Consider the following 144,179-nt stretch of genomic DNA (forward strand, 5'->3'; position numbering starts at 1 on the left):
CGGTATTGCAATTAGTCGATCCCGGGATCCCGGGACCAGTCCCGGGATAATTTTCATGTTATTTTATCGATAAAAATAATTTAAAATGAATAATACAATATATTTTTACATCTGTTTTTTATAACGTACAATGTATAAAGTACGTCTAATTTTAGTCTTGGACTTAAAATAGAAAATAATATAATAAAAATAAAAAAGGGAAGGTCTTATATATTTATTTGAGAAGAAAAAAATGAACTTTTGACAATGTATGTACATTCATAGACACAATTAATTGAAAACATTATTTTGAATAAAACTCACGAAGTAACATCAAAGCATCAAGTGTTTTATCATTTAGCCTTGATCTGATTTTGGTTCCTAAGCAGCCTGCTGCTGAAAAATCACGTTCAGACTCACAGCCTCAAAGATTCACAGATGACACGTGCAACTTGCGCAAGTTTGTACACGAAATATAACGACGTTGTCAATAATAATTCGATTGTGCTTGATAAATCAACCAATCCGAAAAATTCGGGATTATGTTTTATAATCCCGGGACTTATCGGGTATTGAAAATCGTTCGGGATCCCGGGATTGGAATCCCTAGTCAGAATGCTTTAATTCTGCTTTGCTGTATTATCTTACTAAAACTTTTGAGTGCTAAATTTGACATATGTTCCTTTAAATATTCCATCGAAATGTGAAAAATTTTCCGCTTTCCTTACGACTAAATTCGAAGTGTGAGCTTTAAAGGAAACGAAGAGTGCTCTTGAATTGATGTCTAAGAAACACATTTGTAATCGCGTATAAAAACAGAATAAGCACCAAATATTCATAAAAATTATACATATTTATATAAATTTTGTTTTTCAGTTTGCCATGTATGGTGTATTGAGAGCCATGCTAATAAGTGACGTAAATATTATATAAACGGGATAAGGCGGCAGGTGCTTAAAGACCGCGACTTCTAAGAATTAACAATTCTACGACTTTGAATTTAAATCTAAAAATACGGAAAATTGTCCAAAATAAATTTTAAAAGACCTATAGTCTAATTGTATGTATTTTGTAATTGTGCGAAAACAATCGGACATATATTTGGACCAAATAAGGCAGCGCTTTTTATAGCGACGTTTTATGACGAAATATAAATAAAAACCATCCAGTTTTTTATCCCCACGGCATCAAAGAAAAACATAAGATTAATCGCAATATTTAATTTATTACCGACTGGGCAAACTGTAAAGTTACTATTTTATTTGTTGTTTTAAATAGTAATCAATCAATTTAATATTTTAATCCTCCACTACTATTTTAATAATTTTTATACAGTATTATTACGTCCGTAAATCTAATAAATTATGAAATAGATACTTCCATAGTTTCGTAAATTCGCACATCTGCTTAAAATTAAAACTTTGTCTTTTGGGATAGACTTAGATCTTGGGGTATACCATTAACCGTCATAAAAATAAGTATTACATATGTAGAATTTTTTTTATTTAAGAAATCATATCTCGATCGATGAATTTGAAAGAAATGTTTGTGATTTTTTACATTTTAATTAATTAAAATGACAACGGACCGAATGCGCGCGCTTATTGCGTATTTAGTTTATTCCGCTACTTTGGATTGAATAACAATTGTATGCCGTTACTTGCGTACATATAATTTATATTCTCAATATATGTTATAATTGTTAAAAATTATTTAATGACAATGAGAAGAAGCAATAATAAATTTGATTTAAATAAAATTTACTTAATTTACGTGAATATAATTTTGAAATTTGAATAAATAGCATTGATTAAAAATCTTCTCTTCAACTCTATAAGAGTCTCAAAATGAATAAATACTAAAATTGATAGAAACTTACATAGTTTAAAAAACGCGAGAAAAAATGATGAATTATTCCTGTGCACATTTGTATTCGCAAATAATATGAAAATTTTTAATTCAGATTAAAATAACCATTTCAATTCTCCTTTATTACATAATATTTCACTATAATGTGAGAAAACACGTATATTTTTTAATTAAAATAAACTTAGTAGACTAACAAAACAAAATCATATTTAATGAATGTTAAATAATGTAATTTAAAATATATAGTATGTGATATAATATTTAGATTTTTTTTAAGTCTTTCGTAGTATCATGACAGGTACGTTACAAACGGGTAAAAACAATCAACACCTACAAATGGTTCTACAGTTTTATAGCTATTCTAGGAGCAAACTGTGATTAAAAAACAAATACCAAAAAAATCGAAAAATCTTGCTAAGAAATAATTATGAAATGAAAAACATAGATATCAATGAAATAAATAATCCATGCCATGATAAGTCGTATAACATTAAAAATGTTATTAAAGAGCTAGAAAAATAATTTTAATTAAAAAAAAGTAAATATGACTAAATGATAAATGAAATCACCATAGAACAATAAAAATACAGACTTTATTAAATATAAAGAGATACACCGCTTAATTGACAAAACGATAAAAAAGCGAAAAAATAGGTCTTAAAATAAAAGTGATAGGAAATTGAATGATTAAAAAAAATACATGACATTCAACACGCCCAAACATTAAAAAATCAGTAATTTCATTAATAAAAAAAATCGATATGCTATAGTAATGGTCGAAGACATGGAAATAAAAAGTGTATAAATTTTCCGAGGTGTACTACAAGGATGTGTGATGTCGCCCATGATCTACAATCTAATATTTAGAAGTAGTCTTCAACGAGGAAATCGGTAACCAAAGAGGAAAATTTCCGAAATGACCTTTTTTGTTTAGTTTACCTTATATATCGTTAATCGATCTTAGAATATAATAAAATAGAAGTTCTGATCCTCACGGAATTTACTGTAAAATATGTCAAAGAGATACAAATATTTATTTATGAAATTCTCTGGTAAAATAAATGTTTCTAATAACGATATAAATCAAAGAAAGAAGAAATACGCGGTTATTACATTTAACATATATTTTAAATGATTTTGACTTTATATATGTACGGTTATTTTAAAGTTGTACTAAAGCCAAATATATATTATACGATGAAACTATTGTTAAGTGATTATCTAATCTCAATTGCACGTTGGATGAAATTATTTTGGATTAAGACGTGATGGCTGAAAATTTATCATCAAATGTGGAACTGAATATGGAACTTTTTAGCTAAAATAATTTAAATAAATCTAAGAGTAAACAAGGAATTTAAATAATAAATAAATTAATTTGCTGAAAAGTTATGTCTGGCACTAGTTTAAATGCTTTAGTTTTATTTAAATCAACTTACAAAAAATTTTTTTTTCATAGAATACAATATTATCTTTTTACGCTAAGCTTTGAAATTTGTTATTTTAAAACTAATAAAGTAATTATTTAACCCGTAAGTTTAACGTTTAATTGATAGTTCATCTAAAAATTTCATCGAATTAATTTTTTAATGGTTTTATTAATATTTGTTAACAGATTAATATGTGTTATATTATTTATTATAATTACGATACAATTTTAAACTTGAATAATTTTATGTTATCATATATACACACACTATATACCATCTTAAATTTCAATGTTATCTAACTTGCTATTCAAGGGATTGTAAACATGCAAACACATTCATTTAAAAATCAATAACAAAGTTTCGAAATAAAATAACTAAACTTCATACTGGAGCTGCTATTGAAATGTTGTTTGCATTCGTAGTGCGAATTTGCTGATAAAGTATTTGGATTGTTTCTCAAAAATCTATTTAACCAATCAGAGAGCTTTTTAATATGAGTAACCACCACCACTTCTTCAGTGACGAATCATTCCAGTGTCGACTTTCGAGCTGGCGCGTACTTTTTTCGTTTACAATATTGCTTGCTTATTAAAAGTATAAATAGGTTACATATTACCTGGTTACTAATATTAGTATTTATTTACATAATCTACCTGATGTTCACACGTAATGTAAGTTATATTTTCATTTTAACCTCCCGATTGCATTCATCATCAGTTTTGTTTTTTCATTGTTTCATTGTGTATGTTGCCATATTATCTTTAAGTACACTCTCATAATTGAGGACTGATATTTGATGATTATTTTCTGCAAATAACCTTTGTATATAGTTATATAGCCTCACTCACATCACATTGTTGAACCTAAATTCGATAACGACAGTCCTTCAAATGAATTGGCAGCCTCCTCAATATAGTCTATCAACTATTCTTCACCCCAGTAGTGATCTAAAAATTAGTTAGTAAGAAGGTCATGCAATTTGAAATGTAATAAAACATATACAATATTCGATTATAAGTTATCTTTTAACAGTACAATATAAATAATGTTAAATAAAAATCACTTTTGCTGTACATGTATTCTACCTTTCTTCGCCTTCTTCCGTTGAAAATATTATTAAACATGAAATTTCGGTACAAATGCCAACATAATCTCTTTATGTCTATTATGTATATTATAATATATAATACATATATTATATATAGAGTACAGTATTATATTGAAACATTTGGAACATTTATTATATGAAAAAAAAAAAACAGAAATGTTAATATTTACCATAATACAAAACCTCCGCATATCCTATTAACCACTAATATGTATTTTAAATTGATAAACATTCACAATGATTTTTTCAATGCATTTGTGTAATATATGATTTTATTTATACAGATTCAGGATCGAAATCGAAGAAAAAATTATGACAATATGGTAGATCCTTCCACTATGGCAACGAATTTGAGAGCAGAACCTGAAGATGTACCCAATACTGACCAGGCTGATGAGCTTCCAACAGTGGCAGATTCGAATATAAACAGAGAAGAAAGAATATCCGAGGATGCCATGAGTCTGATTAATTCCATTGACGGAAACGCCATAAACAACGATCAACAATCTGAAGACTCGTCTGATATTATGTACAAATTGCACGACGATGGAATAATTGACAATCAAAATCAACCGCAGCATAAACTTGCAACATTTTACGTCAAGTCTTCAAATTTAGAAGAACAAGATGAAGCAATGGAAGTTTTAAAACAGGAGCACGATATTGATGATACGAAAAGTGGTGATATAAGAGAGACTCAGAAACCTGTTGAAGTTATGAATGTTGCTCCTGTTGATTCAGAAAAAATGCGCATTTACGCGCAAATGACGTGGAATGAAGAGGAAGAGAGAATTAAAAATAGTATATTTACACATGCAGGCAATACAATCAGAGAGAGCTCAACGGAAAGCGATAATACTGCAAAAAAAACATATTTTCCAATTTTTTCATTTACAAGAGAAGAATTAAACGAAGACGAGCATGATGTTTGCCAAGATTGTGAGGCATGGGTAAAAGTAAAAATATGGCTAGATAAGAATAAAGAATACTTATGTAATCCATTATACGAACCAGGTAATGCTCCGGTAAATGTGGGCACACGGAATGATGAAAATGTTGTATCCGAGCTAGACAACGCTTCAGGCAATTACGACGCAGACGATGAACAAGATACAACCAGTGACGATGAACAAAGGACAAACTCTGACGGCGAGTCAGACTATTCGAGAACTCCTATTGGAATATTGATCTACCATATGATAAAGTACATGATCATGAAACGCTATTCACATAGCAATGCATCAGATGTGGGTATTTCAATGACAATCACTACGGAAGATTATAAGACCTTTAATTTTATATTTGATGTGCAGCGTTCAGTGACAAATAATGTAGAATTGCTGTTTAAAGAAAAAATTGCTCGAGTTTATGAATTTAACAACGAAATAGAATCGATCTATTTTACTCAAATTTAATAACAATTTTTACATTTGTGTAATAATAAGAGAGATGGACAATGCACTGCCATCTAACTTTGACTTGGACCATAAAGGCGAAAGATCGAAGAAATGTTAGCGATGTACGTTCAGAGTACCATGGACAGACAAGTGCTCTAATGTTTTCATAGTTAAGGAAATAAAAATAAGAATTTTGTTTATATATGCAACGGAATCTCCGATCCTTTGGTTGAGAGGCTTGTAGAGATGTTAACCGTGAATGAGTTAGAATCCTCAACACCCTGATGATGACTGATGACAATAGGATCTTCGGTGATGGACCCACTTCGAGCAATAGCATCAAGGACCGTCAGCAGAGTTGGATCAGTAATGATAAATTTACTATTTAAAGAATAAGTAATATTTGTACCGTATTCAAATACAATAAATTGTCTAATAAAAAGTTCTTTACTTTTTATTTATTATTATATTAAAGTGAAATAATTATGCAGAATTTACAAAACAAATTCGTTAGTATAACTATTATACAGTAAATTTTAAAAACAATATTTAGTTGTTCCTTGGCAATGAGCATAATACCAATATATTTTATAAAGAACCGTCACCTTTTATAGTTTGATATGCCGTTATTGAGATCATTCACTGACTTTGGTAGCATACTGAGTTTTATTCCAGTCGCTAAGATAGTTTTATATTATGTAGGCATGAGAACACTACCTACTGCATGGTACCTCATATCTAGTGGTAACTAAATCATAATTTGTCCAGTTTAACTCTTCTGTATACCGTTAATATATAGTTAAAATGGTTGTGATTGGATTAATACGAAAATTTTAGATCTTTCAGGATTTACTTGCTGAGTGGTACGACTTATCAAGCTAGTTAGATATCGGAAGAGTATGACTGTACAATGTAAGATTATACTCATATCAGTTTCGAGAAGCAGCTAAGAAAAATGAAGAAAATCGGGTTTCTATGGTCTCTAATTTCTCATGGTCGGCTGAGTCTTGAGAGTCAAGTTCTTTAATCAATTATTGTTCACATACACTTTTAGTACATACATTAGCAAAAACGATTATCCGATAATGAGATACATACTACAATGCTTATTCAATGCAACCGATGGATGGCTGCTTGAAAACAAAATATAAAACTTAAACTTTACTTAGTAAATGTTAATAAATTATTAAAATTAAAGCTGTGCAATCAATATATTATACATCTTTATTAATAAAAAAATAAAACATTGATAAAAAATATATTGTGACAAAATTCATACATAAACATCTTATATACGAGCATAAATTAAAATGTAGCATTGTCCAATTGTATTGATTAATCTAAATCTAGATAGTTATTAAACAGAATTCATTTAGTTATTTGAAATTTTTCAGGAGATTGCTACTTTTTGTTTCAAATAAATATTTGTTCGGCAAGAAATACATAGATCACAGATTCAATTACAAGCCCATTTAATTTTAATATTTGATTTCATTCACACAATATATAATATATATAAATTGATTTGTAGAATTTTTCATATAAAATATATGTCATGACTATAATATAATAGCGCCTTAAGAATATTACTTTTTTCATCTCATTTAAATAAATCGTCTCGATTATACGAGAATAATGTACATACGTATATCAAAATAGTTATTATACAATATAGTGAAGATATCACATTCATTTGTGAGTTTGATCCAAAATATTAAAACAGTTATTTATACAAATGGGACAAAAATAAAAAACTATCTGTTCTGATAATATAAAATCTGGTGGATTCTGACCGAAATAACTTCTCACAGTCTATTATTAAATATTTAAACTTAAACGAATACTTTAACTTCATTTATAGATGCATTATAAATGCTAATCTTTGGAAAAGTTAATTGAAAGGAATAAATAATCTAAAACATGTATACATATACATATATATCATGAATCTCTAACAATTGTTGATGTAAAGGAAATTTTAAAAATTAGCGTACAAGACTTAAATATGTCTGATTGTATAACATAAAATTCGATAATGTAAAAAAATATGTAATTTACTTTTAACATTTTTCATCATAAATTATAAGTACTTAGAATTAACATTTTACTGATATTCTATAGCTTCTAATGTTTAATGTACGTTTAAAAAATAAACATGGTAAAATAAATAACTCATAAAAACTGCTGCTTTACTTTAAATAGATGATTCAATATTTCGAAAATAAGGTTTTATGAAAATTATGGTTTTACACTCACTGTTCAAAATTAAAATTACTATAAATCTACCGTTGTGACATAAAAACGCTTGGAAGTATTAGAATGTGGTAACAACGTATACATTATAATATGAAACTCATAACAGTATTTAAATAAATCAAAGATATATATATATATATATATATATATATATATATATATATATATATATATATATATATATATATATATATATATATATATAGAAAATGGAATGCTATGAGAGAAGATTGTTTAAATAAGAAAAGAATAAAATGCCATAGAAATATTTAAATCGGTGCCGTTAAAAAAACAGATTTATAGAAGTAAGAGAGCATATCATAGGAAACATAGCTTTCAACTGCGAATATTGTAATGAAAGCTATTGGAGACTACATAAATTGAATATTTTTCATACCGACGGAGAACAAGGTTTGCTAATTTATAATATAAACTTATATATCTTCTCGTATTATATACCACATAATTATATTCAATTAATTTCGTTACACAATTTCAAATAAAATAGTGTTAACTAACTTCATTTAAAGCTGCTTTACTGCAAACGGCAGTCAAAAACAACAATCTCTATGAGATCAAGTGATAATCTTAGGTCATCGGAATGTATAACGATGGTGGTGATCGTCGATCAAGCTGCGATTAGTTTGACTTCGGGAAAGGTTTTGTCTCCGAACTCAGCGCGCATCAAAACACTCATCAGCTTGTTCATTTCTCGTGCATCGTTTCCTCCGATCACGCACCCAAACCAGGGCCTGTCCTTTGAGCTGTAAGTTGACAATATTAACAATACGATTCAATTACACTTTGCCTTTAAGATAATATAAATATTGTCTCACCGAACACTTTTGTGGTTGCGTTGGATGATGGTCATCGTCCATTTAGTATGTGGATTCCTTCTAGACTCATGGCCATTGTACCATATTATGTCTTTAGCTTTCCAACTATCTATCATGTTATTTGCCTTTAAATATAAAAAAAATCATTAGTGACTGAAACATTCAATTTTATAAGTTACCTTAATATTGGCCTTGATACAATATTAACCCTTTGCACTCGTATTTTTTTTTTGGTTGGGGTAGCGCCAGCTCGTATTTAATTTCGAGACTTTTTTTATGTTCAATTTTTGGAAGTAAAAATGAAATAAAACATGTTTTGATTAATCGTTTTACAAATTAAAATTAATACAGCGAAAGATTGATAGTTTGTCAGTATTTTAGTTAAAAAAAAATTAATTAAATATTTAAAATATATTATAATTTAAATACTTTAATCGGAAAATAACTTTTTTTATTGTACTTTTTTAAATAATTTGTAAAACGTTAACCATCAAACTTAGAAAAGAATAATTTATTAAAATGTGTTCACGAAGAATTGTACTTACTATTCACAAAAAATAAATGACATAGTATTAGGTATACATAGTATAGGAAGGTAAATGTAATGATGTTTTTAGATGATTTTTCGTCCATCGCAATCAAATGCGCGGTAAAACAAATAAATGAATTATTTAAAAAAACAGCTGAGTGATGTAGCGGCAGGGGTTTATAACCATTAAGAAATTTGTAAATAGCTAGATGTCATATGAATTCTAAATAATTAAAATATTGGACTGTTTGTATTTTTTTTGCACCCATCGTTTATTATCTTGCGCAATGCGCTTATTATCTTGCGCATCGCGCTCGTTCTATAGCGTTTAGCGCTCCTAACATCGATCAACAATTTGCGTTCATACAAAAAAATAATGGTTACAATAAAATTTAATCAAGATTAAAATTACAAAGAGCACAAGTTTTTTACTTGTAGTTTTTTTTTCTTAGTAAAACCTTAGTTTTTAGTTTTTTTAATTGTTGTTTTTTCTTGGTAAATAGTTAATATATTCCCATTAACAAGTTTTAGACTTTTTAGAAAATCAGATTACAATAAACGTATTATAAAAAATAAAAAAATATACTGTTAGTTAAATAAAACATATATCAACATATAATAACGTTTAAAAACACATTTAATACGAAAAATTGTTATGCACCTTACAATAAATAAAACACAAACAATATGCACATCAGCACATATGTTTTAAGCAAAAGGATACATTTTGACGATATAACCAATGATTTTTAAAAGCAAAATTTAACACTTTTGACGCTAAGTTGCCGATAATGAGATTCCAAATAAAGTAAAGCGAAGGTCCATATATAAAGGAGAATCTAGATTAGGAAATATGTTTCTAGGACACTAACCGCCTGGAAATATACCCCTTGGACAATAACCCCCCGTCAAAACCCCCCTGGACATTGACCCCCCGTGCAAATAACCCCTGACAATTAACCCACCATGCAAATAATCCCCCTGACAATTAACCCCCGCCACGTATAAAGATAATACAGATATTACTTAACACGTTTTGTGACGCTCTATTATACTTAATAAAACATATACTGACGCCATTACCAAAGTTTAGCTGTATTATACATACATATGTATCTAGGCTAATAATATTTTTTATTTTTTTTTAATACTCTTTATAACAATTTTGCTCGCACCGGTCACTGGTACAAAATATACAATACGTATATTTTCTTCGTAAATGTGTTAGTTTTATTGATATTTTAAAAATTCTGTATTTTGCTGAATGAAATAAATTAGTATTGATACTGATTATTCGTATTAAACATTATTTTATTAAAATAATGACCATTTATTATAAATAATAACAACTTATATAAAATACTTATCTCTATACGTGGCGGGGGTTAATCGTCAGGGGGTTATTTACACGGGGAGTTAATTTTCAGGGGGCTATTTGTCAGGGGGTTATTTGCACAGGGGATTATTTGTACAGGGGGTTAATGTCCAGGGGAGTTTTGATGGGAGATATATCTATCCAGGGGGTATTTGTCCTGCGTTTACATGCACTTAGGATAGGAATATTTAAAATACGAAAAAGAAGGCCCAATTAAATTGGATATTTTTTAATATATTCACTGTCCATGGCAGAGGTCAGAAAATTACGGCCAAATCCAGCCCTCTGCTTATTTTAATCCGGGCTGCAAGTAATTGTTAGATTTGACATATAAAAAAATCAAAGTATGTGCTATAATAGAGCGGCCAACCGTCGAGTTAAGGAGCTAGCTAGGTATCACCTTATAAGGTGCTCCTATTGCTTTGTATTTCACCGTGACGTTATGCACTTTAAATTTGACAGCATCTTCAGTGCCCACGTAACGCCTTTTGCAATACATTTGAATATTTGAGAGAAATGATAAAGCTCATTTTAATTTTGCTTCCTGGCCCGCTGAGCTTAAAATATTTACAATCTGGTCCTTCACAAAAAAGGTTTGCCGACCCCTGGTCTATGGTGTTACACGAGCAAAATAACCTTGTCTATATTCTTTAGTCATATGTTTTACAGAGAGACATTCAAAACGCGTCATGGCAATTTTACAACTTTATATTTAGATTGTCTTGTATAACCGGAATGTCGTAGTCCTTAAGGCGTTGAATTGATATCCTAGAGACTATCGGTTCAGGTCCCGCAGCAAACTAAACATTTTAATATTAAGAATGCGCTATTATTAAAATTAAGCCCTAACTGCTAAGCGACATCTATTGATTGTAAGCTGTAATTATAGTTAACAATATATAATAGATATCACTAATTTACAAACTGTGTTTTAAATCTTATCCAATTAAACGTGTAAGTGTTGATTATGTTGTGCATAAACGACTTTTACCAATAGTTTTTCAATGACGCATATTTGAGTCATCCACTTTTAGAGTGTTAAATATGGATACATTTATATAAGTGTAATACAATCCTAAAACTCACTGAAAAAAATATGTTTTACAAGACTTTTAACCCTTTCACCGCGGATGACTTCTATAGGTGTCATCAAGAAAATCGCCAGTACTCATTAGACATTTAAAGGTGCCGTAAGCATTTGAGCCTAATAAAATGGCTTTTTAGTATAATTTAAGGCTGTAAATCAATTATTTGAACCATAATATTTTTAAAAATATGGCATGAATAGGTGCCCCCACATATTAACAAATTTCGAAATGGCGCTCAAAAATATCAGCTGTGGTGATAATATAAATGCAATTGGGGCCAGGCCCCACCCAATTTTTTCGTACATAAAAAAAAATAGGTGGGGCTGGTAAAGTTTTATTATATTTTGTGAAAATGATCAAATTTTATATTTAGACAAATATTCTACAAGTTTTTCGTATGTATTTGCCCATTTGAGGCAGAAATGATAAATATTACATTGTTTTTTAGTGGGGATCTGTTTTGGATTGGCAGGCGTTTTTACACCTAGAGCGAACCAGCGTAGTTTGGCCTCGTGGCTTTATTTTTGAATTTTTAAGTTTTGAATTTATTAAAACAGTTCTTAAAAATATAAATAAATTGATCATAAAAAATTATTACATTAAAAGATTATCCTAAAACTTGAAACTTTAAATACTTGTACCAGATTTAAAATTGGTAAAAATAGTCTTAGCATAAACGCATACTATTACTGTCACAGTAATAATATCACGGTTAATATCGAATTCATCGTCACGTCCTTAAAAATTCAATATTATATCGTCATTCGTAATTATATGGATAATTTTTAAAAGAAAATCAATATATGTATTTATAAATAATTAAAACACAGATTACTAATTCTGTTTTACATAATTTAGCTATTTACTAGCTCGAAAATATATTAAATGTGTCGAGACTAATATTATCGTTTGAGTTGAGTACCCAGGTCGATAGTTGTCAATCGCTCATTTTACTAGTGCGAGCGAGTAAGCGAGCTCTGCTAGCATAACGGCATCTCGCTCTTTTTTCCGTCTTAAAAATTTTATTTTTATTTCATAACAGACACACAATATAAAGTAATAATTATGCCCAATTAGAGTATATGATCCCGTTTCATCCCATATCATAAAAATATAGATGCCCTTAGAAGGAAAAAATCAGTTTTAAAGCATTAATTGACAACCTAAATCTGTCAAGTCTAGCGCGATGCCGTCCTAACAGCGCGCGCTTTGACCATGTTCCGATGAAAAATTTTACAATAAACTTACACTTGTAAATTTAAGATTATTGAGTTATTTGCATAAGTTAAAAATTCAATATTACTGAAATGTGTTTAACAGAAGTCTTTTTACTATTAATAAATTTAAATTTTCAAAATTTGCTTGAACACAAAGCCAATAAATGCATTCAAAGTTTTGTCGACATATTGTCGACGTTCGAGTACAACGCTTGAAATACGATGTCGACACATAGTCGACTTACGAGCGCAAAGGGTTAAATACAGAAAATTCTTTAATTGCGGTTGATACGGTAACCAGCTTTGATCGCACTACAATGTTTTACAAACAGCCCGCAGATGACCAGATGTGTTTTTTTTTATCTGTTGAATATAAGCGCCATAAATGCAATATGCAAATCATGGTTACAAATGTTACTGTATGAAAGGATATTAAAAGTTACACACGAGTTCTAATATAGAAGTAAAAATTAATAAGAGATAAAACTGGATGACAATTATTGTCCTCCATGCGACCTTCTATATCTCACAAGTGGGAGTGAGTTTCAATTTAAGTTAAGTAAAAAATAGTCATAAAAACAGTGAGAGCCGCTGGTATATTTTGTCAAAATTTCTAGTACACGTACATATAGTATGTATTTAAAAAATTTAAAAATATATTGTAGTTAAGATATAATTTCAAATAATGAAATTGTATATTTTAAACGTCAAGTCACACGATCCATACAAATAATTGCAAAATTCAATGATATACACCTGTACCACAATTTAAAAGATTTTTAAACTTTTAACTCAAAATTTCATTCAAATAAGATAGCAAAATTTAAAAAATTTTAATTTGCCTGTATTTGACAAAAATGTTCCAGTATTATTACACAGTTGGCCACACAGTGGTCATTTCTTTAATATTTAGATTTCATTAAGATTCAGAGTATTTCATTTCATGACGCTTAATTCAAGGGGAGACAAATGCCTCTGATTGATCTAATTTTAAATATGTATGAACTGCTATAATATTATTTGTTTGAATCTGTTTAAAATACATATATGTTCATAGATGTACATATTTTCAGACATCTATGAATCAAAAAATATTATTAAAATAAAATTAGCCAAGTTAAGAACCATTAATAAGATAATTACTATAATTTCTGTCAAGACTAACTTCAGAGCATTCTTAACATATGTGTATTTATGCTATTATACATACACTTTTGTCTTTGAAACAGTATAACGTGTCTTGACCAAAGTGGAAGAAATAGTTTTTGAAGGTCCTCATCTTGCTGTTGGCATACCGCAGTTCGCCGACCAAATACTGGAAACCAATTGGCGCCTCAATGCTTGACAATTGCATGATCGTTTGAGAACCGTCCATTATTATCAAATAATTATCTTTACGATCCGCTTCGTCCCAATAACTCCATCTGAAAATATATTTTGTGACTATATCAATTAAAACATTACAAGAAAAAGATTAATACATGGAATATGTGATACTTTACAAGGACTAGGAAAAACAGGTTTTAAACAAAAATTAAATTATAATAAATGAAACAAAAGTCCAGGACAAAGGCTAAATATAAATTAACGTTTAATCGTTTTTGGCACTTAATATTCTCTTAAATAGAATGACGTTAACACTTAATGCGCCGCATTTCGCTCGAAAAAAACACACATACTGCTGGTATATTTGCGCGCGATTGAAAAATTGGAAAAAAATGTAATATTATTAAAACTGCACTACTGATAATTATAAAAAATGGTGTGGGCACTCACCAAATACAATACCAATGAGATTTTATTTTTTAGAAACAACGAATTAGAAATTAATAACGTTACATTTTTTTATATTAAATAATTTTTCATTTAACGTTAGATATTTTGCCAACTCTGGTTTTTTTTATATTTGGAAGAAGTTTATTGAAATCGCAGAATCACTCATATATCGATATTCAATCAAAATCTCAATTCAGACTTACAACGTTATTGATCGTGTCGCATATTCAATTGTTTTGAGGTTCAAAATGAGCTCTCATGAAAAGCTAGTGTATTCTGCTGTCAGGATAAAACATACAAATTAAAACATACCTAAGAACAACATTGAGTAAAACTTCAGAGTAGTGAAGTGGCCTGCGCATATTATCACCACTGATCACTTCCTCAATGATCAAATTATGGGTCTCAGCCTTCAACCTTTGATGTAACTCCTCACATAACTCTCCAGCCGATTTCGTAGGTGTTAACTAAACAAATAAAAGCTGATTACTATTGAAATGTTTATGAACTCTGCGACATCTAGAATCGTTTTATTATATTTATGTTAAAGGGAAAATTTATACAAAACCAATATGATTTACTGCTCTCTTCGGCCCAATTGTGCCCCTTTTTTGCTAAATCATGTTCGTACATATATTTTATTTATAACAGCCATAGCCATAACAACTAATAGCCGACAAACAAAATAACAATGAAAAAACACTGTAGCTGCCAGAATTAAAGAAATTACATACACTTCCGAGTTATTATTGTGCAGCTGTGTACTTTCTCAATGGGTAGTATTGAATTTTTTATCACTTTTAAAGCAATATGAATAATGTTTAATTTTAAATAATTTGTATGTTAATATTTTTAATCTAACATTCCAAGTTGTAGTATTTTCGACAGCAGAAATAATCAAAATGAAACTTCGTACTGATTTAAAGTACCTAATATTTTATTATTTTAAAAATTAAAATATAAATGATACTTTTTGAGCCTGTATTTATTATTCAAACTGTATTTTTTGGTTCTAGATAACTTTACGATTATATTTTATCGTTTACTATTTGATACTCGAAAGCTTGAAAATAACGAATATTTGAAAACTACTCACCACTACATTGACACTGTTCTCTTGTGTCTTGCTGTGAATATAAATCCAAATATGGAAATCGCCAGATGGTTTAGGTGATATTGTGACAGTGTTGTTTTGGTACTTCTGCAACATGACCTCCATACACCGTTCGCGCTCCATCTCTTCTTTGCTGGGCGCATAAATCTGGATATACAATTCGATCAAATCACAAACAACCTGTGACTCCTTTAAACAAGATTCGACGTTGCTCAAAATCTAGAATTAGCAAATTAAATTTAAAATAAATCTTTCTAAAAAAATGATTAAAGTTTTTACCGGATGGTTAAGCAACGAAGGACCCCAGACAGCAGCCAAATTTTCAGCGTTCATGCGATTTGATTCTGCTAACGTCTGTATAAAATGCAAATGACCAAAGAGTTTCCTCAGTGTCTTCTGACTGATCGGATTCAAAGTCGATAATAGATCCTTGTATGTTTTGGCTTTTTGGTCGATGTCCGTCAGTTCTAAAAGAAATTACAATATCATTGATCACTAAAAACAGCATAAGACTTCACAACAGGAATAATCTATACAAAATATTTTGCACATATTTGTTTATATTATTATTAAACATAGTAATCTTCAATTAGAAAGAAAATTATAACCTATTTTTTCGAGATATCTAAAATGCAATTCATTCTTACCTAATGCAGCGCAGAGCTCATGAGATATTGAATTAGAAAGTGCAGGTTCTGGTAACTCTCTAAAAAACCGTTTGAGCGCCGTAGCTACGTCATATTCACTGTGAGTCCTTGGAGAGAGTTGAACAGCCCAGGCATCAGTTTTAAAGTCTGATAGAAGAGCCGTTATTGCACTATTAGATCCACTACGTCTGTATATGTATTCGCTAAGACTTCCTACAAAATAATACATATTTATATAAACAATTTATACGAATCAAGATAACATATATTAATAATTTAGTGATATACCATATGCATATACGAAATTTATACATTTGATCACCAATGCTGGCACCTCTTCTTTTGTGAGTTGCTGTCGATATAACCACGTTCCGTTGCTGGTCGACAAGTTGTAAATAAGCTTGCGCCATATCTGCAAATAAAAAAAATAATAATATGAAATATGTGTTTTTAGATGCATATAGATATATTTACTATTCTTAAAGTTTGTCTTTCAGTTAATTATGCATCATAACGTTTGTCTTGTGATATGATATTGATACCACTTTTCTGACTAAAGATGAAATGGAACTAAAAATAATGTATCGAAAAGGGACATAACAGTCCGAAAGTATTGTTTTACAATCTAAGTTTTATGACCTATTTCGTTTAGGCATCTGCAAATATGAATAGAGCAAATGTTGCATGTACAATTAGGTGATTTATAAATAGAAGTATATACAATTTTATAATGCTTTCAAGTTTACAATCTGCAAGAGTTGTCAATGGTCGGCACTTCATTCGTTTCTGTTAATCCCTTGACTCATAGTAGAAACATGTTTTTGCTGTCATTAATGTATTAGGAGAGTTAAGTTATATTTTTTATTAAACTCCCGCTTTTTGTTTCTCAAATGCAATTATAAATGTATCTGTATTGTTAATAAAATTTAAATGTAAATTAATAAGCAAGAAAAAATATAATATAATTATACATATTATTTCACAACAAATTTATTTTCGTTATCAATATTCACATAAAATTATTGTAAATAATTTGGGATTCAATTTCTACGATGATGAACGATGTATAAGTCGCCTCGAAAGTCGCTCCTCGTGTGAAAGCGCTCATCTAAGCCCGTGCTTTTATAGGTTGCGACAACTAGCAAGTTGCCTGTGCATCGCCGCTGCGCAGGGGCTCGCTAGACGCTCGGGCGACTGCGTTCGTAAGCACCCATTTAAAACCATATAAAGTACAGTCGCCGACGACTTTGATAAATGAGACAAAATTACTTCAGAGATGTTTTTCGATATATTTAAGTATTTTAAGCATGTTCATGAAGATAACTTAAGAACACCAAAAATGTAGGGCCATCAATATGTCGGATTCAAAAAATATTTTAACATTCACCTTTGTCTCTTCCGAATGTCCCATCTTGAAATAAATAGTCTTGTCTTGGAAATCAATCGCCAAACACGGACCCGTCTCTGGATTTTCGTCATCATTCACCAAAACTGTAAAAATAAATACGACATATGTAAAACTCTGATTTAATAAAACTAAAGCGCTTGCAACCGACGATTCAATATAAATACATATTTGATCGTCTTGATTATTATAACCACAATTAATAATAATCGAATTTCGCAGCATTTATAATTTAAAAGTCATACCGACACATCTTGCTTTTCGCAAGTCGAAACTACGAACAGCCGAATTTTGAGTGTGATAATACAAATTTCTGCGACACAACAGCAACCATCCGCATTCCCACGAGCAGCTGACACCCTCCTGAGAAGTTTATTGTTAATTAATATAAATGATAAATTTTACAATTTGCTACTTTGCATCATACCTTAACACAACACCAGCCGATCCTGGCCATATCCCAAATCAGTTCATAAGAAAATTTATCAGTGAGACATTCAACGATCTTCAAAATCCAATTGCGCCTCTCAGATTTCTGAGCACAGCCAAAGTCGACTGACATACGACTTGTAAATCCACCACTGTTTTGAAACGTCAGCTTGAAGCGATGCAACTCCACTTGACCTCTAAAAATACAGTAAAACGTTCAATCGATTCAAACAATACAAATTATAACAAATATAAACAAAAACTCACTCCTGCTTATTAGAAAATATGGTCTGTATTGAGAATAGATTCTCAATGTTGTAAACATCCTTTACCGTTGTGATTGTATTGTCAGAGTAACAAGTCAATGTACAATTAGTCAAAATGCAAAGACGCATTTGAAAACTTTTGAACAATTCATCAATGGCACCAGACAGTAAGCGAACCATTAAACCTTGATGGTGCACAGTCTTATAAGGGAGACTAGGCTTTTCCAACTTCATCCCAGAATTCATTTTACTATCTATCTTCTTCTTAACGTTCATGGCCGTGTCAGAACCGACCTTGACCATGTTTGTGAATGTCTTTTTTGATTTAATATTGAACTGCTTGAAAGATTCGACTAAAGAATATCTCTTATTCTCGTCTGTAGGTGCAACTTTTACATTGCATACCTCTCGATTCCGACTTGACTGTCCTTCTGCGAGTTCTGTCAGTGAATCGTATCGTAAAGGCGGCGTGGGAGGCCTAGATGGCGTACCGTCTAAATTATCAATGTACAATTCAAAGTTCACCTCATTTGACACATCATCTTCGATACTTAGAGGTCTATTATAGGGCTCGTTCAACAACGACTCCAAAATTGAAAGCTCATTTTCGGCTTTCGAGCTCACCTCACTGCTGACTTCAGTCGCTAATGGATCAAACTCGAATATAGTGCTTTTGGTCGCTTGATGTTGTGCTTGTTTTAAATTGTATCTGATAGTTGGATGTATAACATCGTATGTGTCTTGATTTGTGTCGTTATCGTTATCTATATTGATCATAATATCAACATTGCTACAAGCTCGCTCATTTAAACCATTGCAGTCTTTCTTCTCATCGATGGCGATAGACTCTTCGCTGGTAACTTTATTAATCGTGACGTTCTCATAGTTAGGAGCATCTTTTATGGGTGAATGGAATTGGATCGAGCCAATAAGGCGCATGTCTGACGTCGACAGGGGTCTCTGTGTGCTATCGTCGACTTCTACGTTTAATCTGGTAGAATCGTTTTGAGGACTGGACCTTCTAGGTTGCACTCCTTGTTCGAGGATTCCTCTCGCAAGATTAGCTCCAATCAACACTCCTTTCTCAATTTTGTCACGTGTAGATAATGCAAAGTCTTTCGATTTCCTGCATAAGAAATAATTTATATTAAAAAACATTACTGATATCTGAAAATATTTCTATTTGTGACTTTGAAATAATTAAAGAAAAAGTACAGTAAAACCTCGATATAACGGACTAATGCGGGTGAGGGGATGTTCGTTAATGTGTTTTGTATGAATGTGTTTTTTTAGTAAGAAAATAAACGGCACAATACAATGTCAGTGAAGTTTCCACGAATGGATTGAAAATATTATGTCATGAAACTTTATTTCACAGAAAAATTTTCTATCAAATTAAAATGGTTAAACCAACATTTTTATCGAAAATACACTTTATTTGTATGTAGGTATAAAGTCAGAGGTATGACGTGATAATTATGGGCAGAACATTGTTTACAATCGGTGACATTTGGATTTAAACATGTATAGCATTAACAGAATATTTATAACAATTTTCACATTTGACCGGATATTTTGTTCGTTATATCCGAAGTCCGTTTTATCGAGGACAGTTATATTGAGGTTTTACTGCATTCATATGTTCAAACAAAAACGTATGACTGCAATTATGTGTGAATCACTAACATAACCAACACATGAGTCACATTGAATAATCACTTTGATCTAGTCCAGTATGCTATATTTGAAGCATACTTATCAAATATATCAAAGTGAATACACATATATATGTATATACATATATACAAAGTGAACACCATCAAAACTTTACAACCACATGAATCGACGATACACACAAATTAACAGTAATTACATAACACAAAAACATAAATCACCTTTTTGACGATTATATTCCAAATTAACCGTTTCCACTAAAATGAAAGCATGAGAAACGGAAAGATTAATAAATTAAATACATAAATAAATATACATAAAACACTTATATAGAGCAGGGGTCGGCAAACATTTTAGCTATTATTCTAAAATATATTTTATGCCCCTCAACTTCGACGTAAAACCATAAACTAATTTTCATAAACAATATCATTACTATATATTAATAAAGTCGAGTGTAAATGGGCCAGATCATAAAAGCACTTAAGGGGCAAATTTTAACAAAAAATACTGTTAACCATTGGGTGCGGGTGCTCGGATCTGCCTGTCCATGTTTTTGAGCACCAATCCGGTCGTTTTGAGCACGGACAGCAGACAGACGATGGACGACAAATCTGTCTTTTCTTACCACACTCGATCGGATTTGTCCGCCAGGTACCCGCAATGGTCAGTTCCCTCGGATGTGCCCGAGCTTGTATGGCTAGCTTATCAGATTGTGTTGGAAATAAGGGTACGTGTACGCATGCATATATACATATACATTTTTCCATGAATTAGTTTACATTAATATGAGAATTTAACCAATACTAAAGCATATAATGGAAATTGAATTAAAACTTATAATGCGTTGTATTTTTATTATAAATTATTGTATGTTGTGGTATTTTGTAATCAATAAAACAATTCCTGTAATATTCTATTGGTATTTTTAAAAATATTATATTGACAGATATTCAACCTGGAGAGTGATACCAAAACTGCTCTCATGTTTTTGAGTTAAATATGTATATAAATAAACAAAATAAGTAAGAAAGTGGTATTTTACATTTTCCTTGACAAATTAAATTAAAAAGGAAAAATTAATTATTTCACATGGTCGCCCTATTATATTTCTCACCAATACTGCGTAGATGAGCATCTACATCTTGGACGAACTGTACATATTTTTATTAATTGCACCTCCTTTGAAATTCATTAACCCTAGATAATCAAGATTCCACTGTAATAAAATGTTATTTATTTATTGAACTTTTACCCCCCGAGATTTACTTTCTACTTCATTTGGGACAAATAACCCACAGTTTTCTGACTACTGCTCTAGAGTTACATCCAATACAGACTAAGAATTGTGTATTTCTTGTCATTAAAATATTTATGCATATGTGAACTATCATGCACATCATAAATACTTATACCGATAACCGCCCGTCTGAACTGTGAGGTCAAAGAGAATCAGATTATAATATCAGTCGCCGCATGACTCATCTACTAAGGGACGACTAACATTGCTTTAAAATCGCAATCTTTACCTTTTAGCGTCGTTGACCCATTCAGTGAACTGAGGCTGCTCCACTCTGCGCCTTGGTACAACAGCCGGCGGAGTCTTTTCTGGCACGACGCAACTTTGGTCAAGTTTGCGTCGCGGCGCCGGCACCGGTCTTTTCTGTTCATCCTCGTTGCTAGGAATAAAGAACCTGCTCTTCGGAACGGGACGATCTTCCATCTTCAGCGACCGATCAGTCACATATCAGAAAGAAATATAGTCATATGCCAATCTGACAGATCTGGCAAATCTGAATGAGCCTTTTATTCTGACACTTGGCAATAACGATACTTTTATTGATCATATACCGTTCACAATAAAACAATATTATAGAATAAAAAATATATAAAAACAAATAAGCGGTAATTATTTGCACTTTAGTTAAAATATTTTTACTTAAAAATAATAAAAAATGGCACGAAAAACTCTTTCACTATAAATAAATTTATCCCACATAAAAAAATATAGCAAAAATTTTATTTTTAAATAATAGTTCTCTCATACATAAGATTTTAAAAATACTAAAAGAGAACATTAAAAATAAAATGGTTATCTCGGAAATCTTTGTTCGAGGAGAATATATAGCTGCGAGACAAAAAGAGGAAATTTATTTGAGGAGGACAATTCTCCTCAAAGTAGGATCTTTGGACACCTTATCTTAGATAGCATAGCTATAACTTACCGTGGGAGTAGGAAGTTAGAAATCAACGGATTTAAATCTGGTAAAAGCTGGAAGCTAGAGAGAAACACGGCTCGCGGCACCACATTGAATTTGTTAACGGTCCACCAATAACCGAACGACCGCGATGCCTCTACTTCACTAAATTGAAAACTTAAGAGTAACCGACGTCGCTTCTAAGTGTAAAGCGAAAGTTTTCATCAAAATACTAGAGAGCAACAACAATAAATCATGAACTGGTGCAATCTTATTTTCTAATATATTTTTATTTTATATTTTTGTAGCGATCACACACAGATGGCCACGTTCAAAAGGGTCATTGTCTCAAACCATAAATTCGCGTTAATGACTGTGTCTAAAAACGATCATTTATTAACAATGGAGACAAAGAACATAATAGCGTAATAGATTTGCTGGACAACACAGAGCACGAGTTCATAGTAAATATTCTCCATCGTCAAGATAATCACTTTGTGGTGTAACGGTCACGAATATTGTAAATTACCACATCCATGACATTTCTGAAAATTCAATACGACTTTGGACGAGCGAACGTCGCTTTCTAAAGGCGTAGACTTATTTTGCCGTTCTACAAAGCGATTGCAGGGATTGGCTGGAAGATCGCTGCACATATGCGATTGGTCAGCAAACCTTAGCCCTTGATATATAAGCCCAGACTTCGATGAGAGTAGGTAGACAGTCAGAGAGTGAGACAGTCAGCCAGTCAGGAGACATGACAGAGAGTCACCAGCAGCCCCCCGAAAAGACCAGCAGACGCACCCCCACCAACAGACGCAAAGAGATGACCTGGAACTCCCGAACCACCATCGCCGCAAGAAGAACTATCTCCTGACACTCGCTGCAGACAGCCTCAAGAACCCTGTTGATCATCCACGGGCATCATCACCTTCGTCAGCTTCATCACTGCTTAGAGGAAACGACTCGCCGATAATCATTCGTTGCACTCATGTAAATATTGCAATAAAAAGTCTTTCTAAATTTCACGTTGAGTCTCATTGGCAATGAGGTCAATCACTCCTAGAGCCTCAACACCCAAATTTTAATTATTCATTTGGCAATTGAATATGCGGCGCGAATAACGTTATGAGTCGTAAATACGTAAATAGTCAACTTTATAGGAGGTGAAAAATGAATTTACAGAGTTACATACGTTCATTTTTGTATTTTTTTAATATTATATTTCACAATTTATTCACCAGAAAAATGTTTCATACTTGACTAGTATCTATATAATACCATGTTGAATTTTGTCAAGAATGAACATTTTCAATTGTAGAATAGCTTAAGTTATGATGTTGTAACGCTGTTCCACTGTATGAGAGCAAGTGCTTATGGATCATTAATAACGTTTGTCTAAAACTTATCCACTAATACAAACTTTTAAAATAAAATATAATAGTGGTATTTTAAAAAGAAATAATAAAAAAATTGGCAAAAAATATTTAAGAACTTTTTTATATTAAATAATTTTTCATTTGCCGGTAGGTATTTTGTCAACTCTAGATTTTTTATGTTTTGAAGATGTTGATTGAAATAAAAGAATCACTCATATAACGTTATTCAATCAAAATCGCGAAATCAGACTTACATTATTCGCGTCGTATATTCAATTGCTTAAAAAAATTTGTACACTATTTTAAATTTTTCGAAATTATCAGTAATTTCATTACGTAATTATGTTTTTATATATACATAGCAAAATGAAGGTAAAACTAAAATTTAAACATTATTTACTAATGAATAAAACGATTAGTAGATGTTTCCAACAATATTTATTTAACACAGTTCATAAAAATTTACATCAATCACAAAGATAGGAAATATTTTATAAAATACGTATTAATATCTATTATTTACGTTATACACAACATTATTTTGCAATCTAGTTATTATTATATGGTAAGTGAATAAAATGTATTGTCTATGTTGTACTATAATTTTTTCATTTTCATTTTATATTGTGGAGGACGGTTATAGTAATATAAAAACTGTGACCCGTTTTCTTTTACAATACGTAAACATATACATAAGTATGCATATTTTTAAAATAATTAATTATAATAAATTATGTATATGAGAATATAATTTATACATACATATATAATAAAATATATGATAATCTTACAACACTCACTATATAATTAAGCTACGAATACATTAATCGACCGACTACCAAACTTTGCACTTATGCTCGGGATTCATTTTTGCACCGACGGGGCAGTTGAAATCTTTTGCGTATTCTTCCATATTAGACATAGGGCCGATGACCCTGAATCGTCCTGGCGAGTGGACTCCAGTGGTGATACGGACCTTCAACGTTTCTGGCCTGGACACAGTGCACCAAGTGTTTGCAGCACTTATCCAGAACAACTAAATAACAATAAATGTTAATTATTACAATCTATTCATAAGTCATAATTTATAAATATAAAAACAATACTAACTTGCTCTGGAGTGTATTTAAGACCAGGTAACTTTTTCTCATTTCCATACTTTTGAGTCCATTTTTTGTAAGAATGGTATGAGACTTTGATACCTCCGTTGTCAGCTATGTTTTCACCTTGTGTATTGATTCCATTGAGCTAAAATTATATAATATAAATTAGTACACATTAGTTTTGAAGTAGTGTATTTTTATATTAGTAAATTTAAATTATATACGAAAATAGAAAATAGGAAGCTTTTTTTATAAAATAAATTTGTCTTATTTGTTAAATGTCTTATTACTTTTTTATTTAGATTTCTGGTAGAAAGAAAAATGTTAGGAACGTTGCAGTTTATAATTTGGGAAGTCATTAGCGTAGCTTTAAATAGAGGTACAAATTCCATAAATTATATTATTTATATACAAAATTTATTTTTAACGTAAGCACCTTCCTCGATTATGTACTTATATATTTTAACGAGTAACTGGAATTATTTTGGCTAATGTCCAAATCAAGTATCAAGCTTCATCATTTCACCATCGTTGGAAGAGTGCTCCTCTAAAACACGTTATTTAAGGAAAAAACAGATGGAAATTGCTAAGAGCAATGTCATAGCTAAGTAGATAGCGCTGAAGTACAATAAATATGATTTAGCAATCTAAAAAATATTGACAATATTTTTACGAAGTGGTAATCTCTAGTGGCTGATTAACCAAGTGTTCATTTTCGATACTTGTCCGAACAATTAAAGACAGTTTGGTCCAACAGGTAATATTAACCGAATTATTTGGAACTATTTTCTTCCAAACATTTTTTACATAAAACGGAACTATAGAAGAATATAGTGCACTCGTTCAGAGGGGCTAATATCTTGCTAGATCTGTTGCTCTTTCTTGCTTAACTACTGTGCGTTACATTCATTGTCGGCTGGAGGTTTTGCAGGTCCTCGGGAAAATATTATAAGTGGGCCCCTCCAATGCAAAGGTTGAAATAATGCAAGAACATTATTTAATTTATGCATAAAGAAAAATACCGAATATACAGTGGCGTGATGGGGAAGGGGGGTCTGGGGGGTCTGTACCCTCGCTTGGTGGCATTTTATGTTAATTAAATATAAATTACAAAAATGATCTTGTCTTTTTTCTTGACAAAACCCCATCCCCCCTAGACAAAATCCTAGCTACGCCCCTGTCGAATATGTGCATATTTATGCATAAAGAAAAATACCAAAATAACTACATCTGAGCTGGCCCTAGTCACATGCTACATGAATAATGTTGTTCCATAACAGTAATCATATCATTTTAAAACATACTTTGCTAGTTTGAATAGTATTTTTTTCACTGTGTAAATTAGTTTTGTGTGACAAAAATAAAAGAAAACTTTATGAATAAGGAGTGCTAATTATTTGCTAAAGTGAAAAAAATAGCACTTTATGAGATTACTTAATATTAAATGAATTAATTGTTTTTTTTATGAATATATTGTAGGTATTTAACAATAAATTAATTCATCTTGCTGTAAAAAAATAAATACATATTACACCTACTTAAACGTTTGTTTTAAAGCCTAAATACTATTTTTTCCTTTGTTATTACATTATTGCGCATTGCAAATTTTATTTTGCTTCTAGAAATAAGTCACTTAGTTTTTTATACTGGCAACATTGTATGTGTCAAATACCATAACCCTAAAAGTTAGCGCGTTATATACGGTTTTGAAAAGCTCTATATTACCTGAGTTGATTTCGGATTTTATATTGAATAGTAATCGGTTAAATATCATTGCTCATCTTTAATATATCTTCAATTTGCCGCTCAAACTTTTCGGCAAGTGTAGTTTTGTGGAACTTAGAGTGACCAGAACGTTCCCAGGAGCTAAGATGAATAAAACTAAACCTTCGGTCTCTACACCGATTTCTGATGGAGCAGAGCCAGTGTGCCAATCGTCTTCTGAGTGGACGATAGTACAGAATAAGAAGAACAAGACCACTCGAAAGAACATGAGTTCAAAGACAACTATAACGACGCCAGAAACACGCTTTCGTCCAGTAACTGGAGCAATTTCTACATCTCGCGCTTGCTACAAGAAAGACGTAAGAGCAAAAGCAGGAGTTTCAAGTTTATAAATACTGGAAGCCAAGAAAAACTCCTTAAAGTTTCCGGGATGCATATATCTTGACTCCTCTAGCATCAGCACCACGAAACCTTCAATACACAGGAATGGATGAGATAGTTGATGAGAATCAAATTTCTTTTAAAACAAGTGATCAACACCATTAATGAGCGCTATTTGCGCAGAATATTTTAAATAAAGATCAACTGCTAAGCCAAATAAAAATGAAACTATACATCGGACATATATACAACCATTAAATACCGCATTTTTAGTAGTTCACTGCCCATCGAATATGGTACATTATGCAATCGGTATTCATAACTGTTTTATTATACAAAATATAGATACTTGATCATTTATCTACAATTGTTCTAAGCTGCTTCCGCCGAATGGTGTCGCACGATCGTGGAAAAATGGTGTATTAATGTACATAAACGTATTAAACTAAGCCCTCTATCAAATGTGCCTATAAAATATAAACATCCAAAATGGCACCTATTTACGTACATAAATGATATAAACAAAACCCAATATTGAATGTTAAAACCCAATAATTCGTCCAGTTAACGCTTTAGGGTCGAACATGAATTTAATACTTGGTTTGATATTTCAGTTTAATAGTGGGCTTTTTTTTGCTTTTTTCTACTTTTTCTGACTCAGTTAGCAGAGCTGAGGTCATCGCTATCATTATTTATTCATTAGTTACCAACCCTCTCTTGAACAACATTATTTTTTTCAGACCCCCAGTCCAATCCTAACCGAATAAGATTGTTCTTGAGACCCAATTTCTGGCTCAGTTGTGACATAAAATATTAATTTCTAGGAATTGGAGTGATAAAAGCATAAGAGTTCCCTCAAATGTTCTTTTTATAAATGTAAAGCAATTATAATTTTATTCATATCAAAATTTAAAACCTTTTGCGTTTTAAAACTGGTGCTCTAGTATATAAGCATTCAAATTGTAACATGTTTTTATTATTTCTCTATGATTCTCAGGTTGCCTCGATCAAATACGAAGAACGATGTAATTCTGCAATAAAATGTTTGGGTAGTGAACTATTAATTACTACAGTGCATGGTATTATGGTATAAGATTAATATATTTATATATTAACCAAAACTTGGCTAAATGATTCAGTCTTCACTATATACAGTATCAAGCATAAGGTTTTCCAACATAATCAAGACAAGGAAATTCATCTCAATGATCAGTGGCTCAATATCGACAGATAGAAATTGTGGTTTAAGCTTACACATCAAATGTACTATGTTATATCTTCTGTTAAGTAATTTCCACCCAAGTGCGCTCCACATTATGCAGTGATAGCAAGCAGTTATTGTTGGGGACGTTGAGAAATCCGCCCCAGCATTTGAACGAGGCAGGTGATTGATTCTTCATTCAATGTGGATTTAATTAGTGTTAGTTCCTAATAAATTGTGAAAGCTTATAAGTGCAAGTGCGATCAGTGATATTGTTAAATAAATGTGTATTTGTCGGCGATTTGACAATTTTTCCTATTTGGAAGGGTTGTCATTTTAATCATGTTTTAAATGGTGAGTTAAATGCAAGTATTAAGTCTCTTGGGTAAAAATAATTATTTGTTTGAAAAAACGCAGATTAAATATTATTGATTTCTGGGTCGACATTGAAAATAATTTAAATATGTCATTAAAAAAAATTAAAATAATTTAGGACAGATTTCAAATTTGTACTAAATGTTGTCACTTTTGGCAATATATCAATAATAATAAATAAATAAATTTAAATAAATTTTAAACATTGTGAGACAATATAGACAAACATAATAAGAAATGGGTTTTTCCAGTTCGTATTTAACTCAATTGCCTTTCCATTGTGTATATGCATGTATGTATATATGATCTATGTATGTATATGTATATGTTTGTACTTTGTTTAAACTGTATTCTATATATACATATAATAAACACCATAAAATTTACTTAAAAGTTTTTTTAAACAGACACCGCTTTGCCCATAAATAAAATTTTAGTATTTACTACTGTTAAAGGAGGTTTTTCAGTTATTTGGACACATTTCTAGAAAGACAATTTAGAGGTGATGGTTAACGAACATTAAGGAATAAATGTGAAGCGGAAGTTCTACTGGTTCAAGAGGAAAGTCATTATGAGGCGCATTGAAAATGGAATGTATCATGGCCCTCGGTGATAAAGTAAACAAAATATAAATATTAGTTACTTACATTTAAACCAACTTCCGTAGCTGTATAATTGGAATATTGATTTATGATACATTGTGCTTTTTCCAAGTATTGACTCTTAGTATCTGGTTGCCACCATTCTACAAGATTGCCTTCTTTGTCAAATTGCCGACCCTGTTAAAATTTACAACACATTAATATTTGAGAGTCGATCGAACAAAGTAAAAAAATAATTTTACTTGATCATCAAATCCGTGGGTGATTTCATGCCCGATCACAAAACCGATAGCTCCGTAGTTCATGTATCGGGGACGTTGCGATGAGAAGAACGTTCCTTGTAAGATGCCGGCAGGGAATTCTGTAAAATCATGATATTTTATTTTAAATACCCGTTACATTTCAGATAAATTGAGCATTTGTATAATACGTACGAATGCTGTTTTCGAGTGGAGCATAAAAAGCGTTGACTACTGCTGGACGACCGTGGCGTACCCAATCAGTTTTGTTAACAGGTTTTCTGAGTTGTTTGAATGAATATGCTGTTGCGAACTTTGTCATGTTCAGTGTTGATTCCAAATACGAATCAGATACGATCTCCAACTGGAACCAAGATTACCTCTTATTTATTAATCTACTCCATTGAATAGATGTATTAGTGTAGTTTTTATGATACAAATCGATTCTGCTTTAGATAATTAATCCTAGATTATAGATTACGCTACAAATATAACCATTAAAAGTAAATGAAGAATATGTAATTGAAGATTATTACATCTTTGTAAAACTCGGAGAGTTTTTCGTCTTCTAAGAGTTCTGGTGGATAAGCAATGTGCGTTGAAATACTTTTGGATTTTTCTATGGCTGCTGCTTTAGTCTTGTCGTCCATCCAGTCAACTTCTTCAAGAATGGTGTTAAATTCGTTTCTGAAGAAAAAATCGATCGTTTATGATATGAAAAAAAACTGTATGATATGAAAAATTAAATTCTTAAGACACTTACTTAATGTTATCTACAATCTCCAAAGCTTTCATTTTTGCATCTTCGTTGAAGTACTTTCTAACGTAAAGTGCTCCGAGTGCCATTCCCAAGCTAAACAGTTATCATCCATGATTATTGACGTTTTATACAAAATTAACAGAACTTTTAATTGATGACTACCTTCCGCTCACGGAACCTGTGCATTCCTTCCATCTGCTTTCTCTTTCGACTCTTCCGGATAAAACTGTGCCAAAAGTGAGCTGCCTACGCCTCACGTCTTCTGTCAAGTAGGAAATTGAAGCCGACACTACTCTCCACAAAACATAATTAGCTTGTATTCTCTTCGGAGTTGTTTCCATTATATTCTATAATCAAAAATACTCATATAAAAAATCCGTTAGATTTTATAAATGTACGTATTTTGAAATAAATGCATACCTCAAAACTGGTAACATAACTGGGAACATTGACAATTATAACCTCATCATCGTCGACCTTGACGTGGGGGGCCAGTATGTTGTTGAAATATGTTTTCCAGGGAATGCTAAAATATATTCATACAATTAAATACACTATAATAAATCACTGTTTTTAAAATCAATATTAAAAAACCTCGGGTATTTAATTTGCATCTCTTTGATTGTCATTGGATTGTAGAGGGCTGTAGCATTTCGTCTTTTCTCCATTGGAAGTGATATCTAAAAAATATATGTATACATATAAAGGGATCTCGAGTTTTGCATCCTAAATGTCAGTTAGGTAGCTAATATAGATCTAATTAAATTTATAATATAATTTTTGGCTTTGTTATACCGAAAAAATAATTATGGTGTCATTTTATGGTCTGTATGTGTTTGTACAAAAAGACGCCTTGAACTCCATTCAAAGTATAGTACATACATTCATTCCATATATAGCAGCACACTAATCTCTGAATTTTATGCGTAAAACTAACCTTCCCGACGTTTATCACCAGAAGCCGAAATGGTAGTAATATCCTACCCGATGTTAACACACTTTAAGTGGGTCACGCAGTACTATGTTTATTGTCGATTGGTATTATAAAGCAGTTCTCGAAGTACTACATATCTTATACATACATATATAAATAATATTTACCAAACTTTAATATAATTGTGACTATATTTTCATGAATACTTATGTTGAGTTTGAATAAAAAAAATCGTTTTAAAATGTAGGGTAGTTTTGAAGTTATAGCGATTTATATAACCCAATGTATTAATCCGTGCCACAGCTTTTCAATAAGATAATTTGCTTCAAATAGTAAGTCAAATGAGTATTTTTGTATATAAATTTTCTTCATTGCTATATAAGATTTAATTAGCAAGCCAATGGAATCCAGACGACATTAATTCTAATAGAGTTCTGTCAAAAGTTTTCTATAAGAAAGATACTCCTGACTTTTATGTATGTTGTGTACAAATTTAAGTCAGTACAAGGGTCATTGTTAAAGCAATATTACCGACTACATTAATTCATTACAATCATAATGAAGATAAATGCCATTTACAATAAAAATGATATTTATTTTTTAACAATATTCATGATATTCTTTACTCTATCAAAAGAACTTTCCAAAATCTCCAAAGTGAGCAATGAAACAATTCGTTTACATTTACAGAAATTGGGAAAATAATGGAAGTTTATCAATTGGGTCCCTCATACATTGACAGATGAGAACAATAACTCTTCGTTCATACTATACAAACACCAATTTTGTATTGCTAGCTTACTTGCAATTAAAAATACATCATTTACTACATCCGCTGTCAACAAAAATTTAGTACACTTCAAAGAGCATTCATCAATCTAAAAAAAAATTCTCGATCTGATATTGCGTTTAATTTTTTATGACATATTGAAACGATTGATTTCATTAAGCCTTTAAGTATAAAGATTGCTGCAGATACTCACATTTGCAAGGCTCATTTCAAACATTAGCGATTCTTTGAGTTCATTCTTCGCCTTCTCGCGCTCGGCACCCAAAATAACAGCTATGTCTACCATGTAGTCATAGTAGGCACTGACTATCTCATTTGACAATCCTTTTGTTAGGTATTCTCTGCTCAAGCCAAGGGCAGCATCGTCCAGCTATGATAAAATAAACATATATGTTAAATAAATTGAATAAATGGTGAATAAGGCGCTAGAGCAATATATTTTTTTAAATACATATGTATTGTATGTATATTATTAAATTTTACTTACAAATCTTATACATATTATCATAAGCATAGTAAATTCGCTTTTAGTTCTATGATTTGAACTTACATGCTCAGTATTGTCGAATACGGAAATGCCAGTTCTTTCGTTTAGAAGAATCGGTATTTGCGTATTCGGAGATAATGACCACGTTGTTTTATACATTAGTCTAAAACTTACATCGATGACTCTTTTAGTTGAGTTTTTAACGTCGACACTGATAGATGTGTCAATGTAGTAGTCGACAGAGTATCCGATTCCTTTCATTTTGTAAACAGTTTCCATCCAAGAGAATTCTTCTTCGTTCCATTTTGATCCTTCAAGCAGAGGCCATCCTCCGAGTTGGTTCAAAATTTTAAACAGCGGTTTGAGGCCCTCTTCATCAATTTTTGCTGGAAAGAAAAAATTCAATTTATAAAACACTGTACATCAACTATGATTTTTCCCACCAATAGAATCTCGTTTTTTTGATATTGCTAACAATAAAATGTATAGTACTAGAAAATTATAGCTCTACATATAAATTTTAATTATCATTGTGACTCTTGATGTACAGTGTAATATAAAATAATTCTTATTTGCTAGCCATTGCTCATTAATAATTCGCACGCTTTAATATTATATAATAAATTCTTCTTCATAATCCTTTTTCACATGCACTAAAGAAGAAGACTCAAATACAAAATATATTTGAAAACGAATAGTGGTTCTTGTTCTCTTCTAAACCGGATTTATTGATAGGATATGGAGAAAGAGAATATATTGTAAAGAATAAGTTACATTTGTGCAAAAATTTTGTAATAATTGCTAAATAAATAAATTAAGCAATTGGATTGTGTCTTTTTAGTGGTGACTATATTAAAGTTATTGCAATATTTTTTCGATTTCAGTTACAATGGTGTAACGGCAAGTTTATTTACACACTGCGCTATTGCCGGCCCCAAAATATAATGCTTTAATAAGGTTGATTCTAATAGACGCCAATAAGTATTGTATAACAAAATTAAAATGCGCTGCCAATAACTTTATTTTACATTATTATTTTGCACTCGCATTGCAAATGTGTAATATGGAAAAGCTACTTTTAATTAATCAAATAAACATAAAACAAATTATATCAAGTGAAAAGGGTAACGAAGCATTATAATTATTATATATTTAATATGTGTGGTAAAACTCAGGTATAGTTAAGAATTCAGTCTCGATTTACATTTATCTAAATATTTCTTTAAACATACGTTGCTTTTTACCAAAAACTAGCAAAGTATCCATTGAAAATCAAGAGGAAGATATCCTAACTGAAATAAACTGTGTATTTTAGGTAATTTAGCTTAAGAAATAATCAAACCTAATCGACTACATATATATTTATACCATAGGAACCATAACATAATATATTTTTACGGTGGCACAACGTGCGTACTTGAGTGGGTAAGAATAATGTTTATAGAAAAGACCAAATTTTATAGATCTGTCTAGATTCTTAATTCTGTAAATCAAATTAAAATTAATATAATGTATACTATGTATCATAATTTATTATAATCAATAAAATCAATAATAAAAATGTATTGAAGATGATTTTTGAGTATCTTATCAGAGGAAATGTGTTGAAACATTACGAATTTCATAAAATTAAAATTAAGAACTGACCATATCTAAATAATATTTGTTGTAAGAAAAATAAATAATGAGTTATTAGTAATAAATAATTATTTAAATTGAAATAGTGTTTTAAGCACAATTAAATTAGAAACACAATTTCTGACTTTTAACTGAGTTTCGCTGCACATGTTACTATATATGTATAAATTTAATTATCATTGCTTACGTTGTTGACGGAATTCAACACAGTTTTGGGAGATTGGCTGGCTTGCGTATTGTGCCTTTTCTCTCATCTATATTGACGACATTTCAACCTCCGATCTTGGGCATAGTCTTGCAAATTTTATAGCTGTGTCGTCTTCTTGACTCGATCTTGTGATTATAAATCGACTAGACTCGACTATATCAAAGCAATTTAAAAATCTGCATCGGCTGAGATAATATCAAGATAATGGCCTCAACATCAGATGACGAAACGTCGGCATGAGAAAAGAGAAGTAGGGGGAAAAGACGTGATACGTAAGCCCTCTCATCTCCTAAAGCTATTTATTGTATTCAATTCTGGTAAAAATATAAGCAATGACATAAATCTATACCTTAATTTAAAAAGCTTTATATATTTACTTGTGTTCATGCAAGCTGCGTAGAATTTCCTCGCCGTAGTAAATGGTTTCGGTTCGTTTGGTTCTGGCTTTTGCTCTAGGATTAATCTTAACTGCTGCTGAAGCTCATCACCGATGGTTGTAAATGTACTGACTGCTGACTCGTCATCTGGTATGATTGTCTTCTTCAAGTAATTTCCGCAGGCAAACTCGTAAAAGTCTTCACATGGATCGACATCTTCATTCATGTTCTTCAGTATGTAAGAAGCTTAAATTAAAAATATACAATCTTAAGCATATATTCAAGTTTACTATTATACATTATATAATGTTTACAATACCAGCATGTACACAACCTTCATCTTCACAGAATTCCTGACAGTCTGACTTAGCAACATCAACATCATCATTTGACTTTGTCACTGTAAATTGATGATCTCCATTCAGAGCTTCAGCTACGTTAGGGCCTTCTAATAAAAACACTTGTTTATATTATTTTGGTACATACTATACTTAAATTATGTAGAAATGAATATACAAGTTGTTGTACCATATAAAAAAAATAATAATAAATTGGAATTATAATCACTGTACTGTAAGTAATATCGTCACCAACGACTTGCAGCTGAAAGCGCAACTCAGATGGACTTCATCATGTTCTAGTAGCACTATAGAGATGTGCGCTAAAGAGCAGCACAATTTTAAAGTAGTGATCGGATGAGATTACCAATGTAGGAAGTATTGAAACAGTAAGAGCTTTGTTAAAGATTCTCAAATATTATTGACGTATTATTCAGTGAAAATAAAAAGCTTGTAAAGCAAATAATTGGACCATTTATGAGATATGGTTTTACTTGTATAGTTTAAAATCCATATCCTTTATTTTACTACATAATTTTGAATAATATAATAAATGTGATAAACATTTTGTATTAAAATAATTTTAATAGTACTTACCAGAATTCTTAGCTTTTTGGTTAACTAGTACGACAGCGAGTGCAATGGCAAGGGCAATTATCACAATTAGAGCTATGACCGATACAAGGGTTAGAAATTTTTCCGTTCCTGTTCTTCGTTTCCACCATCCCGGGTTCCTGAAAGTAAATATTGAAAACAATTATTAGTGATACATGTCTAACATATCAGTTACGTTATGTTTTCGTTACTTTGAGCAAAAACATATTTTCATATTAGTAATCTTCTACTCCAATAAAATATTACACATGCTAGAGTTTTTCATTGTTTCAGAGAGCAAATAATACTTTTAAAATGCAACTGAGTTTATATTTTATTATTTGAAGTATCCCAAGAAAGTTATATTGAACAAAACAAACTATCAGTCACATAACTGCTAATTAATGAAAGAGTTATTTCCATGACACCAATTATTGTTATTTCGATTGTTTTCTATTTTAGTTTTGTCAAAATTAACAAGTCATAAATGCTTTTGCTGGACAGTTTACTATGTACATGTTTTGTTAAAATTGAAACATGATAGCCCAATTCGTTACAACAGGGCAAACACAAATAACTACTAAGTAAGTAGTGAGACACCAGACATTGCTTTCCGCTAAAGAACAGTTCTGAATACTTATTGATATTGTTCATAAAGTTCTTCGATTGCCATTTATTTTTATTTTTTTTATTTTAATCTTCGGTGTTAACATGACATAAAAATGCGTTACAACAGGGTGACATATATTTTAGACCACCAGACTGAAATCAAAGTTTGGAAATTGGTGACATATATTTTATTAACTACAAACTATTATTATAGTTTACAATCAATATATATCATTTTATAGCTAAGGTTAGGTCATTTTTATAAATAATAATTCGAGTCTGCTGTAATGATCGAACCCGCGGGCTCTGGATTATTAGTCTTACACTTTACATACTACGCTATTCTGGATTTAAATGGCAGACAATACCTTGAGTGAGCTATTCAGTGAAAACGGATGGCCTTCCTCTTCTTTCTCTCTAACTAACGTTAATTATTTTCGCTCACAACGCCATTTTGCCCATTCATAGCCAGAAAATTAATCAAAATTAAAAAAATAAAATTAATAAAAATTAATCAAATCCTACATTGAGTGTTTTGCAAATCGGAATTAGTGATTACTATTTAATTATAATTACGATCGATTATCACAGCTAAGGTTTTCTTAGATTTACCCTATCTCACGGATGAATATCGCGATAGTGTATAGTGACATCTATTGATTTTAAGCTGTAATAATAATAATTTAAAGTTAATAAAATATATGTCCCTGATTTACAGACTTTGATTTTAGTCTGGTGTTTCACTAGTTGTTCGTTGTTGATTGTGTTTACCCTGTTGTGACGCATTGGGCTCAAGTTTTGCCTGTTACAACGGCAGATTTAAATTGAATTAGATTTTTTAGTGGAATATGTCAGAAATTCTGCCGTGTTGTATGGCGAAAAAGAGAGCAGACTTGAGACTTACATGAATTACGTTGAAATCAAGAAATATTCAATGGGATTTATACAAAAAATAATATACATCTTACTGGAATGGAACTGGAATGGAGCATACGTGACGCGGCAGTTAAAGTTAACTAATCTATTCATTTTAGAGCTAACCTCCCGTTTAACTACTGCAATACACACTAAAAAAATTATAGGTTTGAATATCGCGGTCAATTATACGGTAGTCTTATTTAACCTTCGTTTGGTCATAATCATATGATTCTACAGCAGTAATGTTATGGCTCTTTATGAGACTCAATTAAGTATCTATTTTTATTATCCATACTTTTACACGTTCTGTATGAAAAATGTCTAATAAAATAAATATTTAATTATTTAATCCATGCAGTGACAATTAATAAAAAATCTAAGTTAATGACACAAATGGGAATTACAATTATGCGTGATGACAACTTATGTATATATGTGTTTTACACTCATGTATTTTGAGTCAAATTGAGAAAGAATAAAAAAGTTAAATATACATATTAATATAAGTAGTAATGAGAAAGATAGTAATATCATATAATACCGTTTTACACAGAGCAATAAATCAGGTAATTTAATGACAAGAAAAAATATGTATATGTGCATATGTATATATGAACATCTTTTTATTATTGCAAGTAGAAAAACCAGTTTCTTCTAGGTAGATTTATTTATGTACACATTCTTACATTTGTGCACGATTCGCAAGGAAACAATTACGTACTTACAGAATCTTATCTGATTGGGATTGAGTTAGTTTGACTAATAACAAAATTATTGCTCTAGTAATTATAATATTGAAAGCGATCTATTTCTTAGAAGTTCATAATCATAATAAACCCATAATAATTTACTTTGACAATTGTAAGAAGTTTATATAAAGTCATGGATGCATTATTCATACGATCTGGTTCAATCAGATCGCTTTCTCGAATGTATTCATTGGTTTAGATAGAATCTCGCGCGTGACTACTACGGAAAACTGGTTATGAAGTTCAATAGATTTTTAAAATGGATGTTTGAAAGATAATGAAAGTATCATATTAGATTTATAAATTCAAGTACATTACTGCCCGAATTTTAATGTTTTCATATGTACAGAAAAGTTACGTAAAAACAAGAGAAACTATCTTCAATATGGGACAGCTTATTGAGAAAAGTAGAGAGTTTCAAGTAACTATGATTAACTATTATACAAAAAGCCTTTGACCGAGTGTAGAAAATGAAGTTAACCCATATCTCGTTTCATAAAAACAGCAACGTAGCAGCAAAATAAATAACAACGTAATGTACACGCAGATAATACGCGATTTAATTACAGCTTATCTAAAAGCCTTTCGTTTCTTAATAGGTCGTTTAAATTTATTCGCCATGTAATTAAAGCCATGCGTTTACTTATAGATATGCAGATTATCTTATTTGTTTCAAGAAATTTATTAAATCACAAGGTTGTAATTACGATAGGTATGATTATGATATCGGTGTAAAAAAACACGATTGTGATTTTTTTTGAATGGATTGTTTTTATATATTTATATAATTAATAAAAGTGATGCTGGCAAGCTGTAACAAAAGATTTTCTTTCTGGAGTTCTGCAGGTTTGAACCTGGGTTTGTTTATATATTTCATTAATGACATTGACAAGGCATTTATAAACTTTATTTATGTGCCGAATACTTAAAGAAAGTATTTGAATGTGCTCGAACTGCACAGGAAACCACGCCACTTCCGAATGCACTAAAAAAGACCGAGAGACGCCAGCAACCTGCACTGGATGCAGCGGAAGTCACCCGGCCAACTACAAGGACTGTCCTCGCAGGACAGAATATCTCCTGCAGATGAAGAAGAGGCAGCAAAAGCCACATACCGCCGTACTGACCGCACCCAAGCCAACGTTCGCTCTGGAACAGAGTCAGTTTCCTGCCCTTCGGCCAACGAAACCAGCAGTGAAAAAACCGACTATCGTCCCGGAAGCCACCCCAATTAAGACGCAACAACGCCCCCAAGCGCGACAGTCTGAGAAGCCCTCATCCGAAGTCATGTCTACTGATGAGCTTCGCAGGATGCTGACTATCCTCCAGGAAATCCGAACTAAGGCCGGAAAGTGCGCTAGCAAAATTGAAATTGCTTTGATGATGGTCGAGTATCTCGATGACCTCTTCTAAAGAAGACATTCAACTCATGACGTGGAATTCCCGTGGGATCCGTAATAAAACCGGAGAGCTGGAGCTGTTAATCAGTGAGTACAAACTTGATATTGTCGTAGTCACCGAAACTTATCTAAAACCACATGTTAACGTATATTTACCTAACTTTGCCTGCATTCGGAGGGACCGACCCTCAAGGCCAGGCGGAGGGGTCGCGATATTTGTTAAAAAATCGATAAAACACGCACGTATAAACACTAACACTAATAATCTAGAAACCGTCGCGATTCAAATTATTCATAAAAATAAAATAATAATAATTGCTGCGGGGTATAATTCGCCTAGTGACGAACTGCTCCGAAGTGATCTAGATTCGATATTTTCTCTAGGAGACTCGGTCATTCTGACTGGGGACTTCAATGCCCGTCATATGCATTGGGACTGTTCTGGGGCAAATCGATCTGGAGCGTCACTTTTTAACTACTTGAGCGACTCTGACACGATTGTTAACTTTCCAAATTCACCGTCGCATTACCCTTCCAATCACATGACGCCGTCAATTCTGGATATTGCTTTGGTTAAGGGTAACTTAAATACGTCAGAAATGTATTGCGTTCAGGCATTGTCTTCTGACCATCTTCCAGTGTTATTCTCGCTGGAGGGTTCAGCGGAGGTAGTCTCTGAAACGCTTTTTGACTATTTAAAAGCTGACTGGAAAAAGTTTAAAGATATAGTCGAGTCTCGTTGCAAGATGAGCGACAGAATTATACTCCGCATAACATTAAACAAATTGACGATGATATCAGTTATTTAACATCCGTTATCGAAGAAGCCAAAATATCATCAATACCGACGCGTAAAAATCATAATAATAAAAATCAACTTACTCCACAACTTATCGAAATAATAAAAATCAAAAATAAACTAAGAAAACAGTGGCAAAATAATAAATCTCCGCGACTTAAATCTGTAATAAACCGCGTAACTAGTTATATTCGCGATAAAATTCAGCAAATAAAAAACGAATCGTGGACGCGTAAACTAAAAAATCTAAACCCGGCAGATAATTCCTTATGGAAAATAACTAAATCACTTAAATATAAACATTCGGAAATACCCCCATTAAAAAATGGAAACACCATCGCATGCACGAACAAGGATAAGGCAGAAAATTTAGCCAGCGCTTTCTCCACATCTTATTCGCTTACTGTAAATTACTTAGATTCAAAAATAGACAACAAAGTCGCCCGTGCGATACGAAATATTAATTCATCTAGCGTAGATATTAGTTTAGTGAACAAAGTTGGTTTATCAGAAGTTAATAACATCATAAAAAATTTAAAGAATAGAAAAAGTCCCGGTATAGATAAATTAGATAACGTTACGATAAAACAACTTCCAAGAATTAGCATCAATTATCTAACAAATATTTTTAATGCCTGCTTATCTTTCGGGTACTTTCCCGCTATTTGGAAAACCGCAAAGATCCACCCAATTAGAAAGCCAGGAAAGGATAACACTATCGCAATTAATTATCGTCCAATAAGCTTATTACCGTCATTCAGTAAACTATTTGAAAAAATAATTTTATCACGTTTAAAGGGATCTTTGGGGAATAAAATTATCAATGAACAGTTTGGCTTCCGCGAAAACCACTCTACGACTCATCAGCTCAATAGGTTAACAGAGCACATCTCTGCTAATTTTAACATGAAAAAATCAACGGGACTCTTATTGTTAGATGTGGAAAAAGCGTTTGATACTGTGTGGCATGATGGGTTGATTTACAAACTCCACAAATATAAAACCCCTAACTATCTGCTACACTTGTTACGCTCCTACCTTGATCGTCGAAGTTATGTTGTTTCAGTAAATAATGAACAATCGATACCGCGTAATATCCCAGCTGGTGTTCCTCAGGGGAGTTTACTTGGACCGTTCCTTTTCATTTTGTACACAAATGATATACCTATTTTAAAAAATACTTGTCTTTCAATGTATGCCGATGATACGGCGATAATGAGTAGCTCTTACGGTCTTAAGCCTATTTCAATAAAATTGCAAAAATCCTTAACTCTCTTAAGTAATTATTTCAAAAAGTGGAAAATAAAAATAAATCAGGACAAAACGGAGGCTATAATTTTTACAACTCGAAGACAACCTTTGCCCCCGACTATTATAAGCGAGCAGGGAAAATGTATAGAATGGAAGGCGAGCGTTAAGTACCTCGGAATTCACCTGGACTCCAAGCTTAAATTTAATAAACATATAACCGAACTTAAATCTAAAGGGCTCGCAGCCATTGCGGCGTTAAAACCAATTTTTAATCGAAAAAGTGCGCTAAATACTAAAAATAAAATTCTATTATACAAGCAATTAATCAGACCGGCAATGACTTACGCCTGCCCAGTGTGGAGTAATACGTGTAATACTAACTTTTCTAAGCTACAAGTTGTTCAAAATAAAGCTATAAAAATAATTTATAATACACCTTTTTATACTAACCTCAAAAAACTTCATAATAAATATTTAATTCCAACTATTAAAGAACATGTTCACCACCATACTAATGATTATTATAAAAAAATACCGCGAAATCATACTAACCCGTTAATCTCAAGAATCGGTGATTACGACAAAAACAAACTCAAATTTAAATATAAACACAAAATGCCAAAGCACATCTTGCTCTGACGCATAAATTTTATCTATTAATTTAACAGCTCCAGGTCTACGAGTTTTATATTAAAAATATATATTTATAATTTAAATTTTTTTTTTTTTTGTTAAAGGTGTTTATGTACTTTGACCTAAACTTAACGTATTTTATGTTCTTTTATTATTCTTATTTTTGTAATTCCTCTTAATTTAGCTAATCAATCGTAAATTGTGATAATGGTAATTAACCAGCAACCAATGAAATGTAAATATATATGTTTATAAAAATGTATTATTTAATTATGTAATAAACGATAATTAAAAAAAAAAAAAAAAAAATGTGCTCGAACGATTTATGACTTGTCTTTGCAGAAATGAACTGCTGACAATCAAAATAAAAGTGCCATGTTGTGTCGTTCTCAAGATCTATCTTACCAGTGGAGTAAAATAGAACTGAAAACTATCAACTTTTCAGTGCTGGTTTATTAAAAACTTTTTGTTTTTGAGTTATTCGCGTATGATAGCTAACGACACGAATGTAGTCATGTTTGTTATTTATATATGTATTTCAATTCGCTTGTGGACAAATACTATTTTCGTAGAATCTAAACGTAAACTCGAATAAAACAGATTCATAACGAAATTTATCAGACACACGCCCACTTAGATGTTATTAACCATTCAGAAAAAAATCATCATAATTTTGTAACAATTTTTGAATCACTGATTAGAGATTTAGAATATAAAGCATTAAATGACTAGTATTTAAGGCTCTCCTGATGAAGTTATCATTATCTCAATTAGTTTTTTCTTAACTAGGTATTGTGAGATATTAACTTGTAAATAATAATAAAATTATAAAATTAAAATTTGCCACAGCTTTGAACTATTATTTGATAAAAAGTAGCATTTTCGGGATAAATCAGAATCAGATTTTTCAAATCTAAGGAGTAAAAATTTGACTCCAGAATACGTCTTGTGTTTATAAAATGATAAATAATTCTGATGGATATCGAAACTTTACCAAGGCATACTTAGTAATAACTGAACTCAGCATGCTTAGCAGTCCGACAGTGAATAGATAGTCTTGATATGGGTTTCGATAAGACAAAACTGCAATACGGATATTTTAATTATTAATATATTCGACCGTTTTTAAACTATTTGTTGTTCGAATATTTGTTTAACTATTCATAAAGTATTCATTTATATTTGTAGTGGGACAACTTTGCGTATTACAATATCGTATTTAGTTATTTTTTTATTCGATGTAACGCTACATTATCAAACAACATAATTGTACTCTTTTTTTTGTTTTTCCTAATTTATCTTCTTATCTTTATGTTATTTTTACAGAAATTGCATTATAACTAATAGTTCACAAACAAAATAATAAAGAAAAATATACTTTTTTATTGCGGAAATTCCAGAAATTACTCAAATTTCTGAGTTTTTATTGTGTAGCTATTGACTTTTTAATGGCTGGAATTTAATTTTTCATATTTTTTAAGCAATACTAATAATGTTTAATTTCACGTTTGTCTTAAAGTAATTTATTATGTTGATACTTTATGATCATACCAAGTTAACGAGTAGTTTTTGGCAGTAGGTATAGTTTAAATTAAAATTTCGTACTGATTTATAGTTTAAAACATGGAATGCTCTATTATTTTTTAAATAAAATAAATAGTATTTATCATTTTTCTTGTTTTTTTTTAACATATAATTATATGTGTATGAACCAAAACTCATTATTAAAACTGTGTTTTCGATTATTCTTAACTTTATTGCTTGCACTATACTCTCTGGAAGTTGTCCGAACCGAAGTTCAACTGAAGTCGGCCGAGGTTGCCGACTTCCGGACGGCGCACGGCGGCTTTTGCGGCTTTTGCAAAATGCCATAAGGCATACAAATGATACTTTGAATACGAATACCACATCTGTGACTACCCTAGAATTTGTCGCCATCAATTCTAAATAAGAATTCGTTATGCTGTGACATTTATACAAACCGATCTAGGAAAATACATAAGTATATTCGAAACGATTTTTTTAACAAAATCAAGTACCACTAATTATTTTTCGATATCTGTTAAAAGAATACATATACTATCAAAAATATAATTAATCCCTTTTGGTGCCCTAAAATATTCAAAGATGTCAGTAAGAGTCTGTTGAAGTCCCCGATAAGTATGTGGTATTATAACTTGACCACGTGACCCCGATGCAGCGCTCGACATGCGGGTTGACCATAGGACGCCTACGCGCATACTGAAATTGAACCGAGTTACTCGTTCTATCTCAGTTTGCGAAAAACTATAACGCGAGAGAGCGAAAGGGGAAGAATCTCACCGTTCACGCTCGAAAGAGCAGCTCCGACTTCGGTTCATTTGACTTCAGTCCGTTTGCCGACAATGTTCGCAAGCGCTCGAAGCTGGCCAAGTCGACTGAATTACCCTCACCTTACCTCCCGTTCTCGGTAACCTCAGACAACTTCCGAGAGATTTTAGAGCGGGCAGAACCGAACTCGACCCACTATATTCTCCGTCCTTGGCTAACCTTGGCCAACTTCCAGAGAGTGTAGTGCAGGAATATGAATATAATTTGAAATAACGAATATTAGGAAACTCTAGATAAGGCTCTTTATTAATAAATAAGTAGTTAAAGGTTATTGTTAGTATAACTTTTAAAAATTTTGAAGTCGATTGTCTAGAACCAAGCTTTTTATGAGTTCGCCTTTAATATTCTCAATGAATATGTTTAATAAATGACGGTCCTTAATTTTATCTAACGTAAAGCTGTTTTAGGAGGCGCTGTTCTAATGCACAACTGAAGTAGCAATGTACGTTCATAATAAATTGTGTATTATACACAGTATGATATATTTGGTGTTACAATGCATTGCATTTATGCGACATATTCAACGGTTACGGGATATTGCTCATTTTGGAACTACTTTGTGTTATGCAATAAGCAAAAAATATACTACACGATAAATTCACATTATGAAAAACGTGGTCTTTGTGTTGCTATTTTATTAACCAATTCATGAAAAAAATTGCTTTATATCAATCAGTGCATTACTGCAATTGTTGTTTCGAAATGCATTCAATGTGTTTTTTTTCATGTATATTCTCGTCATTGCTTTGACCTCAGATCTGATATTTTAATAGACAAAAACTACCAAATCAATTCGCATGCTTTCAAATACGTGTGTCAACATAGTGTTTTTGTTTACGTAACGTTTTCTACTTAATTGTATCGCCCTTATGTCATTCGTTCATTACCTTGCTTGCAACAGCACGTGATTCTTCACAATTGGCTTTGGTCGATTTTTGATGAACGATTGAATATTTTAACTTCGCGATCAAAATATTAACGAGAGTGAGAGTGTGGGGTCGGGCGTCTCAACGTAAACGTGAAAAAAATACGTCTATACACATTTCGGGTCAATTGGTCTGCGGTTTGAATAAATTGCTCGCGATTGACGATGGCCAATGAATCTTTGGTTGTCAGTTAGTTATCGATGCAATCATTTCGGCACATTTGCCTTATTGCTTTTTATTGTTTAGCACTGCGCAGTAACGTGGACTTAATTAACGAATAAAATGGCAAAAATAAAAATACCTGGAAGAAAAATAATCAACCGTGAAATGTGTAGAAGGCATTGTAAAGAAGCATCTAAAAGACTTTTGTTATTTTATCGTCCATAAAAAACATTTTAATTGAATTTTTATGACACTCATAATAATCATTTATGGTTTCTCTTCTTGCACTTTTATGCTACTAACAACATCTTAACATGTTCCAAAGAACGTCATCTGAATCTTACAATTGAACCTATCGATACACTGCGTATTTACATTATTTAAATTTCGAGATTGGAACTTATTCTATATTTCGGCAGTGATGCTCCCGCCATAATCACGAATTTCAGTAATTATAAATATAGAATCGTAATGTGTTTTTTTTTTAATTATTTTTAAATATCATTTAAAGTATCAAATATAATTATTTTATATTTTTTGGAAATATATTTTATATAAATATATTTCCAATATTGATGATATATGTAGAATTCAAGAACTGATTAATGCTTATGAAACTTATTTTATTACCGAGTGGTTTATTTAATAATCACCCTTATGGACCATGCAAGTGAAACACTACTCGACATATTCTATATAATGTTTCTTAAAAGGATTTTTAGTCAATGTTAGGAAGTTGTTAACAATATATATGTTGACTTATTTTAGAGAGTACGTTTATTCTTTTTCCGTAAAAAGCATACAAATAATTAAATTAAAACGAAATGTTTAGAAGAACATCTTTAACATACTTGTTGCATCGTTACATCCTTTATTAAACCAGATGCACTAATATCGAAAAACCGAGCTTAGTGTTTATATTGAATGACATGTTATTTTTAATATAAACTATTGGTAATATGGATTACACTATAGTCAAATATAAATATTAAATTTTTGATATTAATGGTTGGATTTTCTTGCTCTAAATGTTTAAAATAAGGGCCACACTAATATATTGATTTGTTGGTGTTCGGATCTTTCGGTGAGCTCGATTTTTTAAAATAAAAATAATTCGATTAAATAACGTTTGGCTGTTTTCTCTGCGGACAATGAAAAACGCAATCAGAAAGGGCTTCAAAGCAGTGGGTCATTTTCGCGGCACTATTTCAAAAAAAATATGTGAATTTGTGTCGAACTGAGAGGCATGACAAGTCATGCGTTGCAATTGCTTCCTCTCTTTTGTCACGCATTGTCAAATGTTGCTTACGCAACGGTATTCCCATTGTCGTTTACCTATATCAAATTATTGTTGGCATATTGTCCAACAACAGGACAATTCGGCCTTGATGACGAGGCCAGACTGCAGAAAAATGTCTAAATAACACCAGAAACACAGCTGACGTTGCGATGATGACAAAATGTGACAATTTGGTGGTAAATTCATTTAGTGTAAGTTTATAATACCGTTCACTATTTGAACCTTACTTAATGTATTGTTAATATAATTTATATGTAACATATAGATACTCATTCCTGAAAATCTTTGATTGAGATTTCAGAGAAATTTCTAAAAATATTTAGAACTGAATCATAAATTTAAATAATCTAGATAGACAATTATTTAGTTCAAGTATATATTTTGATTGTATACAATAGTAGCAATCAGATATAATACAGTAATGCTAGCGTTTCTTCTAATGCAAAAAATATTTGCGTATTGTATTCAGCTTACTCAGCAATTTTGCATTTATCTCATCTGCGGTCGCAAAACCTTCAATGTAGTTGCGACATCACGGTAGTGTATTTTTTGACTGAAAAATCATAAAATACTAGTGAAGTGTGAGCAATGTTTGTACCAAAGTTGTTTGCCGACAATTTTTTTATTGCCTCACTAAAACAGCGTAAATTTGTAATATAATAGTTCTTATTGACCATTTGATCTGATGGTAAGAATTCATAGCAAACTATACTGTATAATAACAAAAAAAACTATAAGGAGAATCTTGAAATTCATTTGATTTATGGTATTGCCTCTTCAGATAACTTCCATCAAGATTATTAGATCTTTGTTTCGATGTCATAATCATACAACCAAGATTTGACCTCAGTGATCATTTTGTGATGGTTTGAAAAGAGCTGCAATAATTGGATTAATATTTTAAATTAATATTAAACACTATACTAAATATTATTATTTAAGCTGCGGATATATTATTATTATTTAATTATTAATAATACAGTTTAAATATCTTCAAATGAATATTTAATAATGTAGAAATAAACGTAAATTTATAATATTGTTAAAATTATAATAGAAACTGATTAAAAATAATTTGTTTGAAGTATTAATTTATTTAATTTTGGTCAGTAATTTAATTAAACAGTCAGTAGTTGTAATAAATGGTGATTTAGAAAACGGTCGGTAATTATTAAAGAATCTGTTTTTATTTTTATTGTTTTGTTGTTAAATTAAACCATTAGTTATATTTTTATTGTGTATTTTAACAGATTTATAAATTTATAATTATAAATTGAACCTATATTAGTAGCATAACTGACCGTTTTATTTAAAAGTACTTAAAAAACTAACAATTTAATTTGTTGCCTTAATTTAATTTTGCAAAAACTTATGTTACGACTTTTTCTACTAAATAAATACATTTCTTCAGACAGTGATTTATTTAAAAAAATTCTATAAACATCTATAAAACATTATTTTTATTTAATTTATAACATATGTATATCCGGAATCGTAAATTGCTGCTTTTGGGCTTTTCTTATGGATCCCTTTGACGCATTTTGCATCTAGACTTGCACCTACACATGCATCTAGACTTGCACGTATAAAATTAAGATTACACAGATCTTGTACAGGGAATAATTTACACAGATTGGATGTTAGAGCAGCAGAAAATAGATGCTGATTATCAAAGAAAATATTCTTCTCTGATGAGGCACATTTCCACCTCTCTATGTAAGGTTATATATGTTAATAAGCAACATTGCAAAATCATGTGATTCAAGATAGACCATTATATGCCCTAGAATTGATTGTTTGGTGCGCATTGTGGTCAGGCGGCGTCATTAGGTTGCTTACTTTTTTTAAAAGACAAAGGTCGGACTTGATGGTGAGCACGATAACAGATTATTTTTGGCATGAAATCAAAGATATTGATGGTTTCATAAGATGCGCAATTTATCACATCGGGTGCAACGTTAGAGATAAAAGTTTGGAAACTTGAAACTAGAATTTAAATCATCCATTCAGTATTTCTTTTTAGACACTCAGTCTACACTTTTTGCTGTTGTTTGAAATGACAAAAAAATAAATTGTGTAATTGACCCATTAGTCTCAAAAATCTCAATATATAAATGTTTACAAACAAACAATGCTTTAATTGGCCTTGCTTGATTCATGAAATTCCCTCGTTTTTTATCAATAAAAATTTTTATATATATTTAAAAAAATATTACTGGCAAAAATTTAATCGGATACCTATTTAACATAATCAACAACTAACGTTTACGTATTATGAAAGCAATATACAAAGTAATTTTAATCTGTTTGTTATACCTTTATAATAATTCTTGTAAAATTAATAAATAAAAAAAAAATTAACTGGAATTTTGTTGCAGTTTTACTGTTAAAATAATGTTGAAATTAAACATTTGCACTATTCATATACTGATTAATGGTAATTACTATAATGTAGAATAAATCTATAATAACTAGATGTTAATAAGAAAGCAAAGAGTAATATACTTTCTAACACTATTTTTTTAATTTTAATGCCCGGCAATAAACAGTGTCCTTACTTGAGAATTCAGCAAATTTCTCAAGAAAAAAAGATCGCAAAAGTTGTAATTACTATATTCTTTACTTAATATTTTATTTTAAGAAGCATTTGATATTTATTTGGTATCGCAGGAGAATTTGATTTATAAATAAAATTTTAATAGAAAGGTCGAAAAACAAATTTATTAATATACTCAATTTTCAGATTATATAAATTAAAATAGTAACTTATTTTAATTCTTTTAAAGTACGAGTCACGTTGTAGTACACGAAACCCAATTACAAAATACAATACGTTTTTTTTTTACTTTTCTAATATTATATATATATTTTCATTTCATATTTTAGCATTCAATTAAAATTATTCGTTTACAATTACATCTATTTATATTTCTGACATTTTTTCATTAATATTATGATAAATTTTATTGGTGGTTATGAAACTGGATTTTTATAATATTCTTAAAATAAATTGTATATATAGTCTTAAAATAAAATATATTAAAAATACAAAAGAAAATAACGAGCAAAGAAATCAAAACAACAAATATTTATTTTATGGCTACGTTAAAAGTTTTAGATGTTATATAAAATATACTTAAATATAGAAATATGTATGTTTTCAAAAATAAAGATGAAAGAAACATTTAAAGAATATATAAAATGTCGTACATGATCATACAACTCTTTCGTGCGACATTCACCTTGTTGTTCCCAAAGTTTAAATCTTGTAGGTGTTCTTGTAGGTAAATATTAATATTACGTCATTTTTCAATCAATTGGCGTTCTGAGGGTGCCGAACGTTAAATACCGCGGACGCCAATTAGCGTCTGTTGTGAATGGTTTCCATTTCAAATTAAACATTTATGTTTATCGATTTTTTTACGACATAATGTATGAATTTTATTTTGAAAAAAAATTATATTTAGACATATAGAAAGGGCAATTTAAAAAAAAATTTACGTATATTTTGTATATCTTCAATTTCAATAACATATCTAGAAAAAAATCAAAATGTATCAAAAAAAGATACATAAATTTTAATTAGAAGATAATATTTTCGCAGATTTGCAATATTTAGCATAAGTGCCGGTCGGTAAAGTGAATTAATTAGTCTCAAAGAACATTCCAATATGAGATTATGTTCAAAAGCAAGTGCAATAAAAACATTTTATGAATAATTTGAGAACAGTGTTTTAATCTTGAGATATATGAAAGACAACTAAACTTTTGGTGACTCACTTACTTGTACATTCAGATGTATAACTATAAGCTTATTATATTTTTAAACCTTTAGAATTTGATACTAAAAAAAGAGAGCATGCCATTGCTAGTTTATCAAAATTAATTCAGGATCTTATTGCTACTCTTAAAGATTTTCGAAAGAAAATATAAGACAAATTTTTATAATAGTTCTTGACTTTTGCAATAAATTAAACAAATACCCATAACCAAAAAAGGAAATCTAATCACATGATTCGGCTGAGGATTAATCACTATGCTTAGACTTTGTCATAATTTGAATTTAATGCAATTATAAAAACGATTTTACTGTATTAAAAATATTGCGGGAAAAATTAGTTTTACCAAGAGAAGGTTATATTTCACTGTCAGCAAAGAATTTGAAACCAAAGAAATTTTACTAACGTCTGGAAACAGAAGTTGGATCATCATTCTTGAAAACCATGACATTCAGTAATTATTTTTTAGCTATCGTTTAAACAAACACAGTACATTTTTTTTGACGAAAAAATAATTGTTTAATTCAGCCATTAGCTCAAAAAATCTCAAAAATATCAATGTCATTCTTCACAATTATTTTTTATTATCAAACAATGCCTTAATTAGCCTTGTTTAATTCATGAAACTCTCGCGTTTTTTACCACTAAAAAAAGTTTAAACATATTTAAAAAAATATTACTTTTTAACTTAATGTTTACGTATTAAGAAAGCAATATACGTAGTAGTTTTAATCTATTTGTTGTTAAAATAAGTGTTACCTTTATATAAATAAAACTTATATGTATGTGAAAGTTATAAATTAACTGGCAATTTTCTGTTGCAGTTTTACTGTTAAAATAATGTTGAAATTACACATTTGCACTATACATATACTTTGAGACTGATTAATGGTAATTACTATAATATAGAATAAATCTATAATAACTAGATGTCAATAAGAAAGCAAATAGTAATATACTTTCTAACACTATTTTTAAATGATTATGCTTGGCAATAAATAGTGTTCTAACGGTTCGCAAAAGAGTTTTTTAATTTTACTTAAAAACAAACCATCGCTAATTAATATTTGCAAATTTTTTCATTTAACACAAAGTTTGAGCTACGTTATTTTACATTTATATATTATACCTTGTATGCTTTTTCTAACTATATGTTATAAATGATGAAAGTATAATCTGAAACAATTATTCTGTGTGTTTAATAATAGAATATTATATTTTATGTACCCGAAATATTATAATATATAATATTATATCAATGATACGATCATATATAAATGGCACCAATCTTGTTAGACCGGTATCAACAAAATTGTAGATCCACGCGTTGAGGTAATTTATAAGTAAATATTTAAAAGCTTATGTCATTTTGAAGTGTATTTTTTTTAATATTTATGAATTGCATTTACTTAACTTCAACATCTTAAAATACTTAGCTTTCATTTTTTATGAATGTATTTGCATGAATATTTTGTTATAATTTGGGATGCTTTATGGATAGCTTAATAAAATAAAAAACATATAAATATATAAAAAATCACAATTAAAGATAATTATATTTCTTCTATAAAAATATATAATTTGTATGACAATGAAATTTCTAGATAATTTATATCAAATATGCACTTACGTGATCACTGTTTGCTTCATGCTGAACTGGAAACGGTCGTCGATTTCTGTAATTTTAAAATAAAATGGCGTTATTATATATGGCGAGTCAATAATGTAATAAAAAAGCGACAAAAATAAACATGAGTAAATTATACATAATGTAGTTGAAACATCCTGTTATTATTGTATATTTTTTATTATTTATTTTTACCGAAAAATTGCAATTGTATAGTGTGATACGGATGTGAAAATGTAAATATTACAATAATAAAATTAAGAATTAAGCAAGGCTGGATTTTCCATAAAAAAGTTTTCAGCTAAAAATGTTGAAACATAATCTTACTATTGAAAAACAATTAAATATTGTTGCATTATTTATATAAAGTACGAAACGATAAATAAATAAAAATAATCGTCGGGCTGACTTGAGTCAAAAGGGAGAAACTATATCCAATTGCTTTTACTCGATTGCTTTCACTCGCGTTACATTTACGGGTCTCACTTGCTCGTTATTGAGGTCTCATTTGAATAAGTGTATCCCGCGTTAGGGCCACTCTATTGTTCAGAATTTTCTCCACACGTTTTAATATTCTATACTTGTTCAAATATAAAATGACAAGAAGAAAGTAATTATTAAAAGATGTGTAATTAAATATAAAGTTCAGTCAAATATATACACCAAAGCAACTTGAAACTATTTTCCTGTTTATAAAATACAGTTCGGATTCCAACGATTTATGATCGCTGCTTAACAATGGGTGATATTATAATCAAACGCTTAATATTCGAATGTTGTATTTTCACGGCAAGGTTTTTCTTGAAATCGAAGGATGTTCGTATCGCAGTTCGTATCCTAAATAAATAATTTAATTGGACATACTACATAAGTGAGAGGTAATCTACTGTAAAAAATTTTTTTTTAAAGATCTTTAACGACTGATTTCATAATACATTTCATATTTTTAAATTTAATAATAAATTCTGAACATTGGTATATTTTTATAAGTAATATAATACAAAAAGTATACATTTAAATACATATTTAGTTAAATTAACATTTTTTAAACATATTGCTTATATTTATACATAGATAACTTTCACTTATTCCAAAATAAATGTATTATTATTCGAAACATTCACTCTATCGTTGTAGTGAAATGTGTGTCAGGGCAAATGCATATTATTAAGAAGATAAATAAATTATAAGGTGACATAAGCTATTCTTTTATATTAAAAATAAATTAACAATCATTATTTTTTAGGATCATCCTATAGATTAGCTTATAAGATATATAGCGCCAGTTACAGAAAATTCGTGACCATGGCTGGAGCATCACAGCCGAAATATTAAAATGTAAGTGTAAATAGCGACGAATCCCGAGGTTCCAATAATATGTGTGTATATACGTATATACATATATATATATATATATATATATATATATATATATATATATATATATATATATATATATATATATATATATATATATATATATATATATATATATATATATATATATATATATATATATATATATATATATATATATTTATTTTTAAATTAATTTATAAATGCATCGTTTATTTGCGTTGTTAAGCTGATGAAATACATACTATATCTAAAATCATTTTCATTGCGTCTTTGATTTTATATTCATAACACTGCTTAAGTTAGAATGAATAGCAATAATAATTGCAATACTAAATTGTCTTGATATTCTATATTATTATTATATGTTTTATTAATTCAAATTATAAAACATATAATAATGTGTACTACTATATTATTATATTAGATTTTATATAAAAGTTTTTTAATTAATTTTTAATAATTTTTAATTAGGCATTCTTGTTTCTCGATAAATGAGAACCCTAATTATCACTTCTCAATTTTCTCTATATATTTTGATATATAATAAAAATTATGTAACATATAGTATGTGATCACATTAATACAGTATATTATTAAAGATATCTCTATATATGTATGTTTAAAATCTTTTTTGCAATATTTTTTTGCCAATATATATGGGATGTAAATTAGTAGTAATTAAAATATAAAGTAATTATTTATTAAAATATCTTAGTAGCTACAATAACTTTTTTAAATACTTAGCATCATAGAAAAAGCAATCAATGTTCCTTTTCTTGTGAAAAAATTACATGGAATGCTCTTAAATAATTTTGAAATTTACTGATTGCGAAACGGTTGCGTCTTATCTAATTATTATCATAGTTCTTAGATTATTAATGAAATCATGAACAATTGTTTTTCATTAAAATCAAATATATTTATAAACATCTAGAACGGATCCACCCTTTCTTGTGCAGCAGTTTTAAATCATTTAAAATTATTCGAAAAAAAATTTAATAAAATTCTATTTTTGAGAATTGAACCTGTACGCAAACTGAGTGCACAAATAAAATTAATAAAAATTAAATGATACATTTGGTAATTTTATAAAAAAATATGGTTGTTTATTTTATAGTTTAAATGTCATATATTATAATTATGTAAATGTACAAATTTATGGAATAATTGGAAAAAAAATGGAATAATATAATAATATAAAAATTAAAAGACACCGATATCAAAAATTATTTATGGCATAGCATTAATAGAGTATTTATTTAAACATGATTTTTTCATCTATATTATGAAATATTACAAAATTGTTTTTGAGGTTTTATAAGCAAGTGATAAATTTTTAATGAAGTGATTCAATGCACTACTAATAATTAAAAATAGCTTTTTACACGCAGACATATGTGTGAATGAATCAGGTGCTGAGGAATTTTTCCATTGTTTTCAGAACCAAAAGGTACATTGACAATACCGGTTTGCTATGTTGCCTTCTTCTTCAGTGATGCACACTAATATTTTTGAGAATATATTAAAAATAGTAGAATAAAAATTAGCATACATAAATTTCAACTTGTGTTTGTAATGAAATTATTAAGGTTCACGAACTTTAAGAAATTAGTATAATTAAATAATTGTGACGTTGTTTCTATAAAAAATACACAAATGATATAATGGTTATTTTTAGTATTGTACTAGCAACATTTTTTTTTAAGATAAGTACCATAATTTAAATTGGATATAAATTTGTACCATACAAGCAGTTCTAATGTGCTAAATATTATATGGTAGATGATACTATTGGGTAGTTTTTTTTAAACTTGAAACTAGAAAATCACTTTTGAATGGTTTTATTTAATTTAAATGATTCAAAGTGTAATATACTTTTAAAGATATAACCCTCTCTTACCTCTCGGTCATTTTTTAAATTCTATTAGCATAAAACGTTGGAGGCTTTTTTCGAAATATTCCGACAGTTCCCATTTTGATTTTTTACCGTTTATGAAATATTGCATCGTTCGAAAGAAATGATAGCCGAAAGAAGGTAGATGTGATTAAACTTTCCTCGTGTAAACGATCCAGCTGATCACAATATAAGCTTACTGTTATTGTTTGGCCAGGTTTAAGAGTTTCATAATCCACAATCTCTTTGTAATCCCTCAAAACTTTTTTTTACAGTGAGTACGGGCTTCGGGGTAGGTTTTACTACTTGACCTTTAGATAAACACTGTCTTCTACTATTATTGTTGTCGAACAACACATATTTCTCATCTCCGATTATTAAACGATTGATTAAAGTCAACTCAGCTTTAAAATAAAGAAGCTCTTGAGATATGCGGATACGCGCTGACATGTTTTATTCGCTTAATTCGTGTGGAACCCATGCACCAAGCATTCTCAATCTGCTGTGTGTTTGCACTGTTGAATCGGACTGGTTTAGTTTCTCGGCCAGCTGGTGGATAGTTTGAGTAAGATTTCTTTCTACTTCTGCAGCCAGGACATCATCGTCTATATTTTTTTTTCACCTACTACTTCATAAATGTTGTTAGTGGGCGTTTTTGCCATATTCTAAAAATAAATTCATATAATATGCAACTATGTATAAATTATTCACTTAGTCTGTCTAAAATCTGCCATCGTGTTTATTTAATGATTATCTAATATATTACATATGCATACAAAAAATGTGAAGGAATTAATAACAAGTTTATCTACTGTAAAACTCAGCTTTATACCACTGAAATATAGTATTTATTTATCTACTACCAAATATAGGCAACATATGTACAATTAAAAACGTTTTTCGTATTAATACTTTTAACATTTTAATAAATAAAGACTCACATTTAATATTAGACTTGCTCATAAAATCATAATTACAAATGCAATGAATTGAGTGATTGTCTATTCAATTTATAAAAATTGTAATAATAATTATATAATAATCACCTATCGACTTTTACTAAATAAAATGATAAACAATTAACAACTAAATATGATAAAATTGTCATTACTTATAAATGTTATATAATCGTTATTAAATTACTTTAAAATAAATAACTCTCTCTTAAAGCAATTATGAAAATAAATATTAATAGTTTTTGTATATCGAAAGCAGTAGCAATAAATATACTCTGTTTTTTAAATATACTCGATTTAGAGAAATAGGTAGGCAAATATCTACCGAAATTTTTATCCAATACGTTTCTCCTATTAATGCATTTTTCACATTATGGATTAATTATTGTTTGATATCTTGCGAAACATATTAAATAAATGTGCATTATGCATATGTGCGTACAATCGTACATAATAACAATATTCTAAGAAATGTATACACGTGTGATCAATTGCGATTTATGATCAGAATATATTTTGCTTCTTATTATAAATTAATTTTTATATAATCTATAATATATGTTTATATGAATAAATGTTATTATTTAACAACCAAGTATTTAATTAACACATGGAAATAATAATTTATATTTTTTTCTATTTTAAAATAATGCTCTGGTTATAATTTTTTACGCCAATGCTAGTGTTGGACCGGTCAGACGTTCCCAATCCAAGTTACGTTAACGGTTTACCGTTTTAGGGGCATCGACCGAATTGTCCTTTCCGGTTTTCATATGAATTTATTATGTATGTATATAAATACACACACACATAATATAGCAATTTTATCATATTTAAAAAATAATTTATAAGAAATAACGTATCAATACAACGTAAATACAAAGTGATGATAAAAACTAATGCATACTTAAATACCATTTATAAAGTTCGATTTGCTATGTTCTAAAATTATTTTTTTAATTACAAACTGAGATTAAAACTGTACAATACTTTAAAAAAATGTAACTGATGAACTTATCTTAGACTATGTACTAAAATCTGATATTTTTATGTGACACACATCAGATTGTATCAACGAAAATGAAAAAACGAACATTTGTCCAATTTCATTAAAAGTAATGAAATTTTGGTGCAATAAACGACTGATAATATCATTTAATCGCAGTAAAAACAAACTATTGAACCTATTTTGAATTTCGTCGTTCAAATGCGAACTAAGCTGTTAAATTACAATAGTATACAAAGAACGACTCGTATGTTGTACTTTGAAATCCCCGTAAATCGAGGTCATGGGGAAAATAAATTTATGTATATACAGAAAGACGAAACAAATAGTTATTAAGCTTTTTAATGTAGCATTAACTAAAAAGTTGTTAAAAGTATAGTCCCATTACATTGGAAGTAAAATAACTTCTTTTGGGCCTCTAATATGTACATATTCACATATTGTATTCTTTCATTGTTATTTTTCTGTTGAGCTCACTGTTTAAAGCGTATAACGGAAGTGTAAATAACGTTAGCAATAGATGATCTTGAAAGTTCCATTTGCATATGCAAAAATGGCATATTGGTACTTGAGTATGAAACGAGTTTGGCAAGAAATCGAATATCGGTCAATACGAGAAGTTTTTATTTTTTTAATATGTCTAATGTATGAATAACTACTATGATTATTTATGGGTTGATTGTAACATCGTTCTTATTTGATAAATAAATTATATGTATTTAGGGTATTACATAAATTTGTATTTGGTATATTGTAAAACCATTTTTAAACTTGTATTGCCAAATGAAGTCTGCGATTCAAAGCTTTTAAGCTTTCTAATACGTAAGTGCAAATGAAACATAATTATATCTTCCAGACAAATCCTTTAGAGCGCGAGCGACCTTTCGCTCTCTCGCGTGTTAAGTGACGAGAGTGAGAGAGATAATGATATGGTAGTTTGCAAACTGAGATAGAACGAGTAACTCGCTTCAATTTCGGTATGCACGTAGGCGTCCTATGGTTAACACGCATGACGAGCGCTGCATCGTGGTCACGTGGTCAAGTTATAATATCACATGCTACAGTGGGATTACATGTTAACATGTTTTTATGTAACTCGATCTTCAACATATTCTTACTGACATATTTGAATATTTTATGGCACCAAAAGGGATTAATTATATTTTTGATAGTATATTCTTATACACAGATATCATTATTATATTTTTTTTCATGTAAAATTAAATAATTAAAAAATAATTAGTGGTACTTGATTTTGTTAAAAAAAATCATTTCGAATATACTTATGTATTTTCCTAGATCGGTTTATATAAATGTCACACTATAACGAATTCTTATTTAGAATCGATGGCGACAAATTCTAGGATAGTCACACATGTGGTGTTCGTATTCTGAAGTATCATTTTAATGCTTTATGGCATTTTGCAAAAGCCGACAAAGATTTTGCGTAAATTGATTATTTACGACCGAAAAGTTTTCATTGATATTGTATTGGTGAGTGCCCACACTAACTTTTATAATTATCAATAGCGTAATTTTATTAATATGACAATTTAAAATTGGCGATTATTTGGCACTTTTTTCGATCGCACGCAAATGTGCCGGCAGCTGCCGTCCGAACGTCATGCACGCCGCGAAGCGCGCGAGCATATGAAATCTGCGACTTCAGTTGTAGCTTCGGTTCGGACAACTTCCAGACAGTGTAGTGGAAGTCTAGAATACACGTTCCCTGTCATTTGTTTCGTAAAATGTAGATACACCCAATCGGAATTATAATTATATAATTATAATCAATAATTGCGATTCACCAGACACGATATAATTTGAAAAACACTAAGGATCATATGAGAGTCGAACCAAGGTCTATCAGGTCAATAGTCAGCGACTTAAGAAAATGAATCAGCAATTAAATATTAAATATAAGTATCCAAATCACTGAAGAAACATGTGTTCATATCTTCCACCTGTCCTTATGTACATACATATGTTTGTGGTACAGACATAGATAATTACAAAATATAGAGAAACAAAGAATCAACTCTTTGAATACCTTGAACTGCAAAATTCACCAGTCTAATCAATCATTTTAAACTAAAAACTAAAAATTATTACAATAACAATTATTATTACATGAAATGTTTAAAAAAATATATATATATAAAAAAATGTATTTGTTGAATTGATTTATAATATTCTGAAATAATGTAGGTTGAAAACGAATTAAAAATATCGCATAATAAAATTAATTTAATATATTATTTCTTGAGGAATATGTGTATTAATTTGTACTCGAGTCAATAAGAATTATTAGCATTATTATGGCACGATTTTAATCTTAATAATTTAATATACGATTTTGTATACAATAATTATATCATAAGTTGCGATTATTATTCGCATTTGATTATATGTTTATGTATATCTTATAAAGATTCTAGATTTAAAAGTCTTTTTGATTATATTAATCTTATACACTCTTCGTCCCTATAGAATTTTGATAATTTTATTCCATTTGATCTTGACTATATTCTAAGTTGTCGACCTGTTCAAAAGATAAGTGTTTTTATTTCATATATTTTTGCTTGGATATAACACATATTTATATTTGTTAATATTATACTTATAAATTGTACAGTTTGACGCAAATGACGCGAAAAAGTGGAATTTTATTTTAGTAATGGCAAAGTTTCAAATTTTTCCCAATAAATTTATTTAGTGATGCTAATATTTGAAGGTGAGTTGATGCTGCGACTTCCTAAAACTGAGCCAGCCAAATTTGGATACGTTTAAATCATAGTTAGATATACAAATTCGGCTAGTGAACGTAACACTGGGGGGGGTCAAGGTCATGGTCATGGACTATTGCGCCAACCATCTCGTTTTGCGGTCTATCATCATTATTTTTTTCGTGTCCGACGAAAACTTTTATAGTATTAGTTAATTATTATTATGTTGTTTTGGTGGGTTTTATACAGCAAATGTCAAAGTTTATACCAACAGAACACATGCATATTTTGTTGTTATTTTTAATAAAATTACTGAGCAAATAAGACAGATATACTGTCTCTGATGTTCATGTCATATTAGACGCGTAGTTTGTGTTTGTCAGCTAAGTATTAACGACGCATTTTGTAACGCTAGATTTCTTCATTTTAAACATGACGCAACAAAGAATTTGCATTAAATTTTGCGTTTCCATAGTGAAGTATTGCAAATGTTAAAGAAGGCTTTTGACGAGGGTGCAATGTCTAAATGTAGGGTACATAAATGAAACAAGAGCTTTTAAAAGACCCGTGAAGAACACCGATAGGCAGCCTTGAATTAAAATTAGACAGATTGCTGAAAAAGATAACGTAAGGTTTACGTGAAGCAATCTTAAATTGCATACTAAGCAGCCAAATTTGTCTAAAACATCATCATAAAGAAATTTCCATAACTCGTGATCATGGCTGGAAAATTGCAACCGAAATATAGAATGAAAGTAAGTAAAAATCGCTATGAATCCCGATGATATAGTATATATATGTATGTATAAATATAAATCCATGTTTAACGCGATTGAGAAAAACGTTTTCCTTTAAATACGCCATAGCAAACATATTATTTTACACGTGTAGCGTGATGTGCGCCATTAACGCATTCCCACTTATTATACTTGACCTACACGTGAACCATCTCTCACTGCCCATGCAGTGTGTCCTGAGTTGCTTTTTCGAGTGATTTTTAACGTTATAATTTAAAGACACGTGAATACTATTCGATCTTTTTATTACAAATTCAGTTTTATACCTTGATTTACGCGATATTTCCTGGAAATAAAGACGTAAAGATGAGTGAAATGTATGTATATGGTTAACAATAACCAAATACAAATATATTACTGATTTATTTAGATTTATATTTAATTAAATGTTTGCGGCAAACATGTACATTAGAACATGATCAGGGATGTTTTCTGTTTCTTTACATTCCTGTGTACGCTAGTCGTAAAACTTATTAGAGCAATTAAGTGCAAGTTTTAATTTACTTGATTGTCCTTATCGTTTAGCACTTTATGTCCGTATAAAGCGTTTTATAGCGTGCGCTATTGAAACTCTCACACGACGGCCAATTAAACCTTAACGACACTTCGTTAGCTTCTGCTCTAATCTACATATCGTCAAACTAATTAGGTTTTTTTAAACACACGTATAACCATTTTTATCGCGAGATTCGTATAAAGAATAAATATCGTTTCTAAAGAATGATTTATTCACCTACTATAAATGTGATACAAAGTTTCTTAGTGGTAACGCAATTATTCTTTAATAACCTATTGAATATTTTATTTGCTATTGTTGTGAGAACATACCTATAAATATCATGAATACATTAGTTTCGATAGTTACAACTCGTTTACTGGTATTTTTACACATTTAACCAATATTAAGAATTATTATAAAAAAAAGCAGTAAAACAATACTTTTATATTTACTACAAATATAGAACAAAGTAAGCTGTAATGTATATAAAACTAAAGAAAATAAAATACATTAGATCATTACAAACATTGCTCTTATTTTAGATAAAAAAACACCTGCAATAGAAAATAGTCTCACTGGCTAATAAACTCGCTTTTATCCTTTTTATCTTAAAAATTTAATGCCTGCACTACACTCTCTGGAAGTTGGCCAAGGTTGGCCAAGGACGGATAGTGGGTTACTTCGGTCGAGTTCGATTCTGCCCGATCTAAAACCTCTCGGAAGTTGTCCGAGGTTATCGAGAACGGGAGGTAAAGTGGAGGTAATTTAGATCGACTAGGCCAGCTTCGAGCGCTTTCGAACATTGTCAGCAAAACGACCGAAGTCAAAGAGATTGAAGTCAGAGCTGCTTTTTCGAGCGCAAGCGGTGAGATACTTCCCCCACGAGATGAGAGTGAGAGAGATAATGATATGGTTTTTCGCAAACTGAGTAGTTCAATTTCAGTATGCGCGTAGGCGTTCTATGGTCAACACGCACGTCGAGCGCTGCATCGTGGTCACGTGGTCAAGTTATAATACCATGCTTATCGGGGACTTCAACAGACTCTTACTGACATCTTTGAATATTTTAGGGCACCAAAAGGGATTAATTATATTTTTGATAGTATATTCTTCTAACAAATATCGTTATTATATGTTTTTCATATAAAATTAAATAATTAGTGGTACTTGATTTTGTTAAAAAAAATCGTTTAGAATATTCTTATGTATTTTCCTATATCGGTTTGTATAAATGTCACACCGTCAAATGTCATATACCGTCCAGACGTCATGGACGGCATATGAAATTTTTGCCAGTGTGGTCGCTTCCTCGAAGTATTGTATAAGGTCTCGGCCGACTTCGGTTCAAACAACTGTTGTGCAGGCATAACACAGTGGATTATACATGCTTAAAATAAATTAATTTAAAATTTTTGAAATCACTTAAGAGTGTATTAAAGTCATGTGTTGAGTAAATGCATCTGGAACTATTTTGATTGAAAAAGCAAAAAAACTTAAAAGATTTTTACAAATAGCAGAATTATTAGTAGATGCTTATTCTCAGTTTTATAGTACAAAATTTGTATTGTCTAACACTACAGGTTTAATTCAACTGATAAACCCAAGTATTGTACAATAATATCAATGAATCGGCTTTACCGCGTTGGTCTTCTCAAAGCTTTCGCTGCGGAAAACGATAGCTTGATAAATTTCTGAAAAAAATTACTACATTGGATAGCACAATCTTGGGCAAAAGTAAGCCAGTACCACTTGAAGATTCTTTCTAACGTGGAAAAATATGTATTAGATTCTGAGGCAAGTGACACATCTGACATGCTTAGATTAATGGAAAAGTAAAATGCATTGAATATGTCGATCGGGAAAATATCGAGGAATGGTGTGATCCGATTCAAATGATTTTTAATGCTTGAATGATGGGGATGTCGTTTCTATTGTCGTTCAAATAGAAGAGGAAGGGAGTGATTGTGACAATACAAGCGAATAAGATACTAGCAATTAGATTAGTCACAAGATGGCACTGACCTCTGTTGAAATTTAACTAGACTATATCTACCACTGGGGATTCGAATATAACAAAATAATAGCTCTTAGAAAAAAATATACTAATTCTTGAAGAGATTTTTTAAATATTGATAAGTTGTATTATAAATTTATTATACATATTTTAAAATTGGATCAAAATGTTTTCTTACCTGCAATAGCCCGGATAATCGAGAGTATACTGTATTGAGCTTACAGTGCTAAATCTGATAAAATTTCTTTGTTATTAAATAAACATATTAAATGATATTTCAATGAATTTTTTAGAGCATTGTCCTCATTATTAGTTCCTGTATTTTCAATATTCGTCTAAGTACAATAAATAAATGATTTCAAGCAAACGATATTTTATAACATAATAACTTTTTATGTATGTAAAAGAGAAGCAGCATATAAAGTGATCTTACGGTTTTGCATTAAATAATGTTTTTAAAAGAATTCCTACAAATTTATTTTAATATAAAAAAATGTATAACTTTTTTTATAATAAATTTAATTAGGAGATTATTATAGTATGTAAAATCGATTTTTAATGTGGGTGTAGTAAGTTTAAACGAGTTACTGTTACGTTTTTGATCTGAAAATAGAAACACGTTAACTTGGGTTAAATATAAGATATACCATAATATATCGAAAAGGTAAACCATTCATGAGCTATTAATATCGTAATATAATCTACTATTTAAATAGACTGATCAAAACACAAACAAACTATTAAGTAACAGTTTTTAATTGAACAAAAATTAAAAAAATATTAAATTGGAAAAAGTAGTTTAATTTATATTTAGTTAAAAATTGTATTTTACATATGTATTATACATATACGTCTAGAATCAATATCAGGCATTTCACATTTAATAAAAACACAGATTTTTTGTAAATCATTAAATCATTAAATAGATTAAATTATTATAATAAGAAATACTTTGTAGAAAAACGCCATTAAAGCTAGTTTTTAAAAGTAAAATAAAACACAAAATACGATTATTTTTCTGTACTGATTTACTGTACTTAAATTGAATGTTAAACTTACAAATATCTAAGGGCTAATTTGTAGTATATTATTTTTAATAGTACATGTAAAATAATCACTTTTCTACAATCTTGTATATTGATAACACCTGTAAAGTTTTTCTATACTATATTATATATTACTTTACTAATAAATTATATTTTATAGTGGGTTTATTGGCTATTGTTTAGCTATATATTCCATCTGTAAATACTTTTTAGCTTTTGCTCAAAAAAGAGTTATGAATAGCTTTTTTTATAACAAAAATTATCTGAAAATTAAATTAGTTTTACTGGCTAAAACTAAAATATGAATCAACCGGTAGTGTCATGAAAATAATGACAGATATGCTAATTATTGTTTACGATTGCTTTTATATAATGAGTTATAACATATTTTGTTGTGGTGGTTTTAATTACCTGCATAATTTGTTATAATTTATAGGTCATTCTAACGACTATTTCGAACAAGCAAAACACATTTAAATGTAAGGGTAAGCACAGTATTTTTTACAACAATGGAAGAGAGATCTCGTGACCAAAACAATTGTGTTTAATAATTATAATGGCACGGACCACTTAATTATACCTTCGTCCTTAAGTACCGCTGAAAAACTGCTCTTTGTTCGTATAAGACGCGCGCTAAACAACAGATTCTACCATGCGTATTATACTATTATTCTTCTACCATCTAGACTGTTTATGAGATGCATAAATATCCTTATTTGCGATTCACCATAGCATTAAAATATACATGTCACAGAAGGAAAGAAGCCATAGATTCACAGCAGCAGAAACGAGACGAGAGACATCGCGAGAACACATCGGCGAAATTATAGCCGACAATAATAAAACTCGACACGCCAGCGAAGACTCTCCGACATGCCATTTTGACTTCATTGGTAGATAGTGGCATCCTCATTTCTCTATATATATATAAATGGTAATGTATAGTCATGCATGCAAGTGATACAAAACTCGAAAATATACCCTATATTGATTATATATCAACATAGAAAATAAGATATAAGTTTAATGCTATAATGATTATATATAAATATAGAAAATAAGATATAAATTTAACGCTATAATGATTATAAAGAAAATAAGATTTCTATTTTTTTACGCACGAATGAGCGAGACATAAAGCATATGTCAACCATCTTGTTTAAAATAGTACCGAATGAAATTAAATATATTTCTAATTTTGCACACATTCCTATGCTGTTAACATAGTGTATCGTTTATAACTACAGTTAGAACTGGAATAATACCAATATAAAAAATATACTTGTTTTAAACGTTTTATACAAATAATCTTAATATAGAAATTGTATCATAAAAAATAAGCATTCGTTCATAAAAACGACTCATCGTCGAATAACTCAATATGTATGTACAGATGTTCACACTTACTAAAACTCAATATTATTTAAGTTAAATACATAAATATCTGCTTATATTTAATATTAAAATAATTTTAATAATAATAATATAATTAACAACTATTGAACTATGTAATGCTAACATATTATTGAACAGCTGATTTTAACTGGAAATATAATTTAGTATTAACAGTGATATTAAAAATATATTTTGCCAAATATATTGTTCTATTTTTATTTGCGATCTAAAAAATATATTCGATTCCGCATTTTTACACACAGGAAATAAGTTATTGTATAGCAATAGGATTCTTCATTCAGACGATTGTAGAAGTACGGGAAATACTATAACTAATTACAGACTGAATGTCGCGTGCGGATTAAATTATTAATTGTTTGTTTCTAACTATTTATTTATATAATATATTGTGTCATAATTATAGTTTCGTATACTTGAATACTTAGATTGTTACTTGATGCTTAATTTGCAATGGTATTGCATAATTTGCAATGATAAAAGCATTAATCGCTCAAACAATCCCTTAATATTAAACGACTTATTAATTGTTTTTTTCTCTAATGTTTGCATCTGGTTTTTTGTTAGACAATAAAATATAATATATATCAATAAAATAACTTGCGTTTACCTAAAAATTCGTTTACTTAAAAATTAAAATTAAAAAAAAATCGTTGTGTACCTTAATTAATTATAAGTAATTTATCTATTGTATAGATATATTATTTCTGCGACATTTAATACTTCTCATATGTTTAACTAATACTTTTTTTTAAATCGTATTTTTAATATTAAACATATATCAGAATTGTTTAATAAAAATATTGCGCTAGAGAAACAAGCATTCTAAATAAATACACACCAATATTTGATTTGTAATTCTATACTATTACTGCACCTGGGTAAATATGAATAATGTTAGAAATGTGTTATAGGATTCAATCCACATGAAATTAATTTAAAACATTTAATATGCAACGCATTTTAAATTTAAAAAACGCTATTACAATCGCAGTATCTCTCATTTATAACGATTGAGATCCACTGATTAGATTCAAACAACATTTTGCTTAGGTTAAAATACACTGTTGAGAATCACTTATCATGTATAATGAACGAATTATTTTATTTATGAATAAGATTAATAAATATTAATGTCAAAATAAAAAAATGTTATTCATAACAAAATAAATGATAGAATGATGATATTGTAGTTTTGAAATTAATTAGTTTTCTTATCCAACATCGAAAGATAATGTATGATATATATTATATTAAAATACATTTTTTTAAAAGGTCTAAATATTTCTAAATCATTTAGCTTGATCTTGTATATAGATTTAAATACTTCTCAAAATCATATAACTGATTTAAATGGCTTTTGACAATGATTATCATTGGTAATTTGACTTTTTAAATGATCATGATAATGATTTTAATATTTTAAAGTGCAATAAGTAACTGCGAATATTACACTTGAGCGTCTCAAGATTATCTAGGAAATATAAAATCAGGTTTTTAAAATATGCAAGTAGTTATTTACATTACTAATTTTTTTAATATTATTTTTTCACCGACTAATTCATATAATTGATGCTGTAGAACAGCGCTGTCCAACTGACGGACTATGCATTTATTTTTGTGGCCCCCGAACCAAAACATTGTTTTAAATATAATTAAAAAAAAAACAAACAAACGTGTTTTATGCAGAAAGCGGCCGCAACGGCGCACTGTGGGGTATTTGACCGATCTCGACGGCCAAAATTATTTCTCCACTTTGGTTGATTCCATAAGTGCTTTTAGTCAAATTTATAAAAAATACATTACAAAAAAAAAAAACAGAAAATCAACTGCGACTGCGTATGTTATCTTTATAAGCATGTTACTGGACTTGCAAATAATTTAAAATTAATAAGTCGAATTTTCAGGAAGTGTTTTACGATGAAATAAAAAAATTTGATATAAATAAGAATTTCGAAAAATTTGTAACTTGATTACATAGATGTCCTAATCGAAGATTTTCTTAATTTAAATAATTTCTCAAGTATAAATTTATTTAACGATTCAATAAACGTTGATATTACACCAGGAGGCCCTAAATATCAAATGCAATTATGCGGTTGACCCATTTATTGCATTTAGAGGAGCATCTGGAATAGAATTGTTCAAACTTTTAGATTAAAATAAGTCCAAAGATGAAGGATTTTAAACTTACATATACATATATAGAAACAGCACTTAACATTCTACCATTGAAAATATAATTTGACTTGCAACAAGAAATATTAATATTAACACAAAATATTTTTTTGCCATATAATTACGTCCACAATGCTCCTATTGGTTTTGTACATTTTTTATTTTCGCTAATTACATTTTATTTTTTTCTTATAAATAAAATATTTTTCCAAATAAAAAAAAAGTTGGACAACGCTGCTGTAGAAAATACTAAAAATTTTAATTCAAAATGTGCAAATTATATAAGTTTAAAAACTAGCTAATTTTTTTTTTATTATTCAATGCTAATGACATTTGCTGTATATAAATACGTTGTAAGCAAAATATAGATTATACGATCTATGTAATTATGGTACTTGAGATTTTTCACAGGTGATGGCTTTTTAGAAAAGTCTAATATGAAAAAAATATTTTAACTCTTTCACAATAACTCGACACTATAATATACCATTAAAAACTTGAATAGACTATTTAGAAACAGCATTAGAATATGTTAACTTTTCATTACGACATTTTACAATTTTATCTGTTACAAAATGAATTAATATAAAATTATTATTTTCATTGAATATTTTAATAATAAACATTTATGCTAATTTACTTATTGTGTGTTTTTATATGCTTTTAATTTATGCATTATAAAACCCTTTACTTTTAACCGTTTATTTTATAATTTTGATGTCAAGTAAATTATCTGTATCATTTTTATTTGTCATATTAATGTAGCATACAATTAGTTTGATCACTGAATTATAGAAAATTTATCATACTATGGCTACTATGGCAACTTGTGAAAGTACAAGGATTTAGCGATGTTCAAACTTTGCATACGACTTGAGACGAATATGAGGTAATAATAATTAATGACAGTACCTGAGGAGTCTCTTGCGGTATTTGTCGTCGTTTTTGCTGAGTTTCGTGAACCGCCTTCCTACCAGGCGATCCTTCCCACTGTTGTACAGAAATGACGCTCGATTTCTACCGCTGCTTCTCCAGCCGAAGCGTCGTCTACGCCTTTTCCTGCCGCGACGTTTTTTATACTAAAATTATGCGTTTCTACCAAAAAGTATACGGTAGAGACAGACACGTCTACTACCAACGACGCCCTGGGAGACACTGGCGCTGCCGGCCGACAAACTTCCTTTTTATAGTCTTCGAGTGACTAACGACCGTTGCCTAACTTTCACCGTCTGCTTTGGCAGGCTATTAAAAACAACACAATTTCCTCTTCCTTTTATACTAATCTCAGGAACTGCAAAAATTCAGACGTGTGATTCGATCGAGCACGTGCCTTTTCGAGTACACGGTAACGTTTATTTTTGTTGACGAATAATAAACAAAGGATTCTAAATAATACTTTTGGGAAAAACATTACTATATCAGTAATAGTGTACTCTCTTTTTCCTGATGTGGATAATCCGGTTTGCAGATTATCCGTGCATAAAAAAAGCAATATTTTTTGATCGCGTCCTTTTTTTTAAAAAAAAAGTATGTCGCGCTATGCACATGCAAGTAAGTGGTGTCGATGTCGATTATTGTCTAGAATACATCCGGTTAGTCCCTTTTGTTTCCTGAGGGATTAAAACTTTTGAAACATTGATTGATCAAAATGATATTTTTCTAAATATACGTATGTTTATTTATTTAATGTATCACTTCGTGTAAAGTAATAATTTCAGTTAAATATCTGTATTCTGTAAAAAAGATTTTCCTTTTGAACGCTGACTAACAATATATCGTTATAAGAAAAAATCACGTTATTAATCGTGCCATTTTAAACAAAACATATTTTTCTTCAAAAAAAAATTGAGAAAACCAGCACGGTAAAACTGTTTCAATCATAATATAACACATTGGTTCATGGGTTGAATTAAATATGTAATACTTCAGGAACCCACTTGATTTTAAATCAATCTTCTAAGAATGCATCCATGCTCCTTTTTGGCTATATTAATTAACAAGAATTTTGTTAATATAGTGCCCTTAAATTTTCCAATCAAAAAATGTTTCATTTTATAATTTTCTGATTGTAAATATTATTAAAATTCGATGCAGAATTTATCTTAAAAAAAAAAACTGAATAAAACTTTGATTATTGGATCTAACAAAATAGGCTTCCAATGTGCGTAAATTGTATAATAGCTTACTACATGAAACAGTACTGTTATTATATATTGCTTCACTTCATTTAAATATATTTTTATTTTTAAAAGTGTTTGTATTTTTATTACACCTCGCTTGATTTTGATTATGTGATCCATTTTTTCTCAAGCGGTTAAAATGTTTGATCGCAAGTTGAACTGGCGCTTTTTTGTGCTTGATGGTGTAAGTTAATAATTGTAAATTGTAGTGTAATTTAATTGATAAAACCATCGAAATGTATATACATATATATAAATTATATTTTTAATAAAAAAATAAAAATAGCCCATAATAAAATATTTTGAGGATTACATAACTGTATCGATTATAAAATATTATTCAGATTAAAATATAGTGGCGAATTAAAGTTAGTGACAATAGTTAGATATTGAATATACGATTTGCTAGTAAATTTGAAGGGTATTAAAAATGACAATAAATAAAACAAAGAGTAGTCGGAACAGTTTATAAGTGATTAAAATATAATGTCAATTAACCCGCAGATGAGTAAGATGAGATACATGTAAAGAAGAAACTATAAATATAATTAGTTACACTACAGCACTAACTTATTGTTTTTTTTAATTTCTACTGTGTTTTGAAGATCGAAGTTAGTGAATAATATATAATTATAATTCCGATTGATCATCACCAAGATTTTCCTAAGCTTGAGGATGAATTAAAATCAAGATTATAAAATTAAAATCATAAAATCAACAAAAAAATATACACGAGAATACAAAAAAAAAGACATTAAAAGCTTCTCAAAAACTATCAAGATTTTTAAAATAAATAATATATTGTAAATATATTCAATAATTTTCCAAATAGATTTATTCTGTATAAATAATAATATTTAAAAATATCAAATCACTCTTAAAAACATCTATAACTTTTTGCATCTTCTAAGTCGCAACATTTGACAAAAATTCAAAAGCCTTCTTAATGTTAAAAATAATATAAATCTACTACCTTAACCCGCGTAAGTGAGAAAAATACAATATTCATAAAATATAAATTAATTAAGGGATTATATCATACATTTCCATTAGAAAGCGTCATTTGAGTAAAGGTGCTTTATGAACAAACCCTAGAGAGAAATCGTCATATTAGAACACTCAAGAGCCAGGCGTGAATATTGACCACCACAGACTTTCGAAAACCATAAACATTAATCACAAACCAAATCGTACCTACATAATATGTTGTAATAATCGAAACAATGAGCATTGTTTCGATCAAAAATCAATTCTTATTATTCGTGATATATTGTGCGTATATCAGGAAAGTGACCACAATAGTTTCATTTATAGAGGGTTATCCGGGAGAAATACTCATGCTTTATTAGAAGGGGCGTACATGAAAGAGGCGGAGTATGACAATAATGCTTAATTGATCTGAATAAGTCCTTTCCTATTGGCCTAAGCTTCTGTATAAAAGGACACTCGCTCACTTAGCAGAGAGACTAACTACAACATACGAGCTGCTACAAAACAAGTTTTTATCCCTAGATCCAGATTAGATCCAATAATCAAATTGACTATAACTACTATATTGCTGTAACAAAACAAGCATTTCTGTAGTCCAAATGCGTGGAAAACATATATGCAATATACAAGGGAAAAATTATCTAAATATATATATATAGTTTTATTTTTTCAAACAGTATAAAATTATTGTTTTAGTGTAATTAGCACATACATATATAACTGTTTTATGTGTTTCAGTGATTCAGTATTTAAAAACTTATATTTTAAACATCTAACGTCATTAATGATTTGAAGTGTGTTTTGTGTCTGAAATCCTAAGATATTTAATCTAGTAGTTGAAGCCCGTCTGATTCATATAAATTATTTTTGGTATATTTATTACGATAAAGCACATCTGTCTTAGTGGCAATAAAGTACATATAAATCTGCAGGAAAAAATAAAATATAAATGTTATCATTTCTTTGAAGCACCTCGGATAATATGTGCTTCAAAGTAAGAGAAAAATGAAGAAGATTTCTTACAAGGAAGAATTTTCTAGCATAGTAGTGTAGAAATAAAATAAAAAATATGTTTTCTAAAAATACGGTTTTTTAACTATACAAAAAATATAATAAAAATGTTAAACAATATTTTAATTCAAAGGTTATTTTGATGGATAGATACGCATTTTTAATTTGATATAAAAATCGTAACTGTTACGTTTAATCTGTTGCTGTTTTTTAATTATCTACATGATTAAATCTAGCTTTAACTAGATAAGAACTGGGAAAAACTTGCTTCAGTAATAAATTTTTATTGATGATAAATATATGATTCCAAAGTTTGGCGAATCCTTTCATGTGGAAAAATGCTTTTGCTTCCATATAATGGAAAGCACTATATTTGAAAGGGTTTTTATGGATCTTTATAAGACTGTAGAGCTGACGACTATTCATAAAATTAAATTATTTATCGAAACGTTATTAAGAATATCGAAATCAATTTAGACTAAGACAAAAACAACGTTTTTTTAATAAAAATATTTTTTATTTCAATACAATCTGATAATTAAAAAATTATATTAATAGTTTTATCAACTATTTCCATCATAAGCTACTGTCAAATCTTGCCACCAATCAAGAATAACTTTGAGATGATTTTAAGGTCCTTCTTTGTGTTAGTTTGAAAAATGCTCATTTACTATATTTTGAATATATCTTATCACCCCCAGACGCATAGAATATCTATGTTAATATTTATTTATTACGTTCATAGACAACATAAATTGAAAATAATATTTTCAGACGAATATACAATAGGAAGAGGTAGATCATTGTGTATTTTGTAAAAGGAGAGGTTAAGGTGTTTGATCTTTCATATTCGTTTGAGTTTCGGCGACATTAGTGACCTCTATGTTGTGTCTGGTTCATTTTGTTATTATCCATATTTTCTTTTTTGTTTATTGATATGATTCATTTAAATAAATTTAATCAACAATTAAGTATACCATATTTTTTATCTATTAAATTTAAGCAACGAAATTCATCGTACTGTTTTTTTGTTTCTTAAAATAAGAAAAAATAGAAGTAGTATAAATCGATATAATTATCATAAACTAGTAGTACGATATCTAAAATATATAAGTTAAAATTTACAATTTAGATTGTATCTGAGAGATCGGTGTTGTGTAAACAGTGATTATTATATAATTTTAATTCCGATTGATCATCACTAATTAGGTTTTATCTATTGATTGTAGGCTGTAACAATACATTAGAGTTACTAAAATAAATGTAATGAATTGTGTTGATCATGTTGTAATGCATTGGGCTAACGTTTGTCAATATTGCAACGGAAGATTCAAAATAAATAAATTATTATTAAAAATAAAAATCCATTTATTGGTTAAAAATAAAGTAGATTTTTTAAAGAAATCTTTAGGTTATGTTGTAAGTATATCGTAAATTGTGAAATGAAATTATTACATTTAAATGAAAATATTGAACCGGTGGCAAGTAAAATTTTCTGATGTATATTTGAATGAATGTATTCTAATTATTACACTTTAAAGCATATTTCATTCGCGGGAGTTATACAAATAGTAAGTTGAATAAATATTCATGTTTAAATAACAGATAATAATGGCAAGTAGCAACTGTATCAATAAAATTATATAAACTAAAAAATGTAGATAGAATTAATAACAGCAAAAGCAATCTAATTTTTAATATAATAACGTTTGATATAATTCTTTACATATATTTACAATCACTGTTGGCAAGCGCTAGTGAACCATCAACACGGTTTTCGGCTGCGTCGTTCCATGGTCAGTAACCTCTTGTGCCTTTGGAAGGCGGTCTCAAAATTCCTCGATTTTAGAATCTAATGTCGGTGTAGCCTATACGGATGTCATGAGCTACTTAAGCAACTACGGTCTTGTTAGCTTTTTTAGTTACTTAGTCAGTATTTAGTATTACAGGGATCTAATCAGGTTCATCTGCTCTTTTTGAATTTCATCGACTATATACTTGCGGAAATTAAGAATCACATAATATGTATTATATGCTGATGAACTTGAAAAAGTGTTTCACAGTATTTGCATAATTTTGGATTCAATCTCTTTATGAAAAGACCTGGAGTGTGGAGGTGGTCGATCAACAATCGATACCTTTTAACGTTACCAAGTGTCACATTGTTACATTTTCGAGATCCCTTTGCACGTCGGAATTCTGTTACAGTTTATGCGCTAAGATTTTCGGTGTAGCTTCTACTTAATATAATACTTTTTGAAGTTGTTAAGAAACGGTGCCGATAATCTGTTAATGCTCGGCGATTTTTAGCTGCATGCTTTTGATTGCCCTAGAGAGTCGCGATCGCGTCCCATATTCTGGACCGTTCCGTTCAGCGTTTGAAAATGCTCCTTTTGCACGAGCTATCAAGCTTCCTTACGAGCGATGATTTCGGCGTTGTAAAATAATCGGTACCATAATGGTTTTTAATATTTAGTGCTATAAATTAACATTTCGTGTGATTCTTTAATCAGGTCTATTATAGAGTGTGTGAAATATTAAACACAACTTGTTTTTAAATCAGCCATCATGGCGAATTGGAGAAACCTATCATAAATGGTGAGACTTGTAATAAAAAATAAAGTTCAAGATGTCTTTTGACTTTAAGAAAAAATATTCTTCCATCTTCTATGGTATTTGAATATATGAAATATTTTTTATGACGTATTCCAAATCAATAAAATAAAGTTCTTACTACGTAAAGTTATATTACCACAATAAATATATTATAACTCTTTATGTTGTATTAAATGAAATTAAATTATTTTATGTCTTTTTTTAAATATATTTTAAGGTCCAATAATTATAACATGAAATCCTAAAGATATTTTAAATATATGCCTTCTATACGCTACAAATTATAAACTATAGACATTTAAAATAAAATATTTATTATATTTTTTATACTTAACACTTGACGCAACATATATAAAATTATACTCATTTTATAATAAAAATATTGATTATTCAAACAGTTATTTTAAAAGAATACATAAATACGATTTAGAAGATAATCGCTAACCATTAAACATATCATTATTGTGTCATTCAATTCTTTTTATATACCTTCCATCTAAGAATCTTAATGCATATATTGTATTTTATTTCACAATTGCTTCGCACTAATAGCATAGCAACCTAACATAATTGTATTTATCACCTCGATGTTAATTTAAATATTAAGACAATCTGAGGTGACCGATCGGAATTCTAATGAAATTAGTAATTTTGATATCTCAGATACTAATGATTTAAGAAAAATGTTGTGGTTTCATGTATAATTTTAAACTGATAAGCGATTGCATATAAATACAATTGATCTATCTTTCTGGTTTATATATAATAGATTTAAGCGTCGAAGCTCTGTGTAGATTACTAATTCAATATTCAGCTGCTGATCATGTTAAACTTCTTGCTGCTCTCCAACGAATGCTTGAATATGAATATTGAAGCTAAAGAGATTATCAGGTGCTTTAGGATATAGCCTAAGTCCTAGTATTGTGTTTTGTCCCCAAAACATTGTCCTCCATTTCTACCACCTCTTCCAACCTTTTCTTATTCAGCACATATATGTATACTATATATAGGGTGTCCCAAAATTAATGAACGAAATTAAATTCAACGAACTCTCTTCACTGTGCATGGTCATTAGGCTTCAGTTGTTGTGTTAATTGAATTTTGTAAGCATGGAGACACAGATCTTTTGTGAGTATACGCTTCTTGAAATTTTCAATTCTTGTTTCGAGATTTTCACCAACACTCTCACGCACTGCTTCGATATTGACATTTGTATTTTAATAATTAAATTTTCGCCAAACTTTCATTGTTTTTGAGATATTATTCAATAATGAAAACACGTTGTTGTATCGTGTAACGCTCCATTTTTACTAACCCTAAACTCTCAGCTGTCAATTTTTTTTCAGGGTTGCCAACATTTACTGCACAAATAACGGCAAATTCAAATCTTGCGTTAATTTTGGGACACCTTTATAATAAACAGTCAATTATTCATGTTCTTCATGACACATTATTACGCAGCATTCTTGAATCCAGAACTATAATTTGAAATATCTATATAATATGATATTTGGTTATTATCCGTTGTTGTATCTCAATGTCTATCTTTTAAGAGCGTTGGGATATGATTCACTGAGTTCTCGTTGTATGTCCATTTGGCATTTCTTTAAACGACTGAGGGATGTTATCGACAATCAAACTATTCTCGAGGAATTCCAGTTTTGAGCTTCAAAACGTCTTCTAGAATCACGATCACGTCCTATTCTAATGACCGTTATGCCTGCACTACACTCTCTGGAAGTTGTCTGAACTGAATTCGGCCGAGACCACACTGTCGCAAATTTCATATGCCGTCCGGAAGACGGGCGGGAATGACGTTCAGACGGCGGCTTCTGTCACGTACAGCCGGCATATTTGCGCGCGATCGAAAAATATGCCAAATAATCGCAATTTTTAAATTGTCATATTATTAAAATTACGCTACTGATAATTATAAAAGTTTGTTTTGTTTTCAGAATACGAACACCACATCTGTGACTATCCTAGAATTTGTCGCCATCGATTCTAAATAAGAATTCGTTATGGTGTGACATTAATATAAACCGATCTAGGAAAATACATAAGGATATTCGAAACGATTTTTTTTAGCAAAATCAAGTACCACTAATTATTTTTAAATAATTTAATTTTATATGAAAAAATTATATAATAACGATATCTGTTAGAAGAATATACTAAAATATTCAAAAATGTCAGTAAGAGTCTGTTGAAGTCCCCGATAAGCATGTGGTATTATAAGTTGACCACGTGACCACGATGCAGCGCTCGACATACGTGTTAATCATAGGACGCTTACGCGCATACTGAAATTGAACCGAGTTACTCGTTCTATCTCAGTTTGCGAAACAACATATCATTATCTCTCTCATTTTAGTCACTTAACACGCGAGAGAGCGAAAGAGAAAATATCTCACCGTTCGTGCTCGAAAGAGCAGCTCCGACTTCGGTCCCTTTGACTTCGGTCCTTTTGCTGACAATGTTCGGAAGCGCTCGAAGCTGGCAAAGTCGACTGAATTACCCCCACTTTAACTCCCGTTCTCGGTAACCTCGGACAACTTCGGAAAGATTTTAGAGCGGGCAGAACCGAACTCGTAATTGACTCAGCTGCAGGCCTGCCGAGATGGGAAGAAAGAGGTCAAATACCCGGGGCCCGTTCTCTGGAAAAATCATAACAAAAATATATTTATAAAAAAAGTAAAAATTGATCTCAAATAATGAATATGAAATAAGCTACAGTTGTTTGAGATGTATGTACTGATGTATTTCAGGTATGATGCTTCTAAGGAAGAAACAAAGAAATAACGAATTATATAAATTAAATGTTTTTGTAGATTGTATTTTCAGTAATTTAACAACTAGTTTTAAAGCAGCAAAATAAAGAAATAATACATTCAGTTTTATGTGTCTTTTGTAGTAAAGCAATGTATTGTTTATTTTTTTGACCATCGTCACGCATTGGAGTAAACACGTCACGATGGTCTTAATTTAATTCACATGAATAAATATATAACAAGTACCAACAGTCATATTTAGCAAAAATTAATTCTTTGAAACAATAAATTAGTCTTTTTTTATTAGAAGTGGGTTACACATGAATTCATTAGGACGATGGATTGCAGTTATTTTTCTTCTCCATATATCTGCTCATGTATATATGTAGGTGTATGTACGCAAATTTTTGCGATGACGTCTTGCTTTTACCGTAGACTTCATTGATTTACGTTATGTCACGATGGTGTACCGTTACTAATTAATCTCAGTCTCCGAATGGATTGAGATCTCATTTTCTTGAACATAGTGTTGAGTTGAGAGTAAAGTAGAAAGCCGCATGTGCCCAGTGTTGAATCTTGTTTTTAGTTTACTGTTAAGCCGGATGCACACCAGATCCGATACACATGATCAAGAATGTATTATATTATAATAGCCATCTATAGGGGACACGTATAGAATCATAACTGTGTAAAACTAGTTTGGTAAAAAAAATTTATGAGGACCCTGATATTATCCATGATATTTGCTCCATGACCATCTGGGCAAAGTTACGCCAATTCCTTGTATGATATATAAGCTTCCTCTTCGTACAGGCCCAGTTCCGCAATAAAAGCGTTTGCGACTCAATCTCACTATCGCGGCGGATTGAGCAAACTCAGTTTTCACCTTAGTATCTTATATAATTGCTGTTCATCTATTCCAGTTGCACATCATGCGCATATATATTTCATGGTTCTCTCTTTGTACTTTTCTATTACTAACAGCATCGAAAGATTATCCTTTTAATTTAAAACCGTCGAATAATTATCAACTAGAGCTGCCCTTCCCAAATATTTCTGATTATAGCAATATTATTATGTCTTTCGTCTACTAGTCCCTTAAACCAATTACAATCAAACTTTATACAATCAAGCTTTATAGATCCTAGTCCATCCAAGATGTTAGCGCTCATCATCGTCGTGTTGGAAATAAGGGTGCGTGTACGCATGCATGCATATATACACAGCTTTCTGCGAATTTGTTTACACCGATAGGAGAACGCTATCAATACTAAATCAGGGCTGTTTTAAGGGTATGGTGACCATACGTTTGAAATTAAATTAAAAATTATAATGTGTTATATAAATAAAAAAAATATTGTCATGTTATGGTATTTTGTAATCAATAAAACAATTCCTGTAATATTCTATTGGTATTTAAAAAAATATTATATTGAATAGATATTCAACCTGGAGAGTGATACCAAAACTGCTCTCATGTGTTTGAGTTAAATATGTATATAAATAAACAAAATAAGTAAGAAAGTGATATTTTACACTTTCTTCAACAAATTAAATTAAAAAAGTAAAAATTTCACATGATCACCCTATTATATTTTCTCACCAATACTGTGACGATGAGCGTTCATATCTTGGACGGACTGTATGTATGTAGTTCTTATAAGAAATATCGAATTCGATTTTGTAGTCTATCTAGAGGTATATTTATTTCAGTGATATATTTCATTTTTACATACCCCTGTATCATTGAATTGCTGAAGAAAAATATTTTTTTAATATTCTAAATCAGCGATGAGCAGCCCAGGTGTTTAAATGCAACCCGCCAAGACTTTTTAGTTAATTCCATAACTTAAAATTAAGCTCTTTTCACAGTCACAAATTTATTTATTAAATCATTTTCACTTTATTATAATTTTTGTTATACTTGTACAGTATTTTTTACAGTTTAATAAAGAATGTACTTATAACTATTATTTTACACGTTTAAAAGACAATGCTGTCTACTTGATATGATCGGGAAAATATCTGTGTTTATTGAATCAAGAGGCATTATGAAACTAAATATTCTTCAAAATATACAAGGAAATTTACGTAAAGACAAGGTACATAAGAAAGTATCAAGCTGTAGCAAAATTTATTTAAAATCCCAACACATACATCAGATACAACAGTTCGTGCAAGCTATATTTTCAGTCAAATTATAGCAAAGAGAATGAAACCGTTATCTGATGGAGAATTAATAACATCATGCTTAAAAGCTGTAGCAGACATTGCTTTTCCAGACAAAAATATCTCGGTTTTCTGGCAAGAAGAATTGCCGATCTTTCAAATAATATTGAATGCAGTTTTGCTGGTTTTTTAAAAGGAACGGATTATTGTGATCGAAGTATTATTGTGATCGAAGAATTAGCATCCTTAATTCTATTAAAAGAAACTACTATTGATATAGATGTGTATGAAGAATTGAAAACTGTTATGGGCCAATTAAACATCCCAATAGAAAAGATCGTGGGAATATCAACAGACGGAGCTCGAACCATGTGTATATGAATATATGAGTGTCAGGACTATTATACAATGATGTAAAGCAGGTTACAGGATGAGAAATAATTATTACCCACTGCATTTTACACTAAGAAAATCTGTGTGCATTTTTTTACAATTACTAATATTATCACACCGATGAGCAAAGATTTTATTTGTTCTCAATGACTGAATCATCGCCAATTTAATTTTTTTTAATGACTTGAAAAGCAAATAAGGGGATGTTACTTTTAACACCAAAGTTCGGAAAATGATGAAGCGCTTTAATGAATTAAAAAAGGAAATTAAGTTATTCTTGGAAATGAAGCAATATTCATTTTCTGGACATGATGACAAGGAACGAGTGTGTGATTTTGGATTCTATATTGCTATTATTCAACATTTAGATGATTTGAATATTAGCAAATAGAACCAAATAAATCGAAATTTTTGATAAATGAAAGATTTTTAAAGTAAGCTCATAATATGGAATGGTCAATTTAGCACATTTTCCGATATGAAGGAAAAATAATCCATCTACCAAGAAAAAGTATGCAGACGAAATACAAAGGCTTCAGGTAAAAATAAATATTTTAGAAACAGCCATAGTCGGCAAATTGCACACGTATATTAATATTATACTTTTGTGGTTTAATAATTATTATCAACTCACGTTCATATTTATTTTATTTGTATAACATTATTTTTTTAGCAAAACATTTGTTCGTGACAGTTATTAGCATTTTTTAGAACATATTAGAAATTGTTCAATTTTTAGGAGCAATATAACATGTAATTATGTATATAAATTCGTAAGGAATTATTGTATAAATTATCTTGAAATGTTTTGCTCCATTTCACTTATATTGTAGGAAAAAGTCATAAATAGTTAATAACTTCCGATCTCTTTATTTGTATTAATTAATTGAAAATTGTTTATGGAAAATTACTAATTCGCTAAGCTAAACCAATTTGGAAAGGTATGAGATGCCAGCCACTACTTTTTCTTATAAGTTGATAGAAAATTACACTCACTAAATTAATCAGGCAATTAATGTAGTAAACCCACTGGAGTTATGAAAAAAATTAAAGACGATTTTTTGGGATGGATTTCACTACTTATTTAAATTATTTAATGCGTGTTTATCATTTTGGAATTTTCACACTATGGGAAAACAGCCGAAATTCAATCAAAAATTCTTGGATGTTAAACGACATTTTACAATGAATATAAATATGTGATTGCGTACCTGGAATAATCGATAGCCAAAATATCTAAGAGTGGGTTATTTTTAATTCCGACGTGGCAAGATACGTCATGGTTTTTTTATCAATTCTTGTTCTGTGCAATCATTTCTCTTTCGGAATAGCCATATTCAGGATATTCCTTTCCAGACGCGCGCGTTTTAAAATTAAACATTATATTCTTAATTTTCTACTTTGTAAATTGTATCGCTTTGTATGAACAGTGTATATACACGTAAACAAAGGAAATTTATTTAATTATAATTAACAAAAAAATAGAGTTGCCATGATAATTTTAGAGCCTCCGCTAATGTATTCTTTTGTTGTCGACCAATGAAAAACAAGCATTCAAATATAAAACAAGATGGCCGACAGTAACGTGACAACAGTTTTAAATAATTATTATTTATTATCAAAATGTTGCCATGCAACAATAATTTTCAATAATTTGTATCGTGCGTTGTTCGATTTGACTGAATATAAATAATCGGATTGCAAATTAACTAGGTATGTTATAACTATGAAAATGAAATATATACATAATATGTATAAGGACTATAAGAATACATTGGTTAAACTAGATAAACAAGCATAAAACAATCTTCAAATTTTGAATTCCTGTCGACAGACTCCGAGACCGAAAAGTGAGTTTTTCCTTTTACAATACAAAAAAAATATTATTGCTTCTGATTTAATGCACATATTTGTTAGATTTGACTAAATATAATTACTCGAATTGCTAATAAATATATATATGTATGTACACCGTTGGATTTTTTATGGGGTTACTCTCGCGTCGTGTCTACGCCGACTATATTTTACATTTTTACCAAAGGTAAGCGTCAAAGACTCTTAAATATGAGTCATATACAATGTGTGTTGCACATAATGCATTGAAAAATAATGAAAATTGATACAATCTGTAATTTTTTACATACTCTTGCTGGCACGCATTTCATATGTTCGCCATCTCTGTTATATATGCTAATTTGCTCTATATTTCTTTATATATAATATCATGAAGAAAGCATAAAAATTCAATATGTAATATTAATTCTATTTGTTACATTTATACTACCAAGCTTTGTCTAAATTAAAACTGCGGCGTTCAGATTATTTTTCAATATTTTTAAAATTAGATTTCGGATTTCAGGAAGCAGTACCCAGTCATTGTAAATCCCACGACTCGCCTATTGGTTGTTGAACCCTTGGATGGTCGCGATTTGCATTTGAAAACAATATTCTGTCAAAGTTTGTCCAAAGCGAAAACAGTATCGAAAACGATCTTTCGGTGGTATCTTGTTTATTCACCTTGCTCCATCATAGCTTTGTTATTTGGACAGGTTGACAAGGAGCATCCCCTGAGTGAGTGATGTGGGTCATCATGAGCCTTCCAAACTCGTTATATACATATTAATGCTACGCCACAACGATCGTTTTGATACTTAAAACACGAGCCAAGCCATGGACGGAATATTAAAACGCAATTTTACGATACGGTGCGGTAAATACACATACATATTATGTACGTATCAGTATATACGATTAACACAAAAAATTGTAGTATCGCCATGGAACGATTGAAATAATCTTATAATTATTCATTAGGTCCTTTATGTACATATGGATATCCTAAATATGATATATAAAGCTCTGAGAAAATTAACGTCGAATTCAATCAAATCATGTTTCGAGATAATCAACTGTAGTGTTCTAAGCTCCAATAATTCTGCTAAAGCTGATCCTTTTGTTGTATTGTAATTTCTGATGATTCTTTCGTTCGTTCGACAAACATTCGCGTCTTTCCATGTGTCCTTTTTCTACACATATTTGCCAATTCCGTTCACTGGTCTTTAGCTTTATAAAATCACGACACGTTATTCAGTTAAAAATTCAGGTATTTTGTTAATCTTATTTTCAGAATCAATTGAAATACATACATATGTTATGTAATGTTCTATAGATATTGCTCTATAATTATTTATATTATCCTTTTTCTCAGAATTATATAATAATACAACTTTGGCCGGTTATAGGATATCTGAATAATTCCATCTTTGAATCGAGCGTTTGAAAAGATCTACAATACATGGAGTCAAATATCCAATATAATAATAAAAGTTATCCACACCTAGAGCAGAATTATTATTTAGTTTAATTTTTTGAAGAATAACTTCCTCAAGTACCTTTCTCTTATATACAAAGAATAAATAATGTTAAATATTTTTATTATGCCATCAGTATATTTTAAATTAGGAGTAATAATATCAAAGTTTTTTCTAAGGTAATTTGATGTAGTCAGGCGTTCAGTAATCTGTAAATCATTTATATGTATGTTATATGTAAGTGTGCATTTATATATATTATAAAATTATTCCTATGACAATCCGCAGAAACTAAAGCCTTCGCATATTGAAAGCTAAATTATTAAATTATATATTTGCTTCTTTTTATTCATGTAATGATATATGTATGTTTATGTTATTTTGTTACATTATACAATAGATCCACCACTAATATTGAATATATCTATATATTCGATAAAAATTTAGTCAATGAAGTATAATATTTAAAATGTATTTGGGAAAGCAATATTATATTATGTACAACACTAGTAACGAATTAGTAAAGAAAGCAAAAGGAATATACAGACTATTAAGTATTTTTTATTATGTATCACTACACACTTAACCTAATTTTGCAAAGAATTACAGATTTTTGCTTTTGTACAATTACAATATTTTGTCAGTTAATAAATAGACATCTATTGTCATATCCAAAAACTATTTTAATTTTTTTAAATATTTATTCATTTACAATCTGTTTATACATAAACAGTAAGTAATTTATTATTATATTGACATGTAAAGAAAACATCCCATTTAATGCCTCTCCATATTTATTATTACAAAATCTGATTTATTTTATATAATAATAATTTATTTGTTTATATTATATCAATTTACCATTTTACATTTATTATTTGTCATGTTTGTCAGGTATATCAGATGGTCTAAATTGAAAATATTAGCGAGCGTCGACTATCATTCGTAAAACCTTGTTTTGGAATCTCTGGATGATGGTGATGGTGGATGCACAGGCACTACTCCAAAGGTGAATCCAATATGTCCATACTGTTTTGATAATTGACTGGTACATTAGTAACTTGTTTTCCAGTGTCATCTGGGATCTTCTTCCCAGTGCATTTTTCGAAGTTGAATTTAAGACTTGTCAAAAGTCTGATTGATATCTATTAACACAGCGGTGCAGTACCATTTGCCCTCAAAATCATTGCTGATTTTTTTATAATCATATGGACTTGCTCTATAGTCCTATGGCGATTTCTGAATCCAAATTGGTGATCTGAAATAATTATTTTCTCTTCAATTACCTGGTTTATTCGTTGAAGTAACAGTTTATTGAATATTTTTCGAGTCGTTTTCCTGGTTTTGGTATAGTTATTACATCTGCTACTTTTCAGAAAAAGAGAAAGTATTCCAGTCTTAATATGGCGTTTAATATTATTATGATAATTTTCATTCCTTTTTCCGATAATTCTTTTAGTAATTTTCCTGATAATAATGTCAAACCTCGGTGCTATTTTTGAATTCGTGTTAATATTATTTTTTTATTTATTTTACTCTAAACTTCTTAATTATTGAATTAGCTTGAAGAGGTAGGTAATGTTTTTAAATCATCTGCGATTTCATTTGCATCTACTATAATTTTTGTCGCAGGATCGTATGGTGTGAATACCTCCTTCACGTGAGCTGCATAGGTGTCAGCATTTACAATATATTGTTAGTATATAGCTAGACATCTATTGTCAAATCTAAAAATTATTTTAATAGTAGAAAATATTTTAATAAGTTGCAAACCACAATATAAAATAATTAATATAAATTTCATAGCTATTCGCTAGATGTCTAAACTAAAAATAATTTCCACTGCTAGGGGAAAATCAATTTCCACTGCGACCAAACGAGAAGACGTTTAGTATGCGCTATGTGCGCCACTCACGTTGCACACGTTTTTTGTGATTTCAGCTGTGCGCATATAACTAATCCGTCTTCTGACTTGAACTACCTTCACTCATTTACTACACGCGCGGCAATAAGGGCTACTGGGACGAGAACGTGAGTTTCATTCATAAGCTTCACTACAAAAGCCGGCGTCATTTTCCGTCAATAATGTACATCGCTTTATGTTAATCGATTTGTGCATCGCCAAAACAATTGTTTTTACGTACGAACTCTTAGTGCAAACCTATGTACATATATTCGTGTGAAATATTATTTGCGGTGATTTATTAAGAATTCTGTTATACATTTGAAAGTAGGTTTCTGATATAAATTGTTATGATACATAAAGAACAAAATAAACGATAAATAATATTAAAGTCTATAAGAAAATGCAAGACCCAAGTGGTTTACATTCTTATTTATAATTTAAATTTAATTATACTTAAAATATTTTTTCAATATTAATATGGTCTCCTTTAAAGTATGCTAGTGTTTTTTTAATTTCATCAGTTAAGTTAGTGTTTTTTTTTAATCCATAAAAAATGGGTAATGCACTATTTAGTATAGTCTACAGATCATTTCGAAATTTTGCCTTTTTCTCCTTTGTACTCGCTAAACGCTGTCATGTATCAATAATAATATATTTATCTGTGGTTCATGTGCAGTGATATATTTTTAAAATTTAAGTATTTTTTAAAATTCAAAAACGGAATAATTCTAAAAACAACATGTATATAACAACAAGTATTTTTAGATTCTTCATAACTTATCGAATATATTCGAAGATTTTATTGTTTACTTTTTGATATTCGAATACCGCGATCACTTATGATGTGATGTACAAGATCATCCATTTTTCTTTAACGTTTTTACGAGCCTCTTGGAAACGCTCGTACCATTATTAAATATATATATATTAATATAATATTCTCCCCAAAAGACTTAAATTTAACAACAATTTTATTTGTAAAAAATAAAAATTAAATAATAATAAAAGTGAAATGTTTTCATTTTATTTAGTAAACAACGTCAAATATTTTTTTTCCTGAATAGCATATACATTACAGCTTATTTATTTTATCACGCTTCATTAAATACTGTGCATATCTCAAGGGGTGAATGTTTTTTACTATAAACAGTACGAGAGTGTATGACTAATCGGAAAATGACTCGATTCGGTACTATATTGATCTGAACTCCTCTGAAAGTGCGCATAGGTTGAGGGGGAGAATCCTTATAATGCATTTTGCTAATATTATTGCTGTATCACAATACCGTTTCTTAAATATGATATTATGTATTGAATTTGGCATTTTGTGATTGGCTTGCTAAATTGTGGGGTTGTGTACATCGATGCCAAATATGCTCTTCCATTAGATGAGTCTAATATAATATTGTACAAAGAGCTATTACAATTTATTGTCAGTGACTATATCTGTAACATTAGTGCTTTCATCCAAAGCTATGGAATAAAACCTAGAAGTATCTGTAACTTCTTAAAACGAATTAATTGTGCTACGCTTTAAATAAATTATTTAATAAATTCATTGTGGGTAAACAGAAATTAAATTTGCTACCAAATATTTTGCGATAATTAGATCATTTTTTCGAAATAATAGTTATTACTGAGATGTAAGAATTTTTCCTGATCTTAATTTTTTATATACGGCACATATTCCTTGCAATTTATTAAATTTTGAAAGGCAGCAAATACAATGCCTTTAAAATATATTTTTTTTATGACAGACATAATGCTTTACGTGATTTTTATATTTAATATTGAGTAGAAAGTAAATTAATATTGTAATATTTCTCACACAGAATCATGGTTTATGCACATTTCAGCAGGAATGCGCTATGAAATTAATTAAGAGGTTATTTAAAATACATCCATAAACTATAGTTTATAATTTTATGGTTTAAAACGATAAATAAGATTTGTTAAGCAGTGCAACTATGATTAATTATTATAGAAAGAATGAGCACTGTCATTTGCTTCCAATTGTCCTGTAATTGATGTACATAGATGTGTGTTATTAAGGCCAATATCCCTTAGCATAGGTATGTAGACAATAGTGTGTGTATATCATTTTTATGAAGCATATATTCATTTGCTATAAATCTGATGATCAACATCTAAAAATCTCCATTCGTCGCCCAGTGCCAAGCGCAAGTTCAGTGTCTTTGGTCTATTTTTGAGCTCAGTTCAACGAACACTGTCAAAAAGTGAAATCCACGTATAACGAATAAAATTCCAAGATCGGAATGCAGCTGCAGATATACATAGGTGGTTAATGCTATCTGTAACTTTTGTTATAGGATAGCATTGACTTCACTTATCTTGATACCATTGACTTTTATCTATCCATGGCGAGTGTAAGGTATTGCTAATTTGCATCGAATGCTTTATACTGTGAAGTTATCTTTTAACGAGTGAAAGTAGATACATGTGTTGATGCAAACATTATTTATTACTTATTAACTGTCAAGATGATTCAGTAAATAAAATTATTTGTGAATTAATGTAAAATGTTTTTTTCCTATTTTCATCAGACTTTTAGGAATAGTCAGAAATAATGTTAGCTAAATTTATGCGCCTTTTCTTACCCACTATTGCAAATTTTGTGATGGCAAGTTTTCATGGGTTAGTAAAAAAAATGTCGGACCACCTCGGCTACTCAGATGATTTAACTCGGTTGACAGTTTGTAACCGAAAGAATATTTCAATCTTTCGGGGTCTTCTCAATGTTCCAACTTATGCCCTATGCTTTTCTCGTTATTTATTTATGACATAAATACGACAGCTAATAACTCAAGTTTTCATCTTTTTGCAGATTATTTAAAATTGTTTATATTTTCTATAGAGATAGGCTTCCGTCAACCGTCTGCTCTTTAATATCGAAAACTTCCATGCGCCATCAGTTTATTCCTACGATCTCGATAGAAACATTTTTACTAGAGAAACTTGCACTAAAGATCTCGGTATCCTTTTTGAGATAAGTGCAGGTTCTATTTATATCTTGATGCACAGTATTAAGCAGTCGGACGGGCATTTTCAAAGAAGAGTTTGAAAGTGTTCTAGTCCTAGACTTTACAGGCAAGAACAGTGGACATGACCGAGAACTATGACCGCTTTCCGGGGCTCACTGAAGGGTTGGTAACTATGCCTTTAAGCAATTTTCTTGAGATACCTTTATATGAGGATATTTGGTTATTATCTGTTCTTGAATCCCATTCTTTTAGGGGCGTTGGGGTACGATTCGCTGAGTTCTCGCAGAAATGTATATGTCGCTAAGCATTTCTTCAAACTACTGAAGACCAATGTCGACAATCAAACTATTGTCAAGGAAATCAGTTTTGGTTTCCGGAACGTCTTCGATAATCTCGATCGCGTCCTTTTGTGATGATCGTTAGATCCAGGACGTCCACACTAGTAGACTCGCTAATGACTCGTCAGCCGGCTCCTTAATACGTTGGCATTGCACATTAATCTATTTATTGTCTGGTTCGTATTAGCTTTACTTTAGGTTTAGTTTTTTAATAACAATTATGCTTTCTCAAAAATCCACGTTAAAAGCAATAAAATCGTGCCGTCGCCGTCGCAGTGGGAATGCTAGTTACCAAGCGTTACCACTGCGACGATTTTATTTCTTTTGACGTCAAATTATAATTAGTTTTAGAACTTTCATTAGGTTAGGTTTGGGTTTGAACATCAAATGGAAGTTTCGCAACTGTCAAATTGCGCTTCATATTAGCGCCTATCAGTTAAATTATATTTTCGCTAATAGAAATATATATCTAACGGTAAAAATGTATTTGGAATTTACTACTGAAAATATAACTTTACCTAAAAATACACATCCACTGTAAAATTTAAACATCGGATGTAAATAAATAATGATAAGTATGTAAATATATATTTATATTACTACAAATAGAAAAATGGAAATCATATAATTGTACTAGCACCTGCCAGATAATTTATATTTTCACTGGTAAAAATATATGTTTACTGGTGAAATTGTATTCGATATGATTTTACTGAAACTTAAAAATATATATCTTTTAGGAATGTATTGCTTGTTTATTTCGCTGCAATCCAATCCAATCCAGTTGTCAAATTACTGATAATACAATCTATGAAAACAATAAATTTATATAATTCAGCTGGTGCTGTTGTTGATTTTTGTCATTCGATATGAAAATTCAGATCGAACTCCTAAACTTGAATATTTCCTTTCATCTAAAATATTTTTTATACGTGCAAAAACAATATTTTGCGAACAAATTTTAACACAAACGTAGCCGCGTCAAAATATTACAATCTGTCCCTTTGAATAATAATGTTTATTGTGAAAATAATACCTAGAAAGTGGGTGCTTTTGAAGGCAATGTTCCGCTTATAAAGGAACATATACCTAAAATACATCAGTAAATGTGGCTTAGTTCAGATTCATTATTTGAGGTCGGTTCTGATTTTTTTTTACATATATATTAGTACTATTATTTTTGCCAGAGTCGGGCCCCTTATGTAGAACGGGGACCAGGAATTTGTCCCCTCTCTCCCCCCCCCCCTTTTGTTTTTGTAAAAGTTGTATTGTTGATAATTTACAAATACACAATTATATCGGACTGAAAATAAAATTGTAGACGATTTGGTATTAAAATGTATATAAATATTTATGACGCGATGATTTAGGGCAATTGACTAGCTAACCAATTAAAACTAAAAATTACCCCTAAATTCTAAAATTATACAGATAATCTCGTGTCAAATAAAACGGTTCGTAAGTATCAATAATGTCGGGTTCAATGGAAAAAGTACATAATAGCTGTCATTTTAAATAAAAAACATTAATTAAATCATATATAGGTCATAGTAAAATTATAATTATAACGCATCGTGGGCCACATGTGACCCACGGGTCGCAAGTGTGACTATTAAATTTGACGAACTTTGATGTTGACTATCTCTAAGTAAGCTCCTACATTTTCAATGCCACATATATAGAATAATATGTATTAGTTGCCTAGATGAATTATTACGCTTATTTTATTCTATATGCGTTTCGATTTATTTGTATTAATCCAACATCTAATAAATTAAATATAAATTTCTAGTAAAATAATATAGAGAGAGTTGAAGAAAAATCATAAAAAAGTTTTATCTTCGTCAGCGTTGATTTGCAGTAAAAAAGTTTGGAATCACTGCCGCAGATTGTCAATTAAAATTATGTGTACATTCAATCATTGCGGGTGGGCCAAAGCATGGACATATTTATATTAATCACAATATGGTTAAATGTTTATTTTATCTCCAGCTGCGAAAGCAGATTGTCAAATAAAGAAACTGCTAGGCGGAAATAATTTTGTCCGCTTATGGAATAGCTTGTCAATGATGTAATTGCGAAATTTAACGAGATTTTATAATTGAAAAAAAATATTTTATTAAAATAAATAGATCTTATTGCAAATCTATACATTATATCTGCAATTTCTGAAAGTGCAATTGAGAATAGAGTAGCAAATAAACTGAAATGCAGTTGCTGTTTTCTGAAATTTTAAAATGTATCTTTTATGTCATTTGATAAAATAGTATTAAAACTGAATCTTTTTACGTGGCTTTGTTCAGACAGTGTTTCAATGTGAATTAAGTTACTGTTCATATTCTCAGGTAGTCACAATTTCGGTTTTATTTCAAATGGTAATGCTGATTGAAACACAGTTCTTTAATTGATGTTTAAGGTTCAGTTCATTCAAAAGAGCAGTGATATCCACTTTTTCAAATTCAATTGCAGGTTTTATTTTTGAGTTCATGACTTAACCACATACTTCCGGTTTCAGAAAATTTTAAATTAACGGTGGCTTACTTTATTTAATTTTTATTAAATTAATTTTGTTATTCATGAGGATTGTTTATTTTAACATCGGTTTTTGATGTAGAATGCAGTGATACTTCATTGAAAATAAATTACCGATTTTTTTACATAATTATCAACTAGTACTACTGCAACCATCAGTGACGATATTAAGGATGTTATTGTGCGATACTGCTTCATACAAACATGTGAAAAAACGTGCCCTTTAGTGAAACTAGGGAAGTCAGTTTTTCTGTATTATAAAATCATCATTTTCCGAAATAGTTTATGTTGACACGTAAAACTTTTTACGTACGGTATATTCATACACAATTTATTAAATGTTTTTTGGATGACAGGCATAATGCTTTATGTAATTTTTATATTTAACGATGAGATGAAAGTAAATAAAAATTGTTGTATTTCTCACACAGAATCACGGTGTATGCACATTTCAGCAGCAAAACCTTGAATGCGCCCAAATTTTATCGATCAGTTTTGGCTGTAGCGTGCCCAATATCGCGCCATGTCACCAACCATTGTGTCACGCTAACGGCACGATCACGTGTCTGCTTTTAGAATCGAGGGTTAAGCCGGTAAAAGGCAGGAAGGAAGTGAAGCAGCGTTCGGGTTTTGGACAAGACATCCGGTTACTATGTATTCATCATCGTTCTTTCACGAGCGCACCTACTCAAGGTTTTGCTTTATAATACAACTACAAAACTCTCCTTTGGAAAATCGTCCTGAAATCAATGTACATCCCAATTCGGTTGATATTAGTTAAATACTATTTTTAAGTACATTAAGTCCTTTAGTATAAAAATATTTGTAACCAGTCTTATTGTCTTCCTCGTGGCATTTCAGATATTTAAATCTGCCATTTCATACATTTTGTTAGTGAACCAACTATGAGAAAGTTCTATACATATATGCAGGCCATGAAGAGAAAAATTTCTGGGGCCCGACTCTGGCAAAATCATAGCAAGAATATATTTATAAAAAAAATTAAAATCGACCTCAAATAATGTATTTGAGCTAAGCTACACTTGTTTGAGATGTAGAGTACGCTCGTGATAAGGATGCCGGTTTGTTATTGTGTGCGTGTACATGTATATGAGAGGGAGAAGCGATGTAGCGTGTACTTCGTTGTCTCGCTTTCTCTTTTAAGGACAGTCACTGATTCGTCAACGCTGGTATTCGTCATTAAAGTGCAGTGTGGCACAGAAGTTCGATCTTCTCTAGTGATTTATTTTAAATAATTTTGTGTTGATATTGGTTTAATCCAGATATGCCCACTGTCCCATGGGTAGGTCACTAAACTCGTGCCACTGTTTTTTATTTATAAATGAAATTTTAAGAGAACAAAATTTCTTAATTGATATCAAGGCTTCAAATATACACTGTAAGTTATTCGTTCTCTTACCCGTGGATTAAAATATTTTAATTATTTTTCCATTAATCCGTACGTTGTTGGTTTTTTACACTATTCTCTGTAAGGCTTAAAAAAGTTATTATTCTTATCGTTGCGCCAATAATAATTTTTTAATTTATTCAATGGATTCTAATGATTTAATAGAGTCGTCGAGCCATTAAACAATCTGCGAATAATTTCTTTCCCCATTTTATATCTTTTTGCTTTTGAAGAATAGCTAAATACTTCATTCTTTTTTTGACTAGTGAAAGATTTTGAATTTTGCAAATATTTAATTAATGACATCAATGTCTAGTTTCTTCGATTATATAATATATTTTTAATTGTCCGTTGAAATTTTCAACTTAGCTCATATGTATGTATGTTAAATAAACATATATTTTCTTTTAAAATAAAAAAATTAAATGTTCTGAGCGAAATTGTTTTGAGCCACACAGTTCACGCGCACAATAACAAACCGGAATTCTTATCCCGAGCGTACTTCTATGTACTGATGTATTCCAGGTATAAGATCCTTCAGCCCTTTTTATAAATACAATAAATAATAGGAACGGAACATTGCCTTCAAAAACACCCACTTTCTAGGTAGTATTTTCTTAATAAAAAATATTATTCAATAGTCATTAGAACATATTAATTTAGTTGTAATAATTGTGATATTATATTTATTTACATTACATCTTCGGTAATATTATTTATAGTTAGTCATTTAACTATTATAACAGTGATCCCTTATATATTCATAATTTATTTATGCGACTAACTTAAATGAGATAAAACTTATTTTCATCAAAGTGACAGATGGGGTACGTGTTATGGCACTTGATTTAATATTTCATTAATTATGTATGTCCTTGTGCGACAAAAACCTTATCTAAAAAATATTTGCATATACTTTTTTAAAAAATATTCATGCCGTAGAATATACACGTATGTTCATTAGCAATCTATATGTTTGAAATCTTTAACCTAAAATGGTGATTTTATCAGGCGTAGTTACCATTTGCTTGCAAATTACATTCTGTAATTATTCTTCGTTAATTTTTTATTTAAGATTAATTTTATGTAACGAGTTGTTTAACTTAATTATGTTTTGGAAGATCAGTGTTGAAAACGTTACATCATATTTATTATTAATAAGTTAATAATTACTTTGTAGTGGAAAAATACTTTTTAGAATAGCATTGTTTTGGAGGATCAAGAAATTCGGTGGCACAATATGATAATTTTTCACAAAAATCTAACTGACCGATTATATATATAATACATAGTAGTTACTATACACTTGCAATATTATGCAAATAACATTTCGAGTTTATATACCCACGACAGGGCATTTCGTCGAGATGTGGTTGCAAATGGCAATTTTGTGACTTTAGCCGTCAGACGTGATAAAATATTTCTCAAATTAAACGTCGCGGTCGTGTGACAAGATAACGTTGTCTGAAATGAAATTATACCCAAAAATGATATCATTGTGGTGTTGTTATTTAAGATTACTTGTCATTGAATGCCTTTGGTGTCGGTAGTGAGAGAGGAATCTTATCACAATATGCGGTTACAGTGGAATTTTAACATTCTTGCAAAAATATGTTTTGATAATTGTGTGACGATTGTTCATTCAAGGACAATGGTCATTTCCATCGGCTTCCTTTCTTTTTTACAATAAAAAATGCTTTAGTTATCATAAGAGCATTTTATTTGTCTTTCTATAACACATCATATAAAGATTTTCTGCAGGGCAAAGTATAATTTAGTAGCACTATGATTTCTTATTATTATTTCGCTACTTGCTTTGTAAAAAAAAGGTGATGTATATATTCGTCAGTTGACCACTTCTGGCGCGTAGGTAATCCCAAAAGTATGGACAACATAAACAGGGAAGTCTGGTTGCAACAAAGGTGGGCGTAGGATTGTTGGCTCCGTTAATATGGTACATCGGATATATCCGTCGTTGATAACACGACGGGCAAACTCGTTCCGTTCGCCTCTGTTTTTTCGATTAGAAGAAACAGTTTCTCTCTTCTTCTCCGTTTTCTAGATGCTGCGCTGTTGAAACGATCTTAGTCATCGTTGTTTCCGAGAAAAGCGGATCTCGTCAGAAGACGCTTAAATGTCATATGTGGGATTGTGTATACACTTTGTACGTATGAATCGAGTTGTATTAATCATCATATCTATTCCGAGTCCTCATGCCAGATTATAAATTAGAGCACCCATGTACATATATATACATACGTTAAAAACATCGACAAATAAACATAAACACAGCATAGTGTATCGATGACCTTAAGAGAAATTGGCTAACTTAACGATCTTCACTTTCAATGGACTCTTTATAAAAAAAGTTAATTCGACTTCAAATAATGAATCTAAACTAAGCATCAGTTGCTTGATATGTACATACATATGTATGTACTGATGAATCTCAGGAATAAGTTCCTTCGGCCCTTTTTATACATTCAAGAAATAAAAGAAGCGGGTTATTGCCTTCAAAATCGTCTACTTTATAGGTAGTACTTTCACAATAAATATTATTCAAAGGAACAGATTATAGTTTATTGACTAGTTTTTTAAAATCGTGCTGTGTGTGCCGCACGATTTTATTGCTTTTGACGTGGATTTTTGACTTCTGGGAAGAGATAACTGTTAGGTTTAGATGTTCTTTATTCGATTCTCACTCGTAATATTCTTATAAAAAGTCTTAATATAAGCGTTCGATAATCGAGCGTTTTCGATTATCAAGCGTTTATTTTGATGGACATTTATGTCGACCGTAATGCTTGCACTACACTCTCTGGAAGTTGGTTGGCCAAGGACGGAGAATATAGTGGGTTACTTCGGTCGAGTTCGGTTCTGCCCGCTCTAAAATTTCTTGGAAGTTGTCGGAGGTTACCGAGAACGGGAGGTAAAGTGGGGGTAATTCAGTCGACTTGGCTAGCTTCGAGCGCGTCTGAACATTGTCGGCAAACGGACCGAAGTCGGAGCTGCTCTTTCGAGTGCGAGCGGTGAGATACTTCCCCTTTCGCTCTCTCGCGTGTTAAGTGACGAGAGTGAGAGAGATAATGATATGGTTTTTTGCAAACTGATATAGAACGAGTAACTCGGTTCAATTTCAGTATGCGCGTAGGCGTCCTATGGTCAACACGCATGACGAACGCTGCATCGTGATCACGTGGTCAAGTTATAATACCACATGCTTATCGGGGACTTCAACAGACTCTTACTGACATCTTTGAATATTTTTATTTATTTATTTATTTATTTTATTAATTTATTTAGCTTAATAGCTAATCTTTACATCTAACAAATTTAGTAAACATATATAAAAAATATATAAAAAATACATAACAGAAAGAAAAAATAAAAATATACAATAATAAAGTCTTAATATTATAATTTATTTCTATATGTACGAAGGTGTTTTTTTATTCCATTTATGAAACCCGTTATATTTTTGCTGTTTCGGATTTCTCTTGGAATACTATTATATAAATCAAAACCTCCGTACATAATTCCCCTAGCCGTACTCGTTTTCTTATACTTAATATCTTTAAATTTTCTATATTTCTAGTATTATATTTATGTACATCTTTATTTCTTATTAAATACTTATTAAAATATTCTGGTAACATATTATTTTCTAACTTATATATAAATACTAAAACATTCATACTCAATATTTCTTGAACATTCAATCATTCTAATCTATCAATCATACTTTTACAATTAGTTAATCTATTTTTATTTAAGATTACTCTCATTGCCCTATTTTGTAATTTTTGCAACATTTGTTTGTCTAATTTATTTAACATATTTAATAGTGTTGCACAATAATTAAAATGGGGCAATATTATACTATTGTAAATTATTTTTTTTGTATTTATACTTGATATATTTCTTAATCTAGAAAAAATAAACCTATTTTTCTACTAATTTTTTTTAATATGTAATTACAATGTTCTTTAAAATTTAATTTTGTATCAACAATTACTCCTAAATATTTTATATTATCCACTATTTCTATACTAGAGTTATTTATTACTATTTTGGTACTATTATCAAACACATTTTTATAATTAATAAACATACATTTAGTTTTATTCTCATTTAATTTAAGTACATTATTCTTTAACCATATTTCTAATATACTTAATTCATTATTTAAATTATTTACAATTTCTTTAATGTTATCACCTATGCAATACATTAATGTGTCATCCGCAAATAGATGAATTTTACATTTTTACACGTTATTAACTATATCATTAATATACAAAACAAATAACAATGGTCCCAATTTAGACCCTTGTGGTACTCCATAAGACACTAATTTCTCTTCAAAATATACATTATTTATTTTAACTTTTTGTTTTCTTTCATATAAGTTATTATTAAACCATCTTAAAACTATATCACTTATACCTATACTCTCCAATTTCTTTAACATTATTTTTCTGTCTATTGTTTCGAAGGCTCTCTTGAAATCCAAGAAAACTGCTCCAATGATTTTGTTTGTATCCTTAGCCAACAGCCAATCATTTATATTAATAATTAATAATTTTAGGGCACCAAAAGGGATTAATTATATTTTTGATAGTATATTCTTCTAACAGATATCGTTATTATATTTTTTTCATATTAAATTAAAATAATTAAAAAATAATTAGTAGTACTTGATTTTGTTAAAAAAAATCGTTTCGAATATCCTTATGTATTTTTCTAGATCGGTTTATATAAATGTCACACCATAACGAATTCTTATTTAGAATCGAACGCGACAAATTCTAGGATAGTCACAGATGTGGTGTTCGTATTCTGAAGTATCATTTTTGTGCCTTATGGCATTTTGCAAAAGCCGACAAAGATATTGTGTAAATTAAATATTTACGACCGAAAAGTTTCCACTAATATTGTATTGGTGAGTGCTCACACAAACTTTTATAATTATCAGTAACGTAATTTTAATAATATGACAATTAAAAAATTGCGATTATTTGGCACATTTTTCGATCGCGCGCAAATATGCCAGCTGTATGTGACGGCAGCCGCCGTGCGTACGTCTGGACGGCATATTAAATTTGTGGTAGTGTGGCCGCTACTCGGAAGTCGGCGAACTCGGCCGACTTCAGTTGAACTTCGGTTCGGACAACTTCCAGAGAGTGTATTGCAAGCATAAAATGAACCACGATTTTCGAAATAAATTCTTACAATTTGCAAGCGTTGTTCTGACTTAAGTCTATTCATGAAATGGCAAACCAAACTGAGCACAAATCTGCTGCCAGCTGTCAAATTAGCTGTCGCTGGAAAAAGTGTCTCCAATTCAAAAAACAACCCTCTAAAAAATCACACTTTATAGCAATTTTTTAAAGCGATAGAAAGTTTAAGTAAAATATCAGAACATTTCAAGTTAAGCAAAATAAAAATTAGTATTTTAAAATCAGTATATTGCTAATTAATTAAGTTAAAAATTATAAGTATCAAATAATTTCCTATAATATTTTTATTTATCGAAAATTTTATTTACGGACTTAACACAGCGAAAAAAATATTATTCGTATAATCATATTTTTAGCTTATGAGTCTTTTACGTGTTTGTGTATTGATGATATTTATACATATTATTTAAATACAATTAACTATACAGACCATTACTTTTTACATGAATGAGAAAACCTGATATTTTTCTTGATATATTCTGCCACTGTATTTCAGTCAATAGTAAAAAAAACTTGGATAATGCTTCGATTCGTTCACGGTCAAGGTAAGCAGTTACCGAGCATGTCCAACTTTTTGTCAACCGTCGAAGAATTCCGTCTCATCCGACTATCCACAGTCCGAAACGAGACTTTTGCACTTTCCATGACCAGCTCCACTGTGTTGGGAACAGCAAGTGGGGGCGACTATGCTGCGAAATGTTCGCTACGAGGTCGGTTCAGTCACTCGCCAGACTCCGTCTGCTATACTTACCGTGTGTGTTTGTTTGTGTGTCTGACTCTGTAATCTTGTTTCATTTCCCATCATAATCGGATACTGTACTGAGTCTTTTTCGCGGATGTCAAACGTCACCGCCATATGCCCGTGACCATGTGTGTGCAGTGACACTTCCGAGAACGGGTTTGGTCGAACCTGTCAACCTTCGCAAAAGTAAGCAATAAATCAAGACATGACGCATATACCGTTTGTAGGATTTGTTTTTCTTGCGTGTTTATGTGACGCCAGTTCAATGCATGAGTGAAACTAGTTAGAGTTACGAGATCATAAAATGATGAATGTTCTTACTTCCTGAAAAAAATCTGACTTGGAAGCTAAACTGCGGAATCATTTTAAGAACTTCGAAGGCACTAGATAATTTTATAGTAAACATAATGATAGGTATTATATCAGACATGGAAAGTGTTTAGAGTGAACGTTATTCGAACGATAAACTGTTCGAATATATTCACGAAGCTAGGAAGAAGTAAAAAATATAAAAATATAGCACATATATGTTATAAAAAAACTTAAAAAGTCTCAAGACTATTTATAAATCTTATATAACATAAAATTAAGTGTACAAGAAAAGGCATTGTAATGGTTTGAGAGAGTTAATTTATATTAGTGATTATTCCTTATTTGGAGAAAGCGGAATAATGAAATGCTCTTGTCAAATAATATATATAATTTCTTGAAATCACATAATCGAAGTGATAAATATTTGTAAAAATTATAATTAAATACGTTAAAATATTCTAATATATTTGTAAGGGTATAAAGAATCGAAAAAATACATTTTGAATAATAAATACAGGTACAAACTTATGTATGTATATGTAAAAAAATTAAACCATCAATTTATTTTAGTTTAATTATAATAGCGCATTAAGGGTTTTATTTTAATTATACCCGTTGCTCAAAATATTACAATTTGATGTGCTGAAAAAACTTTTACACTAATAAATAATTTTTGATAGACTTAAAATTAAAAATTATTCATATTTCACTACATTTATCAATCGATACGACGAATAGTCATGATTAGGGATTCCAATCCCGGGATCCCGAACGATTTTCAATACCCGATGAGTCCCGGGATTATAAAACATAATCCCGAATTTTTCGGATTGGTTGATTTATCAAGCACAATCGAATTATTATTGACAAAATCGTTATATTTCGTGTACAAACTTGCGCGAGTTGCACGTGTCATCTGTGAATCTTTGAGGCTGTGAGTCTGAACGTGCTTTTTCAGCAGCAGGCTGCTTAGGAACCAAAATCAGATCAAGGCTAAATGATAAAACACTTGATACTTTGATGTTACTTCGTGAGTTTTATTCAAAATAATGTTTTCAATTAATTGTGTCTATGAATGTACATACCTATGTACATACATTGTCAAAAGTTCATTTTTTTCTTCTCAAATAAATATATAAGACCTTCCCTTTTTTATTTTTATTATATTATTTTCTATTGTAAGTTCAAGACTAAAATTATACGTACTTTATACATTATACGTTATAAAAAACAGATGTAAAAATATATTGTATTATTCATTTTAAATGATTTGTATCGATTAAATAACATGAAAATTATCCCGGGACTGGTCCCGGGATCCCGGGATCGACTAATTGTAATACCGAAATCCCGGGATCAAAATTTTGGCCCGGGATTGGAATCCCTAGTCATGATAAATATTTTCATAACTATTACTTAAAAAATAGTCGAGTATATTTGGTATTCGAATACTCTATTCATAATGCATGTATATTTATATAATGCAGTACTTTTCCTCATACTAATTGCTTTTCAGCTCATAACTTTCAAACGATGTAGTAAAAGCAAAGCTCTAATTTACTATAACATATTTATTATTTTATATATTTTTTTGTTCTTGGATCTATACATATCTTTATCAATTGCCAATGTTATTTTTAAGACATCGTATAAATACGCTATTTCAATGGCTTCACTGCGATTAGATTAGTTATTTAATTATTTGTTTATAAACTTGTATAGATGAATATACAATCAATTTACAACTATCATCACGTTTCAATTTTGAATTCGTATTGTATAAACTTCTTCTAAACTTGAACCAAATTATTTTTAGACAAACACTATGTTTTTGCACGTGTTATAATAAATTAATCTTCCGCTTACCGGTAATATGAACCCATCTGGTTAATTTGCAAAATCATCTTTTCACCACATGATCTGCTATGATAAAAATAAATTAAATGAATCATTAATCAGAAATTTTTCCGTAATAGTTAAGTTACTGTTCTATTTTCATTAAACAACATAAATAGTACATACATATCAAATACCAAAAATTACTGTTTATTATTATTATTACTGAGCATTAGAAAAACAAAGTCTTCGTTGTTTATTCGTTGGCTATTATGTAAGTACATATGAAATAGAGCTACTACTCGAACAGTGATGTTATCTATTTTTGAATCAGAAAACAGCACATAGATAATTAACTATAAATAAATGTACATATATTATTATCTACATACGTGTTATCTTAAATGGTAAAGCTAGGGCTGTCAAACAAAACGTGATTTTTATATTGCTAGTTTAACAAGTAGTACTTATGGTAAATTTTAATAAATTATAAAGTCCTTTGATCTTTTTGCCCTGTATTAACTATATACATGCGGGAATAACTCGGAATATTTATGATATACCGATGACCTTAAGGTGTTTTGGAGTATTCGTACAAATACAGAATTACTCTCATTATGTGGAGGTAGTCAATCGACAATCGAGTACCTTTTAGCATCGCTAAGTGTCACGTTGTACATTTTTTCCGGCGGAGTTCTCTTACAGTTTAGACCAGAGGTGGCCAGCCTTTTGTATACCATGGGCCAATTTTTTCACAGACAAGTTCAGATGCGCCTTACAACTCAAGCACTTTTTTACCTTCTTACGTTCACATTTGGGGTTGTAAAATGAAGATAGGAGTAGGAACTGCTTCGCTTATGGGAGGAAAAGGAATAACTCAATCACGAAATTCAATTAATTAATTTTAAAAGCACACGTTTATTAGAGCACAAATCTACAATAGTAAGAAATAATCACATGGGCGAGAGGGTGATCGCTATTCAAATTCGAATTAGTTTTTCGCGACCCTGTTTTGCTTTTTACTAATTTCATTTATGAAAAGGCTTGTTCACACCTGTAGGCGGTTCCAAAGCGACATATTTTTTGCATATTTTCTTAGCTCTGGGAAATGTTCACTAGGTAATGAATGCCAGAAATTATTAATGTCAGACGCATTTTGATCCGGGAAAAGCTTATCGAATTTCATTTTTAAGAAGGAATTTGTTTTTAAATCAATCAATTCCATTTGCATGTTACAAAGCATCTGCATTTTATTTTGTTCACTTACTGAAAATGGCTTTATAAATGAGAGCATACAGTTTTCTTCTTTAGAAAAATCACGAAAACCACTTTCAAATGACTCTTGCAAAATCTTGATTTTGTCATTATATTTGGTCAAATTGCTATTACCCGCAGCACGTTCACTCTGCTCTTTTAAGTGTGAAAATTGATTTTAATCCTCATTTTGTAACTGGGAGATGAACATTTTTAATTTGATTTTAAATAAACTAATGCTATTTACTTAGCTAGAAAATAATGTATTCTTATCTTGTAGTTTTATATTTAGATCATTAAGATAGCTAGTAATGTCAACTAAAAATGCCAAATCAAATAGCCAGTATAATAAAGTTCTCTCATCAGGTAGTTCATTTTCCTTTACCAAAAAATTAGAAATAGCATTTTTCAATTTCCAAATCCTACTCAGAATCTGACCTCTAGAAAGCCAGCACACTTCACATTGAAGGATAAGTTCACCATAAAACAAATCTAGCAATTCACAGTATTCTCTGAATTCTCGTCTGTTTAATCCTCTTGCTCTAATTTTATTCACACATTTCACAACCGGTAACATTACATGCTTTAAATTTAAAGTTTTCTCACACAATGTCTCTTGGTGTATAATTCAGTGATATTTTAATACAGGACGTTATAAATAGTTTTCAAGCAAAGTTGTAAATACACTGATTAGTTTACTATAATCGAATTTTAGATTTTCTAGGCATGATTTTACATTTTCAAATATGTCTGTTCCTCTTGTTTTACCATGCAATGACTTCAGACTAGCAAGTTCTTCAAATTCATTAAAATTATCATTAATTCCTCTTATAAAAATGTTTAACTGGGCAACATCACATATGTGCGTTGATTCATCCAAAGCTAGCGAAAAGAAAGTACAAGAATGAATAACATCTTCCAGTTGCTGATTTACGTCCTTTCTTTCTAAAACTTTGGATAAATATTTGGAGACAAGGTTTAACAATTTCTTCTCCATCAGAAAAAAGGCTTCTTTTTTTTGCCAATGCTAAAGCAATTTCATATGATGCTTCTGTCATCGCCAAGTCTTCACAACCTACTTTAAGAAATATATTTTGTCTTTTTCTGCTTTCTTCCCTTTTCTTAGTTACATATTCTTTTCGTAACTCAGACTCAAGAACAAGCTTCATTTTTTCTTCTATATTAGTCTGATGCTGTGTTTGATAGTGTCTCTGAAGATCATGCCTTCTATTATGTGAAAGAGTACCTTCACAAACAATGCAAAACGGTTTTCCTGATGAATGTGCTATAAATAGCAATTCATTTTCCCACTTTTCATTGAAATCGCGCTTACTATTACTATCTTGGCTACTTTTCTTCATATTCTTTTGCATTATAACAAATAACAGGAATTTATAAAAAACATAGAAAAATATATAGCTCTAAAAAGTTGAAAAAGAACAAATAGATCCAATGTACGTACGTGATATTACACGCAATATCAAATATGTGGGATTTGAATTCTATATTTTGCTCTGCTTCGACAATTGTAATACATATTTATTCTTGAATCTGTCTTTTAATCACTCAATACAAAAAGCACGCTAGTACACCTAACACTCGCAAAAACTCCGCTTCAAACTCCACGCCACGATGGCTCACTCAGAATTAACTTACTGACAAGCACGTGGTGTGTTGCTAGAGCGGAGTGTTTGCAAAAATTTGAGTGGGAACGCGCAATGGCAACACCTATAGCAGCGGTTTTTAACCGGTGCACCGCGAAAAAAATTATGAAAAACAAAAAAATTATAAAGTTGAACATTACCGAAGGCTGAATGAATTGAATTAAGGGTACTTAAGTTAAAAATATGAATATGGAGTCAGTTATGACGCCTATTTTAAAAGCATAAGTGGCGCAAGGATGCAATGCGCCACGGGTTGGCCACCACCGGTTTAGACGGAGGGTATTAAGCAGCAATACTTCCGTAGATGACTTAGGAGGGATGTTTGTTATGCGGGGCCCTTGTCACTTTAATTGGCGATTCTTCGAATATGACTCCATTGTCTGGAACTACCAAATGAAACAATTTTTAAAGTTGCCAAGTCAACAACCCATCAATGCGCAATGACTTTCATCTGCGAGCTCTAGAGTGCCCTATTGAGTCGCGATTGCGTTTCTTATTCCTGATCCTTGTGGCCAGGATGTCAGCGCTTGAAAACGCTTTTCTTGCACGAGCCATCATACCGAGCTCGGCAAACAATGATGTTTTCAACGATATTGTTTGTTTAATGCCCATCGTGACGCATTAAGGAAACCTGTCAAGTCATGGTGGTCATATTTGTAATATAAAAACACAACTGTGAAGTCAACAGTGAAGTCAATAATTTGTATTGCGATAACTACAATATATAATAATATTTTTTGACCTGATCAGTTAAACGAGCTTCTTCGACAAATAAGCTATATTATGGTATCATAAAACTCAGTCAATAAAAATATAATTTATATTATTAATTAACTAAATAACAGTATGAAATAATATATTATATAATACGTTTAACAAGCGTCTGAATTATAAGATTAACAATAGTATTTGATTATAGAATCATGTCATAGCCAATGTTTTAACAGTTGGAAATCATGTTACAAATCTAGTTAATCGTTAGAATCAGTTCAATTGACCGATTTGTTCGATTTAACTGAGCGCAGTGTATGAACCTACATAAGTAGAATTATGTTATTATGCAATCACAACAATATCCTGCCGACGTTGAAACGATTGTTTGTCACACGTGCATATTTTAAATTCGCACACGGAATGCATAGTTTTATTACTTAACGATCGTTTGCTATGTGGTTAATGTGAATGAGAAGCATTTTACTGCTCTCCTTAGAGGGTCAAGTCAATAAGGAAACAATACAATTGTTTCAAATTATTATATTAGTATAATGTTATATCTAGGTTGTGAATAAATTTATATAGCTTATTTTTATTCATATTTTACTAATCATACTTTTGTTTAGGGATAATTTGTCCAGTTCTTGGAGCAGGGGGTTTATTTTTGTTAAGACAAAGTTTGCTGTTATTGTTATTATATAATGTTTTACGGATATACGGTTATTTTAGTTTCAGTGTAATACTTAATTTCTCTATATATGAAATACATATCTCGCACAATTTTCAAGATGCAAATTCTTCTATTTTGCAAAACATATTTAAAGATTAAGTGGTTAGTGAGAGCGATGTATCGAAAAATGACAGAAAATCCCTTATTAATAATCCGAGAGTATTATTTCGCAATGTAAGTTTTATTACACATTTTATTTCGGCATCCTCAAATATTTGTCGTTTAACAAAAAATATGGGAGTATTTGCTTAAAATACACACGGCATATTCGGGGGACGGTCGTACACAAAAAAATGGCATTTAAGTATATTGTTATTATTTTCTGTCAATGCTTTATGCTCCTTAGATTCTTAATCGCTCTGGATAACTCTCGAGCAAGCGATTTGAACAGATTTTTTTTAATATTCCAATACAATTTTGATATTAATTACATAAAATAAATTATTTGATTAGGTAGTTAAATATTTATTCTTCACTTTTGGAAATATGAAAAGAAGAAATTCTGCTTGTACAATTAGGTGGTGACTAAATAGAAAATTATAAATTTTCATTGCTCTCAAATCCGCGAGTTCTGTTAATCCTTGCGATTTTTTTAATCTTACTTTAGTTGCATCACAAAATTGAATCTTGTCTGTGGACTTTAAAATTAATATATTATGATTAAAATGAAATCTTTCTTAGATACAAATTTATAAAAATTTCATTAGTTTAATATACAGATTAATATAATTTATCAAATTGTTTATCCATTATTTTAAGAATTTCTTAAAAGTGATAAAATAATCAACGTTAATAGTTTTGTAATAAACAATATTTTTAGCCACTGTTTTGAAATACTAATTTTAAGCAAAAAATTAATTTGATGGTAGAAGTTTAGTACCTCTCACCCCCTCCCTCTTCTTAATTATATATTTAATTAAAACTCCGCGTATTGTTTCCTAAATGCAATTCTAAAGTTATCTGTATTCTGTGAATACAATTTATTTAAATCAAGAATCAAGAAATAATATTATTTAACTATACATAATTTTTTTATGATATATTTATTTTTACTATCAACATTAAAATAAAATTATTGTAAGCAATTACTTTTGATTTATATTATAAAAAAATTCAAAATTTTGTTTAAATAATTATACACCCATACATCTCTAATCTCTTAACTTTTAAATCTATTATTTAAAGAATAAATATTTAATAGGATTTATTTTAAATCATATTTATAAAATTTACAGTTTCTACAGCTTTTGTTTAATTTCATGAAGTATATATTCATTATTGTTTTATTGATTTAATCATATGTATACATAAAATATATGTATTTGATTAGGTAATAAATATTAATTATATAATAAATTTAATAATATTTTTTCTATGAAATATGAAACAGTATATGCATTGATATTTAAAAAATATAACTTTTAGAAAAAATAGCAGCAATGAAAAATTTCTTTTTTAATAAATTCATTGCTTTTGTTGTGAATTTTTGCCTTCTGAGAAGTGATATTTTTTTTTGCGCTCTTATTGAGCAAATTTCGGTTTGAAACTACTTTGATCAGCCCTCTTATATTAGATAGCTATCATATTTTTAAAACGTGTAATATCAAATTGCATTCATACTATGAAGCAATATGTAAGCTGCGATATCTGTCTGCACTTATTCTTCCACTTATTTTCCCCTGTGAGATGAGTTGGCTTAGTTTGTATTTTGGACTTGACCTAAAAAATAATTCATTAGGTTAAGTTTGGGTTTGAACAGCAAATGGACATTTCGCAACTGTCAAATTGAGCTTCATAGTCATTTTAGAACAGCATATTATATTTTCGCTAGTTAAAATATATATATCTACTGGTGAAAATGTATTTTAAATATAACTTTACCAAAAAATAGACATTCACTGTAACATTTATATATCGGATGTAAATAAATAATGATAAGTGTGTAAATATATGTTTTACTACATATAGAAAAGCTGAAATCGTATGATTGTACTAGCACCTGCCAAATAATTTATATTTTCACTGGTAAAAATATGTATCTATTGGTGAAAATGTATTCTGATATGATTTTATTGAAATGACATATTTTAAGAAATATTTTCGGGATAGATTCGAGACTGTTTTTTCTAGATTTATCTTAGGAATAACTAACATCTTCAAACATCTGATAGTTTAGCGAAATAATTTTTACTGTTTCATCACATTTATGTGAAAAATACGTGCCTTTTAGTGAAACTAGAGAAGTCAGTTCCTTGGTAATAATAAATTTATTGGCAATTCCTCGAAATATGTTAAGCTGTATCTGTAACATCAATGCCAAAGCTATGGAATAAGACTTGGAAGTGTCCAAGTTTTTATGACAAAGTATTTCTGCTACGCTTTCAAGATTTTCTTGAACAAATTAATCGCCAGTAAACAGATTTAATTTATCTATAAATTAAATTTGCTACCACATAACTTCCTTTGGTAAATGAAAAAGAAGTCGATATTCGAAATAGCTGTTGAAACATAAGATTTTTCCACACGGCACATTCCTTGCAATCTTTATAAATTAATTGTCTTATATATTAAATTTTTGCTGGACGGTAAACATAATGCTTTAACTTTTTTAACAAAAATTAGTTGCCAGTCTTTTTGTCATAAAACATTCTATGTTTGAATATTTTCCCTTTTTATTTTACCAATTTTATTTAGAGATAATGCAGAAGGCATTTGAAAAAATAATAAAAAAAATCGTTGGCTATAAATTTCTGCATTTATTAAATCAGTAGAAGGGGGCGGTTCTGGCGATATTCCAAAACTTAAAATTTTTCTTAATTATGCTGATTTTAATGTAGTAAAATTCTAGAATATCGTTTAAATATTTAATTACAGATTGCTCTGATTCCATTGAATGTGAACATATTTTAAAATGCAATAGAAAAATGTAAATCGTTTTAAAAATCAATTGGCTCATACTATCTGTCGCGTGTTAATTTTTCATTGACCCAAAAAATTGTATTTATTAAAGGGCTGTATAGATTGAATTGTATAAAAAATGCCATATTGTTAATTGACATAGGTCGTGTATCAAACAAGTTACTTTGTTCGAATTTTAAATAATGAATACTACGTCCTAAACGACCTCGAAAATGATGTCAGCTGGCTGCAGTCATCAAACAGATGATCTAATATGAATTCATACCACGTAGACGAATATTGGAATATGATGTATAACTATTATATTAAAAAGGCACCGGATTTCATTAGTCAAATAATAATATTTTTTTATGAGACTAGAATAAATATACTTGAATGGTTTCGTGACAATATATGCTAAAAATATTAACATCGTCCAAAAAATTTTCTCAAGACATTTATCAATAATTTTAATTGATTCTGAAATGTTATAATGTACTTAATACCTCTTAAGTAAAATTATGTAAATATTTTATGACTATATAAATTTAAAAATATTAAGTAGCTTATACTACAAATCCACAATAATACTATTTTTATTATTAATACAGATATTATTGTCACGCGAGATCGTCTCTATTACACTATTATCCTCGATTGTTTTTTAGCAAAAAGTCTTTTGAAGTTTGTTATTATTGCGGCAGACAGGCAAGATATATTTGTGTACATAAAACATTGCTTTGTTGTGCTCAGTGTATGATATTGTATCGTAAAGGTTATCGTGTTACATTCAAACAGTGATTCAAAATAATGTACTGCTGTATTTATTATATATTAAATGTATAACCATTTTTGTATTTCATTTAGTTTTCGCTTACAATTTTTAGCTAGAAGCTTTTATTGCAAATAAAATTCCACAAGAGTTATATGGTATCATTAAGTAGTTTCTTTTTTATAGGTTGTATATGGACGAAGTAATATTATTTTTACTATAGTCACACAACCTTATGAAACTTTTCAATAACATTCAACAAATATGCATTTATTTTATTTTATTATATTTATTAGGCGTAAATTATTTACTACTTAAGCATTAATTACATTACTCCAACAATAATTATAGCAATATATATTAAAAAAAACGATTATTGTGAATTATTTGAATTATAAACAATTATTTATATTAAATAGGGCCGCAATGGCGGCAAGCCCTTTAGAGCGAAATCTAAAATGCGTTCATTAAATATAGGTCTAAGCTCATTTGAACACTTGTTTTTTTACTTGTTGTTATTGTCCTCTTCATTTAGAATAATTGGTGGCAAAGTTTGTTTACGTTTTGTAAAAGTAATTGCTTCTGTTTTAAATCAGTTGATTTTAAATTTCCACCCCTCAAAATATTTATTTAAGATTTTAAAATATTATTGTAATTTATACATATATATATATATATATATATAGCATATTTTTATATTTGGAATATCGTTCGTATATAAGATAAAAAGGAACGGCCCGAGTATACTATCCTGAAAAACTTCAGATGGAATTTTACGCGGTATCGAGTGTTCATTATTTAGTGAAACAATGGACGTATTAAGCGTAGCAGATAGTCAGGAGTTCTGTATTTGTATAATTTATGAATCAAAGCGTCATGCCATAATGTGTCTATTAATCTATTATTATTTTTCATGTGCCGTCGAGTGACTTTCGCGGAAACAAAACTGTTCAGTAACACTTTTATTCTCCAAAGATTCTTTTAAACTTACAGGCGGCCCTCGCACATAATTGGTCCCTGAAAATGTGTGCGAATGTTGAATGTACGAAAGTCGAGGGAAGTAAAAAAAATTGAAATTGTTTGTGTTTTAAAATATGTATTTGATGTTTAAGAGGCGTTTAAGAGACACGTTTAAGTGGGGTTTGCGGGTGTTTCCTTTGAAAAGTTATCAAGAGTTAACGGTTTTCCACTATTCTTTTTCTATTCTTCATATAGTATTTTATAACATGCTATGTTTTTACTGATCGCCCCACGCACTTGAGATATGCGTTCTCCATTGGGATCACAATCTTCCATAATATTTAAAAATTTGTCAAATTGCGTGAAGGCTTCATTCATATTTTTCATTGTTAAAGAGTTTTTCAAAATAAACCTGTCTCATCAACATTAAATATTTGGCTAGAGGAATATTCTTCATCTTCAATAATTTTAGATAATTAGGAAATAAATTCTTTTGCAGCATCTTTATTCGCGTCAACCGATTCTTCAGTAAATTTAATATTATGAAAAAAATACCTCATTTTAAAATTGTAAAACCAACCGTTACTTGCTTGAAAAACTGTGATAAAATATTTTTTTAATCTATCCTACCAATCTTTGTGTAAATTAAGAGCTTTTGCTTGAATAATTGAAATACTCAGAGGGACATATTTTTGATGTTGGTCATCGATCCATGATGACAAAGATTTTTCCATTTCATCTATGTTTTTTTACCGTGTTTTTTTGGAAACATATCTTTAAAGATTGTGGAAATATATCTTTAATTGCCACAATTTTGAACGTATTCTTTAATTATATTTTTATTTTGCAAAATTGAACGTATCGTATACCTGTTTGTATCATACGAACGTCCGATTGAAGCAAAAGATTCACCGCTATCAGAACGTTTTTTAAAAAAAATTAAATAAAAAAAAATGTTTTTTTTAATGTGCGAAATAGTGAATTGTGCGAAAGTCGAACATTCGAAAGTCGAGGGCCACCTGTATAAGGATTATTTTTTCAAATATTTTACTGAATAACTTATCCCTTCTTAAACCAACTCACTTTATTCCCATTATGATATATACAATAAACGTCTCGAACCGCGAATCGAACCGCAGTTGTTCCGAATTGATAAGCGGTCCTGTCGACTCGTCCGCATGAATTGGTTCAATTATTTATTTAGATATGTCGGTGGATATAAATCGTCTCGTCGCTATAAATTCATCAGAGTTGATCGACAATTGAAACGTGCCGATCTGGCGCCATGACATGTCCATGGTTAGTCTATGGTGTTGTGGCATGATTATTATATATACTTTGAATGTTAAATAATAAATTAGTTCAGCTAAAAATCATAGTATCAAAAAAAAATTTTAAACCAGATTAACGTTTATTACAAGATTAGCAAAAAAAATCTGGGAGTGAGTGGGGTAATATGATATAGGAAATAGTGCTCTGAAATGGTGGTAAAAATTTATAAATATTTCCACATTTATAGTGTTTTGAGTAGCACAACTAAAGGCGTTCTGGGAGTATGTAGATGCTCCCAGAACGCTCGGGATAAGGATGCCGGTTTGTTATTGTGTGCGTGTACATGTATATGAGAGGAAGAAGCGATGTAGCGTGTACTTCGTTGTCTCGCTTTCTCTTTTAAGGACAGTCGCTGATTCGTCAACGCTGGTATTCGTCATTAAAGTGCAGTGTGGCACAGAAGTTCAATCTTCTCTAGTGATTTATTGTAAATAATTTTGTGTTGATATTGGTTTAATCCAGATATGCCCACTGTCCCATGGGTAGGTCACTAAACTCGTGCCACTGTTTTTTATTTATAAATAAAATTTTAAGAGAACAAAATTTCTTAATTGCTATTAAGGCTTCAAATATACACTGTAAGTTATTCGTCCTCTTACCCGTGGAATAAAATATTTTAATTATTTTTCCATTAATCCGTACGTTGTTGGTTTTTTTACACTATGATCTGTAAGGCTTAAAAAAGTTATTATTCTTATCGTTGCGCCAATGATAATTTTTTAATTTATTCAATGGATTCTAATGATTTAATAGAGTCGTCGAGCCATTAAACAATCTGCGAATAATTTATTTCCCCATTTTATATCTTTTTGCTTTTGAAGAATAGCTAAAGACTTTATTCTTTTTTTGAATAGTGAAAGATTTTGAATTTTGCAAATATTTAATTAATGACATCAATGTCTGGTTTCTTTGATTATATAATATATTTTTAATTGTCCGTTGAACTTTCCAACTTAGCTCATATGTATGTATGTTAAATAAACATATTTTTTCTTTTAAAATAAAAAAATTAAATATTCTGAGCGAAATTGTTTTGAGCCACACAGTTCACGCACACAATAACAAACCGGAATCCTTATCCCGAGCGTACTCTAGCTAATAAAAATATTCTTAAACATAGCAACATCATTGAAATATGGATTGAGATCATATTTTATTACACAAGAACACTGTCCACTGATAATAACAGTGTTTAAAAATTATTGTGGTAAAATGTATTAGTGGTTTGTACACGGGCTACTCAAATTTCTTAACAACAAGTACAAAAGCATGTGCAACTGATATTGTTAGTGAAATTAAAAACTTAAAAACAAATCTTGAGAAAAGGTGTGATACTAAATTTGTACACCAGAAAGCAAACAAGCTTTTTAGATTACTACAAGAATATACACAATTACCGATGTATTTCTTACATTGAGCTATGGAAACTGTTTTGGTAAAACAGAATCTTTCACTTGATAAACATAAATTAATTAACTTGGACTGAAATTGAACTTTCGGGTAAAAAACAATGAAACTGTTGCAAATAATGCAATGAATATGGATTAACTAATGAAGTGGTGACTGCAAAAGATTTTTGGTCGATAAAACATAACACTTGGAAAAATATAAGTTGTTAAGGAAAATTTAAATAAAATAAAATTTCCCTTAATAGTTGAGTTGCCTAAGTTTTTTATTTTAAAATCTTAACATTTTAATTAGTTTTAAACATTCATTAGAATAATTCGTGCAGGTTAGGTTTGGCTTTGATAGAAAATTTACGTTTCGCAACTTTCAAATTGTGTTTCATTTTAGAATAACATATAATTTTACTAGCGCATATCAGTAGAAATATATATGTACTGATGAAAATATATTTGGACTCCACTAGTGAAAATATAGCTTCACTGAAAAATACAACCATTTATACATCGCATCTAGATAAATAATGTATCTATGAAAAGTTGAAATCATATAATTTTACTAGCACCTGCCAAATAAATTTTATTTTTACTGGTAAAAATTTGTATTTACCGGCTAAAGTGTATTCCGATACGATTTCACTGAAATGACAATTTAAAAACATTTTTAGGATAGATTCTTTTTAGATTTTCTTTGAGGGATAACCCGAAAATTTCTGGCTTGGAATTTATGCTTTTTCCGATGAAAATATTGCGTTTGATATGCGCTCTGAATTCCATTCCTATTTTTTCAAGTGAACATGAACAGGGGTTTTCAAAAATAATCTAATTATTACCCCAATAAGAGCTTCGTTCAAGACCAATACAATTTCGGGACTTTTTTTCATCAAACGTCGGATCATCTTTGCCACTTTTGATCCTTCAAAACACGTTGATCTGTGGGGTCTCAGATTTCATTCAACAACATTATAAAAAGGAATCGAGAATATTTGTCAGACGAGAATTGGACAACACTTTGGAAATAAAAAAATTTTTATTTTATTTTACAGTTGTATATAGAAAAAGGTGCTTTATATTTCATTATAATGATATTTGAATATAATTATTTTTAGTAAAAAGCTTGACAAAAAGACTTCCGGCACCTTTTTTATTTTAAAAAAAGCCCTGGGTATATGTATATATATATTGCAATATACATATATAGGTTGTTCTATGAATACATATAAAACCTATGACCAATATTTATTTACGAAACGAACGATGAGCAAAATTCGTAAGCCATAAAATCTAACCATAGTTAGTGGAGATACTGTGCAAACATCTTTCATTAGAACGATGTCTGAGAACGTTGCGCACACAATATAAACTAAACATGAATTTTCTATCATAGACTTTACACTGGATTAAATAAATATAAATTTTGTTTTTTAACACTAGATTTACCAATATTAAAATTTCTTAAGAAATACTACATATTGCAAAGGCTCTCAATACGCGAGTTAAACAAATTAAACATAGTTTCGCCAATTATCGTTAGGAGATCTTAAAACCACAATTTGTTAATAAAATGATACATATATTTAGTACTGTGCTGAAATATTAGCCAGCCCTGCTATTCGTTATCTTTTAGTAATTTGAGGATTTTACTTAACGAGTTTTTCCTCTTTGAACATTATTTTATATTATCGAATTGCCCCTTAACGCCTGAGTGTAAAACAATAGGTAGTTATTTGCCTCCTTTCACTTATGAAGTGTCTTTGATCTAGAAAACGGTAACGACGAAAATTATCGACGTTTAGTCACCATATTTAATTATCGAATATGAGCTCCTACCAAAATGTCTATGTTCACCGTAAACCGATCGGACGTTAATTCTTTTTTTACTAGATTCGTTTTTATTTGTTATACAAAGTACGTATTTCATATTTTAAAATTAATTACAATAAAATAGAACGTTTTAGTCGTTGTGTTAAAGCAGTTGATAAATTATGAATCGAATTTCAAGAATATTATGGATTAGAAAATTTTCAACTTGCTCGAATCATCTAAATAGCGTATTAAAATCGTGTTGTTGAAATAAATCTGGAATTTATAAAATGAAACTTTTATACCTGCACTACACTCTCTGGAAGTTACAACTGAAGTCGGCCGAGACCTACGACTTCAGTTGTAAATTTCATATGCCGTCCAGACGGCGGCTTCTGTCACGTACAGCTGGCATATTTGCGCGCGATCGAAAAATGTGCCAAATAATCGCAATTATTAAATCACGCTACTGATAATTATAAAAGTTTGTGTGGGCACTCACCAATACAATATCAGTGAAAACTTTTCGGTCGTAAATATTCAATTTACGCAAAATCTTTGTCGGCTTTTGTAAAATTTCATAAGGCATAAAAATAATACTTCAGAATACGAACAACACATCTGTGACTATCCTAGAATTTGTCGCCATCGATTCTAAATAAGAATTCGTTATGGTGTGACATTTATATAAACCGATCTAAGAAAATACATAAAGATATTCGAAACGATTTTTTTTAACAAAATCAAGTACTCCTAATTATTTAAATTTTATAAAACAATATAATAACGATATATGTTAGAAAAATATACTATCAAAAATATAATTAATCCATTTTGGTGCCCTAAAATATTCAAAGATGTCAGTATGAGTCTGTTGAAGTCCCCGATAAGCATGTGGTATTATAACTTGACCACGTGATCACGATGCAGCGCTCGACATGCGTGTTGACCATAGGACGCCTACGCGCATACTGAAATTGAACCGAGTTACTCGTTCTATTTCAGTTTGCGAAAAACCATATCATTATCTCTCTCACTCTCGTCACTTAACATGCGAGAGAGCGAAAGGGGAAGTATCTCACCGCTCGCGCTCGAAAGAGCAGCTCCGACTTCGGTCCTTTTGCCGACAATGTTCGGAAGCGCTCGAAGCTGGCCAAGTCGACTGAATTACCCCCATTTTACCTCCCGTTCTCGGTAGCCTCGGACAACTTCCGAGAGATTTTAGAGCGGGCAGAACCGAACTCAACCGAAGTAACCCACTATATTCTCCGTCCTTGGCCAACCTTGGCCAACTTCCAGAGAGTATAGTGCAGGCATTAGCAATCATTTATGGGGACTAAAATAATAAATCTTCTTGTTAATTATTACAACCTAAAATAGCATGGATGTATAAAAAAGATCTTCGAAATAGTATTATTGTGAGATAATATTTATATAATTCTCCTTTCTATAAAATTACGACATTGGATGCTATAGATTGAATAGCACAATTTTGGTCAAAAATAAAAACCGTGACACTTGTTCGACCGTGGAGAAACACTCTAAAGTTAATAAGGTTTTTAAAGGTAATTGAGGAGAAAATCGTTTTTTAAGGCAACAAATAAAGGTTAAAAATGTCTATAATATAATATAAATGAATAGCTGCTAAATTCAAGATATTGGATAAAATAGATATTAAAAAATATTTAAATAGTAAAACATCTCAAAATATTTCGCTGTATCTTCACGGATAATGGATTCCCAAAAAATCTCTAATATTTGTGTTAATTTGTAGGTTATACGCCACATTTATAGAACTTTGAAGTTTGATAAAAATTTTAAGTTATAGATTGTATCTTTAAAGCGTGTTAAACAGATGTCTTTAATTCGATTAGTATATACTATTCATTAAATTTATATTTAGCATACAAACATAAGCGACTGTCGTGTTATTTAATACTTTAACCAAATGTTAATTTAAAATCGTAATTTACTATATTTAAATTACCATAAAGTATACGTGATTAGAAAGCTCAGTGTGTCGTGGGATTTAGCTTTGATTTGAACGCAACAGAATTTGAAAACGTGCTGTACATGTATATAGGATATATTTGTGTTTATCGCGTATTTTCAATACATTATGTGATAAAAATGTTTATATAATATCGTATGTGATAATAATATTTATATATACATTTGAACGCGACATTACATCATGTTTTATTAAATTGTGAAATTTTCCTAGCACATGGTGTAAAGTTAGATAAAGATATTTTTATTGAATAGATCATTAACAGTTTTTTTATGAATTCAGATTTTTAAGATAGACCCAACTTTTTAAATTTAACCATTATATTTCTAAATACATTGCAAAAACATTAGTCAGCGATTCCGTATCGATCGAAATAATACAAATTTGTTAGAAGAATTTCATTTAAATGTTGATCAGAGTACTTTATTGATGGTTTAGTCAGAGATGTGTAAAGAAAAAGCGCCCACAGGAGCAAAGTCTGAATTTTCCATTCCCTTCCTAAAATAGTACTGATAAATTTTTCGTTATATGATTAACAAAATTAAGAAAAAATTAAAAAAATAATATTATGTTAAACATAAAGCTTCTGATTTAAATGTTGAACCTGTATAAAAATATGACACAAAAATTTAATTTCTCTAATTAAATATTAAAATAAAGATTTATATAATCTACCGATTGCAGAGGCCCTCCTGTTGCGACTTTAAGAAAATTTGAATACGGTATTTTTATCATCAGTAATCGCAAACTTACATAATTGTTTCTCTGATTTTTACTCTGGGACTAATATGAACTAAGCTATAATATTTTTATTAACTTTGACAGCCGCTTGTGTCAAAAAATGTAGGAAATGTTAAGGAAAGAAAAAGATTATCTGGTGAATTTTTTTAAATTGTGATTATTTCGCCATTACTAAGGTATTACTGTTGTCATAATATATTTCATTTATCTCAAAAACAGTAACAAATTTAATATTCAGTGACATTGGCAACCTTTACAGCCATCTGATGTAATAAAACAATGGAATGGCAATTCAGAGGCGAATTAAAAAATATAGGCGATCTATTACTACCTATAAACATAGGTAGTAATAAATAACCGAGCTAAACCATTATTTTCTTAAATAGGTGTATGATTTAGTGGCAATTTAGTCGAATATTATTAAATAAAATACAGTAAGTGTTTATATACACACACTAATTTAATGTGTTATATTTTCAGATTCGCATGAGTGCGACATTCAAAGATCAAGAAAACATAATGGCACAGTCATCAGACGACGACGAAGAAAATCCTGAAAACTTGCTGAACAAGTTGATGGGCGAGTTGCAAATGATGACAGAAGTAAGTTGATTTTAAATTTAAAAATAAATCTTTACTTAAAATATCAGTATATAAATATATTTTATAACAAAAAGTAATCAAGGACATGATTCTTTGTAGAAATTAAATTGTTAATAAGTATAACTCCATCACAATTTATTGTCAGATTATCAATGTAAAACATATATTTTTCATATTTTATGATCTATATAAAAGCACTAGTATTTTTCAATTTATATATATTCTGTAAGATCAGAATCAGTGATTATTATATATCTATACATAATACGAGTACCTAAAGGCCTGAATTCATATCCCATACGTACTCTATTTTTTTTAATTTCTATTGTTTCTGTAAGATCTGAATTAGTGAATATTATACAAATATAATTTTGATCGACTATCACAAATTAGGATTTCCTAGTTTTTCCTAATCTCATTGAGGAATCATTAAATATAACCGTTGTTCTCACCACTTAAAAATAAAACCACTTACTTAGTAGTTGTTGGTTGTGCTTCTCTCTTCTAACGTGTCAATAGAAAATTCACAATAAATAAAATTACAAATAAAGTTTATATTATTACATATGTATATGCTTTATATTGTAATTGCTTATTGATTATTTACATTTAGTCCTTATTATATATTATTTATGAGTCGGTAACTGATCAAGAATATATATTATCAATTATTTTTTACCTAATGATATAAATAAATATATATATATATAATTTAAGCGTTATGCTTTGAGAGTAATCGAAATCGATTGCTACAACTATATTTGTAGAGTACAGTAAACACAAATGTCACGTTGAAAAATCTCCGGAGCGTAAAATAAAAATGCGGTTAAGGTATCATTTTTCTATTGCTTCGTATTCCTGTTATTGATATTGATTGACTGAATGCATTTGCGCATACATTTGTAACACAATATCGGGTAAATATTAGTTTTAAGTAACAACTTGCGCAACGTTTCGATTTGGTATTTAGAATGTGTTACGTTCGATGTACAATTTATATATTTATAGTTTTGACATTTAAAAGCGAACACTGAATAATGTTTTTATAATAGCTATCTATTATATAGATACAATAGACTTGATTTTTATATAATAAAATTATAAAAAATTAAAAATAATTAAATTTATAAATTGCTTTAATTTTTTTTTATAGAAATAGGCCATAGTTTCTTATAATTATAAAGAAATAACTATTCGTCTAATCCTTTTTTGATCATATGTATCATGGATTGACTTTTTGTGATGTACCTATATTTTACATAATATAAATTATTTATTATCACGATTTTTTATAGTTCATTGCACTTGCAATATGCATACATATATTATATATATATATACTACAAATGTGTTTGTGTATATGCATGAATGTGGTTGGATACACATCCTCGTGCTCAGAACTCTCAGCGAATACCAAACTGTGCGCTTTTATTTAATTCATTATGGTCGTTCCAAATATGGTTATTATTAACATAGTTGTAATATTTTATTAATAATGCCAGAATATTTGCTTAGAGTCAATAGATAAGAATATAACAGTAAGATATATATATATGTATAGTCAAATTATCTGTCAAATCCTGATCATACTGTAAGAGTCGCCTTAAAATTTGATTAGGAAGTTTCGTAGCGTCCTGAATATGGTTCCATTGTCTGGAATCCAAGTGAAGCGAAATACTCCTTGCTTGCATGGGGTTAAACCTCCACAGACTTACAGTGTTGTGGGGGTTTAAACACATGCACAATTCGCTATATTTTTTTTACAGCCGAATTTATTTTGCGAAATCTTATGCCTGCACTATACTCTCTGGAAGTTGGCCAAGGTTGGCCAAGGATGGAGAATATGGTGGGTTAATTCGGGGTTACTTCGGTCGAGCTCGATTCTGCCCACTCTAAAATCTCTCGGAAGTTTTCCGAGGCTACCGAAAACGGGAGGTAAGGTAGGGGTAATTCAGTCGACTTAGCCAGCTTCGAGCGCTTCCGAATATTATCGGCAAAAGGACCGAAGTCGGAGCTGCTCTTTCGAGCACGAGCGGTGAGATACTTCCCCTTTCGTTCTCTCGCGTGTTAAGTGACGAGAGTGAGAGAGATAATGATATGGTTTTTCGCAAACTGAAATAGAACGAGTAACTCGGTTCAATTTCAGTAAGCGCGTAGGCGTCCTATGCTCAACACGCATGACGAGCGCTGCATCGTGATCACGTGCTCAAGTTATAATACCACATATATAGACTCTTACTGACATCTTTGAATATTTTAGGGCACTAAAAGGGATTAATTATATTTTTGATACTATATTCTTCCATCAGATATCGTTATTATTTTTTTTCATATAAAATTAAATAATTAAAAACTAATTAGTAGTACTTGATTTTGTTAAAAAATCGTTTCGAATATCCTTATATATTTTCCTAGATTGGTTTATATAAATGTCACACCATAACGAATTCTTATTTAGAATCAATGGCGACAAATTCTAGGATATGGTGTTCGTATTCTGAAGTATCATTTTTATGCCTTATGGTATTTTGCAATAGCTGACAAAGATTTTGCGTAAATTGAATATTTACGACCGAAAAGTTTTCACTGATATTGTATTGGTGAGTGCCCACACAAACTTTTATAATTATCAGTAGCGTAATTTTAATAATATGACAATTTAAGAATTGCGATTATTTGGCACATTTTTCGATCGCTCGCAAATATGCCAGCTGTCATGCGGACGTCATTCACGGCCGCCGTCCAGACGGCTTATGAAATTTGTGACAGTGTGGCCGCTACTCGGAAGTCGGTGACCTCGGCCGACTTCAGTTGAACTTCGGCTCAGACAACTTCCAGAGAGTGTAGTGCAAGCATTAGACTTTTATTATCGTTGATGTACAGACAAATTGTGTTCTTTTTTATTTTGCAAAATAATTTTTTTTATAATAGCCATAGGCATATAATAAAAATATAATATAAAAAACACTAAATACCAAAATTCCAAAAAATACTCAAATTAATATTGTGCTGCTGTGGACTTTATTAATGGCTGGTATTTATTTTTTTGTGAAAAATACTTTGTGTTGCTTTACTTTCTAACCTTTAAATGACCTCTAAATTACAATAAATAGTGCAGGTGGTTGAAATTCTCATTTTGGTGTATTTTAGGAACATTGCGAGTCATGCCAATCTATTCAGTGATACATATACAAAAAAAGCATAACTAATATTTGCAAACCAAATTTATTCAAATGTCAACAGTGACGCCACTGGTGCAATTAATAATGTAAATAAATAACAAGCTAAGATATAATGATTTTAAACTTACTAGTTTTAGAAGCTCTCTTCGCATGAGTCATGCAAAGGATCTGTTATTCAACTTGGTTTACTTATATAGATAGGCACACAAAGCTGTTTCTCGTATAGTATAATCGTATTGAAAATTCTCTTCATTTTATATCAAAAATAAAATTAGCAAAACATTTTTTTCACTGTTACATAAATCATTTAATTATATGTTTGTATATTTTTTTACTTTTAACCAATTCTATTTAGGCTAAGAGATCATTAGATCAGGTTTGTCCGGTTTTTGTGATCGACACCAGTTTGGTATTTAGATGTTTATTACCACTAGTAATTTGTTCAAAATAAACTTAATTTTTAAAGTCATATTTTATGGTATAATAAACAAGTTAATAAAATTGTAGTAAAACGGAATTTTCTCGTATGGTTTGAAACATGGCTTAGATTAAAATTATATTGTTTTATAAACGAAAAATTCTCATGTTTATTAAAATTCTCACTTATGTGACTATGAAAAAAAATTTAAAAACTATTTATGTAAATATTTTCTATTAGTGTATTTTTAAATTCCTACTTTTCTTTTTATTATTATAATTAATCGTAATTTTTAACTAAATTTATACAATATACACATTTACATACAAGCTCCCGTATCTCATTACTATGGACATGTACAATTACAATTTTAATATATAATGTTTGTGAATATGCAATGAATCGTGAGCTTGCGTTTATTAATGGTCAGCCACGGGTTATAAATGCGTTTATATTATGAAAAACTACAAATTAGGAACGGTTAATTTTAAAACATTAAACCTTAACTGTGATAAAACATACAGTACGTTGACTTTTTAACACTTTTAAAATAGAAAATACAATATAAATGCTATTTTTTAAAGTTAATCGTGGTAATGTCAAGCCGGTTAATTTTTGGATGTTGATATGATTGTATTTTAAAAGAACGGTCTACGTTTTGTTAGGGTGTCGTTTCTACAATACATGTGTTATTATAATATATGATTTTAAAAATACGAAATGGGAAGTAATATAAACATCTTAATTATCAAATGTTGAAAAAAGGTGTATATTAATAAAATATTTTTTACGGTTTTTTACAACATAAAGCCAAATATAAAAAATTCTTCCAAAAGTTTCCATTGGCGTATTATTTTAATATTTTTTTATAATTAATAAAATTAAATATAAATTACTAGTTTATAACCATTTTAGAGTTCACAGTAGTTAATTTTAATATAAGATTAAATAAAAGTAGTAGTAATTTTATAATAAATCAAGTTAAAATGAAATAAAGTAAATGGATAATAAGTTTGGGATATGTGGAAGTGTTAATAATAAAATTTATATATCTGCAAAGCGACAATTATTTGATTACTTATGAATTGCAAAATAGCAAACAGACTTTTAAAAGCCATCAATTATTAAATTACCACAAAAAAATCTTTAAATGCTTTTCTATATTGGTTTCATACTAAAAAAATATTTTATTGGAAGGTACCTCAATATAAAGGTCACCCTGTAAATGCACTGAAAGTGGTGCTAAACACTAATATAATTGGTTTCAATTTTTCTGATCTCCCATATGTCATAGCTTCCACGAAGGACCATTTTAAAATATATAATAATTATTACTTACCAATTTAATTCAGTTACATACGAGAAATAAAAGAGCATGCCTCTCGAATTTCACTTCAAGGCTCTACGACTCTTATCCGTTTGACACTGCCGCCTGATACTGACACTAGCATATGTAATAAACAGCTCTTCCAGCGTCTTAACTGGCTATAAAATTCACACCATTTGACCACCAATATTATCACTAAGATATGTATCTACTTACTTAGTAGAGAACTGAAGCTACTGAAAATTGAATTTACACCTTTAAAGATATGCATAGTTTAATATAGTAGCTTAGTTCTTTAATTGATGGCATTAATTATACTATTAAGTATTTGATGGATTGTATATAAAAGTGTGATCAATATTATTTTTATTGCTTTATTTTTAATGCCATGTTTAGAATTGTATTAATTCACACCGGCCATGTAATTCTTTGGCTTAAGGTCGCAATAGCAACAAGCCATTGACGCTCGTCCTCTATTTGCTTGCTTCTATGATATGGAAGAGTTTTAAATATTATATTCTTAGTTATATATGGATTTTTATTTTATTAAAATAATTCGCTATTCTTTGCAAATATTTTTCAACTTAATTGTAATTGTCTTAAGATCGTTAGAATTAATTTCAACGTCTGTGTCATCAGCATATATTAAATATGTATATTACTAGTATATATGTTTATTATGCAGAGGAATATTGAATATTGAAATACAACAGCTTTAATACCATAAACTGAAAAAATGTTGGCAATGAACTTCAGAAATAGTTACTAATATCCTTTGTATTCTGAAATAAACATCATCCATTGTATATATTTTGTAACGCAGAACTTTTTTATGGGATATGGGAGGTGACATTTATTTTTTGATAATAATTGCGCATTTATAATTTATTTTTTGATAATAATTGTGCATATATTTGGTCCCCACCTACCTTCTGCTACCGTTCTCTAAAGCGAATGTCTTGTAATCAATACAATAAAGACCAGATTGTGTTGATGCACAAAAAAATCATGTATAATGCGCTGCACGTGGGCTAAATTCGCTCAACGTCTGTAGCAGGCGTCTGCCGAGGGTACTGTACTGCTACACCTGCGCCAGGTGCTAGCCTACCCTATAATCTTAAAAACGTCTCCACCTAAGATTCTTAAACTGTCATGGAATCACGGCAATGAGCAAATCAATATAAAATCATTCGTATAATACCAAGAATCATAAGTCTTAAATTTTATCAAATTATATGACTAGTAGTTACTTTTCTCTTTATAAATATATGTATGTAAAAAAAACATTCATTTTAAAAAAAAAAATGTTTTCTGTTTTAAAACATTTTTTAAATCAACACTATTTTTTCTAAGATTATTTTTATTTTTAAAAAGTTTCCGTATTATTTTTTTATTATTTTAATATTATTATTTTATAATACATTTTTGACATATTATTTTTTCCATGATTTTTAAACGGAGTTTTTTAAATTTTTATGTACTATTTGCAATATTGGATTCTTTTTTTTAATTCTTAAACACACATACATTACTAAAAAACCCAAACAAGTTATTAATTTTAATTTAATTAATTTTTTATTTTTAATGTAAGAAATCTAAATAATATTGAATATATGTATATACTATTATTAAACATACAATAATAAAACCCATATAATTTTTGATTTTTTATAGCTTTATATAATATAAATATTTAAACTAAAGAGCATTAAGAAACTCTATCTAGTAAATCAACATAAATAAATAATAAAATATCATTTCAACTACTTCTAAGCATCAAAGCACTTCGCGATTTCCTCTTAATAATATTGAAATTATGCTATTTGAAAAAAATATTTAATTTTACTACAAAAATATAAGCCTCTTTTTTCATATTTATTCATAGTGCAGATTGAATGGTCACGTCGCGATCAATCAAATATATGTTTTAATTCACATTTACTCGTAAAATTTATTTCTGGAATACACAGATCCACTTATACTTGTAAAGAAATATTTAAAACAGTCAGTACTCAAAGAACCCATATAAAAATTCCCTTTTATTGTCAATATTAAACAGCTCAAGTTTATTTTGATATTATTAAAAATAATATTCAAATAATATTTTCAATTAACTTGTAAGTTAATTATGTAAAAAACAATGCTTTGATACAAAAATAAATATATTATTTTGATCGTTTATTTTTATTCTATTCTTATTCAATTTAAAACGGATAAATGCCGTAAGAAGTTGAAAATTTATATTATTAGCAACCGCTATATTAGAGTTATATTCAATATCGTCAAACATTCATGAAATATTACCATTTAAAATCTGTTTATTAAAAAAATATTTTTAATAAACATATATAAATCAACGTTGGCTTCCGCACCCCCGAAACCGATTTAGAACACGTTCACCAGGTGGAAGATTTGTGTGTATAATAAAGAATATCTCAGGTAGAACAGGTGTTTCGGTTTTGTGCCCCTATTATGCTTGAAGCTAGTTAAATATAGGTGTGCACGTCGCGTCAATTATTTACGTTTTTCCATCCTTATATGTCGACATATACATACTACCACAAATCACTCCTTGTTAGTCGTATGATAAAATTGCATAATTAACACTTTAACGCTTCGTTTACTGCTATATGAACGAAATCAATTTGGTTATTACACTTGAAATGTCGTACTCTATAAATAAAAAAAATCATTCTTAGAATGCACTTCTATGGTATTCAAATCATAGTGAGCGTCGCACGATGGGGTATTTGCTCGATCTGATCTGTATTTGCTCAAAAGTCGATTATGAAAATTTAAGCGCATGTAAAAAAAAGTTGCTCTGTAAAACTGATAATTTTCCGCACAATAATCAACAATTCCCCCACTCTTTGCATAACGCTAGCGCCCCCACTATCGGTCTACGTTTCATAGCTCTTTGTTGAAGTCGCTGTCATATTAAACACACAATATTGTTTTGAATATGTACCATTTTTTAGTACTTTTTCCTATTTTTTTTTCTAATTTTGAGTTCATAGTTATATTTCCCACCAGTTTGTATAGTAGGTTTTATATACAATATAAAGCTTAGGTTTTTCTCTTTATGATACATGTAAAATTGGCTGCGGATTTTTGCGGTTTTTAACACATTGCATACCATTATTCTTAAATATAGGACTGGGCTTAGTCGCGAAAGTTAGGACCTATACGTTTTAAACTATAATATTATAACTTTTAAAAACGTCAAATTTAAAATACAGTTTTATAATGATTGTTTTTTTAATAATATGATCACCATGGTAAAATCAGTAAAACTCAAATTGTGGATCGCGTACTAATAAAATAAAAGAAATATTTGTTAAGAATCACCAAATATACACATGTTGAAAAATACTTTTTCTTGTTGAAAAAACAGCAAATATCAAACTTTGTGACATATACAATTTATTTTTAATTTTTAACACATGACGCGGCGAAATTCGCACGACCGTTCAACACGGAATTCTTCTTCCTCGGGCCTGCAATTTTTATTGAATTACTTTAAATACTTATTAAAATAAAATTTCATGAAGTATTTCATGAAAAATAAAAAAAAAAGTTTTTTCTTAAGTTTTTTTAAAAAAAAAAAAGTTTTTTTTTAACACTTATAATATTATATATTTGACTTAGAGCACTTATGGAATCAACTAAAGTGGGGAAATAATTTTGGCCGCCCAGATCGGACAAATACCCCACAGTGCGTCGTAAGGTCGCAGATTACTTGCTTTAATTTCAATACCGATGGGGATTGATTAAAATATATCTGCAATATATTACTCAATAAAAAGAGCATTTATTGAATAACTGTAAATTTAAATATCCAACGTGTTTATTAATTATTTTTAAAATGACGACAGTGTCCTCTGTTTTTTTGACAATTCACTCAAAATGCTCATCGTGTTGCTGGTTAGAATGCCTACTTGCTGGTAGCGCCAATTGTCCCGTCAATTTTGATTAGCTCGTTTCCGGTTGCCCACTAAAATAAGACAAGTATGTATTTCGAGAACAAGAAAGGCGGATAAAAGTGAAGGTCTAATGAACCCTAAAACACGTTGTATTTATAGACGGGGACGAAAAGGGATATGGGTCTTTGTAGCCCGGGATATGTGAAATTCATCGATTTACGCTTAGCTTAAAATAAACGAAAAATTATTATGTCAGTTGAATCATACTTTTATTATTAGCTCTTAAAAGATACTTACCATTTATGTGCTATAAGTAAAGCGTTTCTTAAACTATTATTATGCAATCATTAGAAAATATAATAATCGTCATACGACTCATAAATATTTTAATTGAAGAGTTGTGGAAAAGATAATAAATGGACCATTAGGAAATTTAAGTTCGCTTAACTTCATCATTTTTTCTTCAAATGGCCGTTAATCAAAAAAAAAGAAAAAAATTGTTAACTTCATTAAAATAGTGTTGAATTTTGCCGAATATTGATGAGAATAATTGCAGTAAAAAAGTTAATATTACATTTATATCATCATTTTATATTTATGGTAAAAGTTTGTAGTATTGTGTTCAGATCTCCAAGACATAATGTATAATAATAGTGTTCAATAGTGAAAGTATATATTTTGAACTAAATATAAGTTTTTGATTATAAGTTACATTAAAAATAAATGTCTCTTTACACATAAGTATATATTATATATATATACATATACATATATTATCTATATATTTCGTATATTTGTACATATGTATTTACATTTATCGAGTGGGAGGCGTCTTAAGTCAAATCGTGCCGAGTTAGTGTCGTAACAGTGATTTTAGGTACATATATACTTCTTGCCTATCACGAAACACACCGCAGGTAACCAGATTTAACTGCCATTTTCTCTCACCGCGTCTGATATCGAATGCTTCTTTTAAAATATTAAAAATGTTAGAAGAGAATATGTATTGCTTTTAAAATTGGTCAATACATGTGAGACTGAACTTGGTTCTGCCTTAGAATGCAGTAAATTAATACCCGCATCGATGCACAAATTGTGCCACAGACAAAGACATTATCCGATGCCTGTCCTAATTATACGTTGGATATATAGGGCTGGATTCCAGTAGTCTATCTTTCAATAATTGTACTAATATACATATATATATATATATACTATAGCTCAGTGGTTCTCACGTGAAATTTTACTGTGGCCGCATAATTAATATTGGCAGTTCTATGAACTCGAAAAATCCATAAAAATGGTTATAAATCAGTAAAATGTTCATAAAATTATTTATATTATTTTTCAATATCACAAAAATGTACGGTTTATTTATAAATTATTAATGAATAAGCCGTACTAATGATTAATACAAACAATTGCCAAAATCAATTTTTTATTCATCAGATTTGGTCGCCTGCGATTTTAATTTGTTCCCACAGTTATAAAAATTCCTCGCTGGGAATAAGTTTAAGACAAACGAGGAGTTAATAGTCAAAGTAGACGTACATTTTCAAGAGCAATGTAAATTGCACTTTACACTGGGATAAGATGTATTTTACTATGTGGAGTAAGAAAAATGATACTACTCTAACCATTGTTTTTTTATTTGGTTCTATAAACTTTTATTTATTTAATTAAAAAGGTGTTAATTTATTTAAATTAGTTGACATTTAACTCTAAATTAAATTAAGTAACTTCTTTGTTTTATATGTAAAGAATCATCGACTAAATTCACATGGCCATCGACTGATTTGGCAGTCCTGTTTTATACGAATATAGATTTAACAATATATAATTCAAAGACAACCTTATCTCCCCTAGAATCTGTCTATACTTAATTTGAGAAATAATATCCGACAGATTAATTAAAAAAATCCTATTCTGGTGTCAAGAAAAATTCGCATACAATCCAAATCAACTATGAAATTGACATCCATAGGTGGCTTATTACGTATGTAGCTTTCGTCAATGTCTATGTCTATTTTAATTATACATACTAGGATTAATAGGCAGACGCCATATATGTCATGCCTGAAATGAGGCGAAACGTGCAATGACCCTCTGCAGAGAGGCATCGACCAAACAATGCAATAATTGTGGAATATCCAAATAATATATCCTCGCCCAATTTTGAACATCCGGAGAGGCGCAGCATTGTTTACTCTTGAAATTAACTGTACACGTCACCAGGTGCGTCAATTAATGTCGACTTTGGAATTCTCGCCACTTATTGCTACCTCAAGTACCGATAGAAGTGCATCAAAAGAAATTGAAGTGGTTCAATACAGAGCTTTCATCGAAAGCTCTCTGACTTAAATACCGAAAGGAATGATTAAGATTCTAAAAACGGTTGTTTATGAATTGACATAAAGACGAACAGATAAATTAAACAATATTTCAACAATGTCGAGAGCATATTATTGAGTTTTTAAGTTGACATTTTTACATAAAATTCGATAGAGTGTGTATTCATTAGTCACAAGTATTCAAAATAAACACTGAATAATTCATAAATTATTTTTTTAGGGAAGATGAGTTAAAAATTTATCTTAACTGTAGAGAAAATTACATCGTTTGCGTTCGGATCAAACGATATAATTCCATTAGGGTTCGCTGGATTAATTTTATAAATTTTCCAATAATATGTTGTTTGAAAACATATTTTGAATTAAATTCGCATCAGGAATAATATGCTTATTTATTAAAATAAGATTAAACTTCAAAATTTTTGTATAAAAAATGTGCTCTATTTAAAAAAATACAGAAAAAAAAGTAGGAAAGAAATATACTATATTTATACTAGCTTTATACCTAAAAAATATTGTTTAGAATTTATCCAAATTATTGTATGAAAATGAAATATATAATATTAAATCTAAATTTTCATTATTTTAGACAAGCAATAAAATAACAGTGAAATATTATATTTATATATGTATACCGTAATTTTGTCTCTAGAATAAATGTAAAATAAAGTATTTGTACAGTAGGCATTTTTTATTATCCATTTTACTGAAATTAAGTAATAAATTAAATTTAAAAAAATACGTAATGCTTATAGTTATTTTGTACAATTAGGTATAAGTTATAATAATATTTATATCTCTATTATTTACTTTGAAGTCATTAGTTTGCTTTAAAACATATAGATTTTTAAGAAGATTGATATACAAATCGCACATTAATCTTACTATATAGTGTACAAAACATTTTTATACTAAACAGTTTATTTTTATAATTTACTTAAGAATCATTACTTTTTAATAACACCTTGATTTTTAATTCAATCTTAATTTTATTTTATTCATTGATTTACAGCTTCATTTTAGGTTTTAAAGTTATATATTTTTAAGAAGAATAATATTTAAATCCCACACTATTCTTACTGTACAATATACAACTAGATTATTTAACCTAACAATATATTTTTTTATAATTTCCTTACATTAGTCATTAGTATTTTTTTCTAATACAAAGCTGTATTTTTAATTTTAAAATATATTTCTGGGTTCTATAAATTTTAAGAAGGTATTTGTATACAAAAATTAAATTTTATAAGCAAGTTATGTTAAAGTCAAGTAGTCCAGCGAATTAATTGATTCGTAAAACTATAACAATATATATATGTATAAGCATAAAAATCTAATAAACAGTAATAGACATATATATAACTATAGTATTTTTTTAATATTAAAAACAATATTAAAAAAAAAAAAAATCAATAAATTTTAACAAAAATTGTAGCGTGTAATTTAAAATATAATAATATTAAAATATTCTTAAAATTAAATTAAACAATTAAACATTTCAATGGCAATATTAAACTTGAAAATAATATTTTGTATTTATACAATGAAAATGCTTTCGTTTCATGCACTATATGAATATATATATATGTATATACATAGTTTACATTGGTGAGAAGAATGTCAGAAATATAGTAAGAGGAAAGCGATGTAATGCCATCAATAAGTATTAGACCTCTTGACTTTGAGACACAAATATTTTAAAAAGCTCCACTTGATATGGTAGCAAAATAATGTTACTCGTTCAATTGACATACTATGCATTCCAATAAATCCGTATACTCAAGGGTTTCCCTTAATCGTTAATATCTCATCAACCTCATAAAGCCCTTTCAAAGTATAACACTTCACTTTTAATATCAAGTGGTAAATATGAATAGTTAAGAGTAGTTTCAATTCAATTAATTTCGGTTGACTTTGACTTAATAGCTGATCTCCTATTTGTCAATCTTTACTAAGACAATCAAGTTAAGCATGATTAGTAATATAATTAAACATTCCATTAAATGTTATGGTAAAATCTTTTTAAGTTTATAAAATCATATTATATAATTTACTATTAGGCATCAATACTTTTATTAACTAATAAACACATATGGATGCTTTAAAAGTTTTATTCATATTTATCGCGAATTCATAATTTTTATTTATTACGCTTAAGTTTAAAAAAGCTTATACAGAGGTAGCTGATTTAAGTCTTATATTTTGCAAGCCCTTCGTATATTATAATAAGATTAGTACTATGGGTTCCTATTAATGATTTGTGATGCTGTTATGTTTATTAAATCATTTTAAACATTATAATTCTATATCTAAATTATATTAAAAGTAGGAAATCAAACGAAATGTGTCGGTTTGCTCTTTGATCAACTTACTATTGCTTCTATAAATATCGATGATTAATAGTCTAGATCATATTGTGAATATTTACTTTAAACTACATATTTACTTCCTTTACAAATACAGTAGTATTTGCTTCGGCAGACCTCATACACTATGATGTATATATGACTTAGCTTTGATTATGGTATTATACTCTTATGCACATAAAATAAGCGTTAGGCGGTATATGATCATTTTGAGTTAGTCATTCATTTATTTGATCTTGAATAACCTCTATTCTCTAAAACAGGGGTCGGCAAACTGCACCCTGTTGCCTATTTTAATTTAGCACACGAGCTGTAAATATATTTTACATTTTAAAACGGCCAACCGTCGAACGTATGAACGTATGTGGTGCTACATTGCTTCACATTTCGCAGTGACGTTAGAAAACAAGGTTATAACTAAAGTCAGTTTAAGAGTAGCACATTTATTAAATTATAAAATAAAGCTATTTTCCATTAGTAAATTAATAAAATGGTGTATGATTGTTGCTGCTTTATTTCAATCTATCAGACTTTAGGCAGGAAGTATTGAGCACATTGTGAGTAACATCAATAGGCAATCTACTAGCAAAGCAAATGATTTCGAAAGATTTTCTTTTGCTTTTGCAGTGGCTCCCAACTTTTTCAGCTCTCAAACGCCCACGTTTTTTCAAGGCGCGCTATGTCAATTTATAACAATTTATAACATTTTACAGTTTTTCAGAGAGGTTATTTTACAGTAAAAAGGGAAGAATACATTACGATTGTAAAAAAACAATTAAGAAATTTTTACTTTACCTTCAAGTTGAAGTGATTAATTTTCAAAGTGATGATATTAACAGAATTCTCTATATGACAAATATAATCAATAAAGATCATATGTTTGGGGATTTATAGTTGTACTTGGCGGTATTTTCATAGATAAAATCATAATTTTTGGTCAGCATTAACCGATGACCATTTACAATAAATTTTAACGATAGGAAGTGACTGTTTTCATATCCAAGTATGATGAGATGTTGTAGCAAAAATAGCAATTACAATATTTTTATAAGTATTGCTTATTATAATATTAAAGACACATGTTTTGTGCAATTTGCGATATATGCTAAAATTATGCTAAATAGATTTGAATAGATAAAATATACAAATAGAAAAATTATGTTTCTTTCTTATTTTTTAAAGCTCACTTTAATTTTGCTTTCTAGCCCACCGAGCTTTGAATATTTCCGATTTGGTCCTTCACAATGTATAATGTTATTTTTAATTCATCTCCAGGGGCAATAAAACGGATATATTTGTATATCCGAGTTTAAGGAGTTATGACTTGTGGCTGTGAATACAAAATAGCGTATTTTTTGGTAGTTTTTTGACTTCGGGTCCATCCATCAAAGAACGGTGATGTAGTAACGCAGGAAGTTGACGAAGGCACGCGACTAGAAACCAAGATAGTCCTTTAGCACGACAAAGGATATGAACGAGGAAGTTGCTTTTACGTGATACTACAGATTTATAATTTTTAATAAAAATATGGTTGCTATCGAACACACAGTTGCTATCTACTAGAACTAATATATAAATTTGAGTATTATTATTGTACTCAGATATACTCATACCTGATGGTGTCTTAGTTAATGTTCACCGTATGTCTCTATTTCTGTTGTGTAAAATGAAAAGAAGATCTTCTTAGTGCAATATTTCGCCTTGAAATTTCCCTTTAAAATGTACTTTGTGAAGTCGACTGAAGATTGCGATGACATTATTTTCTTTTTTGGTAATAAAACTATAAATATCACGTGCTTTAATGTATTTACCGAATATTGTTGAGTTCTAAAAAAATAACTTCATTCTACATATCACGTTTTCCCGTTGTTCTATTATTTCAAATTTCAGAGGACTAATTTTTTCACTAAGTGGCATATTTCTAGAAGGCATCCCAATATAGGAAAATATTATTTTTCCTGATTCTGATAATATATTTAATCACTTACAACACAAGATATCGAAGGATTCGGTTAGAACAAATCATGGTGCGTTCAAACGCTGGATTCTGACAGTTTTTTTTATTGGTTGCAATGTAAAAGCATTGTCTTGACTACTGGTGTGTTACTTAACCGCCAATTGGTCACATTAACCAATTGTTGGATACGAAGAATTTAATGGCACACACTCATTCATCATCGCGCCAACGAGCGGCTTTCGCACAAGAACTAACCAATTATTAGCACGGCATCTGTATAATAATATACAAGGTCAACTTACACACATCATTTAATTTTTTTTTTTAAACAACACGTGTGTAATCATATATGCTTTCGCGTAAAAGAATCCAAGCAAATCACATGTACGTAGTATGACAACGCATCGCTCCATAATAAACTAAATATTTTAAATAAAGATGCTCTGAAAATAAAAGCATGATTATATATTATTAACACGTTGAAAAATCAACGGAGAGTAACATTAAACGACAATAAACAATGTATGTAAAAGTAAAAAATATTAACATTTAATCTAATATATAGTTTACTAGTCCATCATTACTAACTACTCTTGTTATACAAATAGTGTTAATAATATTCACAAATTAAATATTTAGCTGGTCCATTGTAATTTAAATTCCTTTCGGGCATGCCGCTGAAACGCGGTTTTTTGCACATTCACTAGCTTTTATCATTATTTTTTTTTTGCTTGTTCAAATCAGTAGTTTTATGAATTGTACAATTCAATTCTAACGCGATCATTTTGAATGGTCTCTACAACTTTGTTCAGAAAAATGCGATTTTTGTGAAGTTTTGCAAAATTCACATATGGATTCATTGCTATACAGTGATTTACAATTGGTTACTAAAATATAAAGGCAACATAATAAATTTTCAGAATAAAAATCAAATCTCGGTCAGAATTTTATTAACAGCCTGGTTATATTTAATTATTTTGGTCAGAATAAATATCAAATGGTTAGAATAAAAATATAGGACAATCAGAATTAAAATAATACATGGACATAATTATATTGTTCAGTATCAGAATACATATTAAATTGTTGGAATAAAAATAGCATACGGTTAGAATAAAAATATAGATCGATCAGAATTAAAATATTGGGCGATCATTTGAATCTAAGAAAATATTATAACATTTATAAATATAAATGGGCAATCAATTATTTATTTTAGAAATATATTATAAAATATTTTTGAATAAATAACATAACGTGATGGTATTCATGCCAACGAACGAAGCTGGAATAACGACAGAGCGGCGACGGAAAGCACGCTTGGGTTGTTGTGACAATGACAATATTGCGATCCCAACCAAATAAATTGGCCCTAAAACACATTGATGATGCTTTTATATTATTATACTGACCATATGTTAACATAAAACTGACCTTGAGTTTATAATACAGATACGTATAAATACTGGATGTTCTTTATATATAAATAGTGACCAATGAAATGTAATAAATACTGACTAAAAAAATCATTTCTTAGCATTTAATATAAATTTAAACCAGTCCAATTTGAATTTTAAGCATAAAATATAGATTCCGACCATCTATTATTAATTCTGGCCGCTTATATTCTGATAAATTCTGACCCATGTAATAAAAAATCTTTCCACAACCGTATTAAAATTCTGATACAAAAAATACAATATAAATGTAATGCAATAAATATATTTTAATAGTAATTAATTAACAAATTATTTAACTAGAGTAGCATCTAAAGTTGCTAAATGATCATCGAGTCGGGGAGGATAAGCGCAGATTTGCGCAAACAAATATGCATAGCAACCCTTTACAAATATGGTATGTTCAAAATGCATTCTATGTGGCGGCGTGCCAGGCGGCGACGCGTCGCTCTAGTGATGTGCCATGTTGGGCACTATTATAAAATAGTAACACGGATTTAAATAATAATTAAAATTTAATTATCATATTTAAGTACACCAGTGTAATTTAATATATTTTAAAAACTAGAATTTGCGCCCATTAATTTATTATTAATAAATGTAACGCAATGTAATAAAATTAAATAATCAGTACAAATTAAAAAAATAAAATGAAATTCAATCAATTTTAAAATCAGCTATTTTCAACTTTATGTCTTGTACATTATAGTTAAGATAAATCACCAAATCTAGATAGTTCAAAAGTGTGAAAATTTACCAAAAACTTTGTAATGAAATAAAACATCTAAATTTGTATATTACTTAAATATAAAAATGAGAATCGTAATTAAACTTACGTGTTTTTCGACATACCTTTTTACTACAAAGGTTGGTTTTGCATATAGCTTGACAACTTCTGAAAACGAGCAATTGTTATAAATATCATGTGACACTTTATTGAAACAAAAATTGTGGACTGCAACTCTAGTTAAATTTGTTTTGAATCAAAGTAAATAGATGCTTAAGCTTTGTCGAGCAAAGCTATATATGCTTTCTGGTCATTCGTAATCATATTTTTGCGAAACCAATTTTTTTTGACGTAAAATTATATGATTTTAACTTTTCTATACGTATGTACATATACATACTCATTATTATTTATTTACATGCAATTAGGGATTCCAATCCCGGGCCAAAATTTTGATCCCGGGATTTCGGTATTGCAATTAGTCGATCCCGGGATCCCGGGACCAGTCCCGGGATAATTTTCATGTTATTTTATCGATAAAAATAATTTAAAATGAATAATACATAATATTTTTACATCTGTTTTTTTATAACGTACAATGTATAAAGTACGTATAATTTTAGTCTTGGACTTAAAATAGAAAATAATATAATAAAAATAAAAAAGGGAAGGTCTTATATATTTATTTGAGAAGAAAAAACTGAAAAAATGAACTTTTGACAATGTATGTACATAGGTATTTACATTCATAGACACAATTAATTGAAAACATTATTTTGAATAAAACTCACGAAGTAACATCAAAGCATCAAGTGTTTTATCATTTAGCCTTGATCTGCTTTTGGTTCCTAAGCAGCCTGCTGCTGAAAAAGCACGTTCAGACTCACAGCCTCAAAGATTCACAGATGACACGTGCAACTCGCGCAAGTTTGAACACGAAATATAACGATGTTGTCAATAATAATTCGATTGTGCTTGATAAATCAACCAATCCGAAAAATTCGGGATTATGTTTTATAATCCCGGGACTCATCGGGTATTGAAAATCGTTCGGGATCCCGGGATCCCGGGATTTGGGATCCCGGGATTGGAATCCCTACATGCAATGTATAAATGTTACAGTGAATGTGTATCTTTCGATGAAGTTATATTTTCATTAGTGAAGTCCAAATAAAATTTAACAGTAAATATATATTTCTATTAGCGAAAATATAATTTAACTGATTTAAAAAATATAATATTTATCCATACTGATATTACTACGGACTTTTAATATAAGAGGGTTGATTAAAGTATATTTAAACCAAATTTTGTTTAATAATAGAGCGCAAAAACAATTATCACCTTTCAGAAAGCAAAAATTCCCGTCAAAAGCAATAAAATCGTTTCGGTGCCGTCGTCTGCTTGGTAACGAGCGTTATAAGAGTATTGGTCAAAGTATATTTAAACCGAATTTTGGTCAATATGGGAGTACTAAATTAATTATCACTTCTCAGAAGTTAAAAATACACGTCAATAGCAATAAAAGCCGTTGCAGTGGGAATGAAGGCATGATTTTACTGTCTTTGACGTGGATTTAATCGCTTATGAGAAGGGATTATTGTTTTTTGCGCTCTCTTATTATGAAAAATTCGGTTTAAATATGCTTGATTATATTCTCACTTATTGTAAGACGTAATAGTGTTATAAAAAGACTCAATATGTGCATTAGATAACCGATCGTTTATACTACTACAGTAAGTTTTTATTGCTTTTAACTTGAATTCTAAGTATGGACGTCATTTGAGAGGGGGGCTATGCCTATTTAAAACGCAAGTGGTGTTTTTGAATTAAAAAGATTTAAAATCTTTATTTTCAATTGCATTTATATAGTTTATGGATCATGTTTGTCGAAAATGACGTTAGATTATGTATGTATGCTCGATACGTTCTTAAAAATTCTCTTTTAAATTTAATGCGGGAAAAGTTTTTCTTTAGTATAAACTTTTACGTTTTATCTATATTTTTACATTTCATCTATACCCTATTTGCGTTTACAAAGACAGTTCGAGAACTATCCATTACATCATTATTCATCCCAAACTTGCCACCTCTTTCTCAACTATGAATAATGCTGAAATGGATAGCTCTTAAACTAACTGTGCTAACGCAAATATATACAGTTAGAATTTTCACATTTGATATGGTATTATTTTTATATGAAGCATAAATAATAATGCAATTTATTTTAATTAATGCTATAATTGAAACATATTTAACAAAAATAACTAGATATTTGTGATTAGAAGAAATTATAATTACAGATAGTTTTTTTTATATACGTAATATGAAAATCTATCGATCGAAATAATTCGCCACTGCCCCTAAACTTGTGACGTAATTTAAAGAAGCTGCATTAGCTGCTATTAAATCAAAATATCAAACACATTTTGTGGTGAAAAAATATCTCCGAATTGTACTTTATAGATATTTTATTTGTTGCATTAAGAAAAAATGCATTTATAAACATCAATATACGTAAACTTTATTGTTATTATCGTGTAAATTACAAAGTACATGTTTTACTATTTAAAAAAGTACCTGAATTATTTTACGCAATAAAGGGAACCGTCAAGATTTTTTTTAATAGCGAATGTAATAATTTAATGTTTGAAAACTATCGATTTGAAGTGTTGTTTTTGTTATAAAATACGATGGAGTAATATAAAATATTTTTGGTTACAAATTTGTATCAGCGTGTCACATCTCTATGCTACAACTCTGCTCTTGTTAGTTGCGCCCTATGCGCGTCGGTCGCTGGTTGTGTGGTGTGTGTTCTGTCGTAATACGATTCATACATCTTCTGCATCGCTTTTATCCGCATTGTTTTTTTTCTAAACACTATTGAATGAATAAAAGTCGATTCCTATTGACCTGAATAATTGATCGCCGCCGATTTTCTCGACAAATTAGCGTCTAATGACCGAAATCAAGTGCGTTCCGGAACGATCTCGTTGTGATTTGTGTACGATTATAGTGTAAGTAAGAACAGCTGTCGTTTTGCATCACCACCTGCTTCTACGCGAACATCCGCTATGAGCAGGAAGACGACGGTCTGATTCGATCCTGAGATGGAGTGCGACAAAAGGCCGGTCAGGCCGGGCTTTTTGTCCAGTCTGAACAGGAGCTTCCGCGTTAAGTCTTCCGCCGAAAGACACTCTTCTCCAAGAGTCGAGCTGAAGTTGGAGGACATCCTGTACGAAGATCGCGAGGAGTCTTTACAGTCGACCACCTTCCGAAGGTGCCACAGCATCAACTCAGGCCGGAAGCACACTCTGGCCAAAATACCGGAAATGCCTCTCGGCAGCGATCTGCTCAGGAGGGTCTGGAACGAAGTGAGTACGAGTTATTTGTCTATTTATACCGAATTCCGATCGCAGATGGATTCATATAAATTAGAATCTTGCACAATTCATTACTCGAATGGACAAACGTGGTATGTTTAAAAAGCTCCCGAACTCTAATTCAATAAATACAAACCTTAACACTTAAAATATTTAAAAAAATAGTTACGGAACAGTGCCGACCTACGCGTAAGTCAGTAGATAATGGATTATAAATTATTATAAATATGATAATTAACAAAATCGGCAATATTATTATCAATGCTTGTAATGCTTTCTAATTTCCATTTTTATAGTTTTAATTTACTTCTCCCTAAATTTAGACACAAAATTAAATCATATTGTTGATTTTGTTATTTTTGTTAGTTTTGTGTACTACATACAACATGACTTTTACTTCAAAGGGATTGAAATAAGTTAGATTTTATTTATGTTCTAAAAATTGAGTGTATTAATAAATTTATTTGTCGACCTGTCTATTAAATATACTATATTTACAAATCAAATTTACAGAAATACTCTCCCTGAACGCTAAAATATTAAAATATAATATTTACCTAAATTTACACAGGTTAAACGAAATTAAATCATATTGTTTTTTGTTATTTTTGTGTACTACAACGTGACTCACTTCAAAGAGATTTAAATAAGTTAATATTTTTATTTGTATTATCTGAAAATTGAGTATATTTTACATTTATTTTTCGACCTTTCTATTCAATTTTTTATTTGTAAAAAAATCTTACAGAAATATTCTCCCTGAACACTAAAATAGGAAATTAAAATATATACCTTAATTTAGACAGGTTAAACAAAATTAAATCATATTGTTTTTTGTGTACTACAACGTGACTTACTTCTAATGGATTTAAATAAGTTAGTATTTCTATTTATATTGCCTGAAAATAGAGTATATTAATAAATTTATTTTTCGACTTTTCTATTCAATTTTTTGTTTGTAAAAAATCTTACAGAAATATGCTCCCTGAACACTAAAATAGAAAATTAAAAAAATACTTTAATTTAGTCAGGTTTAACAAAATTAAGTTATATTGTTTTTTGTGTACTACAACGTGACTTACTTCCAATGGATTTAAATACGTTAGTATTTCTATTTATATTGTCTGAAAATAGAGTGTAATAATATATTTATTTTTCGATTTTTCTATTCATTCAGTATATTAATCAATTTATTTTTCGTCCTTTCTTTTGGATATTTATTTATAAATCAAATTTACCAAAATATTCTTTTAAAACGGTAAAATAATAATTTTAATTTATATTGTCTGAAAATTGAGTATATAATAATAAATTTATTTTTCGACATTTCTATTGAATATTTATTTATAAATTAAATTTACAGAAATATTCTTCTAAAACGCTAAAATATTAAATTATAATATATACCTAATAATAGCCAAATTAAATAGCCTTGTTTTTTGTTATCGAGTTTTGTATTATATAATACAACGAGACTTACCTACATCAAAGGGTTAAAATAAACTATATTTATTGTCTGGAAATTCAGTATGTTAATAAATTATATTAAATTTTTATTTATAAATTAAATTTACAGAAATATTTTTTCTGTGAAACCAACTAAATTACCAATTATTTTTAAATAAAGTAATAATTAATAATATGGTAATTAATACTTTTGTGACCGATTTCTCTGTAACATTTATTGTGTAATTGAAAATATATAATTAGTGTTTTTTTCCTGAAGAATTTATCAAGAAAAATACAAAATCGAGAATTTTCATTTCTTGAAAAATTTGCAGATTTCTTAAGTTAAAAATTATGTAATTTGTGCAAATATTTTCAAATGTTTTAATCAGCAACAATTCAAATGTTTAAATCAATTTTTTCTATGATTTGTGTATAAATACGGGAGCCCAAAATTCCTTTATAATTCGATGCTCTATCAATTGAAGTAGATCGATCCGCTCTGGTCATTTGATTATTCGCATCCAATATAGCAATTTATCGTCCTATTGAAGATTATTTTCTTTAACGCTCGTTCAATTCTCTGTACAATAATAAAGTGTATTATTACATATTTTATTTATCAAAATTTCTTAGGAATTCTCGAGAAAAGGAGAATCCAAATTTCTAGAGAAATGAAAAAAATTGAGAAACTAAAATGTTTAATCAAACATATTGTTCCAATAAATGAATCATACTTTTTGTTTTTATATATTAGGTAGAATCATTAGTTAACTCAGTTAAACTGTCAATTATGTTTTTCAGTTTAAGACACCAAGATGGTCTTTTGACAGCTTTTATTCTTTAACTGTTTTTTATTTCAATGATATTCACTGTACTTTAAAATATGTTTTTTTTTTCTTCAAAATATTTTAATGATGTATGAAGCGGCAATATGATTGCGAAATATAAATATTATAAAATGATGAGGTTTTTGCCCCAACTGCATCCAAAAAAGCAGTCACAATCTAAAAAATATTACCCACTGGGCGAAAGGAAATATCGATTGCTAGAGACCAGTTTATATCACCGACTGGGAAAATTTGATAGTTACTTTACGCCTTTTATTATTTTTGTTCCAGATAGTAATCAACCATTTTTACACACAATTGTCGTATGCCTCGCTTATTATTAAGTTACATATAAGATCAAATATACTGTGGAAGAAATATCAGTCATTCAAGTATTTATGACGGTATTGGTTTTAATTATGTGAAATCAATAATCAAATATAATATCCATAAAATTACCGCTTATTATTTTCTTTGTATGTCTCATTGACTTAAGAACATAGAGGACGTGCCTTTCCGCTCAGAATTGTGTGACTTACTACCTAAACTATTCCGTCGACTGAGACGGTGACTTTGAACTTTCGTTGATTCATATTAACACACTTTATTATAATTATTACTTCAACAGTAGTTTTAAAAAAAAAAACAACAAATTTTATTTCTCACAATATTTTTGTAAAACATATGTGATTATGAACTTTACTTAAATTTTAATTATAACATATTATTTTATCTTATATTTTTATAATGTTATTTCACATTAAAATTAGTGTTTTATTAGTTTTGTGTACTATATGTATATTTCAAATTTATATGAATGGACTTACATTGCTACGCATATTTTTTGATATTGGTAAATATTTTCGAAACATTTAAAAAACATTTACTTATGCATGCACATATATAATATAATACTTAACCATAGATATCCATAGCTTTACTGTCAAACAACCATATAATATATACTTTTTTTGCAACATAAATTAATATCAAAAAAATATTAAGGTTTTTTATTTTGCTAACCAAAACTCACTGACAATATATTTATATTATAAAATTAAAAGTTGTAATTGAAAAAAATGAAAATGTATCAAAATATTTTATAATTGTTGTTTTTTTCTTATTAGTACAGTATTTATGCCAACAATTCAATTATAAAAAAAAGTTTTCGTTTTTCAACACGAAAAACTGGCAATCGAAGATTTATAAATAATTTTTAATTCGCCTCTTAATCGACATTCTTCTTATATGATTTATTACATCCGATGGCTAAAAAGGTTGACATTGTCACTGTATATTTAAATTTTCACTGTTACGCACTGTTTTTGAGAGTTGAGAAAATTGCATTAAAATTATGAGCAAATAATTTTAATTGAACGCTTAAATATTAAATTATAATATATATCTAATAATAGACAAATAAAAAAAACCGTATTGTTTTTTGTTATTGAGTTTTGGGTACTACAACGTGACTTGTACTTCAAAAGGATTGAAATATGTTAGTATTTTTAACTGTATTGTCCGAAAATTGCGTATAATAATAAATTCATTATTTGACTTTTTCATTGAATATATTTATATAATAATTATATAATAAATACAACAAAATTACATCGCCTTGTTTTTTGTTATCGAGTTTTGTGTACTACAACGTGACTTTTATTTTTAAAATAATAAAATAAGTATTTTATTTATATTGTCTGAAAATTGAGTGTATTATTATATTATTTATTTTCTACCTTTGTATCAATTTTTTATTTATAAATCAAATTCACTGAAATAATGTTTCTTTAAATTAAATATAATTATGGAATATATAGCAACCACAACTTTTCCGATCGATTACACTTTAACATTTTTTGTGTGATTTAAATTGAGTAACTATAACTGGCGATTTCATATTCCTATTTTTCAAGAAATTTGCCACGAGTTTACAAGTTAAACATTTAATTTCTATTTATAAATATTTTAAAATGTGTTGTGTGTTTAAAATCGCTGCATATTTTTATAATGATGCATAAGAATAGATGGATGCATGATTTATTGGAAGTTTTTATTAAAGGTCGGAAGTATTGTTTTCCATTTTCTCATTTACTTCATTTGACCTTATATGTGCTAAGAACTACGCTAATAATCAGATAAGAAGAAATCGCCACGCGTAGGAATGGGGGTTTCTTAAAGAGTTATGCTTAAACATTTACATGTTCGCGAAGTTTTGTCTTTTTTAAGAATTTTTGACAAAATCGAGAAGTAAAAATGAAAAATTTAATTTCTCCTTATTTGGTGTTATGGGTAATATTTTAAAATTATCTGTTTGGTGAAGATTAAAGCAATATTTAATTAGTCAGGTATATAATTGTGCATTCGTGATTTTTTCCCGGGTGTAAAAAATATTTACAAATATAATTAGTTCCATCAAATATTGTATGTATATAAAACCAAACTAAAATAAATGTACTGCAAACCAGAATTATATCATCCAAACTACAAAATGGGAGGTACTCGCAGATGCATAAAATAATATTTAATATAAAAAGCGTATGAAAGTATGTAGGTATGTATATATATAATCACCAATTTGTAAGCACCAATTTCTGGTTATTTTAACCAGGCGCGAGCGGTTCCTAGAATTACGCTTGAACCCTTTTCACTTGCGGTTACAGTTATTTACTTTAAAAAAATGTACAAATATTTACATTGCTCACAAGATTCGTAACATAAGCGCTGATGTATATATATTCGATACTTATTGTGCGTGCGTGTTTAAAATCTGAGTTATAATTGAATAACTCAAGTTAACTGGTGAGGTCAAATTTTTTTTCAGTAGTGTAAATCGGCAGTATGTATTATACATATGTATACAATATTGGTATGCTCGCAGTCAAAGTTGATAATAAGCTTTAAATAGTTTTTTTAATTAGTTATCAAAACCATATAAAGCAAAATCCAAAGATACACTTTTCAACTCAAATCAATATTTAACATTTAAAAAATAATCAGAAATATGTTATTTTGCATCTACACTGAATTGA

The 144,179-nt window shown here is 29.6% G+C and overlaps 4 protein-coding genes across 7 annotated transcripts in view; 2 read left to right on the forward strand and 2 right to left on the reverse strand.

Annotated features, from left to right (window-relative positions):
- Positions 1–3,813: 3,813 nt before the first annotated feature.
- On the forward strand, positions 3,814–6,226 carry LOC148234354 (uncharacterized). Its single transcript, XM_088188335.1, has 2 exons — positions 3,814–3,949; positions 4,671–6,226. Exons 1-2 carry the CDS (start codon positions 3,935–3,937, stop codon positions 5,799–5,801), a joined length of 1,146 nt encoding a protein of 381 aa, XP_088044461.1. The 5' UTR covers positions 3,814–3,934; the 3' UTR covers positions 5,802–6,226.
- A 2,264-nt stretch (positions 6,227–8,490) lies between these two features.
- On the reverse strand, positions 8,491–22,224 carry RhoGAP15B (RhoGAP_ARAP and RA_ARAPs domain-containing protein RhoGAP15B). The gene is made up of 13 exons (XM_088188138.1): positions 21,925–22,224; positions 18,723–19,847; positions 18,454–18,652; positions 18,272–18,389; positions 18,009–18,112; positions 16,910–17,033; positions 16,622–16,834; positions 16,254–16,441; positions 15,957–16,193; positions 15,173–15,327; positions 14,295–14,508; positions 8,876–9,000; positions 8,491–8,803 (listed from the first exon to the last, which is right to left on the reverse strand). The coding sequence occupies exons 1-13, from the start codon at positions 22,116–22,118 to the stop codon at positions 8,668–8,670; spliced, it is 3,132 nt and encodes a 1,043-aa protein (XP_088044264.1). The 5' UTR covers positions 22,119–22,224; the 3' UTR covers positions 8,491–8,667.
- Positions 22,225–24,393: 2,169 nt separating this feature from the next.
- Nep2 (M13 family metallopeptidase neprilysin 2) lies at positions 24,394–69,292 on the reverse strand. 2 transcript variants are annotated; one of them, XM_088188417.1, is made up of 17 exons: positions 69,048–69,292; positions 52,251–52,296; positions 35,728–35,864; positions 35,112–35,237; positions 34,793–35,038; positions 32,744–32,955; positions 32,276–32,452; positions 30,953–31,038; positions 30,779–30,884; positions 30,521–30,705; positions 30,362–30,451; positions 30,135–30,285; positions 29,794–29,962; positions 29,602–29,720; positions 29,405–29,536; positions 25,083–25,220; positions 24,394–25,008 (listed from the first exon to the last, which is right to left on the reverse strand). In XM_088188417.1, exons 2-17 carry the CDS (start codon positions 52,268–52,270, stop codon positions 24,808–24,810), a joined length of 2,295 nt encoding a protein of 764 aa, XP_088044543.1. In that variant the 5' UTR covers positions 52,271–52,296; positions 69,048–69,292; the 3' UTR covers positions 24,394–24,807. The 2 variants fall into 2 exon arrangements, with proteins under 2 accessions (XP_088044543.1, XP_088044542.1); XM_088188416.1 differs by having other exon boundaries at positions 35,112–35,240.
- Positions 69,293–85,446: 16,154 nt separating this feature from the next.
- pico (ras-associated and pleckstrin homology domains-containing protein pico) overlaps positions 85,447–144,179 on the forward strand; it is a 90,382-nt gene continuing 31,649 nt past the window's right edge. The window contains exons 1-2 of one of the 3 annotated variants that reach the window (XM_088188415.1): positions 85,447–85,607; positions 117,655–117,777. In XM_088188415.1, the coding sequence (XP_088044541.1) occupies positions 117,661–117,777 (117 nt within the window). In that variant the 5' untranslated portion in view covers positions 85,447–85,607; positions 117,655–117,660. Of the gene's footprint in view, positions 85,608–98,718; positions 98,931–117,654; positions 117,778–138,259; positions 138,863–144,179 lie in introns of those variants that run through there. The other 2 variants (XM_088188414.1, XM_088188413.1) reach the window with 2 other exon arrangements.

Source organism: Plectrocnemia conspersa, unplaced genomic scaffold, assembly GCF_051122295.1.
Source record: "Plectrocnemia conspersa isolate PC_06_02 unplaced genomic scaffold, ASM5112229v1 ptg000006l, whole genome shotgun sequence".
Taxonomy (NCBI): Eukaryota; Metazoa; Arthropoda; class Insecta; order Trichoptera; family Polycentropodidae; genus Plectrocnemia; species Plectrocnemia conspersa.

Coding starts and splice junctions, on each gene's coding strand:
- RhoGAP15B (XM_088188138.1), bottom strand. CDS start 22,118: ATGGAAGATCGTCCCGTTCCGAAGAGCAGGTTCTTTATTCCTAGCAAC. Junction 16,442..16,621: donor TGAGCTCTGCGCTGCATTAG/GTAAGAATGAAT, acceptor AATTTCTTTTAG/AACTGACGGACATCGACCAA. Junction 14,509..15,172: donor TTACTCAATGTTGTTCTTAG/GTATGTTTTAAT, acceptor ATATATTTTCAG/ATGGAGTTATTGGGACGAAG.
- Nep2 (XM_088188416.1), bottom strand. CDS start 52,270: ATGAAGCAAACAGTGATCAC. Junction 32,453..32,743: donor CAACTAAAAGAGTCATCGAT/GTAAGTTTTAGA, acceptor ATTTTATCATAG/CTGGACGATGCTGCCCTTGG. Junction 30,452..30,520: donor ACAGGTTCCGTGAGCGGAAG/GTAGTCATCAAT, acceptor ATAACTGTTTAG/CTTGGGAATGGCACTCGGAG.